We start from the raw sequence: 103,821 nt of genomic DNA, 5'->3' as shown, positions 1-103,821 counted from the left end.
CTTTTTTCCCCTTCTGCTTCTAATAGATGGTCTTCTATAATAAGGTAAGGTTGAGAAGTGGGTAGGGGGCACATTCTGACACTCAGCCTAACCTGGAACTCACCTAGACAATTCACCATGATTCCTCTTCCTAAGCTTCAGGTGTATGCCTGACTGAGTTTCTTGTTTTGCTTGTTTCTGTTGTGTGCTAATCTACCTTAAAGCCCCCTGCATACGTGGCAACTACTCTGCCCATCTACCAACTTTTTAACATCCCAGATTCTCTAGCCAGGGGTTTCTCAACCTGTGGGTCGCGACCCTTTATGGATCAAACCATCAGAAAATATAGATATTTATATTACAATTCATAAACCATCGCAAAATTATAGTTATAAAGTCGCAATTAAAATAACAGTTGGAAGTCACCACAACATGAAGAACTATATTAAAGGGTCACAGCATGAAGTAGGTTGAGAACCACGAGTTTACATAATCAGGACTCGGGTATGGCCTGTTTAAGAAAACATTGGACTGTTCTTCTGGTATTCAGGCTCCTTAAAGATCTTGGCACTTTGTCCCTAAAACCCATAAGGAGCTGATCATTCCTAGATACTGGCCTGGTGGCATACCTTTTCTCCACTGCTGGCCTCTGCCCTAGGCTTCTTTTCAAGAAAAATCATTGAAAGATAGAAAATAAACTTCATGAATTAGATATGGTGTGTCCTTGAATTAGGACCATCCTGGACTTTCTGTTCATCCTATCGTCATTCATCTTCGGGATTCAGTTTTCTCAGCCCAGCGACATATTCGATGGAATGTGTGTTGGGTGGGGAAGGACACTGATTACCAAGGAGAGACTCCACTTTCAGCCCAATGAGGTCTATGAATTTTCCCTGAGTTCCTATCAGTTTGTGGGCTCAAGGCCCCCATGGAAAAGTCAAGGCAGGGCAACATAAAAACCAAATGACAAGCCAGATGTTGGTGTATGCCTTTAATCCCAGCACCCAGGAGGCAGAGGCAGGTGGATCTCTGTGAGTTTGAGCCAGTCTAGTCTACAGAGCAAGTTCTAGTACAGAGCGAGTTCAAGGACAACCAGAACTACACAGAAAAGTCTCAAAAAAATAAAAACCCCACAAACAAACAGAAACTAAATGACTAAGAGCTGCGCTTCCCAAAGAGTAGCAGGAAGAGTCTGATGAGCCAATCAAGGAAAGGACAGGTTCTAAGATTCTCTTGAATACTTGAAAACATCATCTGGCAATAGCCCCATGTAGTGGCACTACCCACAAGGCTGGGGCAGGAGGGTGTGGAGTTCAAAGTTAATGTGGGCTACCTAGCAAGAGCCTGGCTGTAGGTAATGCATGCATATATACACAATCAGAAGGTCACAATGTGAGTTTCCATTTCTCAACTCATGTTTCAAGTCTGCTGAAGTAGGAACCTCTGAGAGAGGGCTTTGGTCTGTGTTTAAGAGCAGATTATCTAAGAATGCTGTCATCGTTCTAGAGACCTTTCGTCGTGGGATAAATGGCTGGTTTAATTCAAGGTGCAGAGCAGGGTGATGAAGAGCAAGTCAGTAGTATTGTCTACTTCCCAGAAGCCCTTGTTGATCTGTGGTCTATCCATCCGAATGAGTTGTTCCCCACTTCCCCTAGAAAGAACTCACGGGTACTTGTCCAATCACCTAGCCTCGCAGTGCTCAGTCTGAGTATGGCACTAAACATTGTCTACTGTGCCCCAACGAAGCTATTTGCTCCCCTTCCTCTACACCACCTTTTTCTACATTGTTGTGTTGATGATATGGAAGTTTGGCACATCGCCTCCACCACCCCATATCAAACCTGCCCTTCCGTTTTTCGTTTGTTTGTTTTCAACATAGTTAATTCATGACTTTGGCAGTTTTTTTTTTAAATACTCTTACCTTTACAGCTTTCAACAGGGACCTCTCTGTTGTAACGAAGTTTTATGAAACCTATAATGGCCATTGTATGTTTGAGGTAGTAGGGAGAGAGACTAACCACAAAAGTAGAGCTTTGCTTCCGGGCTAACAAGCATCCCTGAGGTCTTCCACAGCCTATTCATTGACTAAAGGTGTCTGTTACCCTCAAGAACCTGCATCCCAGTAAGATATAGCTTACACGATCACCATAGAGAATCTGCGTCCATCGACGTGAGAAACTGTAAAGGAATTTGTGTTTTCAGAAGTTTCTAGTCTTCCCATAAGCCCTTTTGTACCTCCAAGGCAATGGTTCTCAACCTTCCTAATGCTACAACCCTTCAATACTGTGCCTCACATGGTGGTGACCATCCCCAACCATAATTACTTTTATTGCTACTTCATAACTGTAATTTTGCTACTGTTAGGAATTGTAATGTAAACGTGTGTTTTCCTTCCGATGGTCTGAGGCAACCCCTATGAAAGGGTCCACAGGCTTTTGGTCCTTTGTCCTTTTGAACCTTTTGTTGGTTGAACCACAGGTTGAGAACCGCTGCTCTAAGGATTGGTAATAGGAAGGAGAGGGAGAAAACAGACAAGGAGAGACACTGTTAAGGTGTGAACTCTGGCTCTGGAGGACGATGACCTCGGTGGGAATGGGCCCAGAGCTAAGTGTTGTTCGCAGAGTTTTCTTTGTTTGACTTTCAGTATGCACAGGTCTTTGGAGATATCCAGATCTTGGCTGGCAAAAAGAGGCAGATGGTAAAGCCAGAGGGAGAGAGAAAGGATGAGGGGTTAGCATCCAGCAAATACTTGTTGAGCTAACGAATTCCTGAAACATAGCATGACTTGTGATGCTGGCCGTGAGATGATCAAAGTGCACATTCCCACTGAGACACACAGGCTGAGACCAGACAGTAACAGCATTCCTTTCTCCCCGCTCATACCCTCCCCTGCCCATCACGTCCCCAGGGGAAGACAATGATGAATGATGGAAGAGAGGGACTCAAGCCACCCTGGTGCTGGAGGACACGCTCTCTCTGTCTTAAGGATAGATTTTAAAAGTAGACAGCAACTTCAGAGCAGCTCCCGGGGATTTTTTTTAATTTTACTTATGTTTAAATAAACATTTTACCCTACCTTTGTCTTGCATTATTCTTTCTGATCTTGGGCATTGAAAAGGGGTCTCTTAAATACCAGGCAAGGACTCTATAACTGAGTCACATGCAGGCGCACTCTTTTTCTTTCTTAACTCAAGGCTGTGTCTCTTGCTAAGTTGCCCAGGATGGCCTTGAATGCTTATGCTCCTCCTGCCTCAGCCTCCAGAGAGGCTGGGATAATCAGCCTGTGCTGCCAGCCCTCCTGACTTTGTTACTTCTCTACCCTGAAGTACAATAAAAAGCTGTTCTCGTCCTCGCCTTCCAAAGAGGAGGGCTGGGCTTAGAAAGATTGGACAACAACATTTTTAGATCAAATAGCTGTTGTGTTTTGTGTTAATATCATTCTCGTTATAGCTACTTCAGGTGAACAGGAAGTAGGGTTTACTGGTGGGGAGGCTTATTACAGACAGGGTTGCTATATATGCTTTCTCCAATGCAGCGCCCAACACTAGAAGAAGAAATGACAACTGGGAGTATGTTTGATCCTGTAGCCACTGGGAATAAGCCACTTGTCAGCCACCATGTTATCAAATTTATCTTTATTAAACGTAAAATCCCGTTCCTTTGATGGTGATGGCCAGAGAATCTGAATGTGGCTCCTGCATAGGGCTTTGTTTATGTTCTTTGTTTTGCAGCCTGGTGGTGACAGTCACAATGACATGGCCAGTAATGAACCCTGGCCACTGTGTCCTGGGGCTCCCCCAAAGGTTCCTTCCATACTTGTCTGGCATGAGATCAGAGACTTGCACGCATCCTTTAAAGGGTGGTCTGGAAGACCGTAGAGGGTGGCCATCCATATTCCTGCAATAGGTTGAATACATGCCCACGAGGCTGCTTTTGTACCCATTGCACGGAGCACACTCTGAGCTAGGTTGCAGTGGTTTTAAATGCTTTCAGATATAAGGGAGGCACCTGTCGTTTTTCTTAACCTAGTAAGCAATCATCCCCCACTAACTGGATAGCAGCACCTTTGAGAAATAACTCCCAAGTCCTTGTAGTTTAGAAAGAGACAGACGCCACCCATTTCCCCACTCCCCTTTCATTGGGAGGATGTGACCAAGATATACCGGTTGTGATGCTGTACTAGGAACAGAATGATAAAAATGGAAAGAAAAGACAAAAAGAAAGCTGAGCAAAGGGAGGAAAACCCAAGAAAATCTTAAAGATATTGTTGGATTGAGGCTGAAGCTTACATAGCCATTGGCTTTTAGGTTTCCTGTGCCAAAACATTCCTTTGGGGACTCTCGCTATTTCAAGCAAAGTTCTGTGCCTTGCAGCTAAGAGTTCTGTGTAGCTGGATGTGGGAGGCTGCAGCATAGCAATTGGCTGAGGTGCAGATGGGTGCGAATAGGAAGGACCCCTCAGTGCCAGAGTCAGGAACTGGGACTCCTTGTGTCATGATGGCCAAGGGATCGAGCTAGGAGTGTCAAGTCAGCGTGTGAAAGGTGAGTCAGAGAGGTCGTAACAGACTGGTGTTGGAGTTTTAGAGGAGATGTCCACTGATTGTCTTACAGAGAATCTAGAGAAGGGACTTGTGAGACTGGCTGCTGTGTTAGCAGAGAGGAAGGCGTGACAGACAGGCTCCCAGGTGCTCATCCACCAGTCCCCAGAACACCTAAAGGGACTGTCAAACACATCGATTCAAGCCAGGCTGGAAAGCAGACATTTGCTGTCCCCGGCAAGGCAACAGGAAAGATAGAAAAGAAAAAACTGATCCTGGGAAGACTGATTCCTGGGTCTAGATCAACCTCCTCCTGTGTGCCATCCATGTTTAAGGAAAGGAGGAGTTAAGCCCCTTTTAAGTAGGATGAACAGTTTGTCATGTAAATGGGGCAATTATGAGTGTGAAAGGGGGTAGAGCTATTAATAATTAGACCAAGTTGATATTGTTAAAGCAGGTTACCCACATTAAAAGAGCTATCACTAGAACACAGTCCTATATCAAAAAGCCAACCCCTTAGTCCTCCTCACCACCAGACAATTATTTCTGCTTGCCCCTGGCGAAGGCCAAGATGGTGGCTAGTCAGCTGAGGAGCAGAAAGTGGACCAGCCCTGAGCCTTTCCTTAGGAGACAGCCAAGACTATGGGCTAGATACAGAGGAGTTCTGGCCTCTGAAATGCAATGGCCAAGGGTGACTGAAGCCATTCATCCCAAGAAGGGGGCTATCCAAAGTTCCCATTACAGTTCAGTCAAGGAATGTGGTAAGAATCCTATCCTTACCTTACCTTACCTTACCTCACCTCACCTCACCTCACCTCACCTCACCTCACCTCACCTTACCTCACTTTACCTTACTTTACCTTGCCTTAGAAAAGATGACAGAGTAAACTGGAAATTAGCAAGAAATCTCTCTCTTCGGGGTAGTTAAGTTTTCCTTGTATGTGGAGGGGTGGTGTGGGAGATTGAACCCAGTATCTCACACATGATTGGCAAGTACTCTACCAAACTACCTCTTTCTGTTACACTTTACTTTGAAGCAGGATCTCATTATACATTCCAGATCTGAACTTGCAGCCCTCCCTTCCCAGCTTTCCTAACACAGTCACAGGTGAGAGTCACCACACTCCCTGCTAGGTTTGTAGGTTTGTTGTGTAGCGTTTTGTTTTGTAAGTTTTTTGTTTGTTTGTTTTCACTGTTTCAGCTCTCTCTCTCTCTCTCTCTCTCTCTCTCTCTCTCTCTCTCTCTCTCTCTCTGTGTGTGTGTGTGTGTGTGTGTGTGTGTGTGTGTGTGTGTGTGTGTGTGTGTGTGTGTAGCAAGGGCACCATGCCTGGAATTCAAGATCCTCCTGCTTCCGGCAATTTATGCTGTTCTTAGCAGCTTGAAACCCTTCCCCAGTGAGAGTCTCTGCTAGATGTTGACCCGCTTCTTCATCTTCATCAGGAGTTCTATTGGCATAAACACTGATCATGTTTAGTTAAGAGAAAACTATTAGAGTACATGGCACTGTTACATGTGTGCTTGCCATTACTGCAGAGACCTGAAGCATACTGAAGGGTATCTGGTATTGCTGAGGGAAAACAAGAAGTGTTTCCCTCTACTGACTGCACGCAGAGAGATCACATTTGTAGTCTAGCCATAGGCTGTCAGAAAGCTAGACACCAAGACAAGATGAGACGCTGTTTCCTTTCAGGTGTGGGGGATGCACTTCATGCATAGGTTGAAAGATACCCTGCTGACCTATGCGGACATTTTTAAAACTACATGTACAGCGGAAACGGAGCCAATCGGTAGACCACACCTGAAGGTTCAACATCCAGACACACACTATCTCACACCACCAAGTTCTAGCCCTGACCTCCTCATAGGTGATTGGGTCAGGGGAAATCAAATGACCAAGAAGCTAACTCAAAGAAAACACCTCTCCCTCTCCCTCTCCCTCTCCCTCTCCCTCTCCCTCTCCCTCTCCCTCTCCCTCTCCCTCTCCCTCTCCCTCTCCCTCTCCCTCCCCCCTTCCCTCTCCCTCTCCTTCTCCCCTCTCCCTCCCCCATCCCTCTCCCTCTCCCTCCCCCCTTCCCTCTCCCTCTCCTTCTGTGTGTGAATGTATGTGCGTGCATGTGTGTCTGTCTGTCTGTGCTGTATCTGTGTGTACTTGTGCACCTACATACATGTGTGTGTTTGTGTCTGTCTTTGTCTATCTGTCTCTCTGTGCATGGAGGTGGGTATGTTGGAAATGCTAATCGAAAATATAACACAAGGGCGGAAAGAGGAATAAGTGGTTAGTTAAGAGCACTGGCTGCTCTGGCAGAGGACCTGAGTCCAGTTCCCAATTCCTACATAGTGGCCCACAACTGCCTTTAACTCCAGTTCCAAGAAACCTGACAGCTTCTCCTGGCCTCTGCAGCACCAAGGCACACACATGATACACGTGCACAGATAGAGGCCAAGCATTCATACACCTAAAGCCAATAAACCGTTTTCCAAAGAAACAGTACATGTACTCATTTAAAAACAAGACAACGCATAGCTGAACGTGCTAGGAGTTCCAGCCCATGTGCAAACTCAAGACGAGAAAGGAAGAAAAGAGACAACACGGAAATTTCTTTGAGTTCAACCTATCTGCCCCAAACTTTCCTCCCACTTTTAGTCATGTGACTCAATCTCCTTCCTCTGCCATTTTGTTTTTATCTGATATCAACAGAAACTGTTCCAAGTGACCTCAGAGAGTTTGGATTGTGTGTGTGTGTGTGTGTGTGTGTGTGTGTGTGTGCGCGCGCGCGCGCGCGCGTGCGTGCGCAGTATTCCTCAGAAAAGGAAGAAGGAAAGAGCAAGACAGTTCAGAAGGGTGCATTTACAGGCACAACACCATCAACCAGGAACTTTTCCTTGGGAGACACTATTCTTCCACAGTCAGCATGGATGGGTTCCAGCTGACCACTGTGCAGGACTGAAATGGTGTGGGATGAAGTCAGTCATTTATGCCTTGCTTTGGGCGAGCGCAGCTGTGTTTCCAATATTCCAGTGGTTCATTCCCTTGAGGAAAGAGCGGCTGTTTTGAACATAGGCCCTCCGGGTTACCTAAGCATTCCACCAACTGAACTACATCTCCAGCCCTTGAAAGGTGATCTTTAAGCCTCAAAGTTCCTGTCAGCTTTCCGGCTTGTTCTTAGGTAACATTGTAGCTCCTGCTTTGTTTGTTTCCCGGAGGCTTTTCTCTCTTAAATCCTGCAAGCATTCCTTAACCTAGGACCTTCTCCCCCTTCTCCCCTCTTTTGCCAGGAGTCAGCATTCCAACTGCAGGCCAGCCTTTCTGCGGGCAGCTCCTTCTCATCCTAGCCTGACTGTCTAGATGGAGAGTGTGGCTCAATGGTAGGGGATGGAGTGACTAAGCTCAGCATCATCTCTGAGATCTTTATGCATCTCTGTCTGATGCAGCCGCCCTCCCTCTTTTGCGAGCTCTTTATTTTCTCCGTATCTGAAGTGACGGTAACTTTGCTCACCAGCTATTCTGACACAATGAGATTAGAGACATCTTACACATGGTTCTTTCCAAGAGCTTAACAAAGTAGCCAGCCTTTAAAGTATAAACTCCCTATAACACGGGTTGATTCCTAAGGGTTCATTCCTAACAACTATTTCGTTTCGTGAGCAGTTACCAGAAACATGGATGCTCATCGGTGGGCAACTTGTTTTGCATATGCCTTTCCAAAGTGATCTTCTTATGGAAGTGTACAGTTTGAAGGTGGATATTTCATTAACAAGTTCATATTTTGAAGTACATCTTGTTCCCCAGAGGGGACTTTGGGGAAATGGAAGTATAAGTATTTCCCATGTGGTCAAAGGAATTGGGTGGGGGTGGCCACGAGGAATGTTATCACTGGGATGTGCCTGGTTGATTGAGGGCTAGCCCTAAAATAGCATCCTGCCTGCATTGTTTCCCATAGCAAATGCCCAGCACTGGGTGAGCTTCATCTAGGCTGGAATCTCTGATCCTCGGGGCTGGGAAGAGGAGGAAGCTGTGAGTCACAAGGAAACCCAGACTCAGAGATTCCACTCACCTCAACACTCCAAAGGAGAAATGTATTTCGATTCCTGAATCGTAAAAAAACAAAACTTGTATCTGATTCAGCGACAGAACATGAAGTACTCGGCCACCAAGAAGTGACTCAGGGTAAGAATGTCCCTTTCCAGCTTGGTGTGGGAAATCGATGACATCATAGCAAGAGAAGACTCTTGAGATAGTAAGAACGGGAGTGAAGAGGCCCAGCTGTTGTTTGCAGAAGCCACAGCCATGTGCGTGGAATTCACTCTAAACTAAATGCCCTCTCCTTATTTAATCTGTGCAAACAATCTTGATTTTTTTTTCTTTACAATGCTTGATTCCGGGTGCCCTAGAATGAAAGACAGGGTCCTCAGAGCAGCCAGGCAAGAACAATAAATCTCACAACCACTCGATGCTGAGCAGGCACAGAAGACATTAGGAGCTTTAGAGATGCTTGCCCTGACGTTGACATTGAGCTACAGGGTGAGAATAGGCTTTCTGGACATTTCAACTAATGGCCAAACCCTGAGCTTTGTAAGACAGGAGGTGAGGCAAAATGGTTGTGCATATGGACTGGTTTGTGAGCAGATGAGTGTTGACTCAGAAGGACATCTCATGTTAAGAAAAAAATGTAAATAGTCGACACAGCAGTGATGAAATGAAACCCTGACGGGGGAGGGGGAGGGGGAGGGGGACACCTATGCTGCCAGACAGAGTGAAGGGCAAATAACCAGCCCCTGGAGTGGGTTGAATGGTGTTGTGGAGTTAAGCCACTTTGTCTTCTGTTTCTTCTGTTGTATCTTTACTCAGTGGCGATGAAGATTGCTTCCGTCAACAAGCTACTTTTCTGTAGTTTACACCCACCTGACACAGCGTTTTTGTTAGTTACACGGTTACTGAGGCCAGCGAGGCCTGCACTCCTGTCTCAGGAGTTAGGTCAGTTCTTGGGTCACACCAGGATGTTTTCCATGGACATTTTTTTTTTTTACTGTGAGGTTTTATTCACGTCCATCGTTAAATAAACCAGTTTAACAACTTCAAAGGGTCAACTGAAAAAGGTACCAGTCAACCCGTGTACCTGTTAAATATACGTAGAAGTTATTAGTCTGTGGAGGATGTTTTTGGTGTTGAGAAAGGAATATCGGGTGAATCAAGAGGCAGGGGTTTCATATTCTGCCTTTACCCACACCTGTTGTAATGGTTGGGTCTCCTCTGTGTGAAGAGACCAGAAATTGGAAAAAAGTTTATGCCAAGCTGGGATCTCATCATGGGGTGAGACCGCCACAAAGAGTAAAGTTTTGAGTGAATGCCTTGAAAGCTAACTGAATGAGCATAGTAGGGACAGATGGAAGCTCGCTTCTGCCGGTCAGGCTTGACCCAGCACCTGAGGTCAGCTCCTGTGGCTTCTCCGTCTGCGCTGTTACAGCCACCCTCGTTCCTCATCCTGTACTGGACTTGGTTTCTGAGCCTGGAACCCACATACAAGCATCCAGGCTACAGGAGTTGGGATGGTGGCCATTGGCCTTCAGTGAATCCCAGTGATGAGCAGCAGACCCAGAGGCAACAACCTTTTTCTGGTAAGGGCCAGAGAGCAAATACTTTAGACTTTGTGCTCATACAGTCTTTACCAGCTTCCCCGTTCTGATGGTGCAGGGCAGAAGTAGCAAAGACAAGAAGAAAATGAACCAACACAACTATGTCCCAATAAAGCTTTATTTACAAAAGCAATGGGCCAAGGCCAGGACCCTGACACCACAGTTTACTGCCCCCACCCCATTGATCTGTTGAGAGTCCTTGGATTTCGGTGTTTTCCTCGTGTCTGTCTAAGTGTTAGAATTTTAAAACATCATACTTTTAAAATGTGTGATAAGTTAGAATTTTTTGTTTTGTTGGGTTTTTTTATTTGTTTGTTTGATTAAATGAATGATTTTCTTTTTGAAAGCTAAAAGAAAAGAGTAAAAGGGCCAGACTCACAGACACCTCTGGGAAACCAGAAGTCCTGGACTGACTACAAGGTGGCAGAGGGAGGCACTGTCAACTAAACTTACTCAGGAAAACCCTGGGGCACTTCTCTAGCAGACCTGGCTGTGTGGTATTTCCTAACTCTGTCTCCAGCCTGGAATCCCACATCTACCGACCAGAAGGAGTATTTGGAAAGAATGGGGAGGGACTAAGTTCCTGGGCTTTGTGTTTCTCACGTCTCCATTAAAGTGCAGGTGCTGTGGGCAAGGCGTTCATTATCGACCTTCCAGGTAAGCCCTCAGCTCCCTCAGGCCACGTTGTAGTCAAGTTGTCTGATGGCACAGCCAGGCGAGACAAGCATAGCTGGGTGTGGTCCAAATCCACCTCCCCTTAATGTCTAGTCTGGTGTCTGTCTAGGAGCAGGTTTTGGGGGAAATGGTGATGTTAACTATGGAGGGCTTCATATGTTCCATAGCTTCAGCTAAAAGTTAAAATTAAATAAATCCATCCAGCACTACAGAGGCAGAGGCAAGGCAGAGAGACAGAGGAGAGGCAGAGGCAGGGGCAGGGGCAGGGGCAGGGGCAGGGGCAGGGGCAGAGGCAGAGGCAGAATTTCTGTGATTTCAAGGCCAGCCTAGTCTATGTAATGAGTCCCAGGCCAGGCAAGGCTACATATTGAGACCCTGTCTCAAGAAAACTAAAAAATTTTAAATAGGCATTGCAACATCTTGATGATTTTACTAACATATGTAATTATACACAAAATTGATCTTATTATGGCATTTTCATATATTCATACATTTTATTATGTTCTCCCCCATTTAAACTCTCTTGACCTCCCACCAATTTTCTGCCTCGTTTGCCCTCACCACCATCAAATCCAGCAGTTCCTACTGTGGGACTTGTTGAGGTAGAGCGTGTCTGAGTCCCTGGAAAGTCGGGTACACACAATAGATGCCTCCCTGCTCCCTGCCCAATTCCTGACCTGAAACACATGCCACACTTCCCACTTAAGCAAACGTTACCTGTGGTCACTCAAGCCCAGAACAGAGTTCTCCGTGCTAATGAGGTACCTAGAGGCCCTGAGGATTTACCCAAAAACCTCCCTTCTCAGACATTCCTCCCTGCAAAAGGTATTTAATCTCTGGTCCACTCTGAGAGGTTAATGTGCAACAATTTTCCATGACAATCAATCAATAAACAGTTTGGAACCAATGACTGTCTCTTCCATCGACACCACCATGGAGGGAGAATGGAGCCGACAAAGCTGCCGCCTAAGTCTCCCATAGAAGGCCTCTCTGCCCTTTGAGACAGCCCCAGCTACCTTTGCCAATGAGCTATCCTGGAACTCCAATTTCCCAGACCTCAGGCTCATTGCTATAGGTCCCCAATGGCCTTGCCTCAGGCCCATGGACCCCGGAACCTTCATTCCCAACACTCTAGTGGCGACTAGATGTCCAGGGATTAGGACCCCAACTTCAGCCTGCCCATACCTTAGACTGCGTTCTCCCACTCCCTGAGCAGTGTTCAGTGCTTCCCCTGAGGCCCAGCACCCAAAAGAGGCTTGGAGGTTTGCCTCCCCAGTGGCCACGCCCAGGAGCAGGGCAGAGTGTGGTCCCACACCTACTTCTCTTCCGGGAGGACTGTGGGAGCCAGAGAGGGTTAGTAACCTGAGCTGATCATCACCACAGAGAATTCAGACACACACCTTACGCTGCCGTCCTGGGAGAGCCACCATCAGCTCACAGTGAGGAAAAGAAGGGAAACTCTGGCACTGTTAAAGCCTGCAGGCTGCACAGTCAAAAGCAGAAGCCCCAGGCTTATTTCCTTGCATCTGACCTGTCGGTGGCGCCAGCAACGACACGGTACCGAGAATCGGGCGCAGCACCGACACGGTACTGAGAATCGGGCGAAAGCCTACAGGATGAAAGAAACACACATACACACACACAGGTTATCGTGTCAAGCCAGGAGAGGAAGAGAGAGAGAGAGAGAGAGGGGGGGGGGGAATGGAGAGCGGAGGGAAGAGTGAGAGTGAGGAAGAAGAGTGAGAGTGAGAGGAATAGTGAGAGTCTCCTGTAGCTTTATTCACCACTTATATACCCAAGTCTCCAGGTAGAAAATATCTGGGAAGCACAGTGGGAAACCCTGGCTCGTGACTACCTGGCTCCTGACTTCCGTAACAAAAGACCAACTACGAGACCTGAATTAATTAGGGAGAAATCCCAGAAGACCAGCCTAAATCTCCAGGATAAAGGCTGAGGCAGCAAAAGGCAGAAGTAAATTGACCACCACCCAGGTGTGGTCCAGGTGTGTCAGTTCCACATGCATCAGCCGGGCTCAGCAGAGGTCATGCAGTGGAGACACCGGGTGTTTACTACTTGGTCTTTTCTTCCTGTGCCGTAAATACACGGGAGAGGCCTCTGTCCAACAATCCCATGACTTCTTAACTGTGGCCATGCAGTTACAAAGCAGCCAGGCCCAAATCCAATATGGCACTACACTGACCCTTCCATTTTCTTTATCACATCATGCTGTCACCGCACATCAGATGTGTGAGTGAGCACTGCGCCTTGATCCTGAAGACCAACCAGGGAGGAGTGCCCTTCAATTTCATCAAATGGCTCTTACACAGCCCAGTGCAGACGCCGAGGTCTACTGGTGTACACTGTGGGTGTGCACAGTCCTCAGTGGCAGGGGATTCACAGCTAGTGTAGAAAATAAGACATGCATGTTAGAAGACGCATCCAACATACAATTGATGGTGCTTTGTACTAGACAAGCAAAGAATACTGGGAACACGCAGGGTCACCCAGAAGGCAGGTTCTGAAGACTGGAGAGGGTATTTATCTTCGAGTAGTGGGATCATGAGATGGGTGTTTGGAGCTAGAGAAAGCACCAGGTTGAGCATAGCTAGGCTGGGCTGACGGGTCAGGAAGGGCAAGCCAATATCAGATGGTGCAGATCTTAAATACAATGTACGGCCATTGGATTTCATTGCAATAAATAAGAACAACAGTGCCAATCCCAGGCTTGTGTACGGCCTTGACCACTCTGGAGGCTGCCGTGCAAGCCAAGCAGGAAAAGACCCAAGGGCTCTGGAAAGGAGAGGGGACTTCAAACCCAACCCCAGCTCTGCCATTTACCAGCTGCGTGGCTTTGGGCTGCTCAATTTCTGCTTCGGTTTATTCGTGAGTAAAATGTGGGCAGCCTCCATCACACATGGGTCTGGGGCAGCCATGTGCCAGCCTTGTTTGGATGGGCCAGGTGGTAGATATTTTCCTTTCTGTAGGTCACAGTTTGCTGCCACTGCACAGCATGGGGAAGTGCATCGGCAATATGTAAACAAGCGAGCATAGCTGTGTTCTAATAAAACTTTATTTGCAGAACAGGCCAGCTAGCTGAATTTCACATTTGAGTCATAGTTTGTCAACCTCTGTTATGAAAGATTAAGTGAGCCCTTGTCTGAAGAGAGATGGGGGAGGAGTGAATGGTGGCAGAGAGGAGGCAGGGGGACAGACTGGGGGGGAGGGGTCACTACAGTCAGGATGTAAAAAAAAAAAAGAAAGAAAGAAGAAAAGAAAGGAAATAAGTGTATCTCTTAAGTAAATAAATAAAGATTAAGCAAAATAATGTTTACAAAGCAGTTACTATAAAACAGATTTGAAGCTGGGCCTGGTAGTGCACATCTTTAATTCCAGGACCCCAGAGGCAGAGGCAGATGAATCTTTGTGACTTCAAGACCAGCTTGGTCTTTACAGTAAGTTTCTGGCATAGCAGAGCTATGTAGTAACCCCTGTCTCAAACAAAAATTTAAATTAACAATTGCAATATTTTAATGATTTTTATGTGTACAGAATTATACACAAAATGGGTTTCATTGTTATATTTTCATATATGCAAATATTTTATCACATTCTCTCCCATTCCTCTCTCTTGTCTTCCCCTATGCCCCCTCTTCCTGTCAGGTCCTCCTCCCTTTACTTCATGTCTTTGTCAGGGTGGGGATGTGGGGGGGGAGACTATGACACAATGAGTTCGATCAGTTTAATTAGGATTTCTCACAAGAGCATGAGTGAGAGATTTGCTGGTGCCTGGGCCCCTTACCAGTGGCCACACCACTGAAGAAAATGTCTCTCCTCCCAGCAACCATTAACCATCTGTATAAATCTTCAGGGAAGGGCAGGTACAGGTGTGCCCCTCCCCACTCTGTGATAGATGTTCGTGGGCCCAGTCTTGCACACATCCTGCACAGATAACCAAAGCTTTGAGTTTAATAGCGAGACCGCCTGGAAGACAGCATTCCACCACACCCCTCACCTCTGCTCACTCTCATTCCCTGTACCCCTTCTTCTCGATGCTCCCTGAGCTGCAGAGAGGGTGACTTGATGTCCTTCTTAGGCCTGAAGTTCCAACAGCATTTTATTCTCAGCACCCAGACCAGCTAAAAGTCTTCACCTTCAAGGCCTATAACATCCCCGGGCTCCGGCTTTCTACCGTCCTTACAGTGCTGCATCCCGACTTTGGCCATCTCTGGATGGCGTGTGCCCCATCACCACACTGCTGTAATTGATAATGCTGTATGTGTGCTTCATCACTCCTTTTTCTGTTATGCTGGCTATAGTGATATTCCCTTAAGATGGGTTTCAGGACCAAGAGTTTGGGCATTTCTTAAAAGCGCCGTTTACTAGCAATATAAGGAGAAGAGACATTCCTTGGTTACAGTCACAAATGAGATGCACGTCCAGGTCTGGGTTGAGAAGAAAGGAAGCCTTATCGGCCATCCAGTCTCTTTCCTTCAAGGCTTGGGGGGTAGGGGGGAGGCTTCGGGTGGGGTGTGATGTGCTTGAGTTCCCCTGTTGGCCATGGGTCAGAACTGTGTAATGTGTAAGGGAAGTGCAGTGACAGGGCGCCCCCTAGCGAAGATAGTCCAGAATTATCAGTTCTGTCCATAGCTACGTTCAATTACTGTATTCAGAAATCTAGTTTCAGACAGATATGATTGTTCACTCCTGTAATCCCAGCTATCTGGGAAACTATGGAAGAAATATCTCGAATTGGAGGCCATCCCTGACTACGTAGCAAAACTCCATCTCAAAAAGTAAACACGGGTTTCAGCACTCAAGCTTATGTAACACAGCGGTGTTTCAGGAGATTCTCTCTTGCTGCCTTCACCCTGCCCCCCCTCCTTTATCTTTTCTTTTCCTTTTGGATGCTCCGTTTGTTGAGACAAGGTCTCACTGTGTATTTCAGGCTGGCCTTGAACTTGTGACCCTCCAGCACTCCCTTTCTAACTCCTGGGATACAGGCATGCACCACCACACATATATTATCTTATTCTTGGTGAAAACACCTTTGCTTCAGACTGTTCTCCACCTGAACCCACCCATGGACCAGTTCCGAGTATCAGCACAGTAACCAGCAGACGTATCATGGAAGACGAATGGGCTGACCAGGATTTATTTCGCTGTCCTTTTGCTTTGCTTACAAACTCTCCCAGGTTTTAACAGTTCAAACTCTTGTGCATTTCACCCTCTGGGCCAGTAGGATAAGAACTCTTTTTCCTTGTTTGACTTTACTCTAAAAGCACTGACTGAGCCTTGCACCCAGTCTGGGAACCGGTCCTGATAAATACCCAGGGCCCCCAGGCTGCAGCCGTGTCTACTTCCTCCTTCGATGACCGTATGGGATGACCTTCATCGCATGGCTGACTTCCCCTGGAGCCTGGGATGTATTAGTCGTGTTTCTAGATACATGGCCAAGAAGGTATAGTACTGGGATGAGTTCAGCCCTTGTCGGTCCCGAATTTGCAGCAATCCTCCTGTCTCAGTCTCTTGAACACTCTACCTGGCAATGTTTGTTTATTTTGAACTCTCAGTTTCTCCATGTTCTTGTTAAGCTCCAGCCAAAAGACTTGTATATAGACATCATCCGTCAGTATTATCCTCTAAGGCTTTGCGTATGCTGTGGGCATGTTAGCCTCCCAAGTGCCTTGGAAGATTTGCAAGAGCTAAGCAAATGCTCAGTTGTGTCTAATGGGGTCCTATCCCAAGACCCAAAAGCTGGGTGTAAGACTGACAAATCTTCCTGATTTGCCCAAGACCAAGGGGATCTAGAGGGGGCAGAACCTTGATTTCAAAATTGCCAAGGTCTTGGGTGAAGTGGGAGGTGTTGACTGCTTCACTGGCTCCGGGGTTCAGAAGCATGCGGAGCCATCTAATGGAGAAACCTGAGAGAGGCAGGATAAGAGAGACTCTCAGCTCATCTCTTCAGAGATGACCAGAAATAAAGAATTGTGCGTCGAGCAGAATCAACTGAGCAGTCGGGTCTGGAGTTCGAAGGGTCAGGGAGCTCTTCCCTGAGTGTAGCGGTTAGGATTTGACACTCTCAGTGGATCAGAGGCTCCAACACACAGTGCACAGCACCTTTTCCTTCCTCTTTATATGTCCGCCATCACGCTCTGAGCACTCTGAGACTTAGAAGGGTGAGGGTGTGGTGAGAGATTTGAATTGCATCTAAGGGCTCATGTGGTACATCAGCCGGCACCCTTCCTGAGACATCTGGATGCCAGCACAGAGGCTCACAGATGATGGAGAGTTCAGAGAACAGCAGAAGCAAGCCAGTAACTAGGGGTGATAAGCAGTCAGGGGGGAGAGAAGAGTAGCCACAGCATCTCTGGTCAGCTAGGAAGCGATGATGCAACTTCCAGGAATCTTAGAGGAAAACCACCCAAAGAGCTAGAGTTATACACCTCGGGAAATTTCCAGAACTACTTGGAGGAGTAAAGCACTTAAGGAAAGTACCCACGGGTAGTTATGGGCATGAAGGCAGGAGATGGGGATGATTCCTGTAAACAGAACCTGGGCTATCATTACTTGAGACTGCCTAGCAAGACCTGAGACATACAAACTCTAATCACACCAGGCTGTTATGAGGACAAAGTTGCTATCAGGGACACATGCTTGAAATGTTTCCAACAAAATATCTGGGTAACCCCAAGCCCAAGTCAAGAAATAGAACTTCAGAATTATCCCAGAGGGCCACCCCGAAGGCTTGCCATCTTCTTCAAAGAGACTCACCATAGTTTGGCCTTTCAGTTCTTGAACTTCAGATAAATGAGAACACATGTAATTCTTTGTTTTCCCCTTTGACTCAGCACTGAGGAGGAGAGTCGTCCATGTGGTGACATCCGGCTTTGGTTTATATTTTCAGCACTGAATGGCATCCCATCAGATACATGCTCAACGCACTCCTCCGTTCTATTTCAGGTGGTCTTTTGTGTTGTTTCCAGTTCAGACTTCTAGGCGAAGCACTGCCGTGAGACTTCACACTGCGTGGACTTTTGTAAAAGTTGGTACATTTCCGCTGTGTACAGGTCTGCATGTGCCACAAGCACCCATGTGGAGGTCAGAGAACAACTTGGGAGAATCAGTTCTTCCCTTTCTCCACATGGGTGCTGGGGATTGAACTCAGTCAGCCTTGGCCACGGCCTTTAACCCAATGAGCTTCCTCACCTCCCAGACAAAGTTAAGTTTTGTTCTCAGATGAAGCAGATTTTTTTTTCTGGATCCTAACTATTAATTTTTTTCCTTGAATGTCACCAACAGGAATCCTCAAGATCCTGTTACAACTTGGCTCTCAAAAATCCATGAAGTGAGGGAAACGGTGAAAACTTAAGGAAATAGGACCTCACTGTAGAAAGGAGGTCAGGAGTATGCGCTCTTGAGATATTCTCTCTCTCTCTCTCTCTCTCTCTCTCTCTCTCTCTCTCTCTCTCTCGCACACACACACACACACACACACACACACACACACACACACAAAACTGTATATGCCACCTAGTCCCAATAGAGTAAGTGTTCCCACCAGAGTCACTCTCCTCTTTACAGAAACATCAGGGCCACGTGACTGTGGACTGAAAGGAGGGGCTAAAGTCTTTCCTCTGTCCAGTTGACGTTTTTACAGTTCTGTCACAGCCGCAGAAAGCTAGCTAACATGAATGAATGGCTTCTCTCTTTCTGGGGAAGTTGAATGTGTTTGTAAGAGATCTGGCTTGTAGATAATTCATTTCCACTGACTGTGATCAGCATGTGTCTGCGATTCCAGCACTTGGAAGACTGAGGCAGGAGGCAGGAGAATTGCTATGAGTTTAAGGCTTAAGTTTGGCTACTTGGTGAGTGCCAGGACAGAGAGAGAGGGAGAGAGGGAGAGGGAGAGAGGAAAGTTTACCAGATGACAGATAGCAGGATTAAAAGTGCTTTCCACATAAGTCTGTCTACCTGAGTTCAATCCCTGGAACCCAAGTAAGGGTGGAATGAGAGAATGGATTCCACGTAGTTGTCCTCTGACCTCCACACACACACATGCTGGGACACATCTTACACAAACAGTGATAGTAATAGGTAAGATTTTTTAAATTCAAAAACAGAAAAGAAGAAAATACAACACTTACACGAGAACATTTCCTAAGCCAAGCACCGTGGTGCACACCTGTGATCCCAGCAGGTAGGAGCAGGAGGAGCGGGAAGGAGTTCGAGGTCATCTTCCTCTAGTGAGTTCAAGGCCAGCCTGGGCCACATGCTGTGTAAGTCAGTCCAACAATCACCCTGGCTTGTCAAACTGCACTTGGATGCAATTGCTTCTTCGATCTGTTCTTGCTGTCCTGTCCAGTGTTTATTTACATCTCCCCAGGAAAAGTAATGCTACCATTGGTTCCTGAATACAGATGGTTTGGGAGAAGTTTCCTTGTGCCTTCTCAGCAGTCCGAGGGTGGTGCACTCACTGAAAAGGGAGGCAATCCCACTGTGGCTGACTTCACCACGTGGTGTGTCACAGCGTGCCTCCATAGTTTAACTCCAGGTCGTAGTTGAGCTTCCCTGCCAGTTGAGGCTGCGTTACCTGTCCAGAGAGATTGTGTCCCTCTACGGAGGGATTACAGCAGACTAGCATGAATGTGTGACGACTTCCACATTAGCCTCTGATTTGACAGGTGAATTGGATACAGAAGAGAAGGACACCAGGTACTGACTTTCTATTCTCTACAGGGAAACAAAGAATGGCCATGTGGCTCCCAGTCTAAATGAATCAAAACAATTCTGATCACAACAAACTTGCCGAGGCAATGCAGCCAGGAGTGACAGTTGCTACAGTATTTTCCTAGGGGAACAAAAAGAAACATATATCTTCCCCAGATAGCATGGCATAAAGAAACATCTATTCTCCCTAGAGAGCATGGCATAAAGAAACATCTATTCAACCCAGATAGCATGGACAGACCAGATAAACAATGACTCAAAAATGAGCTGCACCACTCAAAAGCCAGCCACTAGACTGGGTACTGGGTGACTGGGTGACTGGGTGATGACTTCCCTGGAGCCCCCTGCTCAACATGCAGGCAGTCACTGAAGACTCCTTTTCCTCTTCCTCATAAGTGCTTATTGCTTATAAAACATGGGAGATGGGACCCATGAGTCTTCCTCCTCTCTTAGGAAAGGACATTTTAGTTCCAAAGAAGGAGGAGCAGGAGGAGGAGGAGGAGGAGAAAGAGGAGGAGGAGGAGAAAGAGGAGGAGGAGGAAGAGGAGGAGGAGGAGGAAGAGGAGATCACAAGATCACATACAAGCTGTCCACCAGATACCAAGTGGATGATAACATTTGCCCACAAATCTGATGGCCTGAGTTGGATCTCGGGATCCCACCATGAAAGGTGGAAGGAGAGAATGGATTCAGAGCATGCGCACCATGTATGCATACATATTCACACATATCTAAAAAAAAAAAATAATAATAATAATAATAATAAAGAAAAACACATCCCAAAAGGGAGCAGGAAATTAGCAAAGAAGGACTGATTCAAACAAAGACTGAAGCAGCATGAACACCAGATTCTGCAGTTCTGAATCCGGCATCCAGGTCACGTGATATCATCATACTCCCTCCAAGGGGCTTATGTGGCCCCTGCACCCCTCCACCCGCAGTCCATGTGGCTAAGTCCCTGACTGATGCTACTGCTTTTCTTCAGGCTTCCTCAGCCAGCATCCCATCTCCCTAGCACATTAGGATCATGGCCTCTCCTCTGTGATGGGGAAAATAGACACATTTAATCAAATTACACAGTGACTGAGCAGATGGGGAAAGCGCAGCTGGAAGAGGAGAGATGTGTGTCTTTGAAGGATGCCATGGTGGCAATGAACTAGAACCAGCCATCCATCCAAACAGGAATTTCCTCCCGAGGGCACACCTCACTTTGTGCATTCCATTCTATAAAATGTGCCACTCACAATTAGTAAATGAGTGTGCAGCATGGGGAAGGAGAGGGATTTGTGTTTCTGCCTTGGGTATCTCAGTGAGGCCTGGCAAGTGAACAATTCAAACAACTGATAGGGTGTTCACAGCCTTCGACGCCCCGCCGCCACCCTCTAACACCAGCGCCGCCTCTCACTTGCTGAACTGCAGCTGAAGGAGAAAGGGGGTAAGCAAGGAGGTGCCCATACCATGGCTCGCACAAAGCAGACTTCCCGGCAATCCACTGGTGTTAAAGCACCCAGGAAATAACTGGCTACAAAAGCTGCTCGTGAGAGTGCGCCCTCTACTGGAGGAGTGAAGAAACCGCGTTGTTACAGGCCTGGTAGTGTGGCACACCGTGAATCAGTCGCTATCCACTGAACTTCTGATTCGCAAGTTCCCCTTTCAGTGTCTGGTGCGAGAAATTGCTCAGGACTTCAAAATAGACCTGCGCTTCCAGAGTGCAGCTATTAGTGCTTTGCAGGAGGCAAGTGAGGCCTATCTGGTTGGCCTTTTTGAAGATACCAACCTATGCGCTATCCACGCCAAACATGTAACAATTATGCCAAAAGACATCCAGCTAGCACGCCGCATACGGGAAGAACGTGCTTAAGAGTCCACTATGAGGGGCTGGGGATTTAGCTCAGTGGTAGAGCGCTTACCTAGGAAGCGCAAGGCCCTGGGTTCGGTCCCCAGCTCCGAAAAAAAGAACCAAAAAAAAAAAAAAAAAAAAAGAGTCCACTATGAGGGGAAACATTTCATTCTCAAAAATATTTTTTCCTCTTCTTCCTGTTATCGGTAGCTCTGAACGTTAGATATGTACCTAAGTTTATGACTGCGAGTGGAAACATAGGAGACAGAATCAGGTATTAGAAGTTTCCCCACGTTCATTTGTGTGTGAATTTTTAATATAAATGCAAGATGCAAAACATTAATGCAAGCAAAATGTATAAATAAACCTGTTAAAATGTTCTGGACAATGCCAGCATTTGGATTTCTTTAAATAAGTAAATCTCTTATTGAGAGCAACAAAATGGTGTTTGAAGCATCTTCTCTTACAGTAGATTCCACCCACTTTTATAATGGAGGTGTCCTACATGCAAGGAGGACATATAGGACAGCACGTTTTTAACGTTGTATGTCTTCTGTGCTGTTCCCGTAAGTTTGCTATTAAAATGCATTAAACTATTAAAACCAACCAGTAGGGAGGGAACGTGCACGTGAAGCGGGAGTCATTGTGCTGAGTCTGTTCTTCCACATGGTGCTTCACAACCCTCTGGACCTCCAGTTACAGGGGTTCTGACACCCTCTTCTTACACATAAAATAAACACATATTTCCCCACTAATCAATATACTTACTTATTCACTTTACATCCTGATCACAGCCCCCCTCTCTTCCCAGTCCTCCTCTCACATGGCCCCTCCCAGCATCCCCTGCTCTTCTCTGAGAAGAGGGAGCCCCCGCCCCCAGATACGACACATCAAGTCCCTGCAGGACTAGGCACACCCTCTCCCACTGCGGCCAGACAAGACAGTCCAATTACAGGGACAAGGCAACAAAGTTGGGGACAGCCCTGCTCCAGTTGTTGGGGGACCTGCACGAAGACCAAGCCACACATTCACAACATATGAGTGGGAGGCCTAGATCCAGACCGTGCGTGCTCTTTGGTTGGTGGTCCAATCTCTGGGAGCCCCCAAGGACCCAGGTTAGTTGACTCTGTTGTTCTTCCTGTGAGGTTCCTACCCCCTCTGGGTCCCTCAATTCTTCCCCCAACTCTCCTACAGGACTCCCTGAGCTCCCTCTAACATTTGACTGTGGGTCTCTGCATCTGTTTCTGTTAGCTGCTGGGTGGAGCCTCTCAGAGGACAGTTATGCTTGGCTGCTGTCTGCAAGCACAACAGAGCATCATTACTTGTGCCAGGGATTGGTTCTTGCCCCATGGGATGGCTCTCAGGTTGGGTCTGTCATTAGTTGACCCCTTTCTCAGTCTCTGCCCCATCTTTGTTCTTGTATTTCTTGAAGACAGGACAAATTTTGGGTTGAAGGTTTTGTGGGTGGGTTGGGGTCCTTATCTTTCTTCTGGGAGTCCTGCCTGACTATAGGAGGTGGCCTCTTCGGGCTCCATATTCCCCAGTTCTAGGCGTCTCAGCTAAGTCACCTTCATAGATTCCCTGGAGCCTCTCCCACCCCAGGTCTCTGGCACATCCTAGAGATGCACCCTCTAGCCCACCCCCATCGATTTCTCTTCACTCTCCCAGTCCTCTCTCCCCATCTCTCCCTACACCTGACCCCCCACTATGGAATTAGAAAATATCTCCTGAGAATTCACTCAGGATAACCCAGACCCAAAAGGACACGCATGGTCTGTACTCACTTATAAGTGGATATTAGCCATAAAGTACAGAATACCCATGCTACAATCCACAGAGCCAAGGAAGCTAAATAAAAAGAAGGGCCAAAGGGGGGATGCTTGAATCTCACTCAGAAGGGGAAATAAAATAATCATCAGAGGTAGACAGAGGGAGGGAATAAATAAATCTTTTCAAAAAAAGAAAAGAAAGAAAAAAGAAAAGAAAGTTCTACTGACTTTTCTTGAGCGCCATCTGGTGGATACTTTTCTAATTTCCAATCAGATGACAAACTGGGCTGGGACAGCTTAGATTCCACTCTGGGAGGATCAGATTTTGTTTCAGTTCAACGGCACTTTTGCACAGTTAGCACCCTATAGACAACCAACTCTTCCTGTCAAAAGAGTAAACACTGATGTAATATAAGCCGGATGGGAGTATGGAAGTCCACTGTGAACTGCTACGGGGGAGGGGTAGAAGAGTGGGTGAGTGGGGTGAGAAGCTGAGAAACAGACTTCTAGGCCTTTCTGACTGCAAAGGCCAGTGCAGTCCTGGAACTGAGCAGGAAAACCCATACTAGGCTCCAAAGCACCTCAAACCTGTGCCCAGAGTTCTTGCAGGGAGCCTGATAGCATTTTTCCTGAACCTAATTAATGTCTCATAAAGGAATGGACACGGGTCCTCTCCCCAAAAGGGACATAATGTGACTTAACTTATCCATGTCACTTTAGCACTGACCCCCAACTCCACAGTTCCAACCCACAGAGAGCGGATCTCAGGACATCAGACAACAGTTTTCCTTCTACTGGAGAATGCCTTCATTGAGAAGTCCAGTAGCTTTTCATAGATATAGAAACAGGTTTCTTAGCTGGGCACAGCGCTACATACTTGTAAACCCAGAATTCAGGAGACAGAGGCAGAAGGATTATTAAAAGTCCAAGGTCGGGCTGGAGAGATGGCTCAGTGGTTAAGAGCACTGACTGCTCTTCCAGAGGTCCTGAGTTCAATTCCCAGCAACCACATGGTGGCTCACAACCATCTGTAATGGGGTCCGATGCCCTCTTCTGGTCTGTCAAAAGACAGTGACAGTGTACTCACATACATGGAATAAATAAATCTTTTTAAAAAAAAGTCCAAGGTCACCCTAAGCTACAGAGTGAGACCGTGATTCAAATATGAAACGTAAGCTGGCTGTGCTGGCCCATGCCTTTAATGCAAGCACTCAGGTGGATCTGTGAGTTCTAGGCCAGCCTGATTTATATAGTGAGTTCTAGTATAGCCCAGCCAATAATTAATGGGTGGCAAGATAGTTCAGTGGGTAGAGGCCCTTTCTGTCAAGCCTGAGTTCAGTCTTCAGGACCCACATGGTAGAGAGAGGGAGCCAATACCTACAGGTTGTCCTCTGACCTCCACATGTGCACTGTCAATAAATCTACTAAAGACTGAGAAAAGGGTCAGAGGAGTAGCCCTGAGGATATGTCTTGATTGGTAAGAGTTTTGTTTACCATGCATGAAGCCCTGGGTTTGATAGTTACCACTGGTCTAGGTTCAGTCCCCAACATCATATAAACTGGGTGTGGTTGCATATGCCTGTACTCGCAGGACTTAGGAGGTGGAGGCTGAAAGTTCTTAGGTTCAAGGTCATCCTTGGCCACACTGTAGGCTCAAAGCCAACCTAGAATAGATGGTCCCCATCACAATAAATAAGAAGAAAGCTAGGAATATGGCTCAGTTAGTAAAGTATGTTAGAACATGAATTTGAGGGCTGGAGAGATGGCTCAGTGGTTAAGAGCACTGACTGCTCTTCCAGAGGTCCTGAGTTCAATTCCCAGCAACCACATGGTGGCTCACAACCATCTATGATGATGTCTGATGCCCTCTTCTGGTGTGTCTGAAGACAGCTACAGCGTACTTATATATAATAAATAAATAAATCTTTTTTAAAAAAAAGAACATGAATTTGATCTAGAACTCATGTTTTTTTTTAAAAAAAAAAAGGCTGGGTATGTTAGCAAACACATGCTGTACCGGTACTGGCTTTCACATACATTCATGTTCAAACACACACCCAATATATTTTTATTATTACACAATATTCTTTAATTTTGCAATGTTGGCGCCAATAACCTTTGAAACGCATGAACAACAACCAAAAAAAAAAAAATCTCTCTATGTTCCTGGCCAAAAGTTAATGAGCCTTCACTGAAGATCTCTGCCCTGTACACTCTCAGCCATACACTGTGGCTCTGATCACTGCCTGCATGTATGTCTGCATGGCTACTTTTTAAATAAGGTCAGTTGATAATCATGGGTCAACTAGGACCAGAGGGCAGGAGTGTTTTTTCCTTTGAAGTTTCAGAACCACCAACTCTTCGGAGAAAGACCAAGATGTTTCTTCTCTGAAGATGAATGATTTCCAGAACTCTAAAGTGGTGCCTCCTTTCCCTGCCCCCATAACAGCCAAAACCGGTCACCTGTGCTTCCTGCTGCAGACCAAGGCAGCCTGCTACCCTGTGCTCTTGAACCACATTGAGCCTCTGCAATCTGAGTTTCACAACAGTGAAGCGTTTTTCTAAACGTGCAGATTTCATTTGTGCCGTTCACCTGATTCTAATCAGGCGACGTGTGCTGGAACTGAGCGATCCTTTAACTAGTTGGACTGTTAAGATAGGTTTGGGAAAAATAGGTTTGATATAGACAAACAGACAAAACACAGTGTACATAGTGCACCAGGGTCTACATTCAAAGCACAAACACACACACACACACACACACACACACACACACACACACAGACACTCCTTTGATCCCTTGACTTAGCTATGCTGACAGTTAGGGGAAATTTTCTAAAGCTATTGGTCACAAGCTCCTAGGAAAATCTGGTGCTTCCTTAAAAGAAAACGACCATGAGCCCAGCATTTCCAAAAGCAGACCTGGATTGCTTACTTTTGTTGAAGCTGTGTCAAACGCCTGACAAGAGACAGTTTAAGGAAGGAACCAAGAAGAGATGCAGTCCACCACAGCAGGGAAAGCACTGCGGCAGCAAGGAGGAGTGGAGGCAGCTGGTTACATTGTGTTCAGACAGTTAAACAATGAGACATTAATGCTCGGCTCACCTCCCCCCTTAAAAAGATTTAACTTTGTAGTCACATGTATGCATTGTGTCTGTTTGAGTTTGTACATGCAAGTGCAGTTTTCCCCTAGAAGGTAGAACAGAGTGTAGGACGCCCTGGATTAATGCCCTGGAACCGGAGGGTGGTGCTTGTGCAAAGCCCAGTATGAGTGCTGACAACTGAACTCAGGTCCTCTGCAAGGGCAATGGAAATTCTTACCTGATGAGCCACGGCTCCGTCTCCCCACCTTCTCCCTTTCATTCTGACAGAGACCCCAGCACATGAGATTCCTGCCCTATATCAAGGCGAGTCTTCCCAGATTACACTTTTATAAGTCCACATGGTAGTCTGTTTCCGTACAAATTGACATTAAAGACTAACTATTACAGAACCCTTGGGCATGCGGGGACCCCAGGCCAAGCTCTTCAAAAGTATAAGTGTGGCACAAATGGGGCACTGACTCTATAAATCTCAGTGAATGTGGGATTAACCAAAGTGCCCCTCCAGTACCTCAGATGGGATTCTGAGGCTCCATGCTTCAGACCTGGAAGTGTTCTGCTTTCTTCAGTGACTATTTCATTCCATGGAACCTTCTAGGAATACTGGTCCCCAAAGTGCTAGGCTTCCTCCAGCCCAGGCCAGCCTCCAAGTGGCCTCAATCTTTCAGACTAGAATCCTGAGGCCCAGGATGGCTGCAGGTGTAAGCTGTCACACTTAGCTAATTCCTTTCATTTTTATGTGTTTGAAAAGAAAAGGTGGTCTGTATTTTTAACAGATACATTTGCTGGTTACAGACTTTTAGGTTAGTGGCTTTTTCCTCTCCACAGGTATATGACCTGCTGTCTTCCTCCTTAGTTCTCTCTGTGTATCATGATTTCTATCCCCCGACTCCCACTACCTTTAAGGCTTCTTTAGTTTTGCTTTCATTGTAATTAAAAATTGATACAGTATTGGGTTTGGGGATTTAGCTCAGTGGTAGAGCGCTTGCCTAGCAAGCGCAAGGCCCTGGGTTCCATCCCCAGCTCCGGAAAAAAAGAAAAGAAAAAAAAATTGATACAGTATCCATCAATTTCCTTCTAGATCACTGTGTTTATGCCCATAGACCAGTGCTGTGGTTGGCAACGGGCATCAGTTAGTGTAGAAACTTGTAACTGGTCAGAGGGAAGGGAATAGATCACGGTTGAATGCTGCAACCTAGGCCTGGAGGTCTATACCACCCCATCCGATGTTCAGAGAACATCGCAGAAGAGGACTGGAAAGAAGGAACGAAGGTTAGGAGTGTGGTGGAATGCTGTCTTCCTGGATGACGCGGCCACTGCTTTCTTGAATTCTCAGCAAGTGAGTATGGGGGGGTGGGGATTCACAAGGCCCCACCCTCGCTGAGCATGTTTGGCAGTTAGTAGTGGGGGAGGGGCTCACCAGACCCCGCCCTTCACCCCTCACTGAGGAGCTACTGCTGACTAATGGCTGCTGGTGAGAGGGGAACATTTTCTTTCCCTGTGTACCTTCTGGTAAGTTGCCCATGACCCGAATCCTCATGGAAACAACCTAAATTAAACTCATCGGGCTAACACCCTGCAAGGAAAGGAGAAAGGAGACGGGGCTGGAAGAAGCAGAGAGTGGGAGAGCAGGTAGGAGAAGGTAGTGAGGATGAGAAATATCAAAGTATACATGTATGAAAATATAATGGTGAAGCCAATAATTGTGCAAAATTAATATATGGTAATTTTAAAAAACCAAGTCAAGGTCTCACGTATTTCACGTTGGCTTCAGGCTTGGAATATAGGCAAGGCTGACCTTGAACTCTTGGTCTTCCCAAGCATGAAAATTTCAGGCATGAGACATCATGCCTACCAACCTTACTTTTCTTTCTGTGTTCATCCATCATTTTCTGGTGAGGGTTGGATTTTATTTTGTTTTTCTTACAGGTAGAATCTCACATTTTGTAGCCCAGGCTGGCCTCAAGGTCATGATCCCCATGTCTGAGCCTCCTAAGTTGAGCCTCCCAAGTGCTGGTATTAACAGGGTCCTGGGCTTATGTGGGAAAGGAGATGCAGTGGGGTATAGAGATGGAAAGAAATGGAAAAAGAAAGGAGGAAAAAACCAGATTGGACCTGCAAGGGACAGCAGAGGCACACACCTCATGGCACGGGGCTTGACAGTTGAGTGAAGTTCTCATCAAGCATGCAGATCTGAATGTTCTAGATCTCACCTGCTCGCTCCCACAGGGCATCACCAATGCGGATCTTCCCGCTCTGGATCTTGCCCTACTGGCTCACACGGCTGCACAAATTGGTTTCTTCCCTGCTTCTCAGAATAAAATAACCACGCTGATGAAAAGGAATAAGAAAGTAACTAACGATGAGCTTGACATAAGTGAGCATGACCCAGGACACCTTTCTGCATTGCCCCAATGGCATCTCCATTGAGGAAGAGGCCACGAGAACATTTGGCGTCACAGACACAAGGCATCGTACCGTGTTCTTAGCTTTGGGGCTGGTAGAGACAAAGAGGTCTGTCAGGCCTAATTATAACAACCGGGAGTTTTAGCTAATGAGAAAATGCTAGCTTGGATACAGAGTTTGATCGTCAACAGCTGTTAAAGGGCTCTGAGATGGCTAAACAGCCCTTCTCTCCATAATCACAGCTGTGGTCAAGCAGCCTGCAAACTCATCCAAGAAGTGTAATCCACACCTTTTCAAGTGACTGGGGACAGCCAGCCTTTCCTTGGCCTCAACCATTCTGAATCAGTTCACCTTTCTAGGATAGAGGAGCTTGGGGAGTGAGGATGGCAGAGACAGGCGGAGCTCTCCGGGCCTCATCTGGCGATCTCACTTTAGGTTTGGGTGGCCCATGCTGGGGATACCACTGAGCTACACTCTCAGCTCTTCTGATTTCGTTTTGCAGTTGTTTTTGTTTTGTGTAGAGTTTCATTCTGTGCCTATTGAGTGTTGTGCCGGGGCGCTGGTACTCACTATGAGGCTCTGACAAGCCTCTAATAATAACCAACTTCCTGCCTCTGCTTCTGGAGTGCTAGGAGAGCCACTGAGAGCCACCGCATCCAGTTCAACCCCATCGTGTTTTTTAACGTAAATGGTTAATGTAAGCATGGTGGATGAGAAATGGCGTAGGGGTCTCGTGTTCCCTTCGCCCTGGCTGTCTTCTTAGCACGCTTTCTTTCTTAACTGCTCTCAGCTTCTGTCCCCGAAGTAAATCCTTCTCTTCATTCTTTCCCTGTTCCTGAGTTGGTAGTTTCCTCTTGCCACTGTAGCAAATTAAACCAACAAGCACATATTCACTAAGTTCTGTAGTCTAGGAATCTGAAAACAGTCTCCTTGGAGGGAAGTCAGTGTGCCATGAGAGAGGTTCCTTCTTGAGGTTAGGAGATAAGCATTTTCCTTGTCATTTCCTCATTCTAGGGGCCATGTGTGCCCTTTGGTTCCTGGGCCCCTTCCTCTAGCCTCACAGATGACCACTTCCTACCTCCGTCATCGTCATCGTCATCGTCATCGTCATCGTCATCGTCATCGAATGGCCTCCTCTGTGCCTGTTTCTGTTTCACTTTCTATTGGCAAAGCCTGGGACTTGGCACCTGCAGTGTGCTGGGCTCAGCCACCATCGGCAGCACACCAATCAGAGAGACAAGTGACAATAAAAGGGGAGGGAAGAGGAGCTCGTTAGTGTGGCCCCCACGTCCATATCTGGGATAGTGACATGATGTTTGGGTTTAAACAGAGAGCCAAAGGTATGTATGACTGAGCAGAGACGGGATAACACTGTCGCCCGTGACTGACTTTTGTCGTCGGGGCTGGAACATCCCCTGCAAGGTACTCTCCTCTGTTGCCAGAACTATGGGATGTCTCTTCCCAGGGAACCACGTTCTTCTTCTGACCAGCACTGGGCTGCTGGCAGGAGATTCCTGAGGAAAATTCCAGTTCTTTGGGGTCTATGTCTCAGTAGTGTGACAACCACAGAGGGGCACAGTAGTCTCTCTTGAGAATATCCTCCCTTCTGCCAGAGCAATTAATCACAATTCTTCCTCTGATCCCTTGCAGTTACACTGAGCCTACCCACATAATCCAGAATATTCTCCCTTTTTAAGATCCTCGGGGTAATTTTATTTGCAAACTCCCTCTGGCATTGATAAGGGAGGACCCAGGCCACTATGGATGGTGCCACCCCTGGGTACGAGGTCCTGCATGGCATAAGAACTTGTCTTAGTCTGAGTTTCTGTTGCTGCAATGGAATGCTATGACCAAGAGTAAGTTGGAGAGGAAAAGATTCATTTGGCTCACACTTCCACATTGTAGTCTATCACTGAAGGAAGCCAGGACAGGAACTCAAACAGAGCAGAACCCGGAGGCAGGAGCTGATGCAGAGACCATCGAGGGTGCTGCTTACTGGCTTGCTCCTCGTGGCTTGCAGAGCCTGCTTTCTTATAGACCCCAGGACTTTCAGTGTAGGGACGGCACCACCCACAATGGGCTGGGCCCTCCACCATTCGTTACTAATTAAGAAAATGCTCTACGGCTTGCCTACAGCCCGATCTTATGGAGGCATTTTTCTCAGCTGAGACTCCCGCCTCTCAGATGACGTTAGCTTGAGTCAAGTTGACAGAAAACTGTCCAGCACACAACTGACCCTTCTTCAACTTGACAAACACACATCACTGTTAAGCCAAAACCTTTTCCTTTTTGTTCATCCACCAAGATCACACATTAATAAAAACACTACAATATAAAACATTCTATAAACTTGACCTATGGCCTTACAGATTAAAATACTTTAAAAGTTATCTCTTTAAAAATATCTAGTCTCTTCTAAAATTCAACACCTGTAAAACTCCAAAATAACTCTCTCTCTCTCTCTCTCTCTCTCTCTCTCTCTCTCTCTCTCTCTCACACACACACACACACACACACACACACATTCACACAAAGTCTCAACTGTAGGCTCCTGTAAAATAAAAAATGAATACTTTTTTACTTCAAGAGAGAAGAACCAGGTCACCGTCACAATCTGAGCTGATGCAGAGGCCATGAAAGGATGCTGGCCTTTTCTTCATCACTTTCTCAGCCCGCTTTCTTATAGAACCCAGGACTACCAGACCAGGATGTCACCACCCACAATGGGCTGGGCCCTCCACCATCAAGCCTGATCTAATGAAGGCATTTTCTCAGTTGAGGCTCCCTCCTCTCAGATGACAATAGCTTATGTCATAAATAAAACTAGCCAGCCCAGGAGGCATTCTCATTCAGACTGCCCCCACACAGGCACACTCTTACCCCTGAGCCAACACCACAGCCCTAGGTTACCTTTCCCTAACACCTTGGGGTAAATTGCAACCCTTGAGAATATTAACTTAGAAAGGCCCCGGATTGTACATGCATGGCCATTGTAAAGACACCTAAATGCTATTGTTTGGAGAAGCTTGAAACCTCATCTCGGGTATCCACTGACATTTACTATAATGGACTATAATGCAGTCTCCCTTAATAAAACTTTGCCTCTCTTTAACACTTCCCTAAGTTCTCTTCTGCAGCACAGTCAAGGGTTAAGTTTCCTTAAGTCAGTGGTTCTTAACCTTGGGGTTGCACATCAGATATTTGCATTACAATTCACAGCAGTAGCCATAATAAAGCTAGGAAGTAGCAATGACATAATTTTATGGTTGGGGGGTCACCACAACATGAGGGACATACAGGTTGCGGCCTTAAGAAGGTGGAGAACCCCTGCCGTAAGTGGAGGTTCCTAAGTAGGAAGGAAGTGAACTCCTCAGGCTGCTGGTGACAGGGTTGGGCTTCATTTCCCCACTGCTGACACTCACTGAGCTATATCCCCACACCCCATCGTCCTTTGTATAACTAACTTCTTATCAGTTTCAGCCCAAATACCATCTTCTCAGGAAAACCTTCCCTGAACGTAAAGTCTAAAGGCGACACGCCCTCCTGTCCTTCCTACCATCTCTTGCCTTTAGAGATTCCACTATACTTATCCTCCCCACAGATTATTATTAACTAATTTTTGTTTTCACCCAGCATATAAACTTTAAGAAGCATCCTCTCCCTTGGAACTGCAAAACTTATTTAAAGGTATCTTCAGTGTAAAAGCGAAAAGAAGTCCTTGATTCCACCCAGAGCATTCATAAATATGGGCAGCATAACAAGTTCTTCCTATAAACGAATCCCACGGAAAAGGGCAAACTAAGTTGGCCCTGGACATGAGTTCCACCCCAAGTTACAGCAAAACCCCAGTGCATCGGATTGTAAGGTTACTGTACCATCCAGACTTTATAGCCTACGTCTTCCACAGAATAAGAAGTAAGACTCAGTTCAACCAGTGAAGTATCCCGGTAACACTCCTAAGGTCAGGAGACATGTATGCTCCCGTCCCACCAATTTGTTAGATTAACCCCGGTTTCCCCTTTCAACTTTTTCTCGCAAGGCCAATTGGGAAGCTTTGAATACATGTGAGGAGCTGGGTGTTGTGACTACACCTTTAATCCTACTACTAGGGAGTTCAAGGCCAGCCTGGTCTACAGAGCCAGTTCCAGTACAGTCAAAACTATGTAGAGAAACCATGTCTTTAATAAAAAAAGAAAGAAAGAAAAAAAAGAAAGAAAGAAAGGAGGGAAGGAGGGAGGGAGGGAGGGAGGGAAGGAGGGAAGGAGGGAGGGAGGGAAGGAGGGAGGGAGGGAGGGAGGCATGATACTGGAATGTGGCCACACTAGATCTTACATGATTGAGTTCTCAATGAGAATAAGTAGGGGGTATTCATGAACACTGATGCTGTAGCCAATGCACAGGAACCCAGAAAAGTCCACTCGGTGAAGGAGGGTGGGGTCACTGTAACCCTGGGCCAAGCTGGGGGATGCACTGTTGGGGGCTCCTCTCTTCGACCTGGGGCCAGGTTGTAAGGTCCTAGTCACATTAGCGAAGCCTTTCCTAACAGGCCAGAAATCTCCACCAGGGCTGCCAACCCCAGCCCAAGGGCTCACAGACAACAAGAAGTATCTCTTGTTATACTGTTTCAAGACAAGATCTCTGGTAGCCTAGGCTAGCCTGGAATCGGTTTTGATTCGGCCCTGATCTCCCTGTGTCTACGTCCCAAGTGCTGAGATCACAGACAGTTGTCGCCATGCAGGTTTGGCATGGGATTTTCCTCCATTAAAGTTTCAACTCCAGCGTTCTCCAAAGTGTCTCAGCTGACTGGCTTAGAGTGAGGGGTGCAGGGTACACTAATCCCCACGGTGTCTTATCTCATCCCCACAGCACACACTTCCATGCTGTCAGGCTCACATTGCATTGAAAAAAGCAAAAATGTGGAGAGGTAGTTTTAGAGTCGGTTTCTTTCTCGTTGGAGAAGCTGGACATCAAATGCGGCTGGACAGTTTATAATCTACCCACCAAGTCGGCGTCACTTCTCACCGTGCAGGTTTGGAGCTCACAACTGGGCTCCAAATAGAAAATTAGGTCCGCAGCTCTCTTACCTCCTCTGGTCCCCATTAATGCTGTTACTCTTATCCCCGAGAGCTATGGGCAGCCAGCTGTAGCCGCTGAAGTGTCTCTGTTCCCAAGGGCCTGGGGCCAGAGAAGGGAAAAGATTGAAGTCTAGAGGAAAGGGCAGAACCACCTCCCCAGTTCTTCCAAGAAGGCCAGGGTTCCTGCTTTGTGGATGGAGGTTATAGCACAGGCTGAGAAATTGTCAGTCCATAGTTCTTCACGACATACTTGTGTTTGCATTTGATATGAAGATTGTCAGGTACAGTAGTAAGGGAGGTTATAATATAGAATAATCAAGGCTCAACTTTCCCAACAGTTTTAATCCTTTCTTTAAAAAAATTAATCATCTAACTTCTAAAGAACAAAGCCACTACCCACCCTTGTACTTTATTTATAAACAATGAGACTTCTTCCCCTCCCTTCCCCCATTCCCAACTGGGGCTGACCTGGAACTCCTAGGTTCAAATGGTCCTCTAGCATTATCCATGGCCTCTACTGTATCTAGACTTAATCTTGAAGTCTTTCTTGGGGCAAGAAATGAGCAGCTCTTGCCTTTCTCAGCCCTGTCTCTGGTCTCCACTGGAATTGCTGGAAGGCAAGAACCAACTCTAATGTGTGTGTGTGTGTGTGTGTGTGTGTGTGTGTGTGTGTGTGTGTGTGTTGCTGGGAATCGAACCCGTGGCTTTGCCCATTCTAAATATGTTCAACTAGGAGCTATAAATACCCAGCCAATGAATGAGCCCTAAAGTGGAAAGAAGTTACTATGAGATTTAGTTCCCTCGCGGAGACAGCATATTTCTATGTTTATTTCAGATATGAATCAGCCAGTCAGCGTAAATTGTGCGTGTTAAAGCTCACCAGGTACAGGTAAGGGCTTCACTGCTGGAGAAATTCGTCTGGGTAGGATTTAGAAAAAAAAAAAAAAATGTGTGGGAGGCTCTGCCCGGGGAGGCGGAGTCAGCAGAGTTTAAGCATTTCTGACCAATCAAAAGGAGACTATTGGCGCGAGGAGGGGGAGGATAAAGGGGGAGCGGGAGATCGAGAACCCTGCCTAGTCACTGGAGCCAGCCCTGCCTTCAGTTTCCTGTACTAAGTGCTTCTGCCCACCAGAGCAACCGATTCTAAGGCCTGGCTCTAGCAATGGCCTTCGCAAATCTGCGCAAAATACTCATCAGTGATAGCCTCGACCCCTGCTGCCGGAAGATCCTGCAAGATGGAGGGCTGCAGGTGGTGGAGAAGCAGAACTTGAGCAAGGAGGAGCTGATAGCCGAACTCCAGGTGAGGCGAGCGGGACACAAGCGAAAGCACCAGTCATCTTTATGACCAAACCGGCTGACCCCAACGGTGCCAGGGCTGCCTCCCTCCCCTGTCTTATCAGTGGGTCCGGGGGCCTCCCGAGATTGGGGACCAGCAGTGGGAGGGAGGAAAGGCGGAGAGGAAGGAATGGCTTAGGGCTGCAGAATGCAAACTTTTTGTACTGTTTGCTACCGCGTGTTTCTTGCCGGCGCTGCAAAGTGCGGCTGCTCCATCTGGTACTGCGGGATGCCAGAACCTCTCCGGAATGCCAGAGCCTCTCCGGAGCTTTAGCGCCTGGCGGCCCAGGCTGCGGGCTCCCGGCTCAGGGTGCTACACGCGGAGACGAGTGCACCAGGAACTCATCCTTGCCCAGTGCAGGCTGCTGGGGTGGGGGCAGGGGGCGCTGGCTCTGCCCCTGCCCGTCCCGTGGCATTTGTGGCAGCGGACTCGCACCGCCTTTTGTCTGATGCAAGACCTAGGCGCCCTTTCTCGGGCCCTGGGCCTCCGGGGAGCGCTCGCGGGATTCGGGGCGGGCCGGGGGTGCAGCCAGAGCCCCGCGCCGCCCACGCGGCCGCCGCCTGGAGTCAGCCACCACCATTGGCTTCATCGCGGATCAGGCCCACTTCACTATATCAGAATATTGTCCCAAGCGCAATAGGGACAGGTTACTAATACCAAGTCTCCGGAGCAAACCTCTAATCGTTATAAAACTTAGAAGAAGTCTTTCACTTATTTGAAAAGATTTTGTAAATAGGATGACTTTGTTCAGATGTGAAGGGTTTCTGCTTTGGGAGCACGTCACCCCAGTCCCTGCCCTTCCTGCAGGTCTAATCCGTCCAGGTACGCTGTCTCCCAACAAGCTGTCCTGCCCCACCCCCAAAGTTCCACGTGCTCGGTTTAGGGCCTGCAGCCAAAAGGAATGTGCCTCTCCTGCTCTGGCGGAGGCCTTAAACCGCAGAGACCCAGAGGGGTTGTTCTGGCTGTTCTGGAAACTCTCTGAGCTCGCTTGTCTGTTTCTCCCAAGACCCTGCCCCGCCCCCAATCCCTTTCTTCTACGGCGCCGATGTCCACGTGCCCAGCAGTCCTATTCGCAGACTTTTTCTGGTCCTGGGTTTTTCAGAAGCTTGGAAGAGCTAAGTGGAGATGGCACACGCCTTTAATCCCAGCACTCTGGAGGTGGAGGCAGGTGAATTTCTGAGTTCTAGGACAGCCAGGGTTACACAGAGACTCTCATGTCTTGAAAAGTGAAAAAGAGCTGTCTGGCTCATGCCTAGCACCAGCGAGGCTGAGTCAGAAGCATCTCTCAGATCGAGGCCAGCCTGAGCTACAGAATGAGACCCTATCTATAAAACATGACAAGAAAAGGAAAGAAGGGGAAGGCTGTAGGTTTCTTGAGGAACAGGGCCCAAAACTGAGACAGCTAGGTGGTCGGGTGACAGTTCTGAGACAACAGTGGAGCCAGTGGTAATGGGAAGTTCTGAGAAGGAATTGTTGCCATGGTCTTTATGGGTGGGCGGCTCAGGCCATGACTCTTAGAGTGGACAGGACCCGTGAACTAATGCATTCTTCTCACATCCTGTGACGGTGACCTTGGTGCTTAAATCGAAGCCGTGGGCTGAGCAGGAAGGCTGTAGAATGGCTTTGGGGCACCAGTGGCTGCAGGCTTTGCCTCTGCTAGGGGCAGTGAGAAATGTTATATCCAATAAAGGAATAGGGGGTGTGTGGAGGAGGCCGGACCTGAAGGGTAGGGGTAGGAGTCCAGGACTAGAAATGCTGGGTGCTTTCAAGCTGTGGAGACAGTCGGCAGGAAAGAAGAGGTGGGTGCCTCTGACTTGGCTGGCTGGTGTGCCGTGGGGAGCTCTCAGTGTCAGTGTGCCTTGACAAAACACCCAGTTCAGAATGCCAATTAACTAACCTAGGATGACCCGAAGAAGGACCCACATGTCCACCCTCCCTCCTCGTTTTATCTCCTTCTGAGAGTGGTCTGGCAGAGCGTCTCCTGCCCGCCCCCGTTTTAATCTTTGCAGTAAGCAAGGAGACATTACCATTCACTCCCCTAGTGGTAGACTGCCCGTCATCAAGTGACAGCACACTGGGTTTCCTAAGTCGTGATGAGTGTTATGGAAAACAGGAGAGATGCAATCTATTGGTAGAGACTTATTTCATGTGTGGGGTTTCAGTGCCCTGTGTTGGGGCAGGCGTGTGGGCACGTGAATGTGTGAGTGTATGAGGACAAACACACAAATTAGAGGGCTTCTTTTTCTTTTATCATAGCCATTATTGGAGACAAGGACTCTGTGAGTGCATGTGTGTGTGTATGTGTGGTGTGCATGTGTATGCATGCATATGTGTGGTGTGCATGTGCATGCATGCATGTGCACTCGAGTACACAATACAGCATGCTCTGGATGTGATGAAGCATGCCCATGTAATCCTACTACTTGGGAAGCCGGAACATCAGGATTGCCACATTGCAAGACCATCTCAAAAAACTAGAGGAGGGTGGGGTTGCCTCGTGCCTTTAATCCCGGCAGCACTCAGAAGGCAGAGGCAGGTTGGCAGACCTCTATGAGTCCCAGGCCAGCCAGGCCATACCTGCATTCCCTACAACAGGGGGATCACTTGGAGAGCTTCCCTTACGTGCCCTGTGCACTAAGTGTTAGCAATAAGAGAATTACCTACAAGGCCAAGCCCATCCTCTTGGGAAGGAAGCATGTATGAACTTGAAGAACAAGAGTAGGGATAGGTTTCTACTGAGTTAGCATAGGTTTTCTGGAACAGCCATAAATTAAGCAGATCAGTGGCCTGCTGTTTCCCAGCTCTGAAGCCTGGGAGTGGGACTGGGAAAATTTGTAGGCAAATGTGGAGTGTGCGTTCCAGATGAAATGCTAGGTGCTTGTATTCCCACTTGGTGAATGCTAGAGAAGAAAGAACAGGCACTGGGGTGTGAGGGGTGGGAGTAGAGGATTCAGTTTTGAGAGCCCTGAAGGTAATCTTGCCTTTGCTCCGGTGTCGGAGCACTGGGATAGAGTCCTGGGATGACACGTATGCATCATGCATGAAAGAGAGCGCTCTAATCCCAGCACTGCACTAGGAGTTTCGTTAGGTGTGAATGTTTGTGTTGTTTGTGTAAGTAGAGCAGGGGAGGAGCACCCTGGAGGAGTCTTTGAGGGATGAGCTATGGTCCTAGAGAAGGGACCAGGAGTGCAGGGGCCTGAGGGCTCAGCACAGGGTGGGTTGGCCAGTGGCCTCAGTAAGTTTGTAGTGAACACACTGAGGAAATGGCGTGTAGTTGATGTTGTAAGAGACCTTGGAAGCTAGCAAATTCTGACCAGTGTTGGCTCTAATGTAGGTCCTGGGCCCTTAGGACCTACCAGCTTTGGAAGCATGTCTGTGTCTGTCTTACTGGAGACGCTAAAGGTTCATCAGCGTCAAAAGCGGGCTGGGGCTGGAGGGTGGAAAGTATAGTTCCAGGGTGAGGACCCCACAAAGCAGACTCGGCTGCTGGTGAGAAAAAACAGCACTGTGGCTGAGGTGTCCTTAGGGGCTGTGAGAGACGCAATTGAAGTCCCTGGTCCTCTGCAGCTGTTGTTTCCTGTGGGGATCCCCAGAGCAGTGATTGGACAAGGACCTGGGCTTGGGATCAATCAGAGAAGAGGGAAAATGGTTCCCCTCTCCCTATCTCCCTGTGTGTGAGAGATTGACGGTGCAGGGAGAGGCAGGGCATAACCTTCAGATGTCAGTTTTCCCTTCCTCTGAGGGATCCTGGGTGCAGGATCCCAGGATTCTGCAACAGGTGTTGTTGTTGTTGTTGTTGTTGTTGTTGTTGTTGTTGGTGGTGGTGGTGGTGGTGGTGGTGGTGGTGGTGGAAGAGGTGGTGGTGGTGGTGGTGGAGGTGGAGGTAGAGGTGGAGGTGGTGGTGGTGGTGGTGGTGGTGGTGGTGGTCCACCAGTCTGAGCCACCTCACCTGCTCAGATCTGTGGCAGTCCTCAGGCCCCTCCCACATTCGAGGTTTATAGCGGTGAGCCCTGTATCCAGGCGACCACACACTCTCCTCGCATTCAGGGGCAGGAGGGTCCTGGCACAGGTCTGTGCTGGCCGATGCGTTCATGCTTGCTTTACTGAGTTCTTTCTCTTTAAAAGACTTTGGAGAAAAGTGCTCAGTTTTGATGATGTGTGGGATTTTCTTCCCAGATCAAGGCCGTTTGCCTCTAATTCCTTCTATAAGACCTTTTTTTCTGTGTAGAGGTTTAAATTTAGAATGTAGCCATTTTCTTAGGGTTTCTGAAATGCGTGTGTCTGTTATAAAAGGCTTTGTCATTCTAAGATTGTAAGAAAACCCAATATACATATTTCTTCCTTGGGTGCTTTAAATTTCTTTAGTTCACCTCTTGATCCAAGCTGTTATTGGCTGTGCCTCTCAGGAAAGCAGTTGGCAGATTTTGGTATATCTGTCATTGAACTTTAAGATCTGGAAGGTTTCTTGGTCATTGTACCTACCAGTGACCTTAGCCAGAAGGAAGAAAGGAGCTGGAAGCCGGGGTGGTGAAGGTTGACTGGTTTGTAGAGGTGCAGGTGTGGTGGGGCATGTGTTTCTCATTTACAAAAAGGAGTGTGAGACACAAGTGAACACTTTTTTGGAGTCTCCTACTCTGTCCTGTCTAAACCACACAGCCACCTTCCGGTGGCTGGCCTAGAGCCCTCCAGCAGGCACAGCCCCACCCAGTCAGGATGCCTGAGGCCTAAACAGCTGCAGAGAATTGATTCTGGAGCATAAACAGCTGCAGAGAACTGATTCTAGAGCCTAAACAGCCACAGAGAACTGGTTCTAGAGCCTAAACAGCTGCAGAGAACTGATTCTAGAGCCTAAACAGCCGCAGAGAACTGGTTCTAGAGCCTAAACAGCCTCAGAGAACTGGTTCTAGAGCCTAAACAGCCTCAGAGAACTGGTTCTAGAGCCTAAACAGCCACAGAGAACTGATTCTAGAGCCATTCCCGTTGGGTTTTCTCTTTCTCCTTCTTTTTTAAAGGCAAGGTCTTTTGTGGCCTGGCCTGGCCTTGAATTCTGTCATTGCCACAGATTCTACAACTGCTCTTGAGCAAGTCAGCCCATCCCAGTGTTTAAGCCACTCCTCCCCCAAGCCTAACTACCCCCTTGAGCAGCCCAAACTTCATTCACCTCCCTTTTCTGAGCAGAGATAAAATAGTTCTGTTCCCTCAGCTTTTAACTACTCCACACTCGTTCCTCCATCCCAGGCTTGTGCACAGTAAAGGCAGCATGGGCCTCACACAGACTCTGAAGCTCACAGCTCTCCCTCCCTCCCTTCCTGTGCGTTCTCGTCTCAAGAACCATTTTCCTTTCAGCAGGTCTTGCCTTCCATTCTGCTTACTTATTCAGCCAGCCAGCATTTACAAACTGTCTTCCTTCCATGTGCCTGCCCGAGGGACTCAAGGAGTGAAACTGGGTCCTGCATCTTCACTTTAGTGTCTCAGTGTCCAGTGGAAGAAGTGATTGGAACAGGGCGGAGTGTTAGACCTGCCTATCCTGTTTCCTTCTCACATACCTGAGGCCGGAACCTACATCTCTCTCTGATAAGGGATGCAGCTTAGAGGATGCAGGCCAGACTACAGACATTGCTGGTTTTCCTTTGGAATTCACCCACGAGGCAAGGCAGCATACAGGAATGTTAGTGTGTACAGAGTTGACTAGGGCATGAGTCTGCTCACACTAAGGTACTGTCAGGATGGGCTGTCCTCTGGCTCTAGGTCCTTATCGGGACACCAGCTATAGAAAGATGGATCAGATGCCTAGAGCCAGCGAGCTCCTGCTATAGTTGGAGTGTACTGACCAGGTACTGCTCTCAAATGCTCTAGTCCACGTTACCCTACAGCGTGCAAAGAAGCCAGACCTGCCTGTGAGGGGGCATTCATGCCCACCAGGAACGCAACAGAGGCCTCAGGTACATTACATAACAACAATATGAACCCTGGTATTGTCTTCCTCTGCCCAGGACTGTGAAGGCCTTATCGTCCGGTCAGCTACTAAGGTCACTGCTGATGTCATCAATGCAGCAGAGAAGCTCCAGGTGGTGGGCAGGGCTGGTACAGGCGTGGACAATGTGGATCTGGAGGCTGCCACAAGGAAGGGCGTCCTCGTCATGAAGTAAGTTGTGGAAGCTGACGGAGGGTGTGGAGACAGATATAAAACGGGAAAGAAATGCTTAAATGAGAGCCTGGTCAAAGGCCTTTCAGAGGGCCGTCTGAGCTAGGTACGGGGTCCCCGTGGTGGTGATTGGTTCAGTGTGGTTGTGCCAAGGCTGTAAAGCTGAGGCTGTCTGTGGTCTCAGAGTGTGGCACTCGACCTCCTGTAATGCTTGCACGTCTGCAGCTTAGTGTAGGAACCAGAAGCGTGTGGGTGAGGTTCCCCTTGTTTCCTGCTCCAGCCTGGCTCTTGTGTTCTGTTAGCTCAGTGGTCTTGCACCCTGTACAGGTAGATGCACACGCTTTCCTGGTGGAGTGACCTCCCATCCTGTCTCTTCCTCCATTTCCCTAAGCCAGTCTGAAGCCAAGATCCCAGTTTCTCTCCTAGCACTCTAGGCCCCGGAAGGGAGGGGTCCCTGTCAGCACTGTGTTGACAGACAGAAGCTCAGGGGCAAAGGTCATGGTGAGCAGGCTACTGCTGCACTGCCTGTTAAGAACCTGGTGGTGTGGTCATTCCCAGTCCACTTTGCTGACTCTTGAGTCCTGGCCTGCCTCCCCTCCCCCAGGAGGGTAGGGGTTAAATGCCTGACAGAGGTCAGTACCTGATGGTGGAAATGTTAAAGGATAACCCATCCTACCTAAGCTGTGGTCCTGACACAGGGGCCACCCACCCCACTTCTGCCCACACCCTAGCTGCTCAGTGAGGGGTGAGCTGGAAGTGCTGTTGTCTTGCACAGAGACAAACTCTTAAGTCCCTTTGTTTTTCAGAGAGTCTTGTAACTCTTTGTAACCTTCATTTCTTCAGATGAGCAGAGCTTGTAGAGGAGGCAGAAGGTTTAAATACGTGTGTGCTAGGCTTTGCAGTTGTCGACATCGGTCTTCATTCCATCAGATGGGCCAGGCCACGCATCTCCTGGTTGTTTGTTTGTTTGCTTGTTTTGTTTATTGTTGTGTTTTGAGAAGTGGGCTTTTTCTCAGTTGGAAATGTGTTGAGTAAAAAGAAGAAACCAAACAGCTAGAGATAAAAGCCAGCTGATGGGACCCCGGAGGGTTCTGGCAGCAGTAGGCTGACCTGAGTGTTGTAGCCTTTGCTCAGTGGAAACTGTAGATGGATAAGCCCTGAAATGAAAGAGAACTGGGTCAAGCCACCCCTCCATCCGTCCGTCCATCAGGTACTTCCCTGCCTTGTGCCTGCCTGAGCGAGGCCCTCTGCCTTGGAATGGGAGGTCATGGTAGCCTGGTTCTTAGGACAGCGGAGCGTCAGAGAAGCCAAAATGGGAGCATGGGACTGGAAGTGTAGAGAGTACCGGGTATGCCTGGGCACACTGACATCTCTTCTTCTGCATCTTTAGCACCCCCAATGGAAATAGCCTCAGTGCTGCGGAACTCACCTGTGGGATGCTCATGTGCCTGGCCAGGTAAGTCCCTGACTTCTCAGAAGAGCCAGCCACATTCCGGTAGGTCAATGATTACCACTTGGCAAGCAAACAGACCTAGAAAAGAGGTATAGGTGCCTCTGTCTGGAGTTCTGCAGGGTGTTAAGCACACAGACACAATGTTCCTTCTCTGGTGGCTTGGAAATTTGCGTGGGAGGGTGGATGGTGTCTTAGTGTTTATTTGCATGGGAGGGTGTCTTAGTTCGGGTTTTACTGCTGTGCACAGACACCATGGCCAGGGCAAGTCTTATAAAGGACAACATTTAATTGGGGCTGGCTTACAGGTTCAGAGATTCAGTCCATTATCATCAAGGTGGGAGCGGGGCAGCATGCAGGCAGGCATGGTGCAGGAGGAGCTGAGAGTTCTACATCTTCATCTGAAGGCTGCCAGTGGAAGACTCACATCCATGTAGCTAGTTTGAGGGTCTTAAGCCCTTGCCCACAGAGATATACCTACTCCAACAAGGCCACACCTACTCCAACTAGACCACACCTACTCTAACAAGGCCACACCTACTCCAACAAGGCCACACCTCCTAATAGTGCCACTCCTTGGGCCAAGCATATACAAACCATCACAGATGGTAACAGCAAGCTCACAGAGTGTACACACCCTCTCCTACACACTACCACTCCTCACACCCACTGGGCGCTGTGCCTTTGCTGGTCCCCAAACCTCTGAGGATGCTCTCTGAACCCTAGAACCTCAAGTACCATGTATGTCCAGGTCCCTCTGCTAAATTGTTAAGCATTGAGATGTTCTGTTTTAACCCTTGATTCTGGTTGGGGCATCTGGGCCATGGTCCCCAGTGTCCACCTGACACTACCCTTCTAGGCCAGCAATTCTCAACTTGTGGGAGGCGACCCCCTTTGACACATCTCTATCTCAAAAAATATTTGCAGTCCAATTCATAACAGTAGCACAATTACAGTTATGAAGTAGCAACAAAAATTTTGTGGTTAGAGGTTCGCACAACATGAACTGAACTATGAAGGGTTGCAGCATTCAGAAGGTTGAGATCTACCCCTGGGCCTGTATTGTAATGCATGGAGTAAACTTCTCTATCATCCACATGCCTACCTGTGGATTTCTAACTATTGGGAGCTCTTCTGGCAGGGTTCTGGGATAGGTGAGTCTCCTTGGGGACAGTCTAATGACCAAGTGGATGGAGCACGTAATACATAAGATAAACGCATCTGGACAAGCCAGGCAGTTGCTTGGCAGACATGACACACTAAGTAGGCATTTTTTTTTGTATCTCTATAATACAGGCTTTCTAATAAAAGAGGAGCTGAAGCTGTTCTGAATGCTTTTCGAAGATCCAGACAGCCAGCACTCTTGCCTGGGGCCTGAAACCTGATGTGATTTAAAAGTTGTCTCTTTCCTATCTTCTCCCTTCTGCTGGAGGAGTTAACCTTTGTTCTACCTTCTCCCAAGATTCCTGCGTAGCAGTGCAGACGTTGCACTGGTCAGTGAGGGAAGGGGGGGAGGAGGGAGAGCACAGCACATGCAGCAGAGCAGCCTCAGCTAAAAGGCTCCCCGTGGTGTCCTGGGAGGACTGTACAAACCCCGTACCCTATGTAACTTGTGCTGTTGAATTCAGTGGGACATTTGCCTGTCAGAGTTAATAAAGTCTCCCTCAACACAGCTTTCTGATTCTCCCACCCCTGAGGGTGAAGAAAAGGTTTGAGAATGAGGACGTTTCCCTCCAATGCCAGGATCAAGTTATCTAAAGGAGCAAGCAGAGTGCTGTAATTTGAAGAAGATACCCCTCATCCGAGATGAGCATAGACCACTATGTGTGAACCTTATTAGGAAGGAAGTCCCTGACTCAGAACGCTAGTGGGCGCTCTGCTCCTCAGGCAGCCCTCCCCGGCCTGGGGTGAGTGGTTTAGCCTGAGTGCCTACGCATGTAAGAATGAACTCCTTCATTCAGGAGATAAGTGGTATAGACCTGAGCTCTTCTCAGAGTCCAGCATGGAGAAGGTGTGCAGCACAAACCATTCCTCAGCTCTTCAAGGTTCCCAGAGGTGGTCTTGGTGCCATGTCCTACAGTGTGTGTCTTACCTCTAGTCCTAACTTTGGCCTAACTGCCTCTCTGTTTGATCCAGAAGACAAAATTGGCAACTCAGACTTGCATAGGATAGAAAGAGACGGTCTGTGGTGTGTGGGCGAGTGTGGGCCAGAAATAGGTAGGACAGGTGGTGGACGTGTCGGAAGTATTAAGTTCATGCAGGGCTGAGTGGAAAGGTCTGGGTTGTATTGTTGTGGTACCCACCTGCCTCAGATTAGCTCTCTTGGGGGTTTAGAAGGAAGGTTAAATCAGCTGCCCTTTGATAACAAGAGAAGTCATCAAGAGGGGTCTGGAAGAGGAACCAAACAGGAGTGTAGGAAGCATCTGTCCCTGTAAGCTTTGGGAGGCTGGCAACTGTTTCTAAGAGAAAACTTGTGAACCCCACTCAGTCTCCTTGGTACCTCAGAAGTGGAGGCACATCACTAGCCTCCTGGGGCATCATCCTAGAGACAGATGTCCTGTAGTTCCCAAGTTGTGCCTTACCAATGTTCTTGCTGTCCCATGCTTACCTTGCACACGGTGGCCCTGTACCTGAGTGAGTGTGGCTCCCAGGAAAATGGCGGGGATAGATGGCGACTGTGGTGAGCTCTCTTCGTACCTTCTTCCTGGGCTGTAGGGCGACCCACTGAACCTGCCCTGTTCTTGCAGGCAGATCCCCCAGGCGACGGCTTCGATGAAAGATGGCAAATGGGACCGGAAGAAGGTGAGCTGTTCCCTTGCCTCACCCATGCGGGCTCAATGCCCAACCCCCGCTCTTGGTCCTGACTTGGTCATCTTTGCCTTTCACCTTTGCGGTTGCAGTTCATGGGGACAGAGCTGAACGGGAAGACACTGGGAATTCTTGGCCTGGGCAGAATTGGAAGAGAGGTGGCCGCCCGAATGCAGGCCTTTGGAATGAAGGTAAGAGGTTTCCGGACACTGTGGGCATGGCTCTTTCTGAAGCAGTATTGGAAGAGATGGGTAGGCATGGGAGAAGCTGAGGGCTTTGTCCTGTGTGGATCTCTAGAGCCTCTTATTAAGTAGGCAGTAAAGTCAGAGAGAAAAGGAACTTTGATCCTTTCATTAAGACATTTGAACACAAAAGCTGAGAATACTTGACGCGGGACCCTCAACTCCCAGAGTCTCATGGGGCCAGCAAATGTTCTTCTGTGACAGACCTCCATTTTTTTTTTAATAATTAAATAACTTCATTATTTTATTACTTTTTAGATATATTGATTACTTTTTTTTAAAAACTAACTTGAGTATTTCTTATTTACATTTCGAATGTTATTCCCTTTCCCGGTTTCCGGGCAAACATCCCCCTAGTCCCTCCCCCTCCCCTTCTTTATGGGTATTCCCCTCCCCATCCTTCCCCCATTGCCGCCCTCCCCCCAACAATCTAGTTCACTGGGGGTTCAGTCTTAGCAGGACCCAGGGCTTCCCCTTCCACTGGTGTTCTTACTAGGATATTCATTGCTACCTATGAGGTCAGAGTCCACGGTCAGTCCATGTATAGTCTTTAGGTAGTGGCTTAGTCCCTGGAAGCTCTAGTTGCTTGGCATTGTTGTTCATAAGGGGTCTCGAGCCCCTTCAAGCTCTTCCAGTTCTTTCTCTGATTCCTTCAACGGGGGTCCTATTCTCAGTTCAGTGGTTTGCTGCTGGCATTCGCCTCTGTATTTGCTGTATTCTGGCTGTGTCTCTCAGGAGAGATCTACATCCGGCTCCTGTCGGCCTGCACTTCTTTGCTTCATCCATCTTGTCTAATTGGGTGGCTGTATATGTATGGGCCACATGTGGGGCAGGCTCTGAATGGGTGTTCCTTCTGTCTCTGTTTTAATCTTTGCTTCTCTATTCCCTGCCAAGGGTATTCTTGTTCCCCCTTTTAAAGAAGGAGTGAAGCATTCACATTTTGATCATCCGTCTTGAGTTTCATGTGTTCTATGCATCTAGGGTAATTCAAGCATTTGGGCTAATAGCCCAATGAGTGCATACCATGTGTGTTTTTCTGTGATTGGGTTACCTCACTCAGGATGATATTTTCCAGTTCCATCCATTTGCCTACGAATTTCATAAAGTCATTGTTTTTGATAGCTGAGTAATATTCCATTGTGTAGATGCACCACATTTTCTGTATCCATTCCTCTGTCGAAGGGCATCTGGGTTCTTTCCAGCTTCTGGCTATTATAAATAAGGCTGCGATGAACATAGTGGAGCACGTGTCTTTGTTATATGTTGGGGCATCTTTTGGGTATATGCCCAAGAGAGGTATAGCTGGATCCTCAGACAGTTCAATGTCCAATTTTCTGAGGAACCTCCAGACTGATTTCCAGAATGGTTGTACCAGTCTGCAATCCCACCAACAATGGAGGAGTGTTCCTCTTTCTCCGCATCCTCGCCAGCATTTGCTGTCACCTGAGTTTTTGATCTTAGCCATTCTCACTGGTGTGAGGTGAAATCTCAGGGTTGTTTTGATTTGCATTTCCCTTATGACTAAAGATGTTGAACATTTCTTTAGGTGTTTCTCGGCCATTTGGCATTCCTCAGCTGTGAATTCTTTGTTTAGCTCTGAATCCTGTTTTTTAATAGGGTTATTTGACTCCCTGTGGTCTAACTTCTTGAGTTCTTTGTATATTTTGGATATAAGGCCTCTATCTGTTGTAGGATAGGTAAAGATCTTTTCCCAATCTGTTGGTTGCCGTTTTGACAAACCTCCATTTTTGTGGTGTTATGAGGGCCTCTAAGTTACTCTGTGTCTACTCTCTCCGGTAATTTTTAAACAGAAATGCTTTCTGCCTTCCCTGATTCCCTCACTATCCCAGCAAAGCTGAAAGGGGCTGATGGATGGGCATAGGGTCGCATGCTTATAATCTCAGTATTTGGGAGACTTTGGCAGGTGGTTTATGAGTTCAAACCCAGCCTGGGTTATGTAACAAGATCCTTCCTTTAAAATACATGTCTGTTTGCATGCCCTGATATGGGAAATTACTAGGCAGCTTCATACCTGCCTCAGAAGTCACTTCAACTCTCTCTTTTCCAACTCTGCCTGGATGCTAGATGAGTGTGACCAGTGCTTGTCTGCGATGAGAGCTGAAGTTAGTTGAGTGGATGCCAGTGGACATTCCATATTTAATGCTTTTGTTGAGGGAATTACAGGGATTATGGTCACACAGCACCCGGAAAGCCTTAGTTGAACATATTAAGAAAATCGTTTTGACAATAATCAGATCCTCCCAGGATGAGTTCTGATCTAAAAGCTAAGGCCCGTGCTTATGCAATCCTAAGTACATGAACCGATTCAGCTGAGCATTTCATTGGTGTACATTGGCCTGGGACAGAGAGTAAGGCTCCCAATCACCCCATGGTTCCCGTTGTCCTTGTGGTATCAATACCCAGATTCTCCTAGCTTTTGAACACCGGGAGACCTTGGCAGTTACCGAATCCAGCCAAAGAGCCCCATTTTGTTTCCAGAGTAAAGGTGGTGAGAGGGAAGCCTGCCAGCCACCTGGTGCTACCCTACTGCTTCCCTACCTACAGGCCTGGGCCATGTGGGGCCTTCAGCATCAATGTCAAGAAGTGATAGGTAGTTCTCAGGCGTGTTTGTGTCAGAGAGATGTCTAGAGCCTGTTCATCTCAGTGCTGCTCTCTAGCTTTGAGTATGTCGTACGCAGCATGCTTATAGGATAAAGTTTAACAATGTAGTTTGGGCTAGTCTCAAATTTATAATCCTCCTGCCTCAACCTCCCGAGTCCTGGGATGATAGGAGTCCCAGCCATACATAGCCATGTTTAAAAACTACCAGGGTTCTGAGGGTATTGTTACCTTTACTTGGGGCTACTTTCTGTCACTCCAACTAATCTTGGTTTTGAAACATTCTTTGTGACCTCCTACAACATGGCTTATACTGCCCTCCCCTGCCAAGCCCCTTCGGCGATCTCCCGCTCAGCTGATGACCCTGTGATGCTCTTGGGTTTTAGTGAATGTTATCTTGGGATACAGAGATTCTCCAAGCTCCTCCCGGTGTCCTTGAAGCCAAGGACAATAAGACCACATAGTTGTAAGTATCTAGATTAGGAAACAATGATCACATTAAGAAATACATTACGTTTATGTGTGTGCACAGGAGTGCACGCGTATGGAGGTCAGACACATTGTGAGACTTGGTTCTCTCCTTCCATTGTGTGGTCCAGGATCAAACTCATGTCGTCCTCTTGGTAGTAAGTGCCTTCTGAGCTCTCTTACTAGCTTTATGATTAATTCTTACTAAGCTCATTTTCAAACTAGTCTTGTTCCCTTTAAAAATAATAACGAGTCTGGTGGAACATGGGGATTTACAAGTATCTCTTTACCTTTAGACTTTTTTAATGTGGGAGTTTGGTTGTTTGGTTTGTTTTGGGCTGCTGGGTTTTGAACCCAAAGCCTCACACAAACTGATGAGTCACTAGACCACTGAACTACATCATCAGTCCCTCTTATCGTTTTGTCTTGAGATGGGGTCTGGCCAAGTTACCCAGGATAGCCTGGAGCTTGTAACCCTTTTTCCTTGACTTCTTTTTTTTTTTTTTTTTTTTTTTTTGGTTCTTTTTTCCGGAGCTGGGGACCGAACCCACGGCCTTGTGCTTCCTAGGCCAGCGCTCTAACCACTGAGCTAAGTCCCCAACCCCTTTCCTTGACTTCTAAACGCTCAGATTCCAGACATGTTCCAGGATGCCCAACCTAATGTTTTAACTAAGTAATAAATGATGGTGTCTCCTGAATCAGCCTCCCTGCATGAGCCTCCTCTTAGTAGCACTGCTTTGGCACACAGACTGCGTTCTCTGCATGTGCATAGAATGCACTAACCCAGAGAAGGTTGCAGACCTGTGCAAGACAGTGTTGCATATGGTGTTAAGGTAAAGATGTAACTGGACCTACTATGTTTTTGAACTTGCGTGTGGAATGCTCTGGCATGGATGACTGGTTTTTTATTGGCCATTCCAGCAGTGATAGACATTGAGATTTCAGCAAAGGCCCTTCCCTAATTCCCACAGGAATAAACGGCATCCCCTGGGCCTGTTAGCACTGTTAGAGAGATTAGTGTAAGGTCCAAATAGGAACCCTATCACGAGGGAGGAAAGCCGTTCATGATGACTCAAAGCTCTGCCCTGTCCACCCTCTGATACCCTGTACCAAATACTATTTGTGGATGCCAGAAAGCAAGGAGAGGGAATTAGAATTAGACTATGTGGAGCACGCCTGTCATTCAGGAAACTGAGGGAGGGTCAAGAATTCGAGGTTAGCCCGGGCTGCATACTGAGATCCTGCCTCAAGTATAAAGAATTAAGTCCTTGCCGGCATGGAAAGGCTGGAGTGGCTGACTCGTCATCCTGACAAGAAGTGTAGCTAGACTATATCCCACTGTCTGTGTGGGGCTCAAAAAAGCAACTAGACAGGTTTGGCTTTTGAAACATTTGGAGGGAGTGGGGGGAATCTTTGCAAAACCACGGAATCGTGGCTAATCGTGTTGTGTCTGGTGAAAAAGACAACATGACTTTAGCAGCGTTAGAGGAATGGATTCCACTCTGCTGTTACCTGGGGCTTTTCCTCACTGTGTTGCTAAATAACATTCCATTAGTTATTGACACAACTTGTTCGTGCTGGGATATCCCTTAGGATGTGTGACCAGGTCCAAGCCAGCTTGGAACTGAGCCCTGTGCTTCCTTACCAGTGACCCAAAGGGAGCCCATCAGCATCTCTTGGTTATGTCTTTGTGACCAGGGTTGTGATGAATCTTGACCTCAGCACCTGAGGCCCTGGCTGTCACTGGTCTTTCCTGGCCAGCCTGTTTCCTAAAGTCTGCTGTGTCAGTTGCCATGTTCAGGGGAAACTGAGGCTCACAGCAAGGTCATGGACAGGCTTAAAACACAGACCAGAAGTAAGAGTTCTTACTTCACTCAGGGTGTCCTGGCTTCCGGGGTCACACTGTTTCCACACCTGACCCACATTAAATCCCTAAGCGTCCACCGCTCAGCCAAGAAAATAGCAGGCACTTTTTAGCTTAGGCAACTCTTATCCCAGAAAAAAATTACCATTTTATTTCAAATGTTTACATTTTTTAAATTGTGTGTGCAGATGAGTGTGTACGTGTCATGTGTGTAGAAGTTAGAGGATAGCCTGAGGGAATTGGTTCTGTCTCTCCACCATGTGGGTGCTGGGGTGGTCTGCCTTGGCAGCGAGCAGCCTTAGCCACCAAACCATCTCACCACCCCCGGCACCCAGAATCCTTAACTGCCCCGCAACAGCGACCTTCATCCCAAACCCCAGGTTCAGCCAAGGTGCAGGGGGATAGACACAGGCAGGAGTGAGGAGGGATTGGGGAGAGCTGAGGGTGGAGGAGGGGTTAGGGAGAACTGGGGGAGGACTTTGGGCTTTCACCTAAGCAGTCTTGAGGTGACATCTTGTTAAGTTTGTGTGTAAAATCCATTGAGGTGGCAGAAGGAGTTCTGATGCTCAAAACACAGCTCTGAGGAAGGGGAAAGACATGTTTCGACCAGCTCTGCCTTGGAGCCCCCTTAAACTTCAAGGCCTCATTTCTCCATGTTCTGTTGAGCCAGCAGAGCCCTGGATCTAGAAGGGGAATCTCCCAGCTCTGCCTTCTGTAACACCAGCAAGGTGGCACTGGGACCGTTGAGGAAACTTGTCATAGTTACCTTTCTACTGCTCTGAGGAAGCACCATGCCCCAAAGCAGCTTGACTGGCAGGCATTCCATTTAACAGGCAAGACAGGGCGGGAGCCTGGAAGCAGGACCCCAAGGCAGGAACGGATGCGGAGGCAACACAGACGTGCAGCTTACCGGCTTGCTCATGCTACTTTCTTACACCACCCAGGACCACCTGCCCAGGGGGGTACACCACAGGGAACCGGCCTCTCCCAAAGCAGTCATTAATCAAGACAATATTCCACAGTCTTGCCTAAGACCAATCTTATGAAGGGATTTCTCTCTGTTAAGATCCTCTCTTTCCAAGGCAAATGCTAGCAGCAAACCATTGAACTGAGAACAGGGTCCCCATTGGAGGAGTTAGAGAAAGGATTGAAGGAGCTGAAGGGGCTTGTGACTCCATAAGAACAACATTTCCAACCAACCAGAGCTCCCAGGGACTAAACCACCATTCAAAGAGACCATGGACAGACCCATGGCTCAAGCTGCATATGTAGCAGAGGATGGCCTTGTTGGACGCCAATGGGAGGAGAAGCCCTTGGTCCTGCCAAGGCTGGACTCCCCAGTGTAGGGGAATGTCAGGGCAGGGAGGCAGGGAGGGGGTTGGTTGATGAGGGGAAATACCCTTATAGAAGAAGGGGAAGGGGAATAATAGATGGGAAACTGGGAGAGGGGATAACATTTGAAATGTAAATAAAAATTCCCTCTTTCCAGATGTCTCTGGGTTTGTGTCAAGTTGACCAAAAACAAACAAATCCCCCCCCCCAAAAAACCCCCAAAATCCAGCACGCCCCCTAGCTTCTGTACACTATGACATCTGAGCCTTTTGTGGGCATGTAGGAGCCAGGCAGGCCTGTCACCCTGATGTTATTCTGTCCGCCTTTGTCAGCGCAGTCCCCTAGTGTGAGAACTCCAGCCCAGTTCTGCTCCTCTGTGCCCTGGTTATCACTAGCGAAGCTCAGAAGCCAGGCTTCTCCCAGCTGGATCAATGCCAGGAAAACTCTTCCTCTCTTATCTCTCTGTGAGGAAGAAGCTGAGGCCCTGCTCTCTGGCCTCTCCTTTCCCAGCCCCCTCCCTCCAACCCCAGGTACCTGCTGACACAGCAGGGACAGTGGGCCTGGCTGTCAGCCCGGATCTCTGCCTTGGTTGCCAAGAGTGGAACAGACCACCGGGAGCTCCTCAGTCACACATGGCTTTGTGATCTCTGGTGTTCTTTTCCACTCCTCGCTGCATATGAGAAGGCAAATACATCTGAATTAGAATGAACAGGGCCTTTGTTCTCGTCAGCGTTGGCAGCAGCAGACAAAGACAAATTGTGAGGATGAGGCCAAGGATTCTATCTCTCCCCAGTGAGCATTTCCTTCTCAGTACAGAAATGAGCAGGCTCCATCAGAGAATGGTAACGTCTGAATAGGCCCTCCAAACCCACAAGCCCTTCGTGCTCTGTGCTGGGGTCCTTACGGGGCCACAAGAGGCAGTGCCCTTTTCTCTAGACTTCACTGGTGGCTGGGATGGGGGCAGGGAGCTCCTTGACTTTATTTATGAACAAGGCTAATGATGTAAAATGCGGCCCCAAAGTATTAACTCATTCATAACCATTAGCATTCTTTCTTCCCTAGAAACTCTATGTGTAAAAAGAAGTCTTTGTGTTATTGTAAATGAGGATTTATAGTCCCTAATTTTAAGTGATTCTCACACCATATAGTAGAGGACGACAAGTGTTGAAGTTCTATCCAGGTTCTGCCTCCCAGAAATAAGACTCAGACTCAAATTATATTTGCAAATACCTTGACCATATAGCTAGGCTCTGCTCTGAAAGCCCACCTCTATTTCTTGCCTAAGTCATAGGCCATGGCTTTTAATTGACAGGTGAAGCATCCATACACTATGCAAGATAATCTCTACATAGATGCACAGGAAGGGGATGGGACCACTCCTCTGCAAGGGTAGTGACTGCTTGAGGATGAGGCCCTGTTCTTACTTACGCCTGAGACCACTGTTAACATCCTTAAAGGGTTAAGGGGAGTTTGTTTCTCTTGGAATATATTTACGTTAGTGAATGCTAGAGCAGTGGGTGGTAGAGGTCATCTCATAGCTCTTTGTGTCAGGGTCCTCATGCATCTAGAGTAGCCTGACTCCTGACTCCAGCCACATCCCTTGGTTGCAGTGGGCAATTCCTGCCCTAATGGACTATACCCTTCCTTTCCAAGGACATCAAGGCCTTTGTGACTTATGGTTCCTGTACTCCTTTCTCCACAGTTAGAACCCATAACAAAAGCTGAGCTTGGTAGGGAGGCCTCCTGGGTAGATCAGGCAATGGTGCTTAGGTCTTTGTTATTATAAACTCCACCTGCTTGCCTTCTGCATCTGCCTGGCTGCTTGTTGGGGATCATGTAACTGAGGTCAAGTCTCTTCCTGAGGATTCTTCCTTGAGATTGTCTCCAATGCTGGGTTTCATCTCATCCCACTTTGTTCTTGTAAGGGGCGTGTGTGTGTGTGTGTGTGTGTGTGTGTGTGTGTGTGTGTGTGTGTGTGTGAGAGAGAGAGAGAGAGAGAGAATGTGTGTATGTGTGTGTGTATGAGTATGTGTGTGTATGAGTATCTGTGTGTGAGAGAGTATGAGTGTGTTTGTGTGTGTGTGAGTGTGTGTGTTTGCATGTGTGAGAGTGTGAGTGTGTGTGTGTGAGTGTGTGTGTGTGTGTGTGAGAAAGAGAATGTGTGTATGTGTGTGTTTGTGAGTGTATGTGTGTGTGAGAGTGAGTATGTGTGTTTGTGAGTGAGTGTGTGCGTGAGAGAATGTGAGTGTGTGAGTGAGTGACTGTGTGTGTGAGAGAATGTGAGTGTGTGAGTGAGTGTGTGTTTGTGTGTGTGAGTGAGTGTGTGTGTGTTTGTGTGTGTGAGAGAATGTGAGTGTGAGAGTGAGTGTGTGTGTGTTTGTGTGTGAGTGTGTGTGGGTGTATGTGTGTGAGAGTGAGTGTGTGTGTTTGTGTGTGTGTGAGTGTATGTGTGTGTGAGAGTGAGTATGTGTGTTTGTGAGTGAGTGTGTGCGTTTGTGTGTGTGAGTGAGTGAGTGTGTGTGTTTGTGTGCGTGAGAGAATGTGAGTGTGTGAGTAAGTGAGTGTGTTTGTGTGCATGAGAGAGAGAATGTGTTTGTGTGAGTGAGTGTGTGTGTTTGTGTGTGTGTGAGTGTATGTGTGTGTGAGAGTGAGTATGTGTGTTTGTGAGTGAGTGTGTGCGTTTGTGTGTGTGAGTGAGTGTGTGTGTTTGTGTGCGTGAGAGAATGTGAGTGTGTGAGTGAGTGTGTGTGTTTGTGTGCATGAGAGAATGTGAGTGTGTGTGTGTGAGTGTGTGTGTGTTTGTGTGCGTGAGAGAATGTGAGTGTGTGAGTGAGTGAGTGTGTTTGTGTGCGTGAGAGAGAATGTGAGTGTGTGAGTGAGTGTGTGTGTTTGTGTGCATGAGAGAATGTGAGTGTGTGTGTTTGTGTGTGAGTGTGTGTTTGTGTGCGTGAGAGAATGTGAGTGTGTGAGTGAGTGTGTATGTGTGTGTGCGCGCGTGCGTGCATCATGGATTCTCCATCCCCTCTTGGCTGAGTCGAGAGGAGACAATTGTCCCTGTTGGACAATGCTGCCCTCTCCCGTGATTGCCCCCATGCTGACCTGCCCGGTTCTTATTCCATCTTTCTGCCCTCCAGGAAGGAGCACAGGCACTAGAAGAGCAGGCCGTGAGGCCAGAGTATGAAGTATTAACCACTGCCTCTCCCCCACCCTACCTCACCCCCACTAGTCTAGGGAAGTAATACCTAACCCACGGGGTATGAGTTAGATGAAAGCCTCACAGCCAGGCCTGGTAGCACAGGTGTGTAATCCTAGTACTTCAAAGGCTGAGGCAGGAGGATTTCAACGGTAAGGCAAGCCTCGGCTTTAAGACAAAAAGTAACAACAAAGCACCAGGCAGGGTAAATGTTACATTTACATAGAATTGCTGTTCTCTGCTTGCCTTAGTCAGCTGTGAGCATCTGCACTTTGCCCCGCCCACTCCCCATTTTTCACCTCTGACAGGTGATGACACTGAACCAGTTTCATGAGACTGACATGCCACATTAAAAAATTTGCCCTTGGTCACTGGAACTTCAGTATGAGTTGAGAGACTTTAAGCTCTGCATATTGTGTAATCTAGGTTATTTTAAAACCAGGGACATTTTAAGCCTCACTAAACCAAATCCAGAGAGAGGGCTCTTCCACCTGGTGACGCCAGCCCTACCTAGTATCGCACCCTTCTTTCTAATGGCACATCTTGGTTTCCCTTCTGATCCCACAGATGCTATCCTCTCTCAAGTCTGTCCTGGGCTTTAAAGCGTCATTTACCAGCCTGTCTTCTGCTTCCTGGAGTATCATGTTCCCCATGGGAGTGCTCTCTCTCACCAGTGCTCCTGTCTCAGGGATTCCAAGATCCACTTGGTCCAGCCACACCTGAGCTGTTCCTGTATCTGCTTGAGGCTTTGGAGCTTAGTGACAGGCAGCCTTCCCTTTGCTCTGGCTGTGCTCCCTCCTGGTTCTGCAAGCCTCCTTCCACTGACCTACAGCCGTCAGGAGAGTAGCCCCAAGCACACTGTATTGTTCTGAGAAGTACACTAGGGGAATTCAGTTAGGCTTAGAGTGGCATCAGTTACTAATGGTGCAGTTACTGATAATAATGAAGTTAGTATTAAGATGCCTCTCCCTTCTCTTCTGACCAGACTGTAGGCTATGACCCCATCATTTCTCCAGAAGTCGCTGCCTCCTTTGGTGTTCAGCAGCTGCCGCTAGAGGAGATCTGGCCTCTCTGTGATTTCATCACTGTCCATACCCCGCTCCTGCCCTCCACTACAGGTAGGCTCTCAGTATGAGTTTTCTCCAGACACCATCAAGCAAGTGTAGGGAGTGAGCTGCCTGGGGCCTGCTGAGCGTGGTGACACTTTGTCACAAGTCCTTGCTCAAATGGAGGAGGGGTAAGCTCACCGAAAAAGCACAAGTATCTAAATAAAATAATACAACTGGCATCTCGGGTAGAGGCTTCATGGAACACTGCAGGGCATTTGATTCTTGGACCCACTCAAAGCACCATCATCTTTGAAACTTCTTGAATCTAACCCACATCCAGTACAAGGTCTGTTCTCCCAGAACATCTAGGAAGACAGAAGAGAAAATAAGGTAGCTGCTATCCAGCAGAAAGAGGCCTCTGGGGAGATGTGAATTAACTGGGGTCCTGTGCTAAGTGAGGGGGTCAGGAGCCACTATAATAGGCAATGTCTCCTCTTGCTTCCAGGCTTGCTCAATGACAGCACCTTTGCCCAGTGCAAGAAAGGCGTGCGGGTGGTGAACTGTGCTCGAGGAGGCATTGTGGATGAAGGTGCCCTGCTCCGTGCCCTGCAGTCTGGTCAGTGTGCTGGTGCTGCACTGGATGTGTTTACAGAAGTAAGTGCTTGCAGCTTTTGTGTCAGGTCAGAGGGGAAAAGTGAGGAGCAGAGAGGCCTCAGTAAGAAAGTACGCCATCTTGAAGGACAGGAGCTCATTGTCTCTGGCACGGAGAAAGCTGTGCTCAAAGAACACACCTGTAGTTTTGAAGAGGCCTTTCTACTGTGCTGTCTTCTGCAAAACTAGCGTCCTAAATAGTTCCCCTTCATGGTTAAACCATTAAATAGTACCCATTCCTGGTCAGGCAGTTGCTATATTGATATCTTGGAGAGGACAGAGGACTAGACTAGGAGCTTCAGACATGGAAACAGGGAGTTAGTATGTCTCTCCTGATACTTGACTTAAGTCAGCCAAACGGCCAAGGAGATGGCCTGCCTGCTACCCATTAGCATCCCTCTTTTCCTCTTCCCTTCCCAGGGAGGCTCAGAAGCCCAGGAATGATGACAGTATTCTCCCAAAGTCCCCAGAGTATACTCTTCTCCCAACATGTTCAAAGGTTCAGCCTCAGCATACAGAGTGCTGAGTGTACACTTCCACCAGGCCTGTTGGCCCCCCCTCCTCAGAGGTGTTATCTTAGCATCCTGGTTCCTTGGTATGGCCCCAGGGGAAAGAGCATGGACCTTGGCTTGAATGTGGGATCTAGTAATGAGGCCATGGCAAGTCACTGGCACAACACGATATTCCCAGCCAAGGGTGCACAGTGTTTTGGTTTGTGTTTCTGGTTCTCTCTCTGTGTCACAAGCTCCACTGTGTAGGACCGTCTTCCTAATAATGCAGCAGCATCTTCTGCTGTCAATATCTTTGCACTGTCTTCTGGGAGCCACATGGTTGCAATTCTCAAAGTTCAGTGGGAGCAACAGCAGAAGGTATAACCAGTTCAAAACCAACTTAGAGATATCTCTCTGGGCAGGAGCCACCACGGGACCGGGCCTTAGTGGACCACGAGAACGTCATCAGCTGTCCCCACCTGGGCGCCAGCACCAAGGAGGCCCAGAGCCGCTGTGGGGAGGAAATCGCAGTCCAGTTTGTGGACATGGTGAAGGGGAAATCTCTAACAGGGGTTGTAAGTATGTCGACATGAGACTGGGGCCTGGAATCTGGATAGAGAGAAAAGACACAGACACAGCAGCTAGGGGTGGACAGGCTCAGCCCTGGGAACTGAAGAGTTGGAACCTATACTTGTGTTGGCCCTTGGGAGAGGTGGACAGAGCAGCCTTTCTGTAGTCTTGATAGCTAAGACCTTGGAGCTGGGAGTCAGGTTCCGAGCTGTTATATTGTAGACTTGCTGCAGACATTGTGACCCTTCCCAGGCTCAGCCACCAGAGAAAAAGGCTCCTTTGTTGTCCACATGCCTTGGGAATGGGGAGGTGTTGCTAGGGTGACGGAGCAAGGCCCAGTGTGTGTGTGTGTGTGTGTGTGTGAGAGAGAGAGAGAGAGAGAGAGAGAGAGAGAGAGAGAGAGAGAGAGAGGGAGAGAGAGAGAGGGGGAGAGGGAAGGAGAGAGGGAGAGAGAGAGAAAGAGTGTGGGGGAAGCGGGTGTGTACTGGGCATTCTTAGCATCGTGTTCTCAGTCAGGTTTCACTCAGCCCTCCATTTAGACAGCTCAGTTCTCTGTCTCAAGACAGGATGCCATTTGGTCTGTGATTAGGGGCCTCCTTGAGGGCGGGCCAGTTGTGGTATGAGAGCCTGTGGTGACTGGATGGCATGCCCATCCTCTTTCTCCTCCACACACTGTTGGTTCCTTGAGACCAGAGCACAGTTTCCTGTTCATCTGGCTTCCCAGTGAGTTTGTGAGCAGGCCACCTTGACTGGGCTCCTGACTGAGTTGTCCAACCAGAGATTGGACGTCTGAATGAAGTCTGCCTCGGCTGATGATGTCCTGCTAATGAATGCTCCCCCTCCCCGCCCCCCATTTTGGGCAACCTGATAGAGCTTGACTCTTCTTCCCAGGGAGAGCTTTTTCAAAGGCAGGCTTCTATGTTCTCCCTGGGAACCCTTCGAGTTAGTTACCTGCCCTGAGGTGGTGGTGAGATCCCATGACTTTCTGACAGGAACTTCTTCACGAAAGCTCCATGGAGTACAAAGACAGAGTGTTACCATCTTACGTAAAATACGAACTCTCTTAGTCACAATAAAAATCAAACAATCCACCCCACCCTGCTGATAGCCTTTGGAAAGAGATGATTTCTATTACAAGAGGACATCTCTCAGTTATTCCTGCATCTTCGTCAGTTCTCCGACCATAGCATAGATGAGCATTGGACCAGGCTGGTGTCCAGAGGCACCTGACTCTGCCCTGGCATCTTCCTATTTATTTTCCAGACCACTGCACATCCTTTTACTTCACAGACATACAGTCAGAGAGCACATCCCCAGGCTGGGCTCTGTAGGCCCTACCCACTGGACAAAAGCGAGCCGTGCTGGTTTCTAAGCTAAGCACATCTGCACTGTCTGAGTCCGCCCCACCGTCCTTTGCCTCCTGTAGCTTTTTAAAGTAGCTCGTCTGGTGATAACTTAAAACAAGACTAGAAGTTTTGTTTTTCTCTCATCTCATAGCCACTTATTTGATTTTCTTCCTCAGGCCCCAGTTCTTGTTTGTTGCCTGTGGGGTGGGGATTTGGCTTGTGTTTAGAGACAGGGTTTACTCTGTATCTACAGCTGGCCTGGGACACAGAGAGAACCTCCCACCTTGTTCTCCTTACTGCTCAAGATCACATGACTGAGCCATCATACCCAGATTTAGAACCTGGGTTCCTAATTAGATCCTTCTTGGATGGATTCTTTCTATACAGCCTCAAAGAAATTGTTAACACCTGACTGGGAGCCCTAGAGCATCTGCAACCACAAAAAAGGAGTAGGAATTCTACCTCGGAACAAGGAAGCTCTGTTATTAGGGGTCCCTGGGAGGGGAGAGAGGTGTATGCCCTGAGACTCTACTAGGAATGCCCAGGGCCATTCTACTTGCCCTGGATGCTCAATTCCCAAGCATGCCTCAACATACTTGGCATTGGTGGATGTTTGAAGCATAATATAGTATAATCAGAGCTGCCTGGATATGTTTATAAGTCACGGTAACCGTGCGTAGTGTTCAGTGTTCACTTAAAGTCATCGAAATAGAAAATAAAATGATTCAGATGTGGTGGCTCCCTCTTCTAACCCTAGCACTGGGGAGTTAGGTAAGGCTGGAGTTTCACCAGGCCAGACTGTGGAGTGAGACCCTGTCTCAAAGCAGAAGCAGAAAAAGGCAAATTATATCAGCATCCCCAAGAAGCGCCCCCTGCCTCCCTACCACTACTGAGCTGTCCAGACGGCTCTCCATCACACAAGAAGCCAATCTCCCACAGAGTACCAGTACCTGTGCTGCTCAATGAAGGAGGCAAGGCTTCTTACCCCTGTTCTCGCCGTGTAGCGTAGTTGAAGCTTTCTGTGTCCCCTTGGGCTCTGCAGTTCTTCTCACCTACAGGGACAAGTCTCTGCTCCCTGTTTGATGGTTGGTGGACATGTCATCCACCACCTTAGTTGCCTCCCTATGCCAAGCTGACTCTTGGCCACACAACATTGATTCAGTTGTTCATTCGAGCAGGTGTGCCCTAATTTACTTCCCCTCTTTCTGCAGGTAAACGCCCAGGCTCTTACCAGTGCCTTCTCTCCACACACCAAGCCTTGGATTGGTCTGGCAGAAGCATTGGGCACACTGATGCACGCCTGGGCTGGCTCCCCTAAAGGGACCATCCAGGTGGTGACACAAGGTGAGCCTAGTTCTGACCAGGACCAACGCATGAGTTAGGGGCACTACCAGGGTACATGGACTTATCTCTGCTGGGTGTGTCCAATGCTCATTGCAGATCTAGTGGCAGATTCAGGGGACTTGGACCCTACTCTGGGTGTAACTCACCCACTATGGTGTAAGTGGGATATAAATTCCCTGGGAAAACTTATTTGTCACATTTATACAATGCTTTAGGATACACGTGTTTCCCATAGAAGACATTGGAATCTGTAAAGAGAATCTAAACTAGCTAGCAAAATTATTTGGATCTGATTCTGACCTGTAATTGCATTCAACTCTGCTTTCTTGGTAGTGGGTCCACCATTCAGCAGATGGGTTGGGTGGTCCCTTCACCCTGTACAAGGCTATCTCCCCCCACCACCTATTTGGCACCTGACACTTGGGGAGAAAATGTCAAGTTGGGCAGGACAGGTAAACCCCAAACCCTGGGACAGGCAGAGCCAGGAGGTGCCATGTCCACTGGCCTGAGGACCCAGACCCTAAGGAAGCATGCCAGGGGGCTGTGGGCACGTAGTTACTTCAGTGGCACCTCTCTGAGTGCTTGCAAGGATCTTGAGTTCCGGCCACTCGGCATCACACAGTTTTCCAAGTATCTTCTGGGAAGACAGGCAGGCCATAGTGGTCAGTTGAGTTGGTCTGCGTTTTGGAGTGGAGTTTCTCCAAATGGTTAAAGCTCCCTCAGTTTCTGGGCTTGGACCCAGATCTGTCCCAGCTGGCTTTCAGTAATGGGAAGCAGTCACAGTGACCAGTCTGGCATGCAGTGAGGGTTCCCAAGGCAACAAGGGCATTGTAGCTGAGAGTGAAGTGCCTGTGATGCCCTGCCCCCTCCTGTGGTACCTAGTGAACAGTCATCTTCAGGGCAGCTCTTCTCTGTGCCTCCAGGAACATCTCTGAAGAATGCTGGGACCTGCCTGAGCCCTGCGGTCATTGTCGGCCTTCTGAGAGAAGCATCAAAACAGGCAGATGTGAACTTGGTGAACGCTAAGCTACTGGTGAAAGAGGCTGGCCTCAATGTGCGTGTGCCCCCTCTTTATTTACTCTGAGCACAGCTCTCCTGTCCCCCTTTTCTTTAATTTTTTTTTAAAGACATTCTCTTAGAACCCAGGTTGTCCTTGAACTCCTGATCCTCCTGCTACTAAGTCCCCAATGCCTCACTCCACCCCACATCTTAGAAGCCTGTTCAATTTCACTCCGGCTTGCTTCTCGCCGTCCACCCTGCCTACTGGTGACGGCTAGCCTTAATTCCTTCATCTCTAAAGGGGAAGAGCCTATGTCTGAGCATTTCAGGGTGAGCTCATACTCAAGAAATACTGAGTGTATAGTGCCAAAATGTTCTGAAATGAGGGGGCGGGGCTGCATTTCACAACTGAGGAAAAACGGCTGAGCAGGGCTGCATCTGTGTGGAGCTAGGAGATGCTTCTAAACCCTGGGTTAGCTCCTCTACCACCTCAGCTTCCTGTCAGGGGCTTCCTCTCATTCCCCTTTTGGATCAAAGTCTAGGTCTCGGGCAGTTGAAACTGGCTGAAGCTGTAAGAACAGAGTTCTCCCACTACAACCCCACTTCCCTCCTTTCCTGCACCCTAGTCAGGCCACTGAGTAAGAAGCTAGAGCAGAAGGGGCCAGGCTGCTTAGCTACCCAGTGCCTGGTCCTTGTCCGACTTGCTCCTCACTTCTTACCCTTCCTGGCCAGCCAAGCAGACCCCTGGCCCTCCCTTTATGGGCCATGTTGACTGTCTAGAAAAGCTAATGTCCAGGAGCATAATGTTCATGCCATTTGTCCCTAGCCCCACTGAACTGGTGGGCCAGGCTAGACCACGCACACGCACACGCACACGCACACGGGTGATGAGGCTGAGGGGAGAGAGTCCGACTGTATCTGTCGTTTCTCTGCAGGTCACCACCTCCCACAGTCCTGGTGTCCCAGGAGAGCAGGGCATCGGGGAATGCCTCCTGACTGTGGCCTTGGCAGGTGCCCCCTACCAAGCTGTGGGCTTGGTCCAGGGCACCACACCAATGTTGCAGATGCTCAACGGAGCTGTCTTCAGGCCAGAGGTGCCTCTACGCAGGGGCCAGCCCCTGCTCCTGTTCCGGGCTCAGCCCTCCGACCCTGTCATGCTGCCCACTATGATCGGTGAGAGGCTGGCCAGGGAATTGAGGTGGTCTTCCCTGGAATTGGACGGTAGAGAGATGCTTCCTTTGGACCTTTTTCTGCCTGGGATATTTCTATATGTTCCTCACAGAAGGTCTTTCTGAACTGTTCCTACAACATTAGGAACTGAGGCGGGGAAAGTGGCTTATCTGAGATCACAGCTGTATAGACGGAGGTGGGCAGAGTGCCCACTATCCCAGCCATGGAACAAGTTTGCTATGTTCCCATACACTATATCCCGGGAGATTCCTAAATGGACTGGCTTTCCATAGGTCCTAGTGGCCAGCTTAGCCACAGGAAAGTGTGTCAGAGCACCTCTTCTGTGGTGTGGCCCCAGTCTCCTGGGACCTAAGCTGCTGGGGGTTCTGGGTCTTGGTGGAGGGTGTGTCCCCAGACTTTGGGAGGTGGGGGGAGTGGTCTTATCTCACCATCTTTGACAGCTGCCCAGAGAGAAGTTCTCGGCTTTTCTTGCTTTCTTCCCTCTGACTTTCCTAATGCTTAGGTGGTGCTGAGAAGAGTCTGTGTAGAGGAAAGTCACCTGTCTTGCCATTTAAGCTCCTGCCCCCTCCCCCTCTCCTCTCTCCCTCCCCCATGCAGCTTTGGTCGCGGAAACCTGACTTCTCCGTGTTCTGGACCCTGCCCTCTCACCCCTTCACTCAAGCGCCATGCTAACCAAGGCTTTCCTTTCCTCCCAGGCCTACTGGCAGAGGCGGGGGTACAGCTGCTGTCCTACCAGACCTCCAAGGTGTCTGACGGAGACACTTGGCACGTCATGGGCCTCTCCTCCCTACTGCCCAGCCTGGACGCATGGAAGCAGCATGTTTCTGAGGCTTTCCAGTTCTGCTTCTGACCCAGGGGCTCAGCGGTCCCAGCCCCTCAGGCTCTTCTGAGGAAACCCGCTCACTGTGACCTGAACTAATATCTAGTAAAGAATCTAACTCCACATGGGTGTCTGTACGGTCATTATCCCAAAAAGCCAGCAGAGGGCGCCCACAGGCTGCCTCAAGGGTTTGGCATCTGACCATCAGGGTATGTAAAGGAAGGTTGGGGTTTGCATAGTACCTCAGCATGTGGGCGCCCTGAAGATAGCTCCTCCCTTCCGTTCTGAGGTTATCTAGAGGAGTTTTCACAGGAACATAGCTTGTATTTCAGAGCTCTCTCATGTTAGGAGTGCACATTAAAGAGTAAAACCCAGCACAGTGCAGGCCGGGCCCTGGCTGGTGCTTTTCTTTCAGAGACTTCCAAGTGTGTCTTCCGGTACCAGAAGTCTCCTGGGTGTGGCTAAACACACAGGTCGTATGCTGCAGCAGTGTAGACGTTCTGGGTCGGGGAGAAAGCAATTTGAGCAGATGATGTTGATGTCTAGGAAGTCACTTTAGTCAGACTTTGCAAGGTGAAGATCAGTGTGGCCTTCAGCTACGCCTGCAAGCTTAGCAGGAGTTGGCCGGTGTTTTACAGGACCTTCTCAGACGGTGGCAGAATGAACTCCATATGAATAGCCATCTGTTGAGAGCTCCTAGCCCCAGTAGTGGGGAAGACTTCACTCCCAGCCTGCCTGCTGGCGCTAGGCCTGCTCCTGTCTCAGTCCAGCTGATTCTGACCTTGCTGTAGCAGACCTTGAAAGCAATGGGCCTAGAAGCAGAGGGGGTGAACTGGAACACAGTGGTGTGACCTTGAGCTCTGCTGGTTCTTATACGAGGGATTATTGTTGAAAATACTTACTCTTGACTGTGGGCTTCTACCCCTCCTTGGAGTAGTTCCCAGATAAAAGACACACGACTTTTATTATTTACAATAAGCCTATGTCAGCACTAGAGCGGGACGGATATCTACCCTCTATGCTATTAGAATCTACTTTCCTATCGATAACTGCAAGGTATAACTATGTTTCATCTGGGCTGCTCCTAACTCCAATTGGCCAGCCTTCATGGCCTTGCTTTCTTGACTTTCAACCCATGGTGTCTTCCCACTGTCCACCTTTTCCCTTCTCTCCTCGTGGTCCCCCCTGGTGCCAAGCCAGGGAACCCAGCTATCTCTTTTCTGCCCAGCTATTGGCTGTAGAGATCTTTATTAACCAATCAGGAATAACTTGGGAGCAAGGTTATACCTTGGTGCATCGAGGTGCAGCAGTGAGACCTCAGTCAATACGAGAGAGGGTGGGTGATGTGTGTGCACATTGGCTTCTCAGAACATGCAGGCAGCCCTCTGCACACTCCAGTGAGGTCCAGTCTCTGCTGGGGATCCTAATGACCGACCACCCGTTCTCATATGAGAAAGAATAAGCTATGCTCATGTGACCTCTACTGAGGTCACACCCATAGCTGGAAAACAGGCCAGGGTGGGTGATGTGTGATCTTAAACATCCAGGTAAAAATGGCTTCCATTTCCTCACAAAGCACAGTGCATGCTAAGGTGTTGGGACAAATCCAAAAGCCCCACTGGGCTGACTTGGAAATACTTTCATAGATGAGAGCCACGTGGGAAAATATAGGGGCATTTCTTTATAGTAGTGGCCCTAGGCCAGTCATGTAACATCCCCACAAACTAAAAAGGCAGAATTAACCACCACCATCTCCAATCAGAAGATATTAAACCTCAGGTATCACTCATTCTAAGGAATGCTCTCCAGTTAGCCGCACTTGATCAAGAATTACTTGCTTTCGAAGAATTCAAAGTGGGCACCTCCTACACCTGACAAGGTCCATACTCAATGTGAAGAGGGTCCTGAGAAAGGCAGGAATGGGGACAGTGCTGATTCAATAATGACTCAGAGTCAGCAGTAGATCCAAGCTGCTAGCTAGTTCAGGTGGTCTGTCTATTCCCTGGAAATTCTCAGTATTCTTTGTTCAACTTCAGCTTAAGTTTAATAACCAGAGAGAGGCTGAACATTGTCTTTTATTTACTGACGCTCCATCAGCAAGGCTTTGATCAGTGATTTACATAACTGTGAGTCCCGGATCAATAGTCCTGGCCCGTTTCCTCAGAGCAGAATGAGCACAAAGGAATGCACATTTCCTCAGGTTTACGCAGCCTGTTCTGGCACAGCTCTTGCAGTTCTCTGTTACAGCAGACAGCAGTCTTTAGTAACTGCTTCCATGTAAAAATGACCAACTCCTAACTAGAATCAAAATGATTCCTTAGAGAGTTTTGAATTTATGTAAGTAAAACAGTAAAGCAGTTTAGCTCTCTCTAATAACTTTCCTGGCATTGTTATCTCCAATGCCTCAATCAGTTAGAAAAACAAATAAAACGTTCTCTATGGTTCTACATCTTTTAATTCTTTAATCTTCATTTCCTTATCCTAGCAATTCCATAACCTCATGTACTCTCCTTCTAATACTATTGATTCCTAAACTGTATAGGAATTCCTACTTTCTCTATCCATACCTTTCCTCCTGAGATCGCTCTGTCTATCCTTGATGTCTCCAAGTTCATCCTGGCAAATCAGTGAAGCAGTCATTGAGCCAGCCTGTGTCTCCTCACAATTCCAAAATCAAGGCCAAGTCTGGCAATGAACTACATTTACAAAGGACCCTGTAGGCTTTCTTGGCCCTTGTGGTTATGCTGTCTAGATCCTTTCCCATGCCCTAAAGGCCAAGTGGACAGCCTGTTCCTCGTCCTCCACAGCCTCATGACCATCTCCATTCCTTGTTCCTGAAAACTGCATCTGTTTCATTTACTATGGCGTGATTAACTCTGAGTAATGGGGGATGTTCCCCAGAAAGAAAGATTCAAAGTAGAGTAGTAGAGATGACATCAACTTTGGAGCAACACCAACCACCAGCACATGTGGGGGTTATGGGATCAACGCCCTGGTGATGCCCCGGGGACAGGAACTGTGTCACATACCTCTCCTTATGTGGCCACGATGGACCCAGTAACAGCAGTCTTGTGGGTGTGCTAACCATGCTATAAAGACTCTCCTGGACCTACGGAAGAAGTAATTTGAGCAGAGGATGCTAGTGTCTGGGGAATTACTTTGGGTAGATTTTGTGAGGTGAGAAAGGTGTTTGCCCCCAGTCAGTGCCATTTGTGATATTCTACCTTGTGGCATCCATTCCCTTTAACTTTTAGAGTGACTTTTCGCTCTCAAGTATATTGACTGTGAGTCAGGGCAAGTGTTGGAATGGCTTTATAGAACTAGCTTCAAATGCTAACTCCTAGACAGTGTGAATGCAGAGTATCCCAGAGTGGCCAAAGGAAGACCTCCTCGGGCCTTATAAAGGCTGATGAGGAAAACAGCAAGAGATCTGTGTGTGTGTGTGTGTGTGTGTGTGTGTGTGTGTGTGTGTGTGTGTGTGTGATGTGGGGACAGTTGATGTGTGGCGTGTTCTACTTGTAAGCTGAGGTTGGTCCTTTGGTTGCTGTGGTGACAGCAGTCATTCATTTAAATAGCACCTTGACAAGGTTTTAAAATGCATTTTATTGAGGGATAGAGCACATGCATGCTAAAGTGCACAGGTGGCTTCTTGGGGACAGGTGGCTGAACTTTGATTTCGTATAGTATAAATAGTGACCCCAAGTTTGGTAACAAAAGGACACTTGCAGGAACTGGTTCTCTCCTACCACGTAGGTCCCAGGGACGGAACTCAGGTTGTCAAGATTAGTAGCAGGTGCCTTAGCTCACTGAGCCATCTTCCCAGCCCCACAGCGTTATTTTGAGATCACCCCTAGTTGTATCCATATGACTCCTGGTAGAGGAAGGCCAGGGTCCAACAATGGGACACAAGGAAAGGGAGGTCCTTTCAAGACCCTGCAGAGAGCTCTTAATGGGTTCTGTGTCCCTGTCTTGAACCAGGGGGACATTGGCTTCTCCTCCATGCAGCTACACCACTGCAGTGACCTAAGAAGGGAGCATGGTCCTGCAAGAGATTCTGGAAAGATCAACAACGGCCTTGTGTGCGTGCTGGTGCTCAGCCTGGGCCTTGCCGGGTTTACTGGTGGTGGTGTGATATGGCCGTCACCTCGTTTCATGTGTGTCTCTGGGGTTCCTCAGCTACCTGGCTTCCCTGAAGGTTCAACAGAGCCTCTCCCCAAAGCTTTTCCTAGAAGACAATGAAGGACTAGAACCCCTCATCCTTCCTATCCCTCCCCTGCCCTCTTTCCTCCCCTTGTCCTGTGCTCAATGGACACGATCCTAGCCCACTGCTGTTTTATGAGGGTCCCAGAAAAGCTGTGTTCTCTCTCCCTGAAGTAGAGAGTAATCCACTTCTGCCTCATCCTTTTGGGTTTGTGGCTGGTAGTTATCGTTTGTGTTTTTTGAGGCAGTTTCCCTTTATAGTCTTGGTTGTCCTGGAACTTGTTCTGTAGACCAGACTGGCCACAAATGCACGGGCACCCATCTGCTTGGCTCTGCCTCCCAAGTGCCAGGATTAAAGGTGTGCAAGTGCCACCACCACCGCCTTTTATTGTGGTAAGGTCTCCTTGCCTAACCCAGGCTGGCCTTGAACTCAGCCCTGCCTCAGCTCCCCAGTGCCGAGATCAGTTGTGCATGGTCGTGTCTGGCCAACCTTATGGATTTTACTTTACATTTAGTCTAGGTAACACTGGCCACCTATGTCAAGGGGGCGTTGATCTTCTAAGCCCCTGCTGGCCCTGCCCGGATACGGTTTCTGTAGGACAGAGAAGTAAGCAGTGGGGTGCTCTGTGTCACTGTCATCATTCGCCTTGTATCTGCCACATCGCTTGGCAGAACTGGTCGGAACTGTGGAGAATTAAGGGGTGAGGTGAGGGCCCGGCCCTCTGAGTAGGTCTTGCCTTCTAGAAAATACAAGTCATTCCTTCTCTCCTTTTAATCGCCATATTAAAAGTTTAGATACAAAATTTTAGAAATTCTCGGGAAACTTTAAGAAACGAGCATGAACTATGATAGCCCACAGTCTGATAATAAGCTGCAACAAACGGGCGGCTGCCAGGCTGTGGGGAAGGTCTGTATCCCTGCAGGTCAGCGGCTCCCCTTTCTTTCTCCCTCTCCACAGGGGGGCTCTGGTCCACAGCAGAACCTGTGGTGCTCACTGCTTCAGGGAGGGTCACCCAGGATCCACAGAGGGAGGCCCTTCACCGCAGAGCAGATCCTATGGGGTCGCTGTGTCTATTCACCGTTCACTGCTGTGGGTGGAATTTTAAGTGGAAGCCGTTTGGGTAACGGCTCTGCTCACATTCTTTCCCCGGGGAATGGTTGTATGGATCTGTAGAGAGGAGAAACAGATTTCAATCATCCCTTGCCCTGGGCTCCCCAGCCCCCAGGTCTTACTCCTTGCCAGAGACATAGCTATGCTTAACAGCCCCCCAGTTCTATGAGACTTTGGTACCCTCACTGCCTTCCTGGCTCTGAATTTCCATGCCAGGGGAGCCAATCACCCAGTGTTAAAGGAGCCAAGATGGGCAGGACCCTGTCCCAGGCTCTGCTGGTGCTCAGAGAGCAGGCGGGCTGGCTGAAGCAGTAGCTCCATAGACTACTGTATTATCAGCCTTAGCACTGCTTGTCACCTTCAGCCTTGGTGCTCTAGGTTCAGTGAGAACAGCTCAGAGCCCTGTTCCCTGTTCGTGGCATGATGCTGTCGGGATCTCAGGAAAGACAGGGCTGGAACTGGAAATCTGTCTTTCAAACATCTATTTTCTCTCTTGTCTGTTTTTTCGTTTGCTTTGCTTTTGTCTCTGTACTCCGGGCTAGTCTAGAACTCACTATATAACCCAGGCTGGCCTCAAATGTGATTCTCCTGCCTCAGCTTTCTAAGTATTGTGTACACAGGTGTGAGCCATCACCCAACCTATCATCTCTCTGCATCCTGTGACTCAATGGACTTAAAGTCCCCTTCTTTGCCCCTAACCTACCCCTAAGAACCATATTTCCAGCAAGTCTCCTCTGACCCGGACCTTCCCGCCCTCGTACCACATCCTTGGCTCTGCCTCATCCCTAACATCTTGTCTCCAGCACTTGAGCAGACTCACAAAGAGGCCCAGGTGGCTGAGGCTGTCCCATTGGTCGGGGACAGTGGTTAGTGAGTGCCCTGGCTATTCTGCCTGTGCCTGTCCTTGGTGGACATCTTTCCTTCCTGTCTGTGCCCTGCCACAGCTATACCTTTTTGTCCTTCCTCATTCACTGACTACAAAAGCATGGGGACTCTGTGGGCTTTGGGGACTGAAATTGCTCCCTGCACTTCTGGTGTGCTTATCTACGGGACAGACGTGCCACAGCAGACACCCACACTCAGAAACTACAGGCTCACACTCGTCAGCCCTTGATTTTCCTTAAAGACGTGTCGTAAGGAATCCTTCCATGTCTCCTCCCTCCAAACCCTCTTCTTCTCTCCCTACCCTCATCCTGACTAATTTCCCAAGCTTAACTGCCTCTCCCCGAGGGGAATTTTGTGACATGAGAATTGTCACCTGGCCACTGCCCACCCTACAGCTCCCTCCAGCGCAGGCACTCAAACCACCCAGCGCCTTAGGAACTGCCTTCCAGCTCCCGAATACAGGGCACTCCAGCTACCGATCTTTGTCACCAAGCTCATTGTGTTTGGATCAATGTGCCACAGTTTCTGCCGCTCCGCTTCCTCCTGTGGGTTCAGCTTTAGCGTCCCTCAAGCTTCCAGGAGACTCAATACACGAAGAAGTCTAACTCTTACAGTCCAGATCTCTAAGACAGAAAAGCCCTCCCATTCCTGTTCTGGAGCTCATAGTTTGTAACTCCCCCATGAGCATGTTCTAAGCTATGGTCTCATCTGACATGACTACAGACTCAGAACCACATCTGCCCCGCCCCCAGAGGAAGACCCCAGGCCTTTGTACCCTAACCCAACCCTGTAAACTCACTGGCCTCCTTAGACGGGACGCCGGGCATATTTTCTGCGGTGCATCTCATCCACTCGTTCAAGGTACCAAGTGCCTGGGAAGAGGTTGCTTGTGTCACCAGGGGGAGAGAAGTTCACTGTGGGACAAAGGAAGAGAAGCAGGGGTTACTAAGGGTGGCATGGGTGTGCACTGAAGAACTCGGTAATAAGAATGCCTACAGACTCAAGAGGAGGACTCCTGCTGCCCTGCCTGGTGTAGGTTGATGTCGTTATGCAGGTAAAGACAGACACAGGATAAAATGAGGTCTGTCACTGGACGAGAAGGAAGGGAGGCGGGAACAGGGGTTTTAGAAGGAGAGGGAGAAAGGCAGACATAAATGAGGGAGAGGCCATGTATCTCTACATAGATACAGGTTGTTATGAATATTTCTTAAGGGATGGATTTCTATAGGTCAATTTATCTTATCTAGGTGGGCGGTTTATATCTTTATCAATTGGTTGTGAGTTTATTGTGTGGATGTATTGTGGATTGAAAATTTAACATATAAATCTGATTGTTGAGTTAGTTTATTGAGTTTTGATTTCACCGGGCAGTTGGGAGTTTATACTTTAACGCCAGGGGGTGGGTGTTGGGAGTGTTGGCAGAGTCTGTGTCAGGGAGCTGCGATAGGCCACTCCATGCTGGACTTCTAGAGCCCTGATTTTACCGGGTAGCTGGAACCAGAGAGTTCACAGCTAGCAGAGAGCCACCATGAGAGATACTAATCAGAGATAAATTATGGTTATTCCATATGGCTCACCAGTGCCGGAACTGACTCTAGAAACCAATGTGGCAAAGTGCTATGTGGGAACGGCCCTCGGACCACCTGGGTCAGAGAGTACTTGGGGGCAGCATGGAGTCGCTAAGATAAAGATACCTGGCAATGCCACATGGCCCTACAGGTGCCGTGCCGGTGCTAGCACAGGTTAAAAGGGCCACCAGATTTAATATTTACCACAACAGCCTGGGGCTGTAAATCACCTGTAATACACTGTATAGAAGAAGGACCATCTTGGGTCTGGTACTTAGGCCTGCCTAGCTGTTAGAACTTGTACTATATGAGGGACTGTGGAGATGGCTCAGTTGGTCAAGCTCTTGTCTCATAAGCACTTCTCTCAATCATCTCGTAAAAATTGTGACCTTGGCCCATTATAGTCTCAATATCTGATGAATCCCTGGCTCCAAGGTACAGGCATGGAATCCAAGGTAAATTGCTTTCTTCTTTCTTCTTGTCCCCTTCTTACCCTTGTGGTAAAATTGCTCTCTCTGATTCATTATTTCTGTGAATTCCTCAGGGGACATGCGTCTCCGGGAGTCTAGACGTTTGGGCAGATCTGACACACTAGACACCAGCTTCTCCAGAGGGGAACCTGGGAAGCAAAAGCAAGAGTGTTAAGCCTTCCTGCGGTCATTATCACTGGTGCTAATAGGCAGTCAGGGTCTGGAGGCTGACCCCACACAGTACTTCGATACGTAGTCTTGGTCACAGTAGTCATTACACAGTCAACAGATACTGGATATCTCAGATGCACCCACTTCTCTCTAGGTAGCTGAACCAAACTATTACCTCTTGCCTTGTCTAACTGATTTCCTTGCATCTACCTCTGCTACAGCTGGGGATGTACTCACATGCATGACCTTAGGCAGTGCCACTTGGGTTCCCACTTTTCCTCACCCTTCCCTATGACCAGTAGATCCTGAGAGGAGGAAGTGGGAGGCAGGAAGGCAGTGGGTAACTTCAGGCCACAGGTGTTTTAAGAGACAGGCAATTTAAACCTTTGAGGAGTGTGTAGAGGTTTGGGGAGGGGACAAAAAGGGGTATAACAGTGGCCAGGGCTAAGGCACTAGGGATGCCTTATTTGCCTGAAGAGGAATTCCAGGTGCTTGCTGGACATAACCTTATAAGGAAAAGGGAAGTTTAACCCAGCTGATCTCCTCTGGTGGGGCACTGGGGACTATATGCTTTGGGACATGCAGGAGCATGCAGGCCCAGGAGAGGGAAGGAGTAGTCCCTTATGCTCTTGAAACAAGATTTCTGGGGTTGGATTTGATCCCACGCCTGCTTGGGACCAGCTTCTCCTGGTTCCACAGTACAGGCCCCATAATGCAGGAGTTTTCTTTGCTCTTAATCACTACCTAGCTCTGTCAAGACAGCTACCTCAGCCGAGATGAAGCCCAAGGTGGCTTCTTTAGCTTAATGCCCCTTGTTCAGGAGTAGCTGATATGAGATGACACTCACCTGGGGAAGCGTCCTTGGACACTCGAAATGAGAAGAAACTTGCTGCTAAGCCTGAGCCGTAGGAGAAGGCTCCAATCCTGGAGCCGGCCAATTCTTGGGCAGAGTGGCTGCCGGTGAGGGAAAAAGCCACATCAGCATCACATTCTGTATTTCCGATAAATCTCCTATGTGTTAGTCTAATCTCACCCCTTCCCACCTTATGTAACTAGAAATGTGCCTCATGCACTCTTCACTTTGATAGAATTCAAAGATAGGTGGAATCCAGACAAGGGACCAGAAGTAAGAAGTTTTGCCAAAAGGAGACCAAACGCAGCCCAAAACATGAAGGCAGAACTGTGAGGGAAGATGCTTTCAGGTGTAGTCAGGAGGCGAAGCCAGCGGACTCACCCTCAGGGCTCCCAAGTTAGCCACAGTGGTTCAGCTTTTGTGTGTGCGCATGTGTGTGAATGAGTGTGCGCATGTGCATGTGTATGTGATGTACCCAGGTAGCTCGGGATGGCCTTGAATTCTGCTGTCCCTCTACCTCAGCCACCACAGTTCTGGGATTGCAGGCATTTGCCTGACATCTGTACCTATGACACAAGTTTCCGAGCATCCCCCACCAGTAATTTGATCAAGTCCACCTATAAGTGTCTTTTCTATATAATATTAGTATTTCCTTATAAACACCACAACATGGGAAAATCAGTAACCATTAATAGAGAGCAGCTGAGCATGTTCTGAGCACTATAATTTGTAAGGCAATTTTCATGAAAACATTCCATAGCCAATTATTCTCTGTATTCTGACCAGTGGTTAATCACTGCTTTGATCACTATCCACTTGGGGGGAAAGCTTCTCTGATCAGGGGTGAGCTGTACTAACCTATGAGTATAAAGATGTTTATATGTTTGGAGAGCAGTTTGATGCTGTGTCTGTTTAGCAAGGTGACAGTAGTTTCTCCTCTAGGGCCCATGACCTACCCATGTGTCCTTGGGCGGGTTTACAATGCCAGGCATTAGTTCCCTTCTACAGATCTGGCCTTAATCCAATTAGAAAGATGTGGTCACTCCAATATCATTTGTGTCACTATTGCACAGATGAGACTACATCTATGTCACACACCCCCACCCAAGGTTCAGGGAACATCACAGACGAGAGGGAAGAGTGATTGTGAGACAGAAACCAGGTGGACAGAAAACAGTGTCTCCTGGACAGGGCAGGGTCTTTGCACTCATGAACTCCCAGCAGCATGGTTCCCCGCATAAGGTCAAGCCAATCAACCTTCCTGCATGGGTAGAGAAAAAGCTTCTGATGACTCACCCTTAAGTGGAAGCTGTTTGTAGTTGATGGCTAAAGAGGGAAGGGAGTCAACTGACTACTTCTTCAGGGGTATGGCCCCTGGTAGGATGCTCTGCTCCAGTGGATGTCCCTATACTCTTGTGCCATAGGAAGTACTAATTGAACTCATGGGCTATTTAAAAAAGAAGAAGAGGTAGCTAAATGGTGGTCCAGGAGGCGCTGCAATGGGTGATAGAGGGTAGACATACTTTATACTACATGAAATTACCAAGTTTAAAAAAAACTGTAGAAAAGCAGATATTGTTGTAGTGACATTTTTGGCATTTTTATTTCTTAAACTATCACAGGAATATAAGAATATGTTTTCATTTTAATCCCAGGTGTGGGACATGGGGCTGCTTCAGACTGTCCGCAGCAGCTGACTGTAATTTGCTCTAGCAAGTGCGTGATTTTGCCAGTGGCAAACATTTTCTGTGACTGTGTAACATTTGCAATTCTGGGGACTTTTCAGAGGGTATTGAATGCAAAGGCCACAAAAGGCAGAGTGAGCTGTTGGTTGTTGGTGAGTTGCTGTTGGTCCTAGTTTGTTAAGTAGACATGCACAAAGAAGAAACAAGATGTTAGATATCCTGACAGCAGAGATCAAACTTGCCCTGAAAACTCTGTGTTCCTAATCAGCAGGGAGTAGTCTACTAATGACATCACCCACTTTCCTTTCTATCCGTTTTCCTCTCCTGTCTAGTGTTAAAGGACTGAAAGCGTGAAAAAAAGATAGGTAGAAGAAAGAAGAAACCACAAATTAGTAAAAGATGGGTTACACATTGTTATATAAATATTTTAAAGACAAGGAAAGTAAGGATCATACAGGTTTGGGACGTATTTTTCAAGATACGTGGTGAATAGGTTGAACCCCATTATAGGATCAAAAGCCAGCCCATAAAATCCCTCACACTGTATTAAATATAGAGATGTTAAATAGACAAGATAAAAATATGCCCACAAGTTCTGTTTTCTCTCTGTCTGGGTGGATCTTGCACTTTTCCCAACATATATACTCACACTGGAGAAGCTTGACCCAGCTAGCAAACCTGTCCCCAACCACCTCTGAAACAAGTTGTAATATTCATATGAATCCTTTCTTCCTTTACTGTAAAAGTCTACCTCTCAACAAACCGAAGGTTTAGATGATAACAGGAGCCAAACATGGTTGGCCCTGTCAGCTCATGATGGGGAACAGCAGGTAGGCCAAGGGCAGTACTCACTGGGAGAGAAGTGAGGCCAGGCACCCGTAGAGGGACGAGGTGTACATGTTCCCATTGTTTGTGGAGAGGTAAAGGGAGGCCTTGGTTTTCTTGTTGAACATGTCCAGGGAGGCCTTCAGCAGAGCCTTGTCAACATCCTTGTTGGTGTAGGTTTCTTCCAGCTTTAGACCCCTGTGAGGCAGAGCAAGGTGTTCACATGAGAGTTGACAAGAGAAGGCTGGGGATGAGGCAGGAGAGTGCTTCTGGAGAGAACATTCTGCAGTGTGGTTTTAAAAATTACAATACTCAAACACTTGAAGAGCTCAAAGTGACAGTCCTGTCATTCTGAGAAAGTGTTTACACACACTCCTGTTGTGGCATCTAGCTACATTTCGCAGTCCATTGGAAAACTGAAAATCAAATCACGGTGGAACCATGGTTCTGCTGCAGGGAACGTCATTTGTGTGCTTTGTGAACGGCTTTCCTTGTGGGAAGCCCCAAAGGAGAACCCCCTTTACACCTAGCAAGGACCTGCATGACAGAATCTGCAGCCATGGCTGTTTTCCTGGGACTGGCCATGGGAAGATCTCTTTCCTCTAGGACAATCCTAAGTGTGCTCTTGGCAGCCTTCTCTTTCACTTTGTCTGTAATGTATATGGCAATGGCATAATAAAAATCTCTTTATGATCCCCAGGTGGATTTACTGAGAATACATGATGAAATTGAGATGATATCTGAAGCAATTAAAAACCCAGAAAACAAGTTTTAAGAAGAACAAAATAGATATTATACAGTTTCTGGAGGCACCTAATTAGTCTCAGAAAAGCACATAGCTCACTCTGACTCAGAAAGCAGCTCTTGCAAGACTAGATTAGGGATGTTAAGGAATTCACCTAAACTTGAACTTATGAAGACGTAAGTTCAGAATCCAAGGAACTCAACCGTCTAGGTACCAGCCCTTGAGAGAATAAAAGAGGTCGGCCAAGAGTCAGCCAGCTCTCATGCCAACAGATTAAATCTCCTCATCTTAGCTATGGCTGTACAGGACAGAAACATGGACAGAATAGATTCAGATAAAAAATGTAAAATCTGGTGTGATGGCTACCAGCTAGGTGTGTGAGGTCCAGCATGCAAACCCCAGTGGTCACAGAGATGTGTTTAATTATGAGTCATAAGATTAAATATCTGCCTAGGGAAAATGAAGTGTATGAGAAAGAACCTTATGGAAAACATTCAGGGAATTACTGTCCACCTTCATGGAACACGTGTGAGGAAATAAAACTGAACTTGTTTGCTTTATGACCTTGAAATGAAATACAGAGAGGTTTAAGCTGTTCAGACCATCTGCTTAACAGCAAACTGGAAATCATTTTCTTCATTTACGCCACCGCCACGTTTATGTCCCCAGGACCCTTGAACCCGCTGGAGCAGGACCCCAGCAAAATCGTATCGCACACCCTGCATACTGTTTGTTCTTCCTTTTTACCTTCCTTTCCTCACCTAGTACCCAGAGAGCCCCATGCAGGTCTGGCCGTCCCATCTCATCCCATCCCTCTGTTGAAAGAATGGCTTAGCATCCTTTCTGCTGTGTCGGGGATTAGCCATCTGCTTCTAGCAGGGAAGTCTACATCCAAGGTGTGAGGCAGCCCTCCCCTGGCCCACCCTCCACCAACCTAAGCCCCCTTCCTCTTAAAGAAGACCCACTTGAAGGCCTCTAGACCCTTGTATAAGTTGTTCTGCTTGTCACTGCTAGATGACAGGAAGTCATTGAACATCAGCCGAGCTAGGGATTTCTGGACCATCTTGCAAAAGGGTGTGTGGAAGATCATATATTGCACGTCATCGAGGGTGAAAGGCTGGTTGTTTCCAGCTAGAAAAGAAGAGACAATGTGACACCTGAGGTCCACCCTCCCAGACTCAAGGCTGCCAAGGGGCTGGCTTCCCAGAGAGATAGTTCCTGCCTCCAGCACACACACACCCAGGGCTCCCTCATTCATCCCATTATACATTCTCTCATTCATTGCTTAGGCATTACTAAGCGTTCCCTACAGGGAGAGGGAAAGGAAGACTCCTGCCCATGTGAACAGAGCCCCACTTCCTGCCCTCCCGGCCCCAGCAGACCTTGCTTCCACTGATTCTGGATTTTCCTGCGGTAAGCTGCATAGCATCGGTCCAAGGCCCGCAGGTAGCACTGGATAGACAGCTTCCCATCCACCAGTGGATACTCTGAGGCCAAGTTTGGTTTGTAGAAGTCATAGGCGTTCTCCATGTGGGTTCCCCTCAGCCCTGGAAAGACACACAGAAGGCTCCAGACACTGTGTCACTTAGGCTGCCTCGGGCAGAATGGAGGGGAGATTCCTGGTTCTGCTCTGTCACCTACGCCCAAGTCTGAGCCTTTTCAGTACCCTCCCCTAGTCAAAAGGAGTCGAGGAATATTAGTTATTTATTTAATTTTATTAGTGGTGTTAATATTTTTCTACTATTGTTTTGTTTTTCATTTTTGTTACACAGAGACAGGGTCTCTCTGTGTAGCCCTGGCTGTCCTGGAACTTACCCTGTAGACCAGTCTGGCCTCAAACTCACAGAGATCCACCTGCCTCTGCCTCCCAAGTACCATCACCACTGGCCCCAGAGTATTGGTTTTACAGAAGTGAGATGTATATTTCTCTCTCCACACCTTTGTGGGCTTCTCACAATCTAGACTAGAATTCTCCAAGCTTCACTTTATGTCCGGGTTTCTTCTTTCACAGTTAGCTCAGCCCGGACTCCCTAGGGTTTCTAACCTGCATTTGCCACACCTATTCCATGCACCATTATCCCAGTGCATGATCAAACCACCAGTCCTGGCTTCTCTCTTCCCCCTGGGCAGCTACTCCCTAGCCAGACTTTCAGAGGCAAGCACCACCATCCCCCAGCCCCGAGTAGTGCGCATGACAGTTTGGGAGCAGAATCTATGACATGACTGCAGAGCACACAGCCTCTTGGGAATGTTTATTACAAACCTTGTTCCAGGACTAGCGGGGCCTTGGGCCCAATCAGCATTGCCACAGCCCCGGCACCACCTGTGGGGCGGGCGTTACCACTTGGGTAGACTGCGATATCACCACAGACCACCAGGGCATAGCGACCTGCCAAGACAGACAAGACAATTAGTCATGACCTCACTGCCAAACCCAGAGTGAGGGCCTACTGTGTGCTGAGCACAGTTTTACATACCGGAACTAGATGGAACAAGACTGAAAAATAAGATAAAATAAAAAAAAATTACACATAAACTCTAGTGAAACCCATGATCCATTTGTATTTGAAATATAAATTCAATGCTAGGAGTTCCCACAGTCTAGCTATTCACTCAGAATCATGTGAATAAATTACATTGATTTTTTTCATGTGTTTTTTATCAGCGCATGTGTGTTTGCATATACACAAGACTGTGCAACACATGTGGGAGTCAGGTGTCTACCACATGGGTTCTGGTGATGGAGCTGAGATCATCAGGCTTGGTGGCAAGCACCTTTACCCACTAAGCCATATTGCCGACCCCCAGGATTACTTATCTTTTCAAAACTTTCTTTGTTTCTGATTTTAGGATTTACATTTTACTTTTTATACTCATTTATTTTAGTCTGTATGTATAAGTGTGTTGACTGCATGCATGTATCGGCACCATGTATGTACCTGGTCCCCACAAAGATCATTAGAAGGGGTTCAATCCTCTGGAACTGGGGTTATGGGCAGTTGAGAGCCGCCATGTGGGCACTGGGAACTGAACCAGGGTCCTCTGCAAGAACAAGTGCTCTTAACTGCTAAGTCATTCTCCAGGCCTGTTTTAGTGTTTTTGAGACAGAGTCTCATTACATAACCCAGATTGGCTTCTAACTCAAAATCCTCCTTCATCCGCAAGTGACACGATAGCAGGTTTGTACCGCCAGGGCTGGCCTAAACTCCCTTTCTAAAGTCACTTAAAACTTTGTTAGCTGGTACTTGTGGAAATGATTTAAGTTTGCACCAACCAATCTACAGCACCTATATCTTCAAATATCTTCTAAAGAAGGACAATGCATCGGGAAATAAATTGACATTTAAACACAAACTAAATACTCATTATCCTCAAGTAATCCCTCACTGTGCCAGAGAGGTAGGCAGCTGTGCCAACATGTGTGGCTGAAGATGCTGCCTCTGAGCAGCTTACCTAGAACATTCACCTACTGCAGTGGTTCTCAGCCGAGGGTTGCAACCCCTTTGGGGATCAAACGACTGGTGGTTGCAAAACAGATATCCTGCACAGCATATATTTACATTATGCTCGTAACAGTAGCAAAATTACATGTATGACGTGGCAACAAGAACAACTTTATGGTGGGGGTCACCACATCATGGGGCACCATATTAAAGTGTTGCAGCACCAGGAAGTTTGGACACCACCGATCTATTGGATACGGACTTTAAATTTAAACCCTATTCTGACCAAATCCTAACCACAGGACCCTATAGCAGATATTGGTGAGATCCTCTCCTCTGTGTTTTGGCAAATGAACCAAGTCCTTGAGCTTGTGAGGTAAGCACTCTCCCACGGAGCTACACTCCTAGTGATCCCCCTCCTTACATTGTTATTTTCAAAATAAAGTATTTCAAAGATCTATTTTTCTTCATGTATGAATGTCTTGTGCAAATCAAGAGCATAGCTTGTTAGAGTCAGTTCTCTCCTTCCACCCCAGAAGTTCTGGGGTCCTAACTCAGGCTTGGCAGCATGTACCTTTACTGTATGAGTTGACCTGCCAGCCCCTTCATTTTTTTTATTGTTTAGTCTCTTGCTTTTGTGCCAGTGTGCAAGTGCACTCGCGTCTCCGTGCGTGTGTGTATGTGTGTGTGTGCACACACATGTGTATGCATTGATGTGTGTACACATGTTTGAATGTGTGGAAGTGCATGTATGTGTACTGGTGTTCACATTCTGCCTCCATGTGGAGGCTTACGATTGCTTGATGCTGGCCTCCTCCTAGATTACTGTCTACCTTACATAGTAAGGCAAGGTCTCTCACTGACCCTGAAGCTTACCATCTTTGTTAGATGAGTTAATCAGCTGTCCCAAAGGATCCTGGTCTCCATTTCCCAAGCACTGGGATTACAGGTGGGTCTCCATACCCACCCAGCTTCAGCTTGGATTCTGGGATCCCCGAGTCCCCAAGCTTGCTCTGCAAGGACTTTAACCACTGAGCCATCTCTGCAGCCCTGGTCTCCTTACTTAAAGCAAAGAATATTAGACTATATATCCCCTAAGATCCATGGCCAACACTAGAACCTTAAAATTAATTTTGTAATTGGTATCCACTGTGGTTTTTAAGGCTATTTTGGCCTAGTTTCAAGCTCAGTAAATACAGAGACAGTCAAGGTCTGAAAGTAAACAAGAACTCAGGCTCCAGGAGATTAATGTGGCACGTTAATGAGAATGTCCCCCAGAGGCTCATGTATTTGAATGCTTACTCACCTGAGGGAGGCAGTAGTTGAAAGGATTAGGAGATGTGGTCATGTTGAAGGAAGTGTGTCACTGGTCTGGGATTTGAGACTTCAAAAGTCCAAGCCAGCCCCAGTATGGCTCTCTTCCTACTGCCTATGGATCTGGATGTAGAACCCTCAGCTCCTTCTCCAGCACCATAACTACCTGCATGGCACCATGCTTCTTGCTATGCTGATACTGGACTAAACCTCTGAAGCTGTAAGCCATCCCCTACTGAATGCTTTCCTTTGTAAGAGTTGCCGAGATCTCTTGGTGCGCTCTTCACAGCAATAGAACAATGGCTAAGCCAGGTGCATTACCGAGTGAGATTAGGTATCTAATGCTCACACCTTTCTCTTGGACTTTGCCTTCTCTCAGAACAGGAGGTATCCCTCCAGGGCAGCTCTGGGGAAGGATGTAAGGACGATACAAAGCAATGTTAATATGTTAAAGTCGACGTCTCAGTAACAGGTACTGTAGAAGAAGATAATCAGTTCATGGTGCCCTCCTGTGCTTCTCTCAGCCCACTTTGACCAGTGTCCACCCCTTACCACAGAAACTTGTCAACATACGTCTCGATCTCAGAGACCCAGAAGGTGATTTTGATGGTTTGCATATGCTTGGCCCAGGAAGTGGCATTATTAGAAGGTGTGGCCTTGTGGGAGGAAGTGTGTCACTGTGGGGGTGGGCTTGGAGACCCTCCTGCTAGCTGCCTGAGGATGCTCAGTCTGTTCCTGGCTTCCTTCAGGTGAAGATGTAGAACTCAGCTCCTCCTGCACCATGTCTGTCTGGATGCTGCGATGCTGCCATGCTCTGGCCTTGATGATAATGGACTGAACCTCTGAACCTACAAGCCAGCCCCAATTAAATGTTGTCCTTTATAAAACTCATGTTGGTCATGGTGTCTGTTCACAGCAGTAAGACACTAACTAAGACAGTGATTAAGAGAACTAAGTACAGAGAGACATGTTGGATTTTGTTTGGAGATTTACCTCTACACTCACCATGGTATTTACTCTTGTCACCTTGATGGGATGTATTACCACCATGGAAACAAACATAGCATGTCATGGGGGAGTTTCTTGTTTAGGCTAACTAAAGTAGAAGAGACAGTCTAAAAGTGTATGACATCATCCCCTAGGCTGGGGTTCTAGACTACTTCCTGACTGGGGATGCCCTGTGACTAGATGTCTCTAGCTCCTGCAGTCATGATGAACTGTGCACCTTCAAACCGTGAGCCAACAAGAACCCTTCCTTCCTTCCTTAAGTTGGTCTTGCCAGTGGTTTTGTCACAGCTGCAAGATGAGTAACTAAAGCAGCAAGACATTGTCTATTTCACCTCCTCATCTACAGTCAGACACAGAACTCACGCCACAGGATATTGTCCAGAATAAATGAACAGCCACATGAACATGCTACCCGAGTGGCTGCATAAAGCTGTGACTATCTTCATGGCTACTATCACTGTTTTTATTGGGTTATAGGAGCAACTGTATGAATAAATTGCCTTTCTCTTCCCAGCATAAATTGCTGAGAAGCAAAGCACAGTCTTCAGCTTCTACCCTAAGAATCACACTTCTGTAATGTCCTGGAAACATACCATCCCAGTAGCTGGACTCCATCCAGTTGGCAGCGTTGAAGAGGGAGGCAGTGCCACCATAGCAGGCGTTGGTGGTATCTATGCCCTCGATGTCAGTGTTGCCTGAATCCTGGAAGAGCTCCATGAGCACTGTCTTGACAGCCTTGGACTTGTCAATGATGGTTTCCGTGCCCACTTCCAGGCGGCCTACGGCATCCCATGGCAGCTTTGTGCGTTCCATCAGCCTCTGCACCACTGTGAGGCACAGGGAGTTGATGTCCTCCTGGACCGAACAGAAGCCCATACGGGTCTGGCCCAAGCCCACTGTGTACTTCCCTGCTTCCACATTGTTGAACTTCTCCAGGTCAGTTTGGTCCACATATTGGGCTGGAAAGTAGACCTCCAGGGCAAGGATGCCCACATCTTTTGGCCATGTATCAGTTTTGGCCAGGGGAGCAGGAGGGATTGTAGAAAACCTGTGGTTAAAATAACAGCTGTAAACCTACTAATGGCCTTTTGACAGTTACCTCAAAAACAAATCAAAACAAAATAATAATAATGTGGCAATTACGTTTATGTTTTAGTATGCTGTAAAGGTATGTAATCAAGTGAGGAAAAATTTAGTACTTATAGCTGTTGAATTGACCTTTTTATCCCTTTTACCCATCATAAAGTGTACCTTTCCTAACAACATAGCTATACACATATTGTATAGTACACTCTTTGCATGGTAGTCTGACTAGACTTTCAAGTGTAATATTAGTGTTGATTGTCAATTTGCTAGGGTCTGGAATCACCTGGGAGACAAGCCCCTGCGCACATGTATGAGGGATCTTTGAGATTAGGTTAGCTTCTGGGCATGCTGGCCTAGCAAGGATTATCTTGAAAGGTTTAATTGAGATACAGAGGACTATCCTGGAGGGGTGGTGTACTTTTCCTTGGGCTTGGGCTTGGGCTTGCACTGTATAAAGAGTAAGAAGCTAGCTGACCATGACTATTCATTGTCCTCTGACTCCTGACCGCCTCAAGCTCCTGTCACCCTGACCTCCCCACCACGGTAAACTGAACTCTAGAACTGTGAACTAAAATGAATACTTCTTGTCTATATTGCTTCTGTTATGGTATTTTTGTTTACCTATGTGTCTTTTATTGTTGTTTTTTATTTGTTTTTTAGTTAGGATCTCTTATTTTACTCTGGTAGCTTTGAATTCTGAGTTCTCCTAACTTCTCTCCTGAGTATTGGGATTGCAGGGGTGGTGGACCAGAATAAGAATGGCCACCATAGACTCATATATTTAAATACTTGGTTGCGAGGAGTGGCACTGCTTGTGAGGGGTTAGAAGGTGTGGCTTTGTTGAAGTAGGTGTGACCTTGTTGAAGGAAGTATGCCACTGGGGGTGGTCTTTGGGATTTCAAAAGCCCAAGGCAGTCCCAGTCTCTCTTTTCCTGATGCCTGCAGATCCAGGTGTAAAACTCTCAGCTACGTCTCTAGCATTGTGTTTGCCTATGTGCTGCCACGATCACCACCATGATGATGGACTAAAGCTCCAAAACTGTAATCCAGTCCAAATTAAAGCTTTGTCTTTTAAGAGTCTGTCATGGTGCCTCTTCCCAGCAATAGAACACTGAGACAGCAGGTGTGGACTATCACATCTGGCAACATTTATCATTTATAAGTTTTATATATTAAAGTCTTTGAAAAAAACTTAAAAGCCTGACAATAGTGGTATTTTAATTAGAGTATTTAGTCTGTTTATATTTATTGTAATTACTGGTAGAGTTGCGATGAAATCCATCATTTATTTTTTTACTTGTTTATATGGTCTCTCATATGTTATTTCCTCTTTCCTGAATTCTTTTCAATTAAATAAATATTATATATATATGTATATTTCTTCTCTGCTTTTTATTGATGGCCCTAGAAGTTACAATAGAAATAGTTTATCATAAACTAAATAAATTAATATTTCTACTGAGAAGGTGATGTCAGAAGATAGCCGATGAGCAGTGTCTGGTTTTCTTTCCTCTGTAACAGGGAAAACAATAGCTATTTCACCAGCATGTTTGCATGGAGTAAAGTGGGATGTGGAAAAAATATTGAAGAATGGAAACATGTAATGACTTTAGAAAGAAGGGACTAGCATCTATCCTCCTGCCATCCTATTTCTCAAGACCATCTGAACCAAGAGGAGTTTGCTCAGCAGGCAAAAGGTAACCAGTAGTCCTCTCTTATACCATGCTGCTTGCTGATGGAGTGTCTACAGCCTTCATAGCTCCTGAGTTTGGGTAACTACCTATTTACTACACCACCAGATTGCCCTAAAGAGGAGCTTAGTCCATGCTGTGCCTTTCTCACTCTACTCTGCTTCATAGGGCCATTTCGAGACTCTGCCCATCTTAAGGTCTATGAAGCAAGAAACCAGGTAACTGCTTCTATCGGCTTAGCCAATCCACTTCTGTGGCATATATAGATGTCTCTGCTTGCATTCTTACACCTCTAGAAAGCATCTGGGTTATGTTGAACAATTTGATCTGAAGAAGACCCATTTTCTACATCCCAAGAAACATGAAAAGCAGATAATAAGCAGCCATACCTGCATAGCTTGCCCACTAAGGCTTCTATCCTGAGTAGCTTAGCCCACAGAAGCCATCTCTGAAACTCTAAGTGGCCCTGGACATCCTTCTGCAGCCTCCAGAATTAGTTGATATGCTTACCTCAGAAAGTCACTCAACCAAGTCTCTGAGAGGCAGAGTAACGGCTTCTTCTTGAGCCTACAGTGTCATCCATGACCTTCCCTCTATTGTAGGTACCACATCTATGCTTGCCTACACTCAGCCCCCATGCAAGCTTCAGATATAGACAGCATCATCTCTACTGAGGAGCCATGCATACCTTGGCCCATGGGTGACCTTGTTCCCATATTATCTATAGAAACTGATAAGTACATTCATCCTCAAACCACTGTACCCATAATGCTAGCAATTTTGCCTTGCCTAAGAGAGATACATGAAAAGCCATGTATAATCCTGCAACTCCTATATTCTAAGCCACTAAGACATCACCAACACTGATGAGAGCTAGAGAACTACAGAAAGACTACACACTAGAACACCAACCCAATGCAGTCTATCCAATCAATAGTGTGTGACAGATCATGTTGTGAAAGGCTTTAACTATTAAAAGAAAAGTCTATTAAACTGGAAGAGAGAAAGTGACCCCCTCCAAATGCACACATGTCAATGTAGGGTCATTAAATACATGAAAAACATGCTAATATGGCATCTCTAAAGAAACGCTCTAGCAACAGACCCACCCCACCCCAAACACATACACCAAAGGAAAGGAAATCAGTGAATAGCCTGAAAAAGAATTCAAAATAATTATTTTAAAGAAGTGTTTGAAATTATAAAAAAAATTGCAAGCAGACAGTTCAATGAAATGAGGAAATAACATATGATGTGAATGAGAAATTGAGCAGAGAAGAGATCCTAAAAGAAATAAGCAAAATTTTTGAAGTTAAAGGACATAATACATGTCATAAAAATAGCTGTGAGTAGGCAAAAATATAGCGTCTGGGCATAAAGAAGACATGCTTTTTCAAAATAACCCAATGTAAAAAAGTTAAAACAAAAAAATGGAAGTGCATGAAGAAAATCTATGAGACTTACTCAGAAGCACAATTGAGTTAAGGTGTCACACTATGTGTATTTCAGGAGAACAGATGAGAAAAGCATAGAAAACATAGTCAAAAACTTTAAAATTCTTGTGACAGATATCTATGCCCAAGAACCTCAACAAATTCTATATCCAACCAAGAAAGAGTCTCTTGACATACTACAGCCTGTTAAAAGTACAAGACAGGCCTGGTGAGATGGCTCAGAAAGTAGGCATACATGCTTTCAACCCATTGGCATGAATTCAATAACTAAGATCTACATACTGAAAAAAAAAACAACTCCTACACACTGTTCTCTGACCTCTGCCCACACACTGTGGCACAGACACATATGTAAATATGCACATATATATGCACACAATAAATAAATAAATAAATAAATAAATAAATAAATAAATAAACAAACAAATAAACAAATAAATAATAAATGAAAAAGTTCAAGCTAGAAATTAATTCCAAAAAAAAAAAAACCAACAAAAGAAATATATCAAGTTGGGGTTGGGGAGTTAGCTCAGTGGTAGAGCGCTTGCCTAGCAAGCGCAAGGCCCTGGGTTCGGTCCCCAGCTCCGAAAAAAAAGAAAAGAAAAAAAAAGAAATATATCAAGTTATAGATAAGGAACTTTTCATTAGACCAATGGTAGAGTTCCCAGCAGAAATCATATAGGACAGTAGAGAACAGGGCGATATAGTATACGTTCTGAAAGAAAAAAATTGCCAACCGAAAATATTATACCCAGCAAAGCTACCTTCTGAGATGACAAACCAATAATGTCTTTCCAAAATAAGAAAAAGCAAGGAATTTATCATCAACAAATTACATCTGGAAAATGTGTATAGGAATTCTACAGTGAGGTGACAGAAGATAACTACATTATAAAAACATCTGGAAATGTAGAACTTAGTAGACCTCTAGCAGATGTCCAGAAGAGGAGAAAGAGAAACCTATCGGAATAGAAAACCACCAAATCACAGCAATGAACAAAAAGAAGAAGGAGCACAGGTCATATAAATGACCAGCAAAGCATGTAATAGAAAGAAAGTCAACTTCAACCTCTCAGTTAAAAGGTACAGATTAGCTGAATGCACTAAAACCAAGTCCTGGTGATACACTTTCTACAATAAACTCACTTCACCACTGAAGACACACATACACCAACAGTGATGGAAAAAGATACAGAAGTAGAGCCCCAAAGCAAGCAGGAGCATCTGTACTACTATAAATAAAATCTGTAGAAAGAGATGTAGAAAGTTGTCCAATGCTAGATGGATCAATTCAACAAGAGGAAATAATTACAATTACATATGTACACTCAGTATAGGAGCATGAACTATGTGAAGAAAGACCACAGATATGCTGGAAAAATGGATTCTAATACAGTAATAGCTGGGGACTTCACCACCGTCGCTTCCATCCACAGACAGATCGTTGAGACAAAGTCAACAAGTGAACAGTACAGTTCATCTGCACTATAGGCCGAGCGAGTTGAACAGAGGTTGTCAGCACGTTCCCACCTAACAGCTACTTTTTCTGGACAACCACCTTAATGTCAATGAAATGGTTACATACAAGACCTATGAGCTATAGCAAAAACGACACTTAGAAGGGAGCTTACGGCAACATGCCTACATCCAACAGCTTGTGAGTCAACAACTTAATGATGCAACTCAAGGACCTGGGAAAGAACCAAGTCAAAGGTGCAGAGGGAAGGAAAGAACAGGCAGCAGAGCAGAAATAAACAGAGTAGAGAATGAAACAATGAAAGGAACAATGAAACAAGTAATATTTGAAACGGAAAAGCAAGTTGATAGGCCTTTAGCTTAATTAATCAAGAAACATCCTGGTATGTGGGATAAAGGAGCAGCACTGGGGCTGGCTGCCCACTAGTCTAGCCAATCAGAAAGCTCCATGTTCAATGAAAGCTTCTGTCTCAACACAGAGGGTGAGAGAGATGGAGGAAGACACGCACACACACGCACACACACACAGACACACACACATGCACACACACAAACAGACATATACACACAGACACACACGCACACACACACACGCACACACACACACAGACACACACACACACATACACACACAGACAAACACACACATGTACACACACACAGACATACACACACAGACATACACACACATGCACACACACAGACATACACACACACACATGCACACACACACGCACACACACAGACACACACACAGACATACACACACAGACATACACACACATGCACACACACACAGACATACACACACACGCACACACACATGCACACACACAGACATACACACACATGCACACACAGACATACACGCACACATGCACACACACGCACACACACCACACACACACACACACATGCGCACAGACATACATACACACACACACGCACAAAGACATACACACACAGACAAACACACACATGCACACACACACAGACATACACACGCACACACACACATGCACACAAACAGACATACACACACAGACACACACACACCACACACACACGCACACACACACAGACACACACACAGACACACACAGACAAACACACACATGCACACACACACAGACATACACACACACACGCACACAGACATACACACACAGACATACACACACATGCACACACACAAACAGACACACACACAGACATACACACACATGCACACACACAGACATACACACACACGCACACACACATGCACACACACAGACACACACACAGACATACACACACAGACACACACACATACACGCACACACAGACACACACAGAGACATACACACACAAACACACACACACACACCACACACACACACGCACGCACACACACAGAGCAACACAGCAGGACACAGAACTCAGAATTAAACTCGCACTATCATAGTCAGTCAACTTACTTGTAAATCCTTATGAGCTGACTTATACATTGCAAAGGGATCGAGAATACCCTTTGAAGAAACGAACTTTTGCAAAGAGTGGTGCTGAGAACTAGGTATTCACATACAGTAGAATCTGGACTCCCTCTTTTAATCTACAAAAATCAAGGCAAAATAGTGAAGTACTCAAATGCAGGGTTTATAATCATGACTCTACTAGAAGATAAATATGCAGGACACATGTTGATTTTGGCAGAGATTCATCTTATTTTGATTTGATTGAGATGTGATTTTACTATGTAGCCTGCATCGGAATTCACTTGGAGCTTAGGTCAACCTGGAGTTCATGATCCTCCACGTTGGATTCCCTTCTTTTATATTAACTTCTGTTTATTTATTTGTTTACATATCCCCTTATATGCGTGAATATGTAAACATATATGATGTGAATGCAACAGCATGCGTGTGAACATCAAAGGTTAACTGTGGGTGTCTGTCCTCTTTCCAAAATATGAGTACTGGGAATTGAACTCAGGCCATGAGACTTAGCGGCAAGCGCCTTTACCCACTGACCCATATCACTAGCCCTTCAAACACTTTTTAGGAACCCCCAAAACAAAGATTATTTAAAACTAAAAATGCTTCTGAACAGCAACGGGAATGATGCAAGAATAAAGTGGCAACCTCCAGTGAGAGAAAATATTCCCAGTCTGTTCACTTGAAGGACACAACTCTCAGAATATATCAGGGACTGAAACAACTTAGCAACAAAAGTCCAAATATTTCTGCTTTAAAATAGGCCAATGCCTGAATCAGCATTTTTTTTCAGGAGAGGACAAACAAATTAAGAACACTGAAAGACACACATCAGTGGGGAGATGCAGAGCAGAGGTACGAGAAGCGGCTTCACGGGCTGGGGATTTAGCTCAGTGGTAGAGCGCTTGCCTAGCAAACGCAAGGCCCTGGGTTCGGTTCCCAGCTCCGAAAAAAAGAAAAAAAAAAAAAAAAAAGAGAAGCGGCTTCACCACAGTAAGGATGGGTTTATGAGTACATAAATGCCAAATGCAGGGAGGCTGCAAAGAAAGGAAGCTAAAGGCTGGAGAGAGGCTCAGTGGGAAAGGCACTTTTACTCTGATGACCTGCGTTCTTGCTGCCAACCCTGATAACCCATGTCGATCTCAGTAACACACATGGTAGAAGGAAAACCTTTCACATAGAGATGATGGGGATGAGAATCGATACAGGCACATGGAAACAGTACAGCAATACCAGCAAAATCCAGAGCAGAACTACCATATGATTCATGAATCCCAGTGCTGGGTACACACCCAAAGGAACTAACCTGATCAGACATCTTGTACTTACTGTGGCATTCTTTACAATAACCGTGACAGAGAATCCTTTGTGCTCACTGGCCGACCAGTGTGTAGACAAACTGTGACATATGTGCCCGATGGGACATTATTTAGCCATGAAGATTACATTTTATCATTGTAGCAACATGGATAAGACATATGCTAGAGCACAGGAAGACACAGACTGCACGTTCTTGCTCACGGGTGGTAGCTAAGATCTTAAAGCAGTAGACGATAGTGATATAAGAGCCTTGAAAGGGAGTAAGGGGAAAGATGGAGAGAGGATGTGTGTGGGAGGAGAGAGGATGTGTGTAGGAATACAACTGCAGGGGAGAAGTAAGGTTTGGTTTGGCTTGGTTTCCATCACACTATGGATGAACGTAGGACACAAACTGAGGACATTTGAGGCAACCACACTGACCCACATCCACAACCAGGAAAAGTAGCTTTCAATGCCTTGTGACACAGCAGGACCATTATGATCGACAACAATTAATTGAGTATTTTAAAGTAGCAAACGGGGATGGTTTTGAATGCCCCCTCCCCTCCACAGAGATGGTAAAGGTCTGTAAGGGTAAATAAGCCAGTTGCCCTGATCTGGTCATTGCATGACGTAAATGTGCTTTTAAATGTCACACCCTCGCTATAACAGTTACTGTGTCTGTCCCTTCAAAATAGAACACTCCCTGCAGAATGGAGCAAGCCCCTTCTGCGGGCTAGCTCTGCTACCTGCTCCATCCCTTTGTTAGTCTCTGAATTCTTTCTTTCTACAAGCCCTCAGAACATTTAGAAACCTCGACTCATTTTACAGTGGACTTCTAATTATCTTCCCCTCTCCCTTCTTGATACTAAACAAGAACAAACCGATCTTTCCCCCACTTATTGCTGTATTTGTCTTGTTTCGAGACAAAGGCTCACTGTGTTAGCCTAAGTTGGCCTTGAACTCTCAATCTTCTGAGATTGCAAACGTGCACCCAACATGCCCAGGTTCTTTTTCTCCTTTGGAAGGAGGTTTTCCCCTGTCTTCCGTCTGCCTGCTTTCTTCTGATTTGAGACTCTCAATATTCATCGGACACTCCTCACGCAAGGTGGCCTCACCATAGAATAGAGCGACAAGCCTTTTATAGCTCCTTAGGCAGTGGAGCAGGCCAACCTGTAGGAGCACAAAGGACAGAAAGTGCTGTTCTCAATGCAGAAAATGGCGGTCAGTAGAGGAGAGAAAAGAGAATTTCTCTCTTTCCACCTTCTTTCACTTCAGACTCTCAGCTCCTCTGGTGAAGGTCTGCACTTTCACCTCCTAGCTGCAAGTCCCTCTCCTAGAGGTGCCCATGGGCAGGCATCTGAATCTTTCCTCACGATAAACACTGGTGGAGAGATGACTCAGGAACTCCCCAGCAGTTGTTGTTTTAGAAATACTCCATCTAGTTGGTGCCTTGGACTCCTGGCTTTCCAAGCCCTCTCTGTAGCACAGAGGCTGTGGCTTGTATTGAGTGCTTCTCCTGATTTGTATCTCTAGGGCCCCCAGTTCTCTCACCAGGAAAGTCACTTTTAAGGAGCCCTGGGAGACAAGAGTGAATCCTATTATCCCAGATACCAAAGCAGAACGATTTGGGCTCATTGTCTCTATGAGAGAGGGCAGGAATTTATTTATTTGGTGCCTTCCAAATAAGTGGAGTTTGTCCTTTCAAATATTTATGGGGGAGAGTCCCTGGGACCAAGGGCTAATGGTTAGCTCATGTTGGAGGTGCCAGCGTGGCAACTTCCCTTGCAGGTTCATTTTCCTGCCTCTTCTGGACTGACTCCTCCCTGTCTTCCCATACAGAATGGCAAGATTCAGGGAGAAAGTTCGAGAGCCTGTAACTCTCCTTATTGTCTTGGTAGAGATTTTCTGGGTGTGGGTTTCAGAGCCTTAAAGACAAGTACCTTAAAGACAAAGGCTTCCAGAAGCACTCAGGCTTGGATGGTGCTTGGGCACTTGTTGAGAGTGCCTTTCTCATCCTGTGCTCCCTCTAAGCGGTGACCACTGCATTTGATTTAAACCCTGCTCTTGCTGTGAAGCTCAAGAATCTGCACCATGGCCTTAATCACTTCATATCATCCTGCCTGCTTCCCTGTGGGTTCAAGGCTAACAGCCCCGTGCTGGGCAGCAAGCAGAGAAGGGTGTTGTTGTGTGAAGGAGTTTCAAAGAAAAGAAGGCAAGGCTGTCAACATCCTTAGTGGGTGAGGAAAGAAATGAGCACACACATACCCCAACTACAAAGACTGGTGAGGGAGGAGGTTATACCATGAAAGAGAGACAGGCAAAATCATTGAGTTCAAAGGAAGCAGACAATCTCTGGGATGGATGGATAAGGAGGGCCTCATGGGAGAGGCTGAATTTAAGGTCAGACTTCTTTATTTGTTTTCATTTTTAAAAAAAAAATGTTGTTGAGAGGCACATGTGCCATAGCAACTAGAAGACAAATTTCTCTCCTTCTACCGTGTACACTCTGGGTGTTGAACTTAAGTCCTCAGGCTTGGCAGCAAGCACCTTTACCCAATGAGCCATCTCGCCAGCCCCTGAGGTCAAATTTTTTTTAAAGATTTACTTATTTATTATATATAAGTACCCTGTAGCTGTCTTCAGACACACCAGAAGAGGGCATCGGATCCCATTACAGATGGCTGAGAGCCACCATGTGGTTGTTGCAATTTGAACTCAGGACCTTTGGAAGAGCAGTCAGTGCTCTTAACCACTGAGCCATCTCACCCCACCCCCACCCCCACCCCCAGATCAATCTTGACTGACAGATGAGTAGTTTTCTGTTGCTGAAGGACTGGAGGGGGGTGAAGGGGCCGTGGCCATGGTGGGGATGCATGAGCAAGGTAGGGAACCTTCACTGAGGAGAGTGTGCAGGGAGCAGGGAGATTTAAGGTGAGAAACACTGAGTCCTGGATACTTAATATCAGGGCAGGGAAGCAGATGGTGAGTCTGGGGTGGACTGAAAGCAGATGTGGATTGCATTACAGAGGTAGAACCCTAAAGCAACAGTTCTCAACCTGTGGGTCTTGATGTCTTTGAGGGTTGTATATCAGATATTCACGTTATAGTTCATAACAGTAAAAAAAAAAACTGCAGTTACCAAGTAGCAATGAAGTTATGGTTGGGGGTCAGCACACCATGAGGAACTGCATTGAGGGTCTCATCATCGGGAAGGTTGAGAACCACTGCTTGAGAACACAGGTGACCTATAAGGAACTTTAGTAGTTCAGGCAGCGAGCACTGGGGTTAACCCTGAGGGCACCAGACAGGAAATGTGAGCAAGAATTCAAGAGCATGAACCAAAGAAGTCCGAGTTGTGAGGATGGAGGCTTGCCTCTTGGGCAGTGGCCTACTGTTGCATCGGAAGGTTTGGGCCAGGCGTGGTGGTACATACCTCTACTAGGATTATTCCCAGAGTTCTGGAGGCAGAGGCTGGTGGATCTTTATGAGTTCAAGGCCAACCTGGTCAACATCATGAGTTCTAGATCAGCCAAGACATAAAGGAACTGTCTCAAAAGGGGGGGGGTACTGGGGACTGGTCACCCTTGTCCAGCCATGAAATAAGTAAACCATGTCCACAGCTTCCTCATAAATAGAGAGGAAGCAAGCTAGAATCGAAGCCTGAACCTTCAAATGAAATTCAGTGGTTTTGTAAAGGGTGGGAAAGAGGAGATGGCGGTGGAGCTATGAAGAAAATCAGGAGGTTAAAGGGCACTGCCCCTTCCCCCCCACACACACACACCTATACCCAGGCTTCCAGGAGAGCAGGCAAGGGAGGAAACAATAGCAAAGTGTTTTCCTAAAAATTCAGTATTCGTGGGTATAAGTGGAAAGGAAGCCTCAGGACTCTGAGCTCATTGGACAGAGAGCAAAAGAGAAAAAATAATACCCAGGAAGCTGGGAGCCTGAAGCTTGAAGCCCAGATGTGTCCCATCAACTCTGGGCGACCACAGTCACTTGGACCAGACTGAAGGGTGTTTACAGAGAAAGAAGGCATGCGTGTTTTTCTTTCACAAGTACATGTATCCACTCCTGCACACACACACACACACACACACACACACACACACACACACACAGAGTGAGAAGCATACACACAATTTTTATATTTCATCTCAGAAAACCGAAACACAGAGAAACACAGCTTCTTCTCTTTGGTCCATTCTAGATCATGCCACAGCGAACTAAACCAGGCAGTTAAACTACAGCTGCAGCTGCAGGATCCTGAGGTCTGCTGCAGACTGTAGCTGGCCGAGGAAAGGATGCTGCTTTGCCTAAGCCAGGTGCACCAGAGGCTTAAATGGTTCTCAACCTGTGTGTCCTGCCCCCTTTGGGTCAATTTGTAACAATTAAAATACATCTTGCACATCAGATATTTACACTATGATTTATAACAGTACAAAACTAATATGAAGCAGCAATGAAAATAATATTATGGCTGGGGTCACCACAGCTTGAAGGACTGTATTAAAGGGTTGCAGCGATAGGAAGGTTGAGAACCTGTGGCTTAGACACTTCCAGCTCAACAGATGACAGGCACTGTCTAGAAACGAGGCTCACTTGTTTGTAAGTGAACACAAGCCCTGCCAGGTTTTGACTAAGTTTCTAGTGAGTTCTCCAGCAGGTCCACTGACTGCTTTTTACTGGTTCTCAGGGTGCTTGTCCCAGAGTGATCTATGCAACTCACCTCTGCTGGGCTGCGGGGAGCAGGTGAGCGGGTGAGAGCGAAGATTCCTGCATCACTCTCTTCACTTGCAGGACCCGCCTTGCTGGAGCCAAAAGCCGCTGCATCTCTAAGGTATCAACAGAAAGCCAGCAGTCCACAGCCCCCGGGAGAGATGCCCAGCGACTGTGGGTTGGGCTTTATAAGACTCCAGCCTCTGCAAGCCCCGCCTCCACTTAGCGAGGCCTCTGCCTGCCTCAGAAAAACTGGGCCAAAGGTCTCAGAACAAGTCAAAGGAAAACATCATGTCTAACATGTACATAGCTGCTCTGTTCCTGGCTGGTATCTAGCTGGCTGGCTCTGAGACTTCCTTGTTAGCCTTATTTTTGGCTAGCCATGCAAGCTTGCATGCTCCTTCTGACACACCCAACAATCAACAATCCCCCAACTGGTCTTCCCAGGCCCCGACTCCCCTGCCCAGTGGCTGTTCCTAACTTCTAAGCACTTGTACTGCCTGGTGGTGTTCTTACCATTTTTATAACAAGCAGCTTTCAAAACCAAAAAGTGACCACCCTCTCCCCCTGCCCTCCCACCTCACCTGCAATCCCCGTTCTTCCTATGTAGCCCAGGTTGGCCAGTGTCCCTTCCTCGGCCTTCGTGAGCACTGCGATTACTGGTATAATCTTTTAATGCCAGCATTTCAAGCAGTTGAGAGTAGGTGTTGACGCACATCTGAGGGGCTGGCTGGCTTTGGTCTGTAGAGCTGGCTGCTTTCTTCTTATCTTTATTGTCGGTCATTAGGCTTACACACAACTTCCAAGGGGGACACAGCTGACACTGTATACGCAGGAGCTTAGAGAAGACAGGGAGGACAGAGTAACTTGTCCATGTCTGCAAAGAGCTGTGTCTACAAAGAAAGCTGCAGAGTGGGGATCCTTCTGGGTCTTTTGACTCCTGACTCCGGACTGCGCATGCAAGTGTGAGCCTATGTGTATGCATCTGTGGCTGCCAGGGGCTGGTGTCAATGCCATCCTCTATCACTCTCAACCTTAGTTTTCGAGTTGGTGTGGATCTCTCCCTCTGAACCCGGAGCTTGACTATTGGGCTGGCCAAAGGGCTCCTAAGGTCTGTCTGTCTCTGCGGCTCCAGAGCTGGGGTACAGGTTGTGCTTTCACACGGGTGTGGGGTTCCAAACTCAGGTGCCGTGATTTCACTGTATCCACTGAGTGACCCGTCCAGCTCCTCTGCTGCTTCCTAAGACAAAAGTTCCCACCATCCGACATTCCAGGCGAGGAGGGCCTCGCACTCCTCACGTGGCAAGCTTCTATGTCTCACGACGATCGATGGGGCATTCACTCAGCAGTTGAAGCATTAACCCTGCTATCTAATGCAACTCCATGAAAGAATCGCAAGAACCAGGGTAGATCTTGGTTTATTCATTTCCCAGAAGCCAGAAGCTCCAGATATCTCCCCAAATCTGAGGCTCCCTGGTCTTCCATCATCTTTATGTCTTTGTCGCCATACTGTTGAATCCAGCCAGACTGCAGCTAAGGCCATGCCTACCTGAAGCAGCCTCTTTGTGGCAAGGCCCCTACTGAAAGCCTGTCTGTGGCTCTCCAAACCCTTAACAGACTCCCCCTGGGATCTAGATTCCAGGAGAACAACAAGGTCTGTTTTCAGTTCCACAAAGAAGTTTACAGAGCTCAGCTTGCCAGACTCATGGACATGAGAGGCAACCCCCCCTTGCAGCCTATAATCGCTGCACCTCAGCTAGATGAGCTCCTCCTCCTTACTTCCTCCATATCGGCAGGCTCAAACATTCATCTTGGTATACGTCTCTTCTAACTCACTCTCCACCTACTGCTCCTGCCCGTCCACTGAGCCTTCTGCAGAGTTCTGTCATCAAGAAGATTCTTTATTGCCGTCTTTCCTCTGAGTGTCCTTTGTTAATTGTCTGGGAGCTGGGGAGTGCCATGGATGAATCAGGCGGCATTCTTATGGCTCTTTCAAAGTGTGGTTTTGATCTTTTCCTTCCCCAGGATCCCCTCCTCAGGTCACCCATACCCACGGCTCTTTAGTGCTTCTTGGTTCTTCGCTGATACCTTGAATATTGAGGTACCATTTCATCCTCCGCTCTCCACCCTTTCAGAGCCTCCTATTGTCAAATGTGGGGCTGCATTTCTGCCACCGAGCACTCAGGGGTGAAGGCGGGAGGAGCAGGGTTCCAAGATTCTCCTGGAGTAAGTTTGAGGCTATGTGAGACCCTGACTCAAAAGAAATAATAACCTATTGTCTCAAAGTCAAGGCCATCAGTCCAGACCACTCAATGTCCCCTCATTTCTTTTCATCGCTGTGAAAGTCTCGTTGCACTTCCCCTTAAATGTATCTAAACACATGGACCAAAGTTTCCTCTCCATCTGCTCTCTCAACATTCTTGGAGACATGAACCTTCAGCCTGGCTTCCTAGAGGTTATCATGTTCCAATTCTTGCCTTTCTCACATGACCTCTCAGCTCAGTCTTAATCTTGACTCTGCTCAGACACAACAGTAGTAACCTCAGATACTTATTAATACTGACCGAGATAACGCTTAGCACAAGTAGCCAGTAAACAAAGCTGGCCTGTTATGTGGATAGGAGAGAGAGAGAGAGAGAGAGAGAGAGAGAGAGAGAGAGAGAGAGGGAGAGAGAGAGAGAGAGAGAGAGAGAGAGAGAGAGAGAGAGCGCAATGGAGCCAATTGAGCTGCTGGGATTCTTAGTGCTCATTGAAGCAGGACAGAAAGACATGGGGAACCATGGGAACATGGGAAGGACAAGAGCCCCTCAGCCTTGAGTCTGGTTAAAGCCTGTCCCCAGCTGAGCATCAAGAATCCAATACATCACCATTTGCTTTTTGGCAGCTAGACGGTAGCATTTAAGGCTGACAACAAGGGGACACTGTCCCATCTCTGTAGAGACATTTTATGTCAAGAGAAAGGCCTTATTTTCTTTGTCAAGACATTCTCTGCGCATCTCAAACAAAACCATTATAAACTCTGTGTGCAGGGAAGATGCCTTCCTACATCCCTTAGTGCTAGAGAGTTGCCTGCTCAGCTGGAGTGGTGTCAAGTGTCCCTCAGACCTGTGATCTCACCTCACTTCCTTACCAACTCCACCAAAATGGCATATATGACTATTTTAAAGCCAATGAGCTGTAATGATCTCTTAGAGAAACATATCTATTGCCTCTGCCTGTCGGACTGTAGTAGAATTAGTGGGTTGGCCTGTTACTGCTTGCATTCTAATGCTAATTCGGGGCCCAAAACTGGTTGCCCCAGAGGTGATAGAGTCCAACTAGACACTAGTTAAGTGACCCTGCCCCCAGTTCATTGTGATTGGTAAATAAAGATGCCAACAGCCAATAGCTGGGCAGAAGAGAAATAGGTGGGGTTGAGGTTCATGGGCTTGGGTGAGAGAGGACCGTGAGGAAGAACAGGGTGAGAGAAGACCGTGAGGAAGAACAGGGTGAGAGAGGATAAAGGAAAGGCAGACATGTGTGAAGAGAGAGGAGAGCGTGGCCCTCGGGGCTGCTCAATTGGAGCTAAGAGCAGCACAAATAAAGCATAGTAAGTAATAGCTCAGGGTTATTGACAGGGAAATAGCTTCTAACAGCATGGAGGGTAGGCAGCTGCCCAGCTCTTGTGCTGCTTACGGCTCATGGTAATTATAAAGGCTGTGGATGTGTCTCTCATCCAGGAACTCAATAACTGAGGCGACATAAAAACCCCAGGTCAGGATTTAGATAATTTTTACATCTTATTTTCCCCCCAAACATCTTCTTTCCCTTAACTCTTGTGCTTAAAAAAAATCTATTTTTTAAAAGCCTTTATTTATTGTATATGTGAACATGTATGGGGGGGTACATGTAGAGGCGAGGAGTCTGAGTGGGGTCTTTTCCCTTTCCAACCACTCCCCATCTTACTTTTTGATCAGGGTCTCTCACTGGAGTTGGAGCTTGCTAATTCAGCTGGACAGGCTGGCTAGCATGCCTCAGGAGTGCTCTGCCTCCTCATCCTCAACACTCAGGTTACACACACATCACCACACCCGGATTTCTGTGTGGGTTCCAGGGATCTGAACTCTTGTCTGTGCTTTACCAACTTGGCCATCTCCCCCACCCTCTTCCTCAGTTGTGTTTTTAAAGATTTATTTACTTATTTAGTGTATATGAGTACACTGTAGCTGTCTTCAGACCCAACAGAGAAAGGCATCAGATCTCATTACAGATGGTTGTGAGCCACCATGTGGTTGCTGGAATTTGAACTCAGGACCTCTGGAAGAGCAGGCAGTGCTCTTAAGCGCTGAGCCGTCTCTCCAGCCCCTCAGTTGTCTTTTAATAAACTCCAATTCTACTCCATACTTACCTGTCCTGAAATGCTTTCCTGCGTTGAAGCCAAAGGTTGGCTGAGCCTAGGTAGGTCCCTAAAAAAAAATTAAAGGAACTCTTTAGGTTCCTGAAGGCAACAGTCTGTCTCCCTTGCAGGAACACATATGAGAGCACCTAACTTATTACATTCACAGGAATGAGAGCATTCCAGGATCGGTTCTGTATACATAGGCTGGTTGTTGGTTGAAATGTCAGTGATGTTTGAACATGTTTCAACATGCAGTTGAGTGTTGCTGATCAAGAGATGATGTGTCTATCACAAAAAAACTTTTTTATTAAAACATTTTCAATGACACATTCTGCAGATCTCTTCCGTGTTTGAGGACCTCCCATCTATCTAAAATATACCTGAGTAGACAAAATGCTTGTTTCTAGTTGCTTACTTTGAAAATGCACATAGGAGGCTTAATAAGGCTTGTTCCTATAACTATTTGTATCAGTTCTTCTAGACAAATATTATTGTGAACCTGAGTAGAACTTAGGAATTTATAAATCTTGTTTAAAGACAAAGACTCTAGATAAATCTACCTTATTTATCAAGCATACATTGTTAGTTATCTAAATTTTCTAGCAGCTTGGTGTTGAGCAATTAGCAAGGACCTGAGTTGTTAGTTGTACATCTTAAGTTAGCTTTTGCTAATCTGAGTAGATCTTCGTAACAATTTATCCTAGGTGGTCTCTAACACCCTAATAAGTTATTCCTTGCCCTTCTGTGTCAGACAACATCCTGCTACTAGCTAGACCTAAAATCTGACAGATGAAGAGCGTTTGGAATGTACTAACTTAACAAAACCCTAGTTCTGCACCCAAAAAAGGGCCAAGACCGTTGAAGACAGCATCCAAGGCTAAGAGCAGAGCTTCCTCCCGCTTTCCTGTAGCTTGTCTCTCTGTTCTACCAATGCATTTCAAAAATACCTGAATTTCCAGCTTTCTTAGTTCTGTTACCGTAAAACTCTCCATGAAACTGCTTCCATGTTGGATCCTGTATTTGGGGAGACCTAAACATATGTTCTCAGGTCATAGTCACTCAAATTTTGTCCATAATGAAACATGCCTGTTATTCCTTTGATGTGAGAGCTGTTTCTTTTGACAACACAAAAATCCGATCTATTAGACTGGATGTTTATGGTCCCTAGTGTTATCAAAATGACACATTATATGTTTGCAATCCCGTGTGTATGTGAAAGCCCTTCCTATTCAGCTCCATCTATCTTAGTAACACCAAGCAGATGTGAGTACTGCCAGGATTAGTCCAAATGTAGAGGCCAGAGAGTGAGAAGCAGCCAGAGGTTAGACATGAGACTGTCTGGTTTAGGAGTGCCTTGACAAGGAGGGAGAATGGCCGTGCTTTTTCTCCTGCAGCTCTGGGACACTGAAGGCTCAGGGCCTGCCGTTGGATTTGTTGATAAGAAGTCACTAGTGATCTTGATAGAGATTTCAGTGGAGCGATACAGACAAAGGACTAAAGAGGCTGTAACTGGCCATGGTTTGCTACAGAGTGGATCTAGATGAGGTGGCAACCCAGTTAAACAGAGGTTTGTGAAGTGTTTTCCAAGATGGGGTCAGTTGTGCAGGAACAGGAAGCTAAGACAACACAGTAGAAATGGGAAGTTAGACAGAAGGGAGGGAGAGGGCTTGCTGTAGAAGAGCCCTGTACAGAGAGGCAACACCATCGCTGCTCAAGGGACTCTCGCTGTGAGCCCAAGGCAGGCACCATTCCTCTCTTGTAACAAGATGGTGGGGCACAGGTAGAGGGGGAGAGAAGCAGTCCTTTTGAGTAGTTATTGAATTCTTGGGAAACAAGAGTTAGCAGAGAATGAGGATTTCAGAACTTAACTGTCTCTCTCTCTCTCTCTCTCTCTCTCTCTCTCTCTCTCTCTCTCTCTCTCTCTTCTCACCCCCTTCCCCCAGAGACTTATGCAGCTCAACTCTACCTCCTGCAAATGAAACAGGAATTTGTAAACCAATGTTCTTAGTTCTGCCCCAACAAGAAACAACTGCCAGGCTTACTCAGAACGGGTTTGAGTTGTGACCAGGCTCGGTCCCTCTCTCTCCCTATCTCCTCCCACTCCCTGCTCCCCTCCTTCCTTCCCTCCCTCAGGTTCCTCTACCATGCCATCCATCTTCTCTGCTTGCACACTGAGCCACTTCTCTTAAAGGGAAACCTCTCACTCTCCTTAAGGACCCATCATGTTGTCCCTGATATAATGTTCTATCTCACTTAACCATACCCTTGGTCCCGTGACTGTCTCTCCTACTAAACCTCATCCTGAGTGGTAATTGGCCAGCTCCCATCCTGACCCTGCCTCACTTTCCTTCCACACCTGAGATGCACATCTGTAAATCAAAGCCAAACATCCAGCCCAGGTTCAAGAATAAAGTGGATAGCTGAGGGGTGGGGGCTCATGCCGGCAGAAGCAAGTGGATCTCTGAGTTCGAGGTCAGCCAGCCTTGTCTACAAAATGAATTCTGGGACAGGCAGGTCTACACAAGGAAACCCTGTCTCAAAACAAACAAAACCAAACAGAATAAAGTGGATTGAAATCTGGGTTCAGCCACAGTCAAAAGTTCAGCAGGTCTGAGTGAATGAACAGCAAAGTGTGCATTGGGAGTTAGACGCTGATGGGGACACAGCGGGGTTGGTGATCTGAGCTGAGCAGGGAGAGCTGAGACATGGTAAGTAGTAACAAGATAGTCTATGGTGTTCCCAGCAGAGATGGAGTGGTGCCTTCAAAGTGAGCCTGAAAAGCAGATGTTGTTACAGACAGGAGAGCTAGACTCCCTGGGTACAGGGGAGCTGTGCTCAAGATTCTAAAGACCATCCTTTTTGTCCTTTTTCTTACAAGACAATTCTAAATTGCTACGCATTTGCTCATAGATTAAGGCTGGTCAGAGAAGTTTCATTTTGCAGTGGGCAGGAACTGCAGGGACCTGTAACTGCCCCATGGGCTAAGGATAAGTTGATTGTTGAATCTCAACCACAGGGGACATCTACACTACTCCCTCCACAGCTAGGGGGACATGGTAGGGAAGGGCAGGAAGACTGTAAGATCAAAAAAAGGGTGGAAAATCCTGATTCCAGACATGACTTGACCTTTACACTTTTGAACTCACTCAAGGGGTGATTGTACAAAGTTTATATGAAACGGAGGAGGGGCGTGGGCCCTACCCCTCCATGCGGTTAATGAATGATTGGCGGGAAAAGGAGATAGAGTAAGCAACCCTAAAGGAGAAACCTATTGGATCATGGGGTGGGGGAAGCTAGTAATAGGAGGACAGGACAGTAAATACAATGAAAATACATCATATTTGTGTAAAATATAGTAAGACCCATTTTGCATAATTAAGATATACTAACAAAAAATAAAAGAACAAAGTAAAAAGATCCCACAAGTTCAAACAATTGAACTTTGTAGTTATGGAGAGTTAGAAAATGCTGTAGGTCAAATTATCTCAGGTGTCTGGGCAGTGGTGGCACACATCTTTCATCTCAGTACTTGGGAGGCAGAGACAGGCAGATCTCTGAGTTCAAGGTTAGCCTGGTCTACAGAATGAGTTCCAGGATAGCCAGGGATGCCCAGAGAAACTCTGTCTTAAAAAACAAAACCCAAACCAAATTATCTCAGGCAGGGTGTGGTGGCACAGCCTGTAATCCACACACGGGAGGAGGGGACAGAGGATCACAAGTCAAGAGCAGCATCAGCTACACCCTGCCTTAACCTCATCCCTCCCCAACCCCAAAAACCAATAGGAAAAGGCAAAAAGGGGAAAAATGCTTTTCTACAATGTCGAAAATACATTTCCAAGATGCTAGAAAAATAAATGTGTAAATATCAATAATATCTGAATAATGGGTAGCCCTAGTCACTCACTCATAGTTGGCTCTAGAATAAAGGTGAAAGTGGGTGTTTCATTTCTTCTGCATTGACAAAAAAAGTTTGGAGGTAGTACGGATATAGTTCCTGTGATGATCTTTGAATGCAGGAATTGGAATCTCGCTCTCCACACAATAGACTTGTATGTAACTATTTCCCTATAACCAAAACATTTCCTCCTGGAAGGAGGCTTTGGAGGTTTGAAAATACAGGAAGCTGATAAAATTCAGAAGGCTCAGAAAGTTCAGAAATTTACAAGACCCATAAAGGTCCCCAGGCTTTAAGAGTGTAGAAACCTGCTGTGAAGAGAAAATGCCTTCTCCCTACAAAAGAGCAGGTGTCATTTTGTGGAAGGAATATCTTGGGCTTCTTAGATTTGCTGATAAAATAGTTCCAG

General features: G+C 47.2%; 2 protein-coding genes and 1 pseudogene across 3 annotated transcripts; 2 read left to right on the top strand and 1 right to left on the bottom strand.

The window, feature by feature from the left end:
• The first annotated feature begins 20,562 nt into the window (after window positions 1-20,562).
• H3f3l (histone H3.3 like) lies at window positions 20,563-21,735 on the top strand (annotated as a pseudogene).
• A 12,961-nt stretch (window positions 21,736-34,696) lies between these two features.
• Window positions 34,697-63,786, top strand: Phgdh (phosphoglycerate dehydrogenase). Its single transcript, NM_031620.2, has 12 exons — window positions 34,697-35,043; window positions 41,073-41,224; window positions 42,615-42,680; window positions 45,422-45,476; window positions 45,575-45,673; window positions 56,186-56,318; window positions 56,755-56,903; window positions 57,814-57,966; window positions 60,519-60,651; window positions 61,575-61,705; window positions 62,586-62,823; window positions 63,537-63,786. Exons 1-12 carry the CDS (start codon window positions 34,906-34,908, stop codon window positions 63,689-63,691), a joined length of 1,602 nt encoding a protein of 533 aa, NP_113808.1. The 5' UTR covers window positions 34,697-34,905; the 3' UTR covers window positions 63,692-63,786.
• A 4,829-nt stretch (window positions 63,787-68,615) lies between these two features.
• On the bottom strand, window positions 68,616-95,302 carry Hmgcs2 (3-hydroxy-3-methylglutaryl-CoA synthase 2). 2 transcript variants are annotated; one of them, NM_173094.2, is given in 10 exon segments: window positions 68,616-69,029; window positions 70,657-70,771; window positions 71,919-72,044; window positions 72,914-73,020; window positions 75,457-75,627; window positions 77,140-77,305; window positions 77,557-77,721; window positions 78,438-78,563; window positions 82,533-82,987; window positions 95,150-95,284. In NM_173094.2, coding segments are annotated over 9 exon segments (1,527 nt in total). In that variant the 5' UTR covers window positions 95,254-95,284; the 3' UTR covers window positions 68,616-69,029; window positions 70,657-70,664.
• Window positions 95,303-103,821: the final 8,519 nt, after the last annotated feature.

This window comes from Rattus norvegicus, chromosome 2 (genome assembly GCF_021556685.1).
Source record: "Rattus norvegicus strain SHRSP/BbbUtx chromosome 2, alternate assembly SHRSP_T2T, whole genome shotgun sequence".
NCBI classification, from domain to species: domain Eukaryota; kingdom Metazoa; phylum Chordata; class Mammalia; order Rodentia; family Muridae; genus Rattus; species Rattus norvegicus.
The sequence above is the reverse complement of the archived record's forward strand: the minus strand, read 5'-3'. Positions and strand labels throughout refer to the sequence as shown.

What these genes read in the sequence shown, in the direction of transcription:
- Phgdh (NM_031620.2), top strand. Translation starts at nt 34,906, where the DNA reads ATGGCCTTCGCAAATCTGCGCAAAATACTCATCAGTGATAGCCTCGAC. An exon ending in AAGGGCGTCCTCGTCATGAA is followed by an intron (nt 41,225 to 42,614) that starts GTAAGTTGTGGA and finishes CTGCATCTTTAG; the next exon opens with CACCCCCAATGGAAATAGCC. An exon ending in ATGCTCATGTGCCTGGCCAG is followed by an intron (nt 42,681 to 45,421) that starts GTAAGTCCCTGA and finishes CTGTTCTTGCAG; the next exon opens with GCAGATCCCCCAGGCGACGG.
- Hmgcs2 (XM_087616044.1), bottom strand. Translation starts at nt 95,253, where the DNA reads ATGCAGCGGCTTTTGGCTCCAGCAAGGCGGGTCCTGCAAGTGAAGAGA. An exon ending in CCCGCTAGTCCTGGAACAAG is followed by an intron (nt 77,722 to 78,437) that starts GTTTGTAATAAA and finishes GTGTCTTTCCAG; the next exon opens with GGCTGAGGGGAACCCACATG. An exon ending in CCAGAATCAGTGGAAGCAAG is followed by an intron (nt 77,306 to 77,556) that starts GTCTGCTGGGGC and finishes CTTCTTTTCTAG; the next exon opens with CTGGAAACAACCAGCCTTTC.